We start from the raw sequence: 128,322 nt of genomic DNA, 5'->3' as shown, positions 1-128,322 counted from the left end.
GCACGGAGGCAGGCACCAGTGTGTACTACGAACTGTGAGTAAAGCTTTGGAACTACAAGCCCTGGTGTCTTCCAGTCATTGTGCACCAACACCGTCAGCACCGCTACATCTGGGTGTCCTCCTCTACACTACCTGCGCCTATACACTGCCCTGGGGTTACAGCTTCACCTGTGGGGAGCTACACCATCTTTGCTGCAACACACCACCAGCCCCAGAGGATCTGCACGCAGCGTTGGCTTAACATCTTGCTTGCCAAACACCACAGGTGGCGTCACAAACTATTTCATCACATAAACTATATCACAAACAACCATTGATTTGGGCGCCCAGGGCCACAGATCGGGTCACTGGTGCTGTGACACATCCCATTGACACCAGCCCAGTACCGAGTACCCCACAGCCCTGGGACCGAGGGCGACCCACTACAATCTTATAAGGACCAATAAACCTGGGACCCAGTTTCCAACAGGGAACCTTCAACTTAATGTTTCTTGAGAACAACCATACCAAGCCACCAACACACAGGTCCGGACCCACCAAACGTCTCCGATCAGCCACATTCTTATATTTGGACCCCATCTTCCTCAAATTATCAAGAACCCCTTGCCACACAGACGTAATATTGATGATGAAAATTGTTCTTCAGGTATTCCAGAAGAAAAATTCCTATTAAATGAGCTGAACTGAGAATGAAACCCCCCAAAATGGAGACCTGCCAGTAGACTCTTGATAACTATTATTTGTTTTGTTTTAAACTTCTTTTTATTGATTTTAAACAAGAAATTACATTACATGCGACAAGCAAGGTTCATATCCATCGGATTCATAGCTAATATGTACGATCTCGTTAAACAATTATCAGCAATTTTCTAATTACTACTTATTACAATTTGCTATTGATAGAACAAGTAGTTGCAATGCTTCAGAAACTTCTGTGAATAAGTCCATTACAAGATCATTGACATAAATTTTGAATAAATATGTCTATAGCCGTCGCAGTAAAATATGAACTTTTAACTAAACAGACAGGATAGAAGTAAGGGAAAGTGCAGATTCTAGAGAGGAAAAGAGTTTGGGGGTAGGGTAGGGTGGGGGGAACAGTGGGGAATAATGTCCAGTCAGCCGCGAATTTACATTATTCGCTCGAAAGATCAACCAATACTATTTTCTGTTAATCTGACCTTAAGATAAATTGAAGATATTTTACTGAGTGTCTAGAAGTTTTAAGTTCTCATCTGTTTCTCTAAAGCGTATCCATGGTGCCCAGATCAAGTTGAACTTACTTGTCCCAAAGGTCGTGCTAGCTATTATTTCTTCAATATGGTATATTTGATTGACTTTATGTAGCCATTCTGCCAGAGAAGGACGGTTCTGTGATAGCCAATATAGAGGAATTAGCATTTTAGCTGCTGCTAATAAGTACAAAAGAAGTTTTTTGTGTTTAAATTGTGTCAATTCACCAGACCAATTCAAAAAGATCAATTTCAAGGATGGGGGGTTTGGGGGTTGACAAAGTTTTGTCGAAATTTTAAGCAATTGTCTCCAAAATGGCTGAATTTTATCACATTGCCACCAAATGTGCATATACGATCCAATCTCTCCAAGACATCTCCAACAATTAAAGGATGCCTCAGGTTGCCATTTCTTTTTTACGTCAGGGGTGGCATACCACCTAGTAAGGACTTTATAAGAATTTTCTTGGACCTTTACACAGCCAGAAGGACCATGCAAATTTTTATATATCTTGTCAACCTCCCATTCTTGCAACTCAACCTCTAGGTCTCTTTCCCACTTTAATATGAACGCTCTTTTAGCTGAGGTAGAGTGGGTCAAGAGCATTTGATAAAGCTTACCCAGCACACCCTTTGGTTTGTTTGGGTCATCAACTTTTGGAAAGCAAACTCTCTAAATGGGAATCCAGATTGTAAATATGACCTGAACGAATTTTTGAGTCTATTATAATGAAGAAAGTTAATAAGGTAGTGCGGGAATTTTGCTTCTAAATCTTGTAAAGGGAGGATCGCTCCATCTTCCATAAAATCATCCAGACTTTCGCTTATCTTATGTAATGAGTCTGTGTCTTTAATATAAGAGCGGTCTAAATAAAGGCCTCTTGATAACTATTATTTACTGCAAATTCAGCTAGAGATAAGTAGGTAACACAATCCTCTTGATTCTCAGACACAAAATACCTAAGATAAGTCTCAAGATTCTGGTTAACCAGTTCAGTTTGCCCATTAGACTGTGGGTGAAATGCTGAAGAGAATGACAGGAGAATCCCCAATCGATTGCAAAATACCCTCCAAAATTTGGAAATAAACTGCAACTCACAGTCAGAAACAATATTGGTAGGAATCCCATGTAATTTTACAGATGAAAATATGTGCCAAGGTCTTGGCATTGGGTACAGTGGGTGGGGCAATAAAATGTGACATTTTACTGAATCTGTCCACCATCACCAAAATTACTGTATTACTGCCGGCACAAGTAGATCAGTGATAAAAATCAACCACTAAATGAGTCCAATGTCTACGGGGAATCAACAATGGTTGGAGAGACGGACAAGTATGAGAGGTTTTAGAACACCCACAGACACTACAGGCGGCTACATACTCCCGAACATCCTCATGTACCCCTGACCACCAAAAACTCTGAGTAAGAATATCTGTGGTGGCTTTATTACCGGGATGTCTGTCCAAAACCAAATAATGATGTTCACTAAGAACTCCAGATGGAGGTTCACAGGCACAAACAGTTTACCTAATGGACAGGCAGCAGGGGCGCCCCCCTCTTTTTCAAGATCGGCTCATATAGACGCAATAGCCACCCCTTTTTGTAGTATAGGAAGCAGTTCACAATTATCTCCACCCCCAGGAAAACAACGAGATAAGGCATCCGCCTTAATGTTCGTGTTCCTCCTCCTATATGGAACATAAAAGTTAAACCTGGTGAAGAACGATGCCTATCTTGTCTGTCGAGGCGTTACACGTTTCGCAGACACTAGATATACGAGATTTTTATGATCCGTGATTGCCATAACCGGATGAACTGCTCCCTCAAGAAAATGATGCCACTTTCAAAGGCCCACTTGATTGGTAAAAGGGAACTCTTGACAATGTCATAATTTCTCGCCACAGATGACATTTTTTTTTTAGAAATCTATGCACATGAACGCCATTTACCTGAGAAAATTCAGCCCCCAACCCCACTTCAGACGCGTCAACTTCTACAATAGAAGGCTTCGTGACGTCAGGTTGTATAAGAATTGGCGCAGATGCAAAACACTCCTTCAAGGTATCGAATGCCTCCCTGGCTGGACTAAACCACTTGGAAAAGTCTGTCTCTTTCCTAGTCATATCTCCCAAAGATTTGGCCACAACTGAAAAGTTTTTGATTAACTTACAGTAGTAATTGTCGAAACACAAAAACCTTTGTAACACCTTCAAAACCTCAGGATAATCCCAATTCAGTATCGCCCAGACTTTTGCCGCATCCATGCGAAAACCGGTGGACGACAACACACATCCTAGAAAAGGGATCTCCTCAAACGAGAACATACATTTCTCTGGTTTGACAAATAATTTATTGCATGTGAGTATATGTAAGACCTGCCTGACATGTACAGTACCTGATGTAACTCAAGGTCAAGTTAATAAAATATGTCATCAAGATAAATTACAACAAATATACCTATCAGTGAATAAAGATGTCATTTACAAAGTGCTGAAAGAAGACAGGAACATTCATCAACCTAAATAGCATCACAAGGTTTTCATAGTGTCCCTCAGGTGCATTGAAAACTGTTTTACACTCATCACCCTCTTTAATACGAATTATATTATACGCCCCCCTGACATCCAGTTTAGAACACCATTTTGCTCCTACAATCTGATTAAAGAGGTCCGGGATGAGATGGAGCGGATATGGATCCCGGACCGTGATCTGATTGAGTTTGCGGAAATCTAGGCAGGGGCATAACCCCCGTCTTTCTTCTTTACAAAGAAAAACCCCGCAGCAGTGGGGGACTAGGATGGTCTGATATGACCCTTTTCCAAACTTTCCGCTATATAGTCCTTCATGCTTCTCTGGACTAGAGATATTATATAGTCTGTTTTTTGGTAGCTTGCCCCAGGGACAAGATTAATGGTGCAGTCATAAGGATGATGGGGACGAAGTTCTTGGCACCCCTGCTCCGAGAACACATCCCCAAATTCAGACAGGTAATTAGGTATAGACTGGGTATCCACCCTTGCAATCTGGCTGCCCAAGCAGTGTCCTTAACGAAATTCTCTCCATTTATCACCTCCCGAGTCTGCCAATCTACCACAGGGTTGTACAAAGTGAGCCAAGGAAGTCCATGAACCACAGGAGAGGACAGAACCTCTAGCACATAACAGTCAATACCTTCTGAGTGCATGGCCCCTACACGTAGATGTAACCATCGGACGGCTTGCGTAAAATACCCGTCTCAGCGGTGCAGAGTGAATGGCGATTATGCGTATAGGTCTGGACAGTGTATGTGGATTGAGGCCCTGGACGAACCTAAAGTCGATCAAGTTAAACCCTACTTCACTGTCCATAAAGGCAGAAACAATCACCTTATTTTTTCCTAGATCGGTTTCAGCAGGCAGAAAAAAAAAAGTGTCCTACCCATGGAGGAGATATGTACACCTGGGTTGCTAACCTTCCCGCAACCAGGGTTCCTTAGTTTTCCAGCAGCTGTTTACAGTGACATAGGGAAGGACACGTGCCCATGAAATGGCCCTTTCTACCACAGTAAAAACATTCTCCCCCTTTGTGCCGAACAACAGACTGCTTTCCAGAACGAGTTGCCTCACCCAACTGCATGGGTTCCTCGGATGACTCAGACCAGGTTTCCCTTGGTCCAGGACCTCTCACACATTCGAGTGTCTCTTTGTATCTCTGGCGAAGACGGTGATCTACCTGGATATCCAGAGATATGGCCACCTCAGGGGAAACTGGAGTCACATCCAGGGATAAGGCATCCTTCACCCTTAGGCTATGTGCACACGTTACGGAATTCCCACAGAAATTTCCACGGGATTCCGAATTCCGGAATTCCATTCCACGGGAAAACCGCATTTTAAATTCCCGCGAATTTCCCGTGGAAAAACTAGTGATTTGCAAGCGTAATTAGCTTGCAAAATGCTAGCGTTTTCCAAGCGATCTTTAGCATCGCTTGGAAAACTGATTGACAGGTTGGTCACACTCGTCAAACATAGTGTTTGACGAGTGTGACCAACTTTTTACTATTGAGGCTGCCTATGCAGCATCAGTAGTAAAAAGACCTAATGTTTAAAATAATTTTAAAAAAAAATCGTGTTTTCTCACCTTCCGACATCCCGCGCGCAACGGATGGTCCCGTTCCCAGTGATGCTTTGAGACAATGACCTTTGATGACGTCCCCGCGACGTTATCAAAGGTAATTCTCGCAATGCATTACTGGGAAGGGGACCTGCCGGGAGGATCGCTGAAGCCTGGAGACGCTGCGAGGCACATCGGAAGGTGAGAATATGACGAATTTTTATTTTTATTCTATTTTTTACAGGGATATGGTACCCAGAGCCTGGAGGAGAGTCTCCTCTCCTCTGGACCCTGGGTTCCATCTGCAAATGTTCTGCTTACTTTTCGCATGGTGAGCACAGCCACATGCAGAAAGTAAGCAGAACAATGCATTCCTATGTGTGCGGAATCGCCGCGATTCCGCAAAATTAATGAGCATGCTGCATATTTTTCCGGAAAAATCCGCAGCATTAGCCCAGCACTGCAGAATCCCATAGGATTGCATGGGATGCTGTTTTTTTTGCGGCAAATCGCGTGTTAAAAAACGCCGCAGAAACGCGAAAAAAACGCTACGTGTGAACGCAGTCTTACTGATAGCCCTTCACAGAACTGGCTATGGAGCGCTGGGTCATTCCACTTAGTATCAGTGGACCACCTCTGAAACTCGGAGCAATACTCCTCCGCAGGCCAGTCTCCCTGCTGAAGCTGACGTAGTGTGGACTCAGCCAGGGAGACACGGTCGGGGTCATCGCATACATGACCCAGCACCAGAAAAAATTCTTCCACCGTCTGGAGTGACTGAGAGTCAGACGGGAGAGAGAATGCCCATGATTGGGGGTCACCAGTAGCGCAGCTACCGGGGGGGGCAGGGGGGACGGTGGCCCTGGGCCCCGCGCTCTGAGGGGGCCAACCGGAGCTACACTACACCACTATTCTGCGGCAGAGCAGGGAGAATCGATCTCTCTACTCTGCTGCCCGGCCGCTATGGGCCCCTGAGAAGGCGGTGGGGGGCCCCGATGCCAGCAGTGGGCCCCCACCTCTCAGCCAGCAATGTTGTCCTGGGCTATTCTGTGCGCACAGGACCTGTGATGAGGTCACAGGAGGGGAGGAGTCAGTGGTCACATGATCAGGGGCTTCAGCGGCTGCAGGACTCTGCTGTGCTGGTTGTCATGGTTCTGGCTGGATGAGGTGAAGTTTCTATGTGGGGTCAGGAGGGGTTTACAGGGTGGATGTAGCAGAGCTGTGTGTGTATGAGGTGTACAGAGCGGAGCCGTGTGTGTAGAAGGCGTATGGAGCAGAGATATGCATGTATGAGGTGTACGGAGGAGCGGAGCCGTGTGTGTATGGGGTGAGCAGAGCCGCGTTTGTACAAGGTGTACGGAGCAGAGCCGTGTGTGTATAGGGGGTGCGGAGTGGAGCCGTGTGTGTATAGGGGGTATCAGGTGCAGTAATAGGGACATATATGGCAGCAGCGGCTCAGTATTGGGGTATCAAGTGCAGTAATAGGGACACATGCAGCAGCAGCAGCTCAGCATTGGGGTATCAAGTGCAGTAATAGGGACATATGCGGCAGCAGCGGCTCAGCATTGGGGTATCAGGTGCAGTAATAGGTGTCATGATCCAGGACGGGATTTCCCTTTGACCCGTCCTGGTTAGACTATGGGTTAATTGTGCTGCCTCTCTCTGGCAGAAGGAGGCTATTTAGTGCTCACTGGACCTGGGTCCGGTGTCAGTTATACTCCTGCCCTCGGCTGAGTTAAGTGACCTCTTGTATATGTGTTCATTGTGCCTGATAACTTGTTGCCTGCTTGGTTGTGATCTGGTTCTGTCCCTGTTACGAGTTCTGCCTGACCCTCTTGTACTGCGCTACCTCTCGTGTATGACTCTCTGCTTGTGACCCGACTTCTCTCTGCTCGTCCCCTTGGTACCACATCGCCCTCTTGTGTATGACCTTTGGCTTTGTCTGACTACCCGTCTGTTTGTCCCTCCTGTGCCTCGTTTGCCCGTACTTTTGTGACCTCCGTTTTGCCTGACTCTGAGTTGTTGTATGGTGTCTTGTCATATCTGAAAGCAGGACGCTAAGCCCCGCCCCCTTGCAGTCACCTGACCATAGGTCCTGTGCCAGCTTGCTAATTTCAGTGTCCTCAGGTCCTGTGCCTCTTTACTTTCCAGCGCTGACTGGACCCTGACACTGATAGTTTGAAGCACGCATTGTCACCTCTGCTGCCCTGCTCCCCAGGTAACTTTTAGCACTGCTTCTGTACTCAGGACATGCGCACTGGCTCTATGAGCAAGTGTAGTGCGGTGTCTCTGACATTATAACTGACCCATACCATTTTTTTTTCTCCCTGCTCCCATTCACCTGTGTGGTTGATGGATCCTATGCACACTCTTTCTGAGCAGGTGAAGCACCTGACTCAGATGTCTCAGAAACTCCTTGGAGAACAAAGAGTCCTGGCTCAGTCTCAGCAGCTGATCGCTGACACTGTGCAGGGAGTTCTTTCATTGGGGGCTCAGGATGTTACATTAATTTCCCCGGAATCTCCGGTTAAATTACCCGATACCTTTTATGGAGATAAAAATGAATTCAGAGTTTTCAAGGAGGGCTGTAAACTTTTTTTTTCCTTACGACCACACTCTTCTGGGGATGAAAGTCAGAGAGTGGGGGTCATTATATCCCTGTTAAGGGGAGCCCCCCAAACTTGGTCTTTCTCCCTTCCTACCACGGCCCCTGAGCGTATGACTGTAGATGCATTTTTTGAGGCCCTGGGGCATATTTATGATGAGCCTGATCGGATGCGTATGGCTGAGGACATGTTGATGAATGTTTGCCAGGGGAAGCACTCAGCCGAGTGGTTTTGCTCCGAGTTCAGACGCTGGACTGCTGAGGTCTGCTGGAATGATGCCGCCCTCCGGGGATTTGTTCCGTAGAGGCCTGTCTGAGCATCTGAAAGACGCCTTGGCTCTCCACCCCCCACCTGATTCCCTGGAGGAGGCTATGACACAGGCCGTCCGGATGGATCGCAGGTTACAGGCAAGGGGTGTGACACAAACTGAGACATCATTATTCTCCAAAGGAAGGGGAGCCAGTTCTACATTGAAAATCACGGAGATGGGAACCATCGACCTTAAGGAGGAAGAAAGGAGACAACTGCGCGTGAGAAAATGCTGTTTTCACAGTGGCGAGTCTGGACATTGGAAAAAGGATTGCACCTCCCGGCCACTAACTAACAAGTGACTGAGCCCGGGTGATTATCGTGGAGGTCACCCAGGCTCTCAGGGACCCTTTTCTGCCTTCTCTAAAATGTTGTTTCAAGTGGAACTTTGTTGTGGGAGTGTCTCCACATCCTCTCCTGACTTCGTGGATTGCGGTTCATCATTGAACTTTATTGACTCTGACTTGGTGGCCAGGTGTAAGTTAGGGACAGTTAGGTTGGAGACTCCGATTCACATTGTTGCTATTGACAAAACACCACTGGTTAAGAATGATAAGAATGACATTATGTTTCGTACTGAAGAGTTTCTCCTTAAAGTGAGTTCCTTGCACCAGGAATGTATTTCATGTTTTGTAATGAACAACCTGTCTGCGGGACTGGTGTTGGGGTTCCCCTGGTTACATCTGCATAATCTTGTGATTAATTGGGAATCTCGGGACATTGTTAAATGGGGTCCCTATTGCTCTGAGAAATGTCTTGCTTCTGTGTCTGTGTCGTCCGTAGGTCTAGAAGGTATTCCAGAGTGCCTGATAGATTATATGGATGTTTTCTCCGAAAAAGAGGCTGAGGTTTTACCACCACACCGCCCATTTGATTGTGCCATTGACCTGGTTCCAGGTGCTAAATTGCCCAAAGCCCGCTTGTATAACCTCTCGGGTCCGGAACGGGCTGCGATGAAGGAATATATTTCCGAGAGTCTCCGTAAGGGGCATATTCGTCCTTCTGTTTCTCTTGTGGCGGCGGGGTTCTTTTCTATAAAGAAAAAAAGATGGTGGTTTGCGCCCATGCCTCGATTTCTGTGAGTTAAATAAAATAACTGTGAGGAATACGTATCCCCTTCCACTTATTCCTGATTTATACAATCAGTTGTCCGGAGCTAAGTGGTTTTCGAAATTAGATCTACGGGGAGCGTATAACCTTATCCGAGTCCGGGACAGAGATGAGTGGAAAACCGCTTTTCTCACTACTGAAGGGTTGCGTGAAAATTTGGTCATGCCTTTCAGCCTGACCAATGCTCCAGCGGTCTTCCAAAATTTCATAAATCATGTGTTCTCTGATTTGATTGGACGTTTTATGGTGGTGTATTTGGATGACATTTTAATCTACTCTCCTGATAAACAGGCTCACATTGGTCATGTTCGGGCAGTTCTCCAAAGGCTCAGGGAGAACTGTCTTTTTGCTAAACTTGAAAAATGTTTATTTTTTGTTCAGGAACTGTCCTTTCTGGGGTTCATCGTGTCTGCTGAAGGGTATCGCATGGATCCTAATAAGGTGCAGGCCATTGTCGAGTGGGTTCAACCTTGTGATTTGAAGGCTCTGCAGCGTTTCCTAGGGTTCGCCAATTATTATCGTAAATTTATAAGGGGGTTCTCACAGGTGGTTAAACCCCTCACAGACATGACTCAAAAGGGGGCCGATATCAAGAATTGGTCAACCGCAGCGGTAGCGGCATTTCAGTTTTTGAAAAAATGTTTCATGTCTGCCCCAGTTCTTATTCAGCCGGACCCGTCTGAACCATTTATTGTTGAGGTAGACGCCTCAGAGGTGGGGGTGGGGGCGGTATTGTCCCAGGGACCCGCCACTTTGACCAATTTAAGACCTTGCGCCTTTTTCTCAAAGAAGTTCTCCCCTGTGGAGAGAAACTATGATGTGGGGAATCGGGAACTTCTGGCCGTAAAATTGGCCTTTGAAGAATGGAGGCATTTTTTAGAGGGGGCTGTCCATCCTATAACGGTAATCACGGACCACAAAAACCTAGCTTACATTGAGTCAGCTAAAAGGTTGACTCCCAGACAGGCTAGATGGTCACTTTTTTTTTCCCGATTCAACTTCTCGATCACTTTTCGGCCAGGATCCAAGAATATCAGAGCGGATGCTTTGTCACGCAGTCTAGATCTGGTGTCCCCCCCGGAACCTCCATTCTTCAGCCTGGGATGGTGGTGGCAGATGTTTCTAATGTGTTGGAGCGGGAGATTTGAGAAGCCCAGTCTCTTGCACCTCCAGCTAAGCCGGGGGATAAACTTTTTGTGCCAGCTCAGTTTCGTCTCAAGGTCCTCCAGGAGTTCCATGACTCACTTCTGGGTGGACATCCAGGGATCTCAGCCACCTGGAAGGCCATTGCTAGAATATTCTGGTGGTCTTCTTTAGCCTCTGATGTTGGGGAGTATGTGTCTGCGTGTGAGGTTTGTGCCCGTGCGAAAACTCCCCATAACCGGCCGGCCGGGGAATTGGTACCACTGCCAATTCCTGAGAGACCATGGACTCATCTGTCCATGGATTTCATCACCAACCTTCCCCCCTCCAAGGGTAATACCGTGGTCTGGGTTGTAGTGGACAGGTTTAGTAAGCAGGCACATTTTGTACCTTTGGCAGCTCTACCTAATGCGGAAACATTGTCCAGATTGTTTGTGGAGCATGTGGTGCGGTTGCATGGGGTACCCTTGAATGTGGTGTCTGATAGGGGAGTGCAATTTGTGTCCAGATTTTGGAGAGCTTTTTGTAGGAGGTAGGGTATTGGTCTGTCCTTTTCATCCGCCTATCTTCCAGAGACTAATGGGCAGACTGAGCGGACCAATCAGTCTCTGGAGCAAATTCTGCGTTGTTTGACCTCAGCCCGATAGGATGATTGGTGTTCTGTGTTACCATTGGCTGAGTTTGCATTTAACAACCGTATTAACCAGTCTACGGGTACATCTCCATTTTTTTGCAATTATGGGTTTCATCCTCATTTTGGAGAATTTTCCCGTTTGAATTCTGGGTGTCCTGGGGCGGATGAGACGATCCAGCGGTTGGGGGAGGTATGGCCGCAGGTCCAGAATAACATTACGAAGGCCCAGGACAAATTTAAATTTTTTGCGGACAAAAAACGATCCGTGGGTCGTGTTTCAGGTCGGGGATAAGGTATGGTTATCCACCAAAAATATAAGGCTCAAGGTCCCCTCTTACGAAGCTTGGACCCAAGTTTATAGGTCCCTATGAAATTACTGAAGCAGTTAACCCGGTGGCTTTTCGGTTGAGTCTCCCGCCATCTCTACGGATCCCTAATGTTTTCCATAAGGCCCTTTTGAAACCTGTGAGGTCCGGTGGGGAGGGATCATCATCTTCCCCACCACCGGTTTTGGTAGACGGGCAGGCTGAGTACGAGGTGGAACGAATTGTCGACTCCAGGTTGGTCCGTCGTGCCCTTCAGTATCTGATACACTGGAAGGGCTACGGTCCTGAGGAATGCTCGTGGGTTCCTGCTCAATCAGTTCATGCGGATCGGTTGATCCAAGCCTTTCACGCCAAGTACCCTGAGAGACCTGGGGGTCCGGTGGCCCCCCCATTGAGAGGAGGGTACTGTCATGATCCAGGATGGGATTTCGCTTTGACCCGTCCTGGTTAGACTATGGGTTCATTGTGCTGCCTCTCTCTGGCAGAAGGAGGCTATTTAGTGCTCACTGGACCTGGGTCCAGTGTCAGTTATACTCCTGCCCTCGGCTGAGTTAAGTGACCTCTTGTATACGTGTGCCTTGTGCCTGATAACTTGTTGCCTGCTTGGTTGTGATCTGGTTCTGTCCCTGTTACGAGTTCTGCCTGACCCTCTTGTACTGCGCTACCTCTCGTGTATGACTCTCTGCTTGTGACCCGACTTCTCTCTGCTCGTCCCCTTGGTACCACGTCGCCCTCTTGTGTATGACCTTTGGCTTTGTCTGACTACCCGTCTGTTTGTCCCTCCTGTGCCTCGTTTGCCCGTACTGTTGTGACCTCCGTTTTGCCTGACTCTGAGTTGTTGTATGGTGTCCTGTCATATCTGAAAGCAGGACGCTAAGCCCCGCCCCCTTGTAGTCACATGACCATAGGTCATGTGCCAGCTTGCTTATTTTCAGTGTCCGCAGGTCCCGTGCCTCTTTACTTTCCAGCGCTGACTGGACCCTGACACTATTAGCTTGAAGCACGCCTGGTCACCTCTGCTGCCCTGCTCCCCAGGTAACTTTTAGCACTGCTTCTGCTTCTGAAGACTTAGGCAAGAAAGTGAAAGAAATGGGAGCGCAGGTGGTCTTCTCTTCCATCCTCCCAGTGGATGGCCATGGAACAAGGAGGTGGAATAAGATTCTGCAGGTGAACAACTGGCTACGTCGATGGTGCCGTCAGCAACGATTTGGATTTCTGGATCACGGAGTGAACTACTTATACGATGGACTACTTGCTAGAGATGGGGTGCACCTTACGAAGACTGGAAAGCATGTATTTGGAAGTCGCCTTGCTACACTTGTAAGGAGAGCTTTAAACTAGAACAACATGGGAAGGGAAGCAAAAGACCAGAAAAAGCCATACACCTGACAAATGCTATTGAGAACTCTGCTATTAGAAGTGGAAAGGAAGAACAAAGACGAAAGAATCTAATTAATAAAAATATTGGAGAAAGAGAAACCAATCACAAACTAAAATGTTTCTATACTAATGCACAAAGCATGGGCAACAAACAAGGAGAATTGGAACTACTAACACAGGAAAAGAAATATGATGTCATTGGAATCACTGAAACTTGGTGGGACAATACACATGATTGGAATACAAGACTAGAAGGATACAACTTATTTGCAAGAAACAGACTTGATAAACGAGGAGGGGGTGTTGCATTGTATGTTAGAAACGCGTATATCTGCACAGAGATTGAAGCTTCAGAGACTGGGAGTTCTGTGGAAACTGTTTGGGTAAGATTACAAGGACAGAACAATGGAAAGGACACCATTGTAGGCATTTACTACAGGCCGCCTGTGCAAGCTGAAGATATGGATGAACTCTTTATGCATCAAATGGCCAAGTTCTCCAAAAAATATGACATAGTTGTCATGGGAGATTTCAACTATCCAGACATTTGTTGGGAATCTCTCTCAGGCAAAACTAACAGGTCAAGGAAATTCTTATCCTCTCTAGCTGACAACTTTATCTTCCAAAAGGTAGGGGAAAAAACAAGGGGAACTGCTACCTTGGATCTAATCCTTATAAACAGGGAGGAAATGGTTGAGGAGGTAAAAGTGGCTGGAACCCTAGGAGGTAGCGACCATGCTATTTTAGAATTTTGGATAACTAGAGGCGGAAGACCTGTGAAGACTCAGACCTCAAGGTTAGATTTCAGAAAGGCAGATTTTAAGGGATTCAGAAAGATAATTGGAGGGATCCAATGGCTGGATATCCTTAAAGACAAAAATGTCCAGGAAGGATGGGAAATCTTGAAAAATGAAATTCTCAAAGCACAGTTGTTAACAATTCCGAAAAGAGGGAAGAATAGGAAGCATTTAAGGAAACCAGGATGGGTGAACACAGAACTTAAGCACATGCTAAAAAGGAAGAAAAAAATGTTTATAAAATGGAAAGAGGGAGGCATATCTAAAGAAGAATATAATGCTGTCTGCAGAACCTGCAGGGCACAAATCAGATTAGCTAAAGCTGAAAATGAATTGAGGCTTGCAAGAGATGTCAAAAGCAATAATAAAGGATTTTGGGGATATGTCAAAAGTAAAAGAAAAGTCAAAGATGCTATAGGATTTTTACAGGATGAAAATGATGAAATGGTAAGACAGGATGTTGAGAAGGCTGAACTTTTAAATTCCTATTTTGCATCTGTTTTCTCTCAGAAAGGAAATGTAACACCAACTGTTATTCACTGTCCTATTAAGGGAATAGAAGAATCCAGGATATCTATAAACAGAAAGATAGTGAGGAAACACTTAGCTAACCTAAATGAATTCAAGTCTCCAGGTCCAGATGAATTACACCCCAGAGTACTGAAGGAGATAGCAGAAGAAATTTTTGAACCCCTCTCCATAATCTTTGAAAATTCTTGGAGAACAGGAGAAGTGCCAGAAGACTGGAGAAGAGCAAATGTTGTTCCTATCTTCAAAAAGGGGAAGAAGGTGGACCCAGGCAACTATAGGCCGGTGAGTCTGACTTCTATACCAGGAAAGATCTTTGAACAAATTATTAAACAACATGTATGTCAATACCTGGATAAGAATGAAGTGATCAAACAGAGTCAGCATGGGTTTGTAACTAATAAGTCATGTCAGACTAACTTAATTTCCTTCTATGACGGTATCACTGATTGGGTGGATCAAGGAAATGCTGTAGATATAGTATATCTTGACTTCAGCAAAGCATTTGACAAAGTCTCTCATAAAATCCTTATTGGAAAAATGACTAAGTATGGAATGGACAAGGCAACTGTTAGGTGGATTCATAACTGGCTTAGTGATCGGACCCAAAGAGTGGTCGTAAATGGCTGCACATCCAGTTGGAAGAATGTCTCAAGTGGGGTACCACAGGGCTCTGTCCTGGGCCCTGTATTGTTCAACATCTTTATCAACGATTTAGATGAAGGAATTGAGGGTAAACTGATTAAATTTGCTGATGACACAAAGCTAGGAGGGATAGCTAATACTAGAGAAGAGAGAGAGAGGATTCAAAAAGATATAAATAAACTGGAGAAGTGGGCAGCAACTAACAGAATGGTTTTTAACAGGGAGAAATGCAAAGTACTACATCTGGGCAATAAAAATGAAAAAAGCATATATAGAATGGGAGGAATAGGGCTAAGTGACAGCACATGTGAAAAAGACTTGGGTATACTAATAGATCACAGACTGAATATGAGTCAACAGTGTGATGCAGCAGCAAAAAAGGCAAATGCAATTCTAGGATGTATTAACAGAAGCATACAGTCTAGATCACGTGAAGTCATTATTTCCCTCTACTCCTCTTTGGTCAGACCTCATCTGGAATATTGTGTCCAGTTTTGGGCACCACATTTTAAAAAAGACATCAACAAACTGGAGCAAGTTCAGAAAAGAGCAACCAGAATGGTGACCGGTCTGCAAACCCTGTCTTATGAGGAAAGGTTGCAGGATTTGGGAATGTTTAGTTTGCAAAAGAGAAGACTGAGAGGAGACTTAATAGCTGTCTACAAATATCTAAAGGGCTGTCACATTGTAGAAGGATCAACTTTATTCTCATTTGCACAAGGAAAGACTAGAAGCAATGGGATGAAACTGAATGGGAGGAGACACAGATTAGATATTAGAAAAAACTTTTTGACAGTTAGAGTGATCAATGAGTGGAACAGACTGCCACGAGAAGTGGTGAGTTCTCCTTCAATGGAAGCCTTCAAACAGAGGCTGGACAGACATCTGACTGGGATGATTTAGCGAATCCTGCTTTGAGCAGGGGGTTGGACCAGATGGCCCAGGAGGTCCCTTCCAACTCTACGATTCTATGATTCTATGATTCTATGATTCTATGATTCTATGTACTCTGGACACGCGCACTGGCTCTATGAGCAATTGTAGTGCGGTGTCTCTGACAATAGGGACACATGCGGCGGCAGCAGCGGCTCAGCATTGGAGTATCAAGTGCAGTAATAGGGACACATGTGGCAGCAGTGGCTCAGCATTGGGGTATCAGGTGCAGTAATAGGGACACATGCGACAGCAGCGGCTCAGTATTGGGGTATCAAGTGTAGTAATAGGGACACATAAGGCAGCAGCGGCTCAGCATTGGGGTATCAAGTGCAGTAATAGGGACACATAAGGCAGCAGCGGCTCAGCATTGGGGTATCAAGTGCAGTAATAGGGACACATGCGGCAGCAGCGGCTCAGCATTGGGGTATCAGGTGCAGTAATAAGGACATGGAGCAGCAGAGGCTCAGCATTGGGGTATCAACTGCAGTAATAGGGACACACGCGGCAGCAGCGGCTCAGTATTTGGGTATGAAGTGCAGTAATAGGGACACATATGGCAGCAGTGGCTCAGTATTAGGGAGCGGCTCAGCATTAGGGTATCAGGTGCAGTAATAGGGACACATATGGCAGCAGTGGCTCAGCATTGGGGTATCAAGTGCAGTAATAGGGACACATGCGGCAGCAGTGGCTCAGCATTGGGGGTATCAGGTGCAGTAATAGGGACACATACGGCAGCAGCGGCTCAGCATTGGGGTATCAGGTGCAGTAATAGGGACACATACGGCAGCAGCGTCTCAGCATTGGGGTATCAGGTGCAGTAATAGGGACACATACGGCAGCAGCTCAGCATTGGGGTATCAGGTGCAGTAATAGGGACACGTACATCAGCAGCGGCTCAGCATTGGGGTTATAAGGTGCAGTAATAGGGACATATAAGGCAGCAGCGGCTCAGCATTGGGGTATCAGGTGCAGTAATAGGGACACATACGGCAGCAGTGGCTCAGCATTGGGGTATCAGGTGCAGTAATAGGGACACATACAGCAGCAGCGGCTCAGCATTGGGGTATCAGCAGGATGAGGAGTTTGTGCAGGTTGGGGATACATGGTGAAGGGGCTGGAATATGAGAAGTGAAACGTGTCTTTGTTGTATTCTCTGTAGCCGTGTCCTGACTGGAGGAGTTGTCATGTCGGTCTGGGCCAGATGGAAAAGACGTGAAACGTGAACGATTCCATCAGAAAGATCGTCAGCGGTAAGACAACAACTATAAATGTGCAGTAATCACTTATATGTTCTGTAGGACTGGTATTTACCACTGACCATATGGTGGTAATATCAATATTGGTCTTTATATAGGGATTATTTTCAGTAACAGCGCAGTCATCTCCTACATCCACTATTAGGGTGCGTCACCGAGTTGTAATCAAAGTTACCTAGTTAGGAGCCCACTCAGAAGTTTCGCCCCCCTGAACCGAAACCCTAGCTACGCCTCTGGGGGTCACCCTAAAGGAGCAAGATTATCCCTACCCTTTGCTCCTTGGTTCTTGAGGAACAAGGACAAAACCTGAAGTATAGTTTACAGGTCTCACTGAAAACAACAAACTTGTTACACCCCCAGAGAACCTGTCAGGCAAAATGATATTGGGCTCCATTAAGGGTTGCCTGGGAGTCATGGTCCCCAATCCTGATGTGTTAAAGTGCTGCAAAACGACAGTGCATAGATTTGCCACCTCCAGGCTGAGCTGTTGCAGTTGCCCTGTCAGAGCAGTGATAGGATCTATAATGGATCAAAAAATGGTTTCGGTCAGAGGTAATGTCACAACTCTGTTGTCGGGTGTCCTGGGACCAGGAGCTCTTTCTCTGTTCCTAACTCTAGGGGCGCCCTAGCTCGCCCTGCTCCGCGGATTACTTCTGATGGTGAAGATGCCGGGGCCAAGTACAGTCATATGTTAAAGTTTGGGCACCCCTATTAATGTTAACCTTTTTTCTTTATAACAATTTTGGTTTTTGCACCAGCTATTTCAGTTTCATATATCTAATAACTGATGGACTCAGTTATATTTCTGGATTCAAATTAAGTTTATTGTACTAACAGAAAATGTGCAATCTGCATTTAAACAAAATTTGACCAGTGCAAAAGTATGGGCACCCTTATCATTTTCTTGATTTGAACACTCCTAACTACTTTTTACTGACTTCCGGAAGCACTAAATTGGTTTTGTAACCTCATTGAGCTTTGAACTTCATAGCCAGGTGTATCAAATCATGAGAAAAGGTATTTAAGGTGGCCACTTGCAAGTAGTTCTCCTATTTGATTCTCCTATGAAGAGTGGCATCATGGGCTCCTCAAAACAGCTCTCAAATGATCTGAAAACAAAGATTATTCAACATAGCTTTTCAGGGGAAGGATACAAAAAGTTCTCTCAGAGATTTAACCTATCAGTTTCCACTGTGAGGAACATAGTAAGGAAATGGAAGAACACAGGTATAGTTCTTGTTAAGTCCAGAAGTGGCAGGCCAAGAAAAATATCAGAAAGGCAGAGAAGAAGAATGGTGAGAACAGTCAAGGACAATCCACAGACCACCTCCAAAGACCTGCAGCATCATCTTGCTGCAGATGGTGTCACTGTGCATCGGTCAATACAGCGCACTTTGCACAAGGAGAAGCTGTATGGGAGAGTGATGCAAAAGAAGCCGTTTCTGCAAGCACGACACAAACAGTCGCCTGAGATATACAAAAGCACATTTGGACAAGCCAGTTACATTTTGGAAGAAGGTCCTGTGGACTGATGAAACAAAGATTGAGTTGTTTGGTCATACAAAAAGGCGTTATGCATGGAGGCTAAAAAACACAGCATTCCAAGAAAAACACTTGCTACCCACAGAAAAATTTGGTGGAGGTTCCATCATGCTTTGGGGCTGTGTGGCCAATGCCGGCATCGGGAATCTTGTTAAAGTTGAGGGTCGCATGGATTCAACTCAGTGTCAGCAGATTCTTGACAATAATGTGCAAGAATCAGTGACAAAGTTGAAGTTACGCAGGGGATGGATATTTCAGCAAGACAACGATCCAAAACACCACTCCAAATCTTCTCAGGCATTCATGCAGAGGAACAATTACAATGTTCTGGAATGGCCATCCCAGTCCCCAGACCTGAATATCATTGAACATCTGTGGGATGATTTGAAGCGGGCTGTCCATGCTCGGCGACCATCAAACTTAACTGAACTGGAATTGTTTTGTAAACAGGAATTGTCACAAATACCTTCATCCAGGATCCAGGAACTCATTAATAGCTACAGGAAGCGACTAGAGGCTGTTATTTTTGCAAAAGGAGGATCTACGAAATATTAATGTCACTTTTATGTTGAGGTGCCCATACTTTTGCACCGGTCAAATTTTGTTTAAATGCAGATTGCACATTTTCTGTTAGTACAATAAACCTCATTTGAATCCAGAAATATAACGGAGTCCATCAGTTATTAGATATATGAAACTGAAATAGCTGCTGCAAAAACCAAAATTGTTATAAAGAAAAAAGGTTAACATTAATAGGGGTGCCCAAACTTTAACATATGACTGTACCTTGGCTTAACACCTAAATTCGCCCTCAGTCTGTACCCTTCCCCCACCCAGGGAAGATGGGGGTAGTAGCGCACTGTAATACACCATCCAGACTAACAAGGTAATATGAACAGGGGTAACTGTTGTGAACTCCTTTGCTCGGATTTCTGAGCCGAAGCTCCCTCTGCTTCCTCTGGTGGTTACTGAGAGTAGTGGAGCTGGCCAGGTGGATGGAGGTTCTCCATCTGACGATAATTGGGAATCTGGGATTGCTGGCTGGGAGCATATAATGGAGCTGGCTGCTCTTGAAGGTTGCTGGTGATTTTTCCTCAGTGTGCCTTTGGAGCTCTTTTGTCCCTTGCCTGATCTGCATGTTCAGCTAAGTGATTCTTTTGCTAATCATTTGCATCTAATCTGGTTGTGTCTTTTTTTGCATTCTGTTTTGCTGCTAGGGTTCAGCATGCTCCCTGCTGGGGCTGTGCTGGGCCCTGCTTCATATGTTGCAGCTTGTTCAGTCCCCTGTTATATTAGTATCTTTTTGCTTTGCTGCCAGTTTATACCAGAGTGCTGATTAGCAGGGGAAAGATCGTGTGATCTCAGGTTTTTTTGTATATCAGAAGTGTTGGACTTTTTCAGGGTTTTGTGCGTGATTGCAGACAGTATCTTTTCTGTCCTGTCCTGTCTAGACAGTTTGGGCCCCACTGTTTGCTCAGTGTGTTCTCTGCCTGTGTTTGTGTCTCATCTTGTCTCACCGACAATATATGTTTGGAGGCTGTCTATTCCTTTGGGGATCTGCTCCGGGGCAGTTTAGATTTCATCTTTCTGTCTTTAGGCTTAGTTAGTCCTCCGGCTGTGACGAAGCGTCTAGAGCATTGTAGGAATGCTCCATGGCTACTGCTAGTTGTGTGGATAGGATAAGGGGTCTGCAATCCGCTTAGTTACCAAACTCTCTGGTCTTCTGGTGGCTTAGCCTGTTCCTGCCATCCTCCTCGGTGACCCATTCATAACAGGTAACAAAAAATACCAAAGATACAAATATACTCACACATATAATAGAGGAATGCACCAGGGAGTGGAGGATGGGGTTAAACCAAAGTAGGAGAAGAAAAGGAATTATCACACACTCAAAACCTAGTGTCACGACTCAGCTGTCGGGTGACCCGGGACCAGGGTCTCCTTCCCTGTCCCTAACACTAGGGGGCACCCTAGCTCACCCTATTCCCCGGGATACTTCTGAAGGTGAAGATGCGGGGCCGCCACCCTTGTCTTATCTCCTGAGTTAACCCCTGTCTGTTCTCTTTCCCCACCCAGGGAGGAGAGGCGCTACTGTGCACCGCAGTACATCCACCCGACAAACAAGGCTACACAAACAAGAGTATACTAAAAACACCAGGCATTCAAAATATTCTTGCACATATAAGATAGGAATGCACTGGGGAGTGCAGGATGGGGATAAAACCAAAAGTAGCGGAGGGAAGGGAATTACCACACTTACAAACAACAGTCACAGATAACTCCTCCAAAACTCCTCATATGAACACCTCTAATCCTAATCCATGCAGCAAATGCTAGCTCTGACATGGATTTGTATCAGGACCCAGATTATAAAGAGGATGAGAGTGGCTAACTGAGCTCAGCTGAGATTTCAGGTTTCCAACATGGCCGATTAACCCCTGTTCTGCCAAAATAAACACCATTAAAACAAAGGAGAAGTGCTCCTTCTCAGTGCAGGGGTAGAAGCAATCAAACACTGCGGTCCTCTGGCTCCTCTCTGTTGCAGTAACCCCTTGACAGTACTCCACCCCCTTTTACAAGGGACCTCCGGAACCTCAGGACCGGGTTTATCGGGGTGTGCCACGTGCAAAAACCTGATCAGTCTGGCTGCATGAACATCAGAAACTTGGAAACAAACTGTACTTAGTGATCGGACCCAAGATAGGTCGTAAATGGCTGCACATCCAGTTGGAAGAATGTCTCAAGTGGGGTACCACAGGGCTCTGTCCTGGGCCCTGTATTGTTCAACATCTTTATCAACGATTTAGATGAAGGAATTGAGGGTAAACTGATTAAATTTGCTGATGACACAAAGCTAGGAGGGATAGGTAATACTAGAGAAGAGAGAGAGAGGATTCAAAAAGATATAAATAAACTGGAGCAGTGGGCAGCAACTAACAGATTGGTTTTTAACCAGGAAAAATGCAAAGTACTACATCTGGGCAATAAAAATGAAAAAAGCATATACAGAATGGGAGGAATAGGGCTAAGCAACAGCACATGTGAAAAAGACTTAGGTATACTAATAGATCACAGACTGAATATGAGTCAACAGTGTGATGCAGCAGCAAAAAAGGCAAATGCAATTCTAGGAAGTGTTAACAGAAGCATACAGTCTTGATCACGTGAAGTCATTATTGCCCACTACTCCTCTTTGGTCATACCTCATCTGGAATACTGTGTCCAGTTTTGGGCGCCACATTTTAAAAAGACATCAACAAACTGGAGCAAGTTCAGAAAAGAGCGACCAGAATGGTGACCGGTCTGCAAACCCTGTCTTATGAGGAAAGGTTGCAGGATTTGGGAATGTTTAGCTTGCAAAAGAGAAGACTGAGAGGAGACTTAATAGCTGTCTACAAATATCTCAAGGGCTGTCACATTGTAGAAGGATCATCTTTATTCTCATTTGCACAAGGAAAGACTAGAAGCAATGGGATGAAACTGAATGGGAGGAGACACAGATTAGATATTAGAAAAAAACTTTTTGACAGTTAGAGTGATCAATGAGTGGAACAGACTGCCACGAGAGGTGGTGAGTTCTCCTTCAATAGAAGTCTTCAAACAGAGGCTGGACAGACATCTGTCTGGGATGATTTAGCGAATCCAGCTTTGAGCAGGGGGTTGGACCAGATGGCCCAGGAGGTCCCTTCCAACTCTACCATTCTATGATTCTACTCCCTGGTCAGAAACAATATTGGTTGGGATCCCATGTTATCTTACATTTTCCCTGAAGAAAATCTGCGCCAAGGACTTGGTGTTTGGTAAAGTGATAAAATGAGACATCTTACTGAATCTATCTACCACCACCAGAATTACAGTATTCCCCACCGACACTGTTAGATCTGTGATAAAATCGACCGACAAGTAAGTCCAAAGTCTGCTGAGAATCTCCAATAGTTGGAGATCCCCCAATAGATGAGTATGTGAAGTCATAGAACACGCACAAACACTGCAGGCGGCTACATACTCCCAGACATCCTGATGAACACCTGGCCACCAAAAACGCAAAGTAAAAAGATCAGTGGAGGCTTTATTACCAGGATGTCCGGCTAAGACTGAATCGTGATGTTCATTAAGAACTCTAAGATGAAGATTAACAGAAACAAATAGTTTACCAAGTGGACAGGCAGCAGGGGCATTCCCCCTGAGCGTCAACAACATCTCTTTCCAGATCGGAGCATACAAATGCTATAACCACCCCTTTTTGAAGAATAGGTACCGGTTCACAATTATTTCCTCCCCAGATAAAGTATCAGTCTTAATGTTTATGTTCCCCAGCCTATATGTGACAAAAAAGTTAAACATGGTAAAGAACAATGCCCATCTCACCTGTTGAGGCGTTAGACGTTTCACAGATTCCAAATATACCAGGTTGTTATGATCTGTGATTACCATAACCAGATGAACCGCTCCCTCTAAAAATGACACTTCTCTTCAAAAACTCACTTGATTGCTAAGAGTTCCTCTTTACAGATGTCATAATTTTTCTCAGCAGCTAGTTTTTTTTTTCAAAATAAGAACATGGTTATGATTTACCAGAAGACGCAGTCTGCGACAACACAGCCCCCACTTCCACCTCAGATGCATCAACCTCAACGATAAAGAGCTGAGAGATGTTGGGATGTATAAGGATCGTCGCAGAAGAAAAACACCTCTTCAAAGTATCAAATGCCTCCCTGGCATGACTGGACCACTTGGAGAAGTCCATCACCTTCCTAGTCATATCCGTTAGGCCTGTTTCACACTTCAGCTTTTTTGTGTCAGTTAAAATCCGCCAAAATGGTCCGTTGCTAACTGATGTGACGGATGCCACTGGACCGTTTTTTTGACGGATCCGATGAATTAAGATTTTTAAAGGAACCGCAGCCCGGGGAAGAGAGAGAGAGAGAATTTTTTCCGTCCGCCAGAAAGGATTTCAGGGTTAAATTTCTGGCTGACTTCCTTCCTCCGGGCATGCGCACTGTAAAATGCGGATCCTGCAGCAAAAAAAAGTTGCATGGTCCGTCCAGGCATGTCGGCGGACGCAAAAAATTTGGCGGATCCGCAAAAAAACGGATCCAATGGATGGCCATCCGTCAAGATCCGCCGGTAATGCAACTCAATGGGGAAAAAACGGATCTGCCAAAAAAAATGGCGAATCCGTTTTTTCTTAAAAATGGCGGATTTTGACTGATGGTCAAAAACGGAAGTGTGAAACAGGCCTTAGAAGTTTGCCTACTACCAAAAATTTTTTGATGAACTTACGGTAGTAGTTGACGAAACCTAAAAACATTTGTAACACTTTCAAATATTCAGGACGATCACAATCCAGTACCGCCCTGACTTTTGCCGGATCCAGTGATCCAGTGTGAAAACCAGTGGATGACAACACATATCCTAGGAAAGGGATCTCCTCAACCGATAACATACACTACTTGGGTTTGACATATAGTTTATTGTGTCTGAGAATATGTAAGATCTGCCTGACATGTACCTGATGTGACTCAAGTTTAGGTCAATAAATTAATATGTCATCCAGATAGATTACCACAAATCTGCCTACCAGGTGACTAAAGACGTCATTTACAAAGTGCTGAAAGATGGCGGGCGCGTTTGTCAACCTAGAAGGCATCACCAGGTTCTCATAGTGTCCCTCAGGCTTATTGAATGCTATTTTCCACTCATCCCTCTCTTTAATGTGAATGAGATTATACACCCCCCTGAGGTCCAGTTTACTGTGAGGTCAAGAAGGACACGTACCCACGAAATGACCCTTTTTACCATAGTAATAACACATGCCCCCTTTTCACCGAACAACAGACAGTTTACCAGACTGAGATGCTGCACCCAACCTGCATGGGTTCCTCAGTTCACTCAATCCCGATCTCCCTTGGCCCCAGACCTCCTGCACACAGGGGTGTCTCCCTATATCTCTGGCGAAGACTGCATTCATCCCGGATCACCAGAGACATTGCTGCCTCAAGGAAGACTGGAGTCTCACAAAGGGCCAAAGCATCCTTCACTTTTACTGTAATTTCCTCATAGAACTGGCTACGTAGTGCAGGGTCATTTCACTTAGTGTCCATGGCCCACCTCCGAAACTCAGAGCAATACTCCTCCGTCTCCTTGCTGAAGTTGGCTCAGTATGGATTCAGCCAAGGAGATGCGGTTGGGGTCATCGTAACTAAGACCCAGCTCCAGAAAAAATTCCTCCACTGTCTGAAGCGACTGGGAGTCAGACGGGAAAGAAAGCGCCCATGCTTGAGGGTCCCCCTGGAGGAGCGAGATTATCCTGACACGTCGTTCCTCTGTACCTTAGGAAACAGGACATAACCTAAAGTACAGTTTACAGGCCTCTCTGAAAACAACAAACTTTTCATGCCCCCAAGACAACCTGTCAGTCAAAGCGATCTTGGGCTCCACTACGGTTTGCCTGGGAGACGTGATTCCCATGTCAGATGTATTAGGGTGCTGCAAAACAACCATGCATAAATCTGCCACCTCCAGACTGAGCTGCTGCAGTTGCCCTGTCAGAGCAGTGATAGGATCCATAATGGATCAGAAAAAATGGTTACGGTCAGAGCTAATGTCACGACTCAGCTGTCGGGTGACCTGGGACCAGAGGCTAGTTCCCTGTCCCTAAAACTAGGGAGTGCCCTAGCTCGCCCTATTCCCCGGGATACTTCTGAAGGTGAAGATGCCGGGGCCGCCATCCTTGCCTTATCTCCTGAGTTAGTCCTCTGTCTGTTCTCTTCCCCCACCCAGGGAGGAGGGGTGCTACTGTGCACTGAAGTACACCAACCCGACAAATGATTGCACACAAGGGTAAACTGAAAACACCAGGCATACAAATATTCACTCACAAATAACAGAGGAATGCACCAGGGAGTGGAGGATGGGGAAAAAAACAAAGTAGAGGAGGGAAGGGAATTACCACACTTATAATACACGCAAGTCACAGGTAACTCCTCCAAAACTCCTCATATGAACACCTCTCCTCCTAAGCCATGCAGTAAATGCTAGCTCTAACATGGATTTGAATCAGGACCCAGATTATAAAGGGGATGGGAGTGGCTAACTGAGCTCAGCTGAGAACTCAGAGTTTCTAACTTGGCCGATTAACCCCTGTTCTGCCAAAAGAAATAAACACCATTAAATTGAAGGAGAAGCACTTCTTCTCAGCACAGGAGTAGGAGCAATCAGACACTGCAGTCTTCTGGCTCCTCTCTGTTGCGGTAACCCCGTAACATCTAGCAACAGTCACAGATAAATCCACCAAATGTCTTCTCCAATAATATCCAACAACCTCCAGCGATGCAGTATAAGCTTGCTCTGACAATGAGTGCTAGCCAGGACCCAGTTTATATAAGAGATGGGATTGGCTAACAGTGCACAGCTGAGAGCCTTAATGCTCCAGGAGCTCTCCACTGAGCAGATTAACCCCTACACTGCTAAAATAAATTTACACTGTTTAATAAGACGGTGAAGTGCTTCTAATATCAGTGCAGGAGTAGGAGAAATCAGACACTGCGGTCTTCTGACTTTGCCCTTGGAGGAGAGGAATCTGTGGCCAGAGAAGTTGCCCGATCTGGTAGACCTCTACAACCATATTCCAGTGAACTCTACCAACTGTACCCCGGCCTATTTAATGAGAGCAAGACCTAGTAAGCTGCCCATTGACTTAGACATGGGAGTCCTGACACCTGAAGTAGCGTCCCCAGATGCTGATTGGGGCACGGAGAGGCAGCAACAGTACAGAAGAGTTCAAGAATGTGTGGAGAAGAGTTTGGTCCAGGCAAGACAAAAGCAGGAGAAGCTTTACAATCAAAATGCACCTGCCGTTCCTTTGTCGCCGGGAGAGCAAGTCTTGAAAAGAAAGAGAAGATTGCACAAATTGGATGATCAGTGGGAAGCTGAACCTTATACCATTCTGCCCTCGAACTTTGATAATACTAAGGTATGCCTTGTGAGTAAAGATGGAGGAGAGACCTCAGCAGCGGTATTGAGAGATCATTTGAAGTTGTGTCCTGACCAGTTGAAGGAAAGGAAAGAAGAACCAGATAACATCCAGCCCATAGTGGAAGAAGAGAAGGTCAGCACAGTGCTTGGAGAATTCCCTGCGAATTGGACTAAAGTGAACGATGCTATAGTGGTGCCAGTGTTGCTGTTTCCCCAATTGGTAGCACAGGAAGATGTGACTCAAGAAAATCAGGAAAATCAGGTAGCAGATGCCACACCAGCAGTGGAGCCAGAGAACCCTCGCCCTGCCAGTGGTGAACCTGTTGTGCCCCTGGAGAGTCTAAGAGTTCACTGTCAGTCTAGAATCCCTGTGTTACAGAGACCCCCAGTAGTGTATCCAGTACATTACCCACTACACCAGTGTTACGCAGGTCTACCCGCATAGATATCGCATATAGCAAAATAAATGTAAATGTTGAAATTGTGTATGTAAATATGTAACTGTTCTTAAGTTTTGTACCTACAGGTAACCTGTAAGAGTTTCCTTTGGAGTTTGTTTTATGGACACTGAACCACAGGACTTGTGTGTGGTCAAAAACTTTTACCATTTGCCCAGGAATGGACCATGGACATTGATGCTGGACTTATCATCATAGGACCATTTTTGAAGCACTTGGTTTTTGTACATTTTTCATTTTTTTTAAATCTTGTACAATTATTAACTGTTTATATGTTATTCATGTTTGCTTTTGGTCAGCCCAGGAGTGCTGACTTGCACTAGGGGGGAATGTGGCGCCCCCAGGAGTATGGCCGCCACAGTGGCTTTGCCTTCCTCCAGGGGAGGGTAATGCCAGGCTTGGAGGCAATGATGGGTCTCTCTCGCAGTCAATCCATACATACAACACAGTTCCACTCCAGGCCAGCAGGGGGAACTCTGAACCAGGATTAAGGGGAGGAGTGCCCTCTAAGGGCCAGGAGGAAGGGGAAGTCAGTTAGTCTGCGGAGGGTGAAGTGTGCAGACATGTAGAGAGAAGCTGGAGGTTGAGCTGCGGAAGGCGAGCTCCCTCAGCTTGAGAGCGCCCGAACTGGAGCCTGGTCTCCACGGCTATACGGATACTAAGGGTCCTACAGCAGATACAGTGGGGCAAAAAAGTATTTAGTCAGTCAGCAATAGTGCAAGTTCCACCACTTAAAAAGATGAGAGGCGTCTGTAATTTACATCATAGGTAGACCTCAACTATGGGAGACAAACTGAGAAAAAAAAATCCAGAAAATCACATTGTCTGCTTTTTTTCATTTTATTTGCATATTATGGTGGAAAATAAGTATTTGGTCAGAAACAAAATTTCATCTCAATACTTTGTGATATATCCTTTGTTGGCAATGACAGAGGTCAAACGTTTTCTGTAAGTCTTCACAAGGTTGCCACACACTGTTGTTGGTATGTTGGCCCATTCCTCCATGCAGATCTCCTCTAGAGCAGTGATGTTTTTGGCTTTTCGCTTGGCAACACGGACTTTCAACTCCCTCCAAAGGTTTTCTATAGGGTTGAGATCTGGAGACTGGCTAGGCCACTCCAGGACCTTGAAATGCTTCTTACGAAGCCACTCCTTCATTGCCCTGGCGGTGTGCTTTGGATCATTGTCATGTTGAAAGACCCAGCCATGTTTCATATTCAATGCCCTTGCTGATGGAAGGAGGTTTGCACTCAAAATCTCACGATACATGGCCCCATTCATTCTTTCATGTACCCGGATCAGTCGTCCTGGCCCCTTTGCAGAGAAACAGCCCCAAAGCATGATGTTTCCACCACCATGCTTTACAGTAGGTATGGTATTTGATGGATGCAACTCAGTATTCTTTTTCCTCCAAACACGACAAGTTGTGTTTCTACCAAACAGTTCCAGTTTGGTTTCATCAGACCATAGGACATTCTCCCAAAACTCCTCTGGATCATCCAAATGCTCTCTAGCAAACTTCAGACGGGCCCGGACATGTACAGGCTTAAGCAGTGGGACACGTCTGGCACTGCAGGATCTGAGTCCATGGTGGCGTAGTGTGTTACTTATGGTAGGCCTTGTTACATTGGTCCCAGCTCTCTGCAGTTCATTCACTAGGTCCCCCCGCGTGGTTCTGGGATTTTTGCTCACCGTTCTTGTGATCATTCTGACCCCACGGGGTGGGATTTTGCGTGGAGCACCAGATCGAGGGAGATTATCAGTGGTCTTGTATGTCTTCCATTTTCTAATTATTGCTCCCACAGTTGATTTCTTCACTCCAAGCTGGTTGGCTATTGCAGATTCAGTCTTCCCAGCCTGGTGCAGGGCTACAATTTTGTTTCTAGTGTCCTTTGACAGCTCTTTGGTCTTCACCATAGTGGAGTTTGGAGTCAGACTGTTTGAGGGTGTGCACAGGTGTCTTTTTATACTGATAACAAGTTTAAACAGGTGCCATTACTACAGGTAATGAGTGGAGGAAAGAGGAGACTCTTAAAGAAGAAGTTACAGGTCTGTGAGAGCCAGAAATCTTGATTGCTTGTTTCTGACCAAATACTTATTTTCCACCATAATATGCAAATAAAATGAAAAAAAAACAGACAATGTGATTTTCTGGATTTTTTTTTCTCAGTTTGTCTCCCATAGTTGAGGTCTACCTATGATGTAAATTACAGACGCCTCTCATCTTTTTAAGTGGTGGAACTTGCACTATTGCTGACTGACTAAATACTTTTTTGCCCCACTGTACCAGAGGAGTAGAAGGCTGTAAATCCCCTACTCCCATCTAAGACTTGAGGCACAACAGCAGTTTGGATAGAGAGCCAGGACTCAGAGAAGGGAGTCCCCGAGAGAGGCTACAGCTGTCTGCCGTGCAAGTACGGTTCTTGGGAACATCTGACAGGAGGAACTTCAGAGAAACTTAGTACTGGGGTGCTTCATTCAAACAAGCGTTAGGAAGGAGACTGCACAGCCCGTCTGCTGAGAGAGAATCCCTGAGTTGCTTCCAGGCTAGCCTGCTCCAATACCATCTGTAATCAGGACCCTGGACTGCAGTTATCAAGTAAAGGTACAGAAATTGAACCCCACTGTGTCTTGTCTGCTTCCTACCTTTCCGGCACTGCTACATCCCCGTGCCAACCACATCTACACTGCCCTGGGACTATAGCTTCACCTGTGGGGAGCTACTACATCTTTGCTGCACCATACCATCAGTCCCAGCGGAGCTGTCTGCAGCGTCGGCTTAACATCTCATTTGCCGAACACCACAGGTGGCGTCACAAACTATTCCATTACACCATTACATTTCCCCATTACTTGGGTGCCCAGGGCCACGGACCGGGTCACTGCTGCTGTGACACGTCCCACTGACACCGGCCCGGTACTGAGTACCCCACAGCCCTGGGAGGGTGACCCACATACATGCAGTCACATACTGACTACATGCATTCAGATGTTCTCAATTTACTTCCATTGAGAGAAGATGAATGAGTTTAGTCAGCAAGTGACCACTTACACCACCAATACTGGGGAATCATGAAAGCGTTTGCACCTCATGCTGTCACAATTCAGAAGTCTCCAGTCACATAGGGTGACTGGAGACTATGTTTCCAAACCTGGACAACTCCCTCAACTCAGTAAGTTAATTATCTGGGTTAGATTGAGGCCACACAGTGGGACTGAAACTCTACCCACGGACAATGGTTAACCCCTTAACGACCACCGATACGCCTTTTAATGGCGGCTGCTAAGGGTACTTATTCCTCAGCGCTGCATTTTAACGCCGCTGAGAAATAAGGGTATAGCGCCCCCAACATTGGAAAATCTCTGGGGTCTCGGTTACCGAGTGTAGCTGAGACCCTGGATAACATGATTCAGGTCTTTTTTTACCATCCCCAGTCTTGTGATAGACCTTATTCTCCAAATAACGGCGATTGCAAAAAAAAAAAAAGTCTGATTTCCCATTAATTTACCTCTCCTCTGATATGATCTAGCATACCAGAGGAGAGAGAAATGGGGTCCCCCGAGCCCCCCCCCGGCACCTCCGTCATCCTCAGACCCTCCGGCTACGTCCCCCTGGCCTCCACATCATCTTCCCAGAAAAAAATGGCGGGCGCATGTGCAGTGCGCCCGCTGAGATCTGCTGGCCGGTACCCGGCAACAGTAGGAGATTTTTCCTATTGGTTCATTTTAATCACTGTGAGAGACCCTATCACAGTGAACAAAATAGAAAAAATAGTAAATCAAACCCCGCTTTATCACCCCCTTAGGTAAAAATACTAAAATAAAAAAAATGTATTTTTTTCCATTAGGGTTAGAGTCTGGGCTAGGGTTAGGGTTAGACCTAGGTTTATGGTTGGGCTATTGCTAGGGTTGGGGCTAGGGTTAGAGTTGTGTTTGGGTTGCGGTTGTGGTCACAGTTGTGGTGTTTGGGTTAGGATAGTGTTGGGGTTAGGGTTGGGATTATTTTTAGGGTTGGGATTACGGGGTGTGTTGGGGTTAGGGTTGTGCTTATAGTCAGCGCTGCCACTAGGAATTTCAGGGCCCCATACTGGCATAATTTTTGGGGCCCCCTTGAGACTCCGCCCAGGCTCCACCCCTCGAAATGTCCACAGCCCCACCGCTCTCTCTTGGAAAAACTCCACTTCTCACCAATCACACATTAACAGTTCCCATCACCAGATCACACATATAGCCAGCAGCTTTTGTTTTGGCCAAAAGATTTTTTAAGCCGCCACCACGACAAGGTAAGACTCTTTTGGCCAAGCTCTACTCTATCCTATTAATCATTTGTTAAAATATCCAATACAATTTAGGTTTACTTTAATTTATTTTTAAATTTTTAAAATGACCAATAATATCACATACAAGGGACAAATACCACCGCACCATGACCAGACACCATATTACCACCACAGAGCCATATTGCCACATACAAGGAACAAATACTGCCACACCATGTCCAGACCACATATTACTACCACAGTGACTGAACAATATCACATACAAGGGACAAATACCACCGTACCATGTTCAGACCACATATTACCACCACATAGTGACCAAATAATAGCACATACAAGGAACAAATACCGCCACACCATGGCCGGTGTGACGTTCTGGAGTGGATAATGCCTGAGAGTGGACCCTCTGGGTCGCGGAACCGGAGCCCCTGGGTCGAGCGCGCCAGGTGATGACCGACCCCTATACAGGGACCGTTAGGGGCAGGACCGCAGAGGACAGAACCGCGACAGCCGGTACCGAGAGGGACGGCTCAAAGGACTAAGTAGGCCCCAGGAAACTATAGAGTACCTGAGCGGGTAGCGGGTGAGGAGGAAGCAAGGCAGCAGCAACTACTAGGGACAGCAGGAGTGGCCTCCGGAGAAGAGGGAGTGCAAACGTGGAGGCCCCAGCGGGAGATATAAGGACAGACTGGTAAGGGGCAGGGGAGCCAGGAGGCAGGAAACGGAACAGGTAGACAGAATACCAGAGGACAGGCTATGGAAGCGAGGAGAGGAATATGAGGCAGGACGAGACGGAGGCAGACTGAGGAGAACAGGAAGGAAGACAAACCAGAGAAACTATAGAGTAGCTATAGCGGCCTGAATAACGAGTGAGTACACACAGTCATCCGGCGTCCTCTCTACAGAGAGGACGCTTGAAATACCTTAGGGCCAGGAAGTGATCAGCCAGCACCGCCCCTAGTGACGCCCACCGCCAGCAGAAGAGGCAGAACGGGCGCGCGCCCGCGGCCTAAGGATGACGCTCAGGGAAGCATCAGAGCGGGAGACCAGGTGAGAGGACGCGCAGATAGAGGCGTGCGGGCGGAAGGAGGCAGCGGCGGGTGCTGCCGCAGGCGAGGTAACGGCGGGCACCGCCGCCGATGTTACAGCCGGACAACATATTACCTCCACATAGTGACTGAATACTACAATACTGATTTTTAATAAAAAAAACACAATACTGATATCACCATAAGGGTAGAGACACACTTCCGTATTTTTCGTCCGAGAATCGCATTGTAATACTCGCACTGGCTGTCTGCTCTCCTGACCTGAGCTTGACATCTGCATAGTAATCCATCGTGCTGTCATGCTCAGGTCAGAAGAGGTGCCAGCCAGTCCGTTCAGTGCGATGCTGCGATTATCGCAGGAGAAATACGCCAGTGTGTCTCTGTCCTAGGTGCCATTATACACAGGAGATCTGTACTTAGTAAGCAGTGTCTGTGTACAGGTAATACAGTGATCAACAGTGACATTATACACATGAGTGCTGTTTATATTGTACAGGATATACTGTGATCCATGACATAAATAGGAGCTCTGTATAGCTCTGTCAGTGTAAAGGTAATACAGTGATCACTGGTGACATTGTACACAGTATACAGTGTATAGTGTCAGTGTACAGGTAACACACTCACTCACCGGTGACGTCTCAAGGTGAAGTCCTTCTTCTTTGCTTTTCACCTTCATCCAGCCAGGGCTCATCTCTGCAGGAAATAACATACCGTAGTTATCTAGAGCAGGGCTTGCAGAACACATTACTTTTTTTCCCAACTTCTAAACTACACCAGATGAAGAAAAAAAGGCGACATAGTGTCGCTCTGCACAGTAACAGGACCGCCCCCCCCCCCCCATTTAAAACAGTAGCCGCAAAAAATAAAATAAATACATCACTGCAGTAATAATATCCCTTAATTAGCCCTTTTGGTAATAACATCCCCCATTCTGGCCCCCGTTTGTCTCATTCCTGGCTCCAGTCATATGTTCTCCCATCCTGCCCTTACGAGTATCCATTCTGCCCTCAAGTGATGTCCCATCCTGCCCCATCTATCCTGTGATCCTGCCCCATCTGTCTCCATTGCATCAATCCTGCCCATGATCCTGCACCATGTGTCTCCATCTTGCCCCATGTCTCCATCCTGCCCCATGAGCCTGCCCCATCTGTCTCCATCCTGCCTCATCTGTCTCCATCCTGCCCACTATGTCTCCCATCCTGCCCCCGTGTCTTCCATCCTGCCTCATCTGTCTCCATCCTGCCCCCGTGTCTACCATTCTGCCTCAGTGACGCTTTCAATAAAAAAAAAAAAAACATCTTTCTCCTTACCTGGCTGTGCTCCTTCCATTCAGTTCAATCGCGTATTCGCCGGTGAATGACAATGACGTCAGATGCCGGCGACGTGCACTCTGACGTCAGTTGCCTGCTTCCGATTGGCTGGCGGCTTTTAACCCCTTTACTCCCAAGGGTGGTTTGCATGTTAATGCCCGGGCCAATTTTTACAATTCTGACCACTGTCCCTTTATGAGGTAATAACTCTGGAACGCTTCCTTGAATCCTGGCGATTCTGACATTGTTTTCTCGTGACATATTGTACTTCATGATAGTGATAAAATTTCATTCATATAACTTGCGTTTATTTGTGAAAAAAATGGAAATTTGGAGAAAAATTCGCAATTTTCCAACTTTGAATTTTTTGGCTCTTAAATCACAGAGATATGGCACTCAAAAAACTTAATAAGTAACATTTCCCATATGTTTAGTTTACATCAGCACAAATTGGGAATCAAAATATTTTTTTTTAGGCAGTTATAAGAGTTAAAAGTTGACCAGCGATTTCTAATTTTTACAACACCATTTTATTTTTAGGGACCACATCACATTTGAAGTCACTTTGAGGGGTCTATATCATAGAAAATACCCAAAAGTGACACCATTCTAAAACTGCACCCCTCAAGGTGCTCAAAACCACATTCAAGAAGTTTATTAACCCTTCAGGTGCTTCACAGGAATTTTTTAAATGTTTAAAAAAAATGAACATTTAACTTTTTTTCACAAAAAAAATTACTTCAGGTTCATTTTTTTTATTTTACCAAGGGTAACAGGAGAAATTGGACTGGGAAAGTTATTGTGCAATTTGTCCTGAGTACGCTGATACCTGATATGTGGGGGGGAACCACTGTTTGAGCGCATGGCAGAGCTCGGAAGGGAAGGAGCGCCGTTTGACTTTTTCACTGCAAAATTCGCTGGAATTCAGATCGAATGCCATGTCAAGTATGGAGAGCTCCTGATGTGGCTAAACAGTGGAAACCCCCCACAAGTGACCCCATTTTGGAAACTAGACCCCCCAAGGAACTTATCTAGTTATGTGGTGAGCACTTTGAACCTCCAAGGGCTTCACAGAAGTTTATAACGCACAGCCGTACAATTAAAAAAATCATATTTTTCCCACAAAAATTATCTTTTCACTCCCAATTTTTATTTTCCCAAGGGTAACAGGACCCCAAAAGTTATTGTGCAATTTGTCCTGAGTACGCTGATACCCCATATGTGGGGGTAAACCACTATTTGGGCGCATGGCATAGCTCAGAAGGAAAGCAGCGCCATTTGACTTTTTTGGCTGGAATTGAGATCGGACACCATGTCGCGTTTGGAAAGCCCCTGATGTGCCAAAACAGTGGAAACCCCCCAATTCTAACTCCAACCCTAACCCCAACACACCCCTAACCCTAATGGGAAAATGGACATACATTTTTTTTTTTATTATTTTTCCCTAACTAAGGGGGTGATAAAGGGGGGTTTGATTTACTATTTATGGCGGGTTTTTATATTTGGCAGCTGTCGCACGCTAAAAGACGCTTTTTATTGTAAAAATAGTTTATGCATCACCAAATTTTGAGACCTATACTTTTTCTATATTTTGACCCACCGAGTCATGTGAGGTCTTATTTTTTGCGGGACGAGTTGACGTTTTTATTGGTACCATTTACGGGTACGTGACATTTTTGATCGCTTTTTATTCCGAATTTTGGGACGCAGAATGAACAAAAAACAGCATTTCATGAATTTCTTTTGGGGGGTGCGTTTACACCGTTCCGCTTGTGGTAAAATTGATAAAGCGGATTTATTCTTCGGGTCAGTATGGTTACAGCGATACCTCATTTATGTCTTGTTTTATGTTTTGGCGCTTTTATGCAATGAAAATAATTTTATACAAAAAATAATTATTTTTGCATCGCTTTATACTGCGAGCTATAACTTTTTTATTTTTCGCTGATGATGATGATGTGGCGGCTCGTTTTTTGCGGGACAAGATGACGTTTTCAGCGGTACCATGGTTATTTATATCCGTCTTTTTGATCAAGCGTTATTATTTTTGTTCGGCGGTATGATAAAGCATTAGTTTTTGCTTCGTTTTTTATTTTTATTTTTTAAGGGGTTCAATAAAGGGGTTAACTAGTGGGACAGTTTTATAGGGCGGGTTGTTACGGACGCGGCAATACCAAATATGTGTACTTTTATTGTTTTTTTTTATTTTCAAAAAAATGAATTAGGGATTTTCTTTTTAAATTTATTTAGCGATTTTTTATAAATTATTTTTACACCTTTTTTTTTTTTTTAACTTTATTACATTGTCCCAGGGGGGACATCACTGTCATGTGACAGATCGCTGATCTGTCACATCGTGGATCGCTGTGACAGATCAGTGATCTGGCACAAGCACTACACAGGCTTCCTCATGCCTGCGCTCTGCAGGCAGTGAGGAAGCCTGCTCCCTGCAGGCCCCCCGAAGGTCCCCACCACCATATTGGATCCGGGGACCTGCAGGGAAGGAGACCCCCGGAGCAGCGCAGCACATCATGCTGCTCCGGGGGGCTCAGGGAAGCACTGAGGGAGCCCCCTCCCTGCCGATGCTTCCCTAAACCCCCGGTATACTGCGATCGTGTTTGATCGCAGTGTGCTTGGGATTAATGTGTCGGGGGCGGTCTGTGACCGCCCCTGACACATAGTGCCGGGTGTCAGCTGTGATAATCAGCTGACACCCGTCCGCGATCAGCGGCGCTGCCCCCGTGAGCGCCGCTGATCGCGCTAGACGTACTCTTCCGTCCTTGGGACTTAGGTCCCAGGTCACGTGGACGGAATAGTATGTCTAATGTAGGAAAGGGGCTATTGCCGTGTAGGACCGCACGGCAATAGAGTGTAACTGAGCCTTTGTCTCGGACACATTTTCAGTTACTGCTCTGGCAGAATCCTGCTGCTGGGGCCCGATCAGCAGAAGTGATGGGGCCCGATGCGGGCCCCCTAGTGTTCATTGGGCCCCATAGGCCAATCAGGGCAGTAAAGCCCTGAAGATGGCCCTGCTTCGAGTTATAATTGTGGTTAGGGTTGGGGTTAGGCTGTGTGCACACGCTGCGGATTTTGCTGCGGTTCCGCAGCGGTTTTGGCCGCTGCGGACCCGCAGCAGTTTCTGCTGCGGTGTACAGTACAATGATTCCCTATGGGAATCAAAAACCGCAGTGCAGACGGTGCGGAATTTTCCGCGCGGATTATCTGCGGTTTTCAATCCGCAGAAAGAATTGACATGTCAATTCTTTCTGCGGATTCTCCTGCGGTTTGCCATCTCCTCCATTGAGGAGATGAAAAACCGCAGGGCAAAACCGCAGAGCAATCCGCAGGTAAAACCGCAGGTCTTTTGACCTGCGGTTTCACCTGCGGATTGTACAAAATCCGCGCGGATGAATCCGCACCTTTTCCGCAGCGTGTGCACACAGCCTTAGGGCTGTGTTAGAGTTGGAGTTAGAATTGAGGGGTTTCCACTGTTTAGGTACATCAGGGGGTCTCCAAACGCGACATGGCGCCCGCCCATTGATTCCAGCCACTTTGCGTTCAAAAGTCAAATGGTGTTCCTTCCCTTCTGAGCCCAAACAATGGCTTTTCCCCACATACAGGGTATTGGCGTACTCAGGAGAAATTGCACAACAAATTTTGTGGTCCATTTTCTCCTGATACCCTTGTGAAAATAAAAAAGTTTGGGTCTAAAGTAAATTTTTTGTGAAAAAAATAAAATGTTAATTTTTTCCTTCCATATTGTTTTAATTCTCGTGAAGCACATGAAGTGCTAATAAACTTCTTGAATGTGGTTTTGAACACCTTGAAGGGTGCAGATTTTACAATGGAGTCACTTTTGGATATTTTCTGTCATATTGACCCACCAAACTCACTTCAAACGTGACGTGGTCCCTAAAAAAAAAAAAAAAAAAGGTTTAGTAAATTTTGTTGGAAAAATGAGAAGTCGCTGGTCAACTTTTAACCCTTATAACGTCCTAACTAAAAAAAAAATGTTTCCAATATTGTGCTGATGTAAAGTTGACATGTGGAAAATGTTATTTATTAACTATTTTGTGTGACACAATTATCTGATTTAAGGGCACAAAAATTAAAAGTTTGAAAATTGCACAATTTTCCAAATTTCCATTTTTTCAATAAATCAATGCAAGTCATGTCAAAGAAATTCTACCACTAACATGAATAAAATATGTCACAAATAACAGTCTCAGAATCAGTGGACTTGAATGGGTGGTGAAAAAATGGTAAAAAAAAAAAAAGCACTCCAAAAAAGCAGGTACCAGGTTTTTCTACGTTTTTGTGCCAAAACCTGATTCTCTCGAATTGGAATTTTTTCAACAATAAACTTTATCAGCATGCACAAGAGACAAATCTAGCATGCCAAAACAGTTGCAAGAAAAATCAAGAAAACATACCTTTTTTCTGCAGCTTCTTTCCAGCCAAGAGATCAGGTTTTGCTGCAGAAAAAAAGCTGAAAAAAAACGCCCAGTGTGAACTTATTCTTAGGGTGTGTGCACACACTGCGGATTCTGCTGCGGTGTACAGTACCATAATATCCTATGGATATTAAAAACCGCAGTGCAGACGGTGCAGATTTTTCCGCACGGTTTTCCTGCGGTTTCTAAACCGCAGAAAGAATTGACATGTCAATTCTTTCTGCGGATTCCGCTGCGGTTTGCCATCTCCTCCATTGTGGAGATGAAAAACCACAGGCAAATCCGCAGGTAAAACCGCAGATTTACCTGCGGATTTTGCAAAATCTGCGCTGCCAAATCCGCACCCCAATCTGCAGCGTGTGCACATACCCTTAGGCAGGTTTGTCCCAAGATCAAACCTCCTTGACCAGATTACTCCTTTGTAAGTTATTGCTCTCAGAAGTTCTACCCTACTAAAAGAGATGCTGATAAAGAATGTAGACAATTAAAGGGAATCTGTCATCTATTTTTTCGCATATAAGAGGCGGCCACCGCCATCAGAGGCATATCTACAGCATCCTGGAATGCTGTAGATAAGCCCCTGATGTAACCTGAAAGAAAAGCGAGTTATATTATACTCACCCAGGGGTGCTCCGGTCCGGGTCCAGCGCCTCCCATCTTCTAGCGATAACGTCCTCTTCTTTGCTTCCCGTCGTGGCTCTTGCGCAGGCGTACTGCTCTGCTGTGTTGAGGGCAGAGAATAGTACTGCAGTGCGCAGAACCTCTTTGACCTTTCCTGGGGCCTGCGCACTGAAGTACTCTGCTCTGCCCTCAACAGGGCAGAGCATTATGCCTGCGCCGGAGCCACGACAGGAAGCATCCCATCGCTAGAAGACGGGAGGCGCCGGACCTGGACCGCGACACCCGTCGGAGCCGGACCGCCCCTGGGTGAGTATAATATAACTCGTTTTTCTTATCTTTCAGGTTACATCAGGGGCTTAATTAAAACTTTACAGAATGCTGTAGATAAACCCCTGATGCCGGTGGACGCATCTTATATGCGAAAAAATAGATGATGGATTCCCTTTCAAGGAATTTTGAAGTGTGGTAACTCTTCTTAGAAGGGCCCAAACATCAGATTGTGTAGCTCACTGTCGGCAAGATAGATAAACATGTCAAATCCATTAATAGAATGGGTGTCTGGCACTAACCTATTGATGATTCATCCATAGAATAGGTCATCAATATGAGATCGGCAGCCTTGCTTATCATCTGATATCTGCTTTGGGAGCACCAGGCTGGATGTAAGGAATGTATGGAGCGAAACACAGCAGCTATGTGCACTGTATAGTGGTCACTGACAAATACAGCAGTTATCTCCCATATAAATGACATTACTCGGCAGCAGCGACAGCCACTAAACACTGCATGATGACTCCGTACGTTGCTTACATCCGGCCACTGCTGGAGCAGATATCAATTTACCGATGACGGTTCTGGGGGATAGACTCCAGTGTTTAAAGGATCCACATAGACTTTAATGGGCAAGTCTGATCCACAAAATGGATGAGAATAGGATATGCTCTAAGTCTGATGAATAGATATAAACTATAGGAGAAAAGAGCGCAATAGGGTCTTATCTGGGTAGACTTTGAAAGAGAATAAGATAAATATACTCACCCTTTGTAGGAGAGATTTAGACACGTAATTTCAATGGTCAGCCTGCTGCACGTCCAAGGGTCCACTCCGTGGCCGCCAAAACAACAGTTTTAAAAGGAATACATTTCTGGACTTCTCGTGCGCTGCTTGACAAAATATCACATCCAAATTGTGGATGGTATTGATGCGAGAGACTCATCCGAGTTTCTCGCATGTGAGTATGAGCCCTAATTGTCCCACTCCTGGTTTTGGCTTACACATACTGAGGTAAAAAAAACCCTCCCTAACCAAAACAAAAAAAAGGCGTGAAAAACTATTTTTTTTCTTTACATTTTCCCAATATTGATGAGAAAAAATCTGGATATAAAATTGCATAATTAGGCCGGGGTCAGACATGCAAGAAACTTGGCCGAGTCTCTCACGTTATTACCCGGCACTCGGATTTCAGCGTTCATCTGCATAGAAATACATGCGGCCGCACGCGCCTGTCCGAGTGCCGGGTATTAACGGGAGAGACTCGGCCGAGTTTCTCGCATGTGTGACCCCGGCCTTACACCCCATGTAGCATGACGTAAAGAGCTAATATTATTTGAATAACCAAATGAGAAAATGTTTGACGGCGCGTCACTTTGGCACAGTCTTGGCAAATGTGCCGGTGGCTGGGCACATACAGTCATTGGTGGAGGTGTCACATCATTATTGGGGGGTCTAGAAAACCAAGCAGTGGCCCCTTATAACACGCACTGACCAGTGCACAGTATACAAGACCTGGACACCACATAGTAATTGTGGTAGCTCTGCCACTTTGTATGCAGCCATATTATACAGTGCCAGCTTGTGACTACCCAGTGCCTCGCCCACACAATAGCCACACTCCCCTCGCCTCTCTCTCCACCTTGAAGAGCGGCTGACACTCCACTAATCGGCCTGAACAGAGGAGTCCGCGCTGCTCTCTGGGAAATGTAGTTCTAATAAGCCAGCTTCGCGCAGTACCTACGCTAGTGACATCACGGGCTGAGGACTCCGCTTCCCAGAGTGCCGCGGTGTGTGGCATGGCGGACAGCAATGACTGCGGAGTTTGATGAAGAAGTGGTGTTTGAGGTGGGTGACAATAGCCTCCTTTGTGCTGTGGCAGTGTGCGGGTGTGTGCCCGGGAGGCTGCGCCCCGGGACCGCTTGGGCTCAGTATAATGGAGCTGTTCTGGCAGGATGGGTGGATTTGAATGACAGGTGATTGATCTTTGTCCTGCAGCTTGTGCACATGTGTACATACGAGTTATCCCCAGCTGTCCTCTCTTCCATCATTTAAGGTAAATCCAGAGATCATGTAGCCATTGCTGCACCAGGTAGTGCTGGCTGCATTTCTGCTGCGCTCCTGAGATGTGCCACACTTGCATTTTACCTCTCTGGGATAGAGGTGTGTAAAATGGACAATTCCTTTAAGATATTCAGTTAATATGCGAAAAATGTGTAAATTCAATGAAAACTCCCCATTTTCACAATGGCATGCTTGCAGTGAGTGGTATTTTGTCTATAAAATGTTTCAGAAGCAGGGCTAACAACTATCCACCCAGAATTCACATCATCACCACTGATGCCACCATTACCTGTGTTCTGGGGGCAGGGGTAATGGGGGAGACTTCTGGGGCTTGACCTGTTCAGCCATCCTCATTTGACCATTTAAATTGATCTCCGAGCTAGACTTTAATTTACAGCCACATGCTTGTTGCTGTACGTCCACACCTGACATTTCACAACAGGTGTATTTCAGCTAGTGTTAGAATCCAAAGCAGAACTCCTAATTCTGCTGCTTGCCATTGATATCTCTTAGGGATGTTTCTGATGAGAAGCTTGCTAACAGCCTGCAATGCAGTGGATCACTTAGTATTTCCAACCGGAGATTATTGTACAGACTAAAGCCCCCGTTACACACTGCGATATCGCTAGCAATATCGCTGTAAAGTAACCGATTTTGTGACGTTGCAGCGATATTGCCAGCGACATCGCTACATGTGATACTTACCTCCGACCGGCTCCCCCGCTGGTCGCGCGAGAAGCTCCTGGATCATTTCTCGTCGGGCGCTTCCTGCTGGACTTCCTGTGGACGCGGTGGGAGGACGTCAGGATCGCCGCATCTGACAGGTAAGTAGCGACCCCCGACCCCTGCTATGTCGCTGGTGAGATCTGCCTGTGTGGCAGCTCACTAGCGACCACTTAGCGATGCACCAGCGATCCATATCGTTGTCGGGATCGCTGGTGCATCGCTAAGTGTAACGGTACCCTAAGCTTCCTAGGTCGTATAATCTATGCAGACAGATTACAGCTCTGAAGCCAGCAGAACTGAATAAAGATCCCAACTTTAGATAATGAGAACAGAGACACAGACCCTCATCAGTCACCATTTATTGTACATATAAAAAGGTAAGTATGAGTTCTTATTACCAGCATGCATCGCACAGAGCACCAAAAGTCTTATGGTCACCCTACAAATGACGTTCATGCATCCCCAGACTGCAGTACGTTGGGCTGAGGCAGGGAGATTTCCATGCCATTTCCATGCTGCCCGCTGGTCTTGTTGAGGTAAGCTAATGCAAATGTGTTGTGATCTCCCAGTGCTTGTGAGTGCGTCCGAGCTAACCACGTCCTTGTAGACCTGGAGGTATGGTGACCCCACACCATACAGGACTCTGCACTCCCCATTGGGTCACAGATGAAACCGCCAACTGTGTGATACAATAAAATATCCATTCCTATTCAAAGTCATCCAGATATTATTCACGTTAAGGTCCAAACACCTGCAGTTCAACCCCAACACGTGACAGTCTAAATGTATATATTAAAGGCGTTGTCTCAAGTTCTTATATAGTTAAAATTGCAGACTGTGGATTTTACCTCCTTTTTAAAAATCTTCCTTGCAGTCTCCCGAGTTGTCAGTCATCTTGGTAAGGAGCATGTGTTGCTCGCAGGCTCTGTTCTCTACACCCTACTCATGGCACTTTGTTGGCCAGATCCCTGCATCTTCTCGGCCTCCGTGCCCCTGTGCTCCTCCTGTACTGTCGCTGAGAGCAGATTGGGAGAGACCTTGCTTTATGCTGCCGGACCGAACTGTCAGTCTTCAGGAACGTACCTGCTCTTTGCAAAGCAGGAAGCCATGGGCCAGGAGCGGTGTGCTTTCACCACTCTGAGGGAATGTACGGACCCATAGACTTACTATAGAGCCCGTACCTCAGACCCATAGAATTACTATAGAGCCCGTACCTCAGACCCATAGAATTACTATAGAGCCCGTACCTCAGACCCATAGAATTACTATAGAGCCCGTACCTCAGACCCATAGAATTACTATAGAGCCCGTACCTCAGACCCATAGAATTACTATAGAGCCCGTACCTCAGACCCATAGAATTACTATAGAGCCCGTACCTCAGACCCATAGAATTACTATAGAGCCCGTACCTCAGACCCATAGAATTACTATTGAGCCCGTACCTCAGACCCATAGACTTACTATAGAGCCCGTACCTCAGACCCATAGACTTACTATAGAGCCCGTACCTCAGACCCATAGAATTACTATAGAGCCCGTACCTCAGACCCATAGAATTACTATAGAGCCCGTACCTCAGACCCATAGAATTACTATAGAGCCCGTACCTCAGACCCATAGAATTACTATAGAGCCCGTACCTCAGACCCATAGAATTACTATAGAGCCCGTACCTCAGACCCATAGAATTACTATAGAGCCCGTACCTCAGACCCATAGAATTACTATAGAGCCCGTACCTCAGACCCATAGAATTACTATAGAGCCCGTACCTCAGACCCATAGAATTACTATTGAGCCCGTACCTCAGACCCATAGACTTACTATAGAGCCCGTACCTCAGACCCATAGACTTACTATAGAGCCCGTACCTCAGACCCATAGAATTACTATAGAGCCCGTACCTCAGACCCATAGAATTACTATAGAGCCCGTACCTCAGACCCATAGAATTACTATAGAGCCCGTACCTCAGACCCATAGAATTACTATAGAGCCCGTACCTCAGACCCATAGAATTACTATAGAGCCCGTACCTCAGACCCATAGAATTACTATAGAGCCCGTACCTCAGACCCATAGAATTACTATTGAGCCCGTACCTCAGACCCATAGACTTACTATTGAGCCCGTACCTCAGACCCATAGAATTACAATAGAGCCCGTGCATCAGACCCATAGAATTACTATAGAGCCCGTGCATCAGACCCATAGAATTACTATTGAGCCCGTACCTCAGACCCATAGACTTACTATTGAGCCCGTACCTCAGACCCATAGAATTACAATAGAGCCCGTGCATCAGACCCATAGAATTACTATAGAGCCCGTGCATCAGACCCATAGAATTACTATTGAGCCCGTACCTCAGACCCATACAATTACTATTGAGCCCGTACCTCAGACCCATAGAATTACTATTGAGCCCGTACCTCAGACCCATAGAATTACTATAGAGCCCGTGCATCAGACCCATAGACATAATATAGAGCAGGGTTCCCCAACTCCAGTCCTCAAGGCCCACCAACAGGTCATGTTTTCAGGATTTCCTTAGTATTGCCCAGGTGATAATTACTTCACCTATGCAATGCAAAGGAAATCCTGAAAACATGACCTGTTGGTGGGCCTTGAGGACTGGAGTTGGGGAACCCTGCTATACAGCATGTACACCAGACCCATAGACTTAACTATAGAGCATTAAAGCAAGGAGTGTGCCAAATACCTTAGTAGGAAGACATGGCGGACTTGTTTAAAAATGTACCGCCATATTAGTAAGCATTCCACTCCTTAAACATGATATCAGATAGGAGAACAAAATGGAGTATCAGATTCAAATAGTAAAAAATTAATCATCAGTTTATTAGGTAACAATCATATATAAATAAAGTGCAAAAAAGCATTGTAGCAAAACGCACAGGACATGAAACTAGATGGGGGTCAGTGACCCATACACAGAAATGCCCATACCTATAACATGTATAAAAAATGCAAGCCACGCAGTGTGGCAGCCCTTCAGAAGTAAAGGAATAAGTCAGGCGCGCAACCGTCGTACAAGTGTTCCCAAATGGGGAGGCTTGCACTGCCAGCATGAAGCGCTTACCAATGGATAATGCACAGGCACCCACAAGACTCCCCTTGAGAATGCGACCAGGTTTGGACGCGAAACGCGCGTCGGGAACCTTTATCCTCTCTCTCTGTGTATGTAGAGGCAGAGACCCTGATTACACTATGGTATCACTTGCTGGGCTGCTTGCTGTAGTTTTGATAAAATCTCTAGTTTATAGGCTGCAGATCTAACCATTCTCTGTCCTGAGCTCTGTATATTCCCGCTCACACCACTGATTGGCAGCTTTCTGTGTACACAGTGCATAGGCAGACCGCTGCCAATCAGTGATGCCATTATACAGAGCCCATAAATATGGAGGACTACATGGCTTTCTAGTCCTCTAGTGATAATCTCCTGCTGATGAAAAGTTATTTTATCAAAACTACAGCAAGCAACCTAGTAAGTGACATAGTCCTGGAATCAGGATGTTTGCACCTTTATTATGCTGCCCTCAGAAGGGGTTTTACAATTCTGTAGAGATTCTCTTTAAACATTAATGGTCCATGGTTCCTGCAGGAGATAGGTTGCTGCTAGAGGCTCATTTCCCCTTCCCAGTAAATGCATGATCAGCTGAGCCTGTACGTCTATGGTGGATTTGGGAAGACGCAGAAGAAAGAAACAGCTCATTCAGCTGATGCCTATCTCAAATATATGATTAAGAAAAAACATCAAAAGACACAAATATATACATACATACAGGTGCTTCTCACAAAATTAGAATATCATTAAAAAGTTAATTTATTTCAGTTCTTCAATACAAAAAGTGAAACTCATAACACACAGAGTGATCTATTTCAAGTGTTTATTTCTGTTAATGTTGATGATTATGGCTTACAGCCAATGAAAACCCAAAAGTCATTATCTCAGTAAATTAGAATAATTAACAAAAAACACCTGCAAAGGCTTCCTAAGCTTTTAGAAAGGTCCCTCAGTCTGTTTCACTAGGCTCCACAATCATGGGGAAGACTGCTGACTTGACTGATGTCCAGAAGGCAGTCACTGACACACTCCACAAGGAGGGTAAGCCACAAAATGTCACTGCTAAAGAAGCTGGCTGTTCACAGAGTGCTGTATCCATGCATATTAATGGAAAGTTGAGTGTAAGGAAAAAGTGTGGTAGAAAAAGGTGCACAAGCAACCGGGATAACCACAGCCTTGAAAGGATTGTTAAGAAAAGGTAATTCAAAAATTTTTGGGAGATTCACAAGGAATGGACTGCTGCTGGAGTCATTGCTTCTAGAGCCACCACACACAGATGTATCCAGGACATGGGCTACAAGTGTCACATTCCTTGTATCAAGCCACTCATGACCTATAGACAATGCCAGAAGCGTCTTACCTGGGCCAAGGAGAAAAAGAACTGGACTGTTACTCAGTGGTCCAAGGTCTTGTTTTCAGATGAAAGTAAGTTTTGCATTTCATTTGGAAATCAAGGTCCCAGAGTCTGGAGGAAGAGTGGCGAGGCACACAATCCAAGCTGCCTGAGGTCTAGTATGAAGCTTCCACAATCAGTGTTGGTTTCGGGAGCCATGTCATCTGCTGGTGTAGGTCCACTGTGTTTTATCAAGACCAAAGTCAGTGCAGCCATCTACCAGGACATTTTAGCGCACTTCATGCTTCCCTCTGCCGATAAGCTTTTTGGAGATCGAAATTTCATTCTCCAACAGGACTTGGCACCTGTCCAGAAACCTACCGAAAACAGCCATATCACTGTGCTTGATTGGCCAACAAACTCACCTGACCTTAACCCCATAGAGAATCTATGGGGTATTGTCAAGAGGAAGATGAGAGATACCAGACCCAACAATGCAGACGACCTGATGGCTGCTATCAAAGCAACCTGGGCTTCCATAACACCTCAGCAGTGCACAGACTAATCGCCTCCATGCCACGCCACATTGATGCAATAATTGATGCCAAAGGATCCCCGACCCAGTATTGAGTGCATTTACTGAACATACATTTCAGTAGGCCAACATTTCTGATTTTAAAATTATTTTTCAAACTGGTGTTATAAAGTATTCTAATTTACTGAGATAATGACTTTTAGGTTTTCATTGGCTGTAAGCCATAATCATCAACATTATCAGAAATAAACACATGAAATAGATCACTCTGTAATGACGCTATATAATATGAGTTTCACTTTTTGTATTGCAGAACCGAAATTAACTTTTTGATGATATTCTAATTTAGTGAGAAACACCTGTATACATATATCTGAGGATTATTATAATGAATGAATAATTACATATATCTTGAAAGCGTACGTACTCGTGTGTGTGTGTGTGTGTGTGTGTGTGTGTGTGTGTGTGATGAACCTGATGTGAGAAAGAGACCCTCGGTAATGATTCAATAGAAAACACAGGAAAAAAACAGCAGATGTTAAAAGAATTATATATTTTATTGAATAAGAAATATTGTGAGCAATGGATATGCAAAGGAATTGCAGGGGGTGCATATCAAATGAAAAAGATAAAGTTCTATTGCAAGAGAAAAAAGTAGCACGAAAAAATTCTGTCTATAGAAAAATTGTAGAGTCTTATTGAAAAATAGAAAGTGTGTATGGGTTGTAGTGCAGTGGTAGCACACCGTACGCAGTGATGAGGCAGTGACCCACACAGTTCAAGCATAATTCTATTTAATGTGTTATCTTCACAGCATTAAAGGGAAGGGCCCACTTCACGCAAGTGCATATAACTTCATTGCTTATTATCAGTGTTCAATTTACACCAGTTCATAGCACTCCATAGTGCACGGCTTTGTATCACAGTCCCTAACATGATGGACTTCACCTTGTCCTGTTTCCATGGGCAACTGCAAGCCGTGCCAATGTCTCTCACTTACAACCTCCTTTAGTCTGCAGTCACTACACACGCTAGTCCGCCTCTGACTAGTTCCCGTGGGTGTCCTGCACCGCTGTATCACAGTCTCTACTCACAGCCGTACACAGACCTTCACATCCTCCTGTCTGCAGCTGTGACACACGCCAGTCCTCCTTTGGGCACAGGACAGTCTATCCTCCGGATCTCCTCCGGACACAAGACCTGTCCACATCCGAGAATAGTTGCCGTGGACAGCAGCACTGCTGTGTATGCTGTGGAGTGCCAGTTCTCACTCTGGCCATGACACACCTGAGACTGACGAAGACACTCTCCAGACTGACGAAGACTCTCTCCAGACTGACAAAGACTCCACCAACCCTTTCCTGCAGGGTTTTTAACATAGCAACCTGTGTCTTTCAGCCTCCTGGAAAACCTGGGTCCGGAATGGTACAGACTGCAACACTATCATACTGCAATCTGTTTCAAACACAGCATCCAAAGCAGGTTTTCCCTACATATACCTTGGACACTAACATGTCCAAGACTAACCTTATTTTCATTATTTTAGTCTGCATTGCAGCCACAGCTACGCCCGTGACTGCCATGCACACCAATGGCCCTCATACACCTCCGTGCATATCCTGGGTAGAACACACAGCGACCCCTGTGACATTGGTCACTGCTTCATCATTGCAATCACAGCGACGCCTGTGACCGCAATGCATTCCCATAGCCTCAATACGCTTCCGTACATATACTGGGGAGAACACAAAGCACCTCGTAGCTGTAACGGGTCACTGCCTCACATGGTATATATTAGATACTGTATATCTCACATCAAGTCAAGAATTTACGTGCACCTCTGGTCATAAGTTCGATCATTATAGGTATCAAAGAGCAAGTACCGTATATATAGACAATGCAATATAATAGCTCCAATATAGGAAGCAAAGAGTGCACAACAAGGGGTGGCTCAGTGGTTAACATTGCAGCACTGGGTTTCTGGGTTCAAACCCTACCAAGGACAAAATCTGTAAGGAGTTTACAAGTTCTCCCCGTGTTTATGTGCATTTCTGCCGGGTACTTCAGTTTCCTCCCACACTCCAAAAGACATACAGATGGGGAAATTAGATTGTGACCCCAATGGGGACAGCAATGATAATGTCTGTAAAGTGCTGTTGAATTAATGGCGCTATAGAAATGAGTAAAGTAACTAAAAATAAATATAATTATCCCCTAAGATTTGAGTATTTTGTCCACATGTAGTTGGACAATATATGCACCATACATGCAAAAGTGCAAGTGCCAGTGTTATATGGTACCGCCCATAAGATAAAGATTTCATGTGCACATATAGTTATAATATACACTCACTGGCCACTTTATTAGGTACACCATGCTAGTAAGGGGTTGGACCCCCTTTTGCCTTCAGAACTGCCTCAATTCTTCGTGGCAGAGATTCAACAAGGTGCTGGAAGCATTCCTCAGAGATTTTGGACCATATTGACATGATGGCATCACACAGTTGGCGCAGATTTGTCGGCTGCACATCCCTGATGCGAATCTCCCGTTCCACCACATCCCAAAGATGCTCTATTGGATTGAGATCTGGTGACTGAGGAGGCCATTTGAGTACAGTGAACTCATTGTCATGTTCAAGAAACCAATCTGAGATGATTCGAGCTTTATGACATGGCGCATTATCCTGCTGAAAGTAGCCATCAGATGTTGGGTACATTGTGGTCATAAAGGGATGGACATGGTCAGCAACAATACTCAGGTAGGCTGTGGCGTTGCAACGATGCTCAATTGGTACCAAGGGGCCCAAAGAGTGCCAAGAAAAAATTCCCCACACAATGACACCACCACCACCAGCCTGAACCGTTGATACAAGGCAGGATGGATCCATGCTTTCATGTTGTTTACGCCAAATTCTGACCCTACCATCCGAATGTCGCAGCAGAAATCGAGACTCATCAGACCAGGCAACGTTTTTCCAAACTTCTACTGTCCAATTTCGATGAGCTTGTGCAAATTGTAGCCTCAGTTTCCTGTTCTTAGCTGAGAGGAGTGGTACCCAGTGTGGTCTTCTGCTGCTGTAGCCCATCTGCCTCAAAGTTCGACGCACTGTGCGTTCAGAGATGCTCTTCTGCCTACCTTGGTTGTAACGGGTGGCAATTTGAGTCACTGTTGCCTTTCTATCAGCTCGAACCAGTCTGCCCATTCTCCTCTGGCATCAACAAGGCATTTCCGGCCACAGAACTGCCGCTCACTGGTTTTTTTTTCTTTTTCGGACCATTCTCTGTAAACCCTAGAGATGGTTGTGCGTGAAAATCCCAGTAGATCAGCAGTTTCTGAAATTCTCAGACCAGCCCTTCTGGCACCAACAATCATGCCACGTTCAAAGGCACTCAAATCACCTTTCTTCCCCATACTGATGCTCGGTTTGAACTGCAGGAGATTGTCTTGACCATGTCTACATGCCTAAATGCACTGAGTTGCCGCCATGTGATTGGCTGATTAGAAATTAAGTCTTAACACACAGTTGGACAGGTGTACCTAATAAAGTGGCCAGTGAGTGTATGTACTAACTGTACTGAAGTGCAAGTGCTATTGACTATATAATACGGTTGCACATCAGATTTTATAGGATAATTATATGGGACCTTATCTATTTGGCACCTGCATTTTGATATATACTTGCATTTTAATACCTATAATGATAGAAGTTATGACCATAGGTGCACGTCTTCGCTTGATATGCTAATAAATATATATATCATTCTATTTTTCAATACGTCTCTACAATTTTTTTGTGTGTAGATCTCTGAAGACTGCTGCCAAAGACAGATTAACTTTTTCTTAAATAACAGACATTTTAGAACTTGCTCAATAAAAATTCTTTATGCAGATAAAAAAAAAAGTACAAAGATAAAGTATTGTAAAAAATAAACTACAGTTTTTTTTCTTTAAAGGAACCTATCATCAAGATTTTGCTACCTTAACTTAGAGCAGCTTGCTACAAGGGCAGAGACCCTGATTTCATGACTGTATCACTTACTGTGCTGCTTGCTGTTATTTTGATGAAATCACTATATTATCTGCTGCAGATCTAGCAGTTCTCTGAATGCTGAGCTCTGTATAACCCTGCCCACACCACTGATTGGCAGTACAATTGTATACAGAATGTGGCCAACCAGTTGTTGGGAGAGGGTTAAACAGAGCAGGAGGACTACAGGGATCTAGACAACTAGTCTTTTAATGATAATCTCCTGCTGATAAAAAATTAATTTTATTGAACCTACACTAAGGAGACTAGTGAGGGATACATCACCGGAATCAGGGTCTCTCTGCCCCTACCTCATATTGGTATCAGATTAAATGGCAAAAACCTGCTGACAGATTGCCTTTTTTTTTTCTTAAATCCATTTTATAAAACATATGCAATAATTTTAAACCCTAGTTCGTTACCCTGGTTACCACCTGTCTCACTGGGTGAAGGATAAGTACACCACAATGGGACGAGGGAGCCCAAACACTAGGGAAGTGTGGAGACCCCTAGGCAGATCTAAAATCACCCTGTCTGCCCTCACCGTCCCTATATAGGTTTTGCACCTATTGCTGAGCAGTAACCTAATCCCTGCCTGACGCCAGCGATAGGCCCTGGTTACGGAGGGGATGGGGTGCAACTAGTCAGTTCCCACTACAACTAAAGGCAGAGAGGGTAGACAAATGAGGGGAACACTTGAGAAGGCAATCGAGATGTCATGCTAGCAATCCTCCAAGAATCCTCTGAGAAGGAACTAACCGACTGTTAGTACTTCCAACTAGATAGACAAGTAAGCGCTAACACCAATGTGGTAGGGGCTGGGATTGGGGGGTGGTCCACTGCTTACCACGACCGGACGATGCAAAGACGAGACGGAGGCAGATTCCAATTGTAACAGGTCCGAGTTTATTGGCTGTCCTCCTTCACTTGTCAGTCCCCTGGTCGAGCTCTTCACCGTTCTCCGACTTCTGCCCTGAATCCTCCTCTGTTGAGCTCCTCCCGGGACTAGCCTTTCTAGAACCCCGACCAGTCCTATTTATCCCCTCTCTCACTGGGAATTCCCCTCCTGGGTTCCTATCTCCCCGCCCCCCATGACTAAGCTGTAAGCTGATGTTAAGTCCTGAACTACACTCCCCCTGCCATCTTGTGGTCAAATTTTGGTACTGCACTCCCTTTTCTGTCTTTCCCAGCTCTTACCTTTCTGTCATTACCAATCCCCGTCTGTGGTGCACACATCGTTCCCTCCTACTTCCAGTCTAGTCTGTCCGTCAAGTCACCTTCCCCACACTCCCCCTTCCTTTGTCCATTGTCGTCCCCACAATCGTACTCCCTACCTATGTCGTTCTAAAGCTTGTCCACAGTCTGTTGTTGGACCGGTCGTTGGGCCAAACCCGCTGCCCATGGGGGCCGAACCAAACCGGGAGCACCATGCTCCGAGCAGCCTACTGCTACTCGCCGGCGTGCACGCCACGTGACAATTTCTTTCAGGTTGGCGAGGTCCACCCGGACTACTCTACGGCGTGTACCTCCCACTACTCTCCCCTTCTACTACCTTCAGGTTTCCTGGATGCCATGACCGAGGCCTTTTGCCTACCGGGTCATCATTGGCGCCCGCCCGTCCTTTGGGGTGTCCGTGGTGTCAGGGATCTGACTAACGGACCACTGTCTGGTGCGATATCTCTCATCTCTTCGTCCTTCACTTAAAAGAGTCATGGTCAGCGTCTTCGTCACATCTACCTCGTACCCGGGACCTGTTACACACACTTTTTTTTGGGTTATACACACTACTCATTAAATCAACTTTTAACATACTGTCTATATAATTACCACTACTTTAATAACAATAGGAGTTACTCAACCGGAGTAACCCCCCCTTTTTTTGTTTGTTTTTTCGTTTTTCTCTTTTTTTCTTTTCTTTCAACATAACATTTTCCCACAGCATCTTTAAAACAGAGTATAACTACTCCCCCTTCCTTTAGCATTAGTACTTACTCCCCCACATCTCCGCTATGTCAGGAAAAAGGTCAAACAATAAAAAAAACATTCTTCTTAACCTGGACGAAAACTGTCCTCGTGGCCTGCACAACGGTGCAGCGAAATCCCGACAGTCCGGGCCATCTCCTGATAGCCGGTAGCAAGGGGCCCAACAGCCGTGGAGCTCCCGGGATGCAGGGAGTGTCTCTAGGGGTCATTTTTACGGGGGCTAGTGACCTTCTGGTTCAGCGATTACAGCTACCGCGTAGTAGCCGCGGGGACAGTACTCCTTGTAGTACGACACCAAGTCCCCCTCCTGCAAAGCCCGGCCGTGACAGATGGACGTCACGTTGATGTATACCTTCTGGCCGGTTGCGAGGTCCCGAATGAACCCGTATCCCTTCTCCAGGTTGGTGTACACAAGCTGCCCCATAGATCGTGAAGCCGCCATGCCAGCCTCCCCTCTCTCTTGGAGCAGGTTCCAGACCTCCCGCTCCTTGGCCTTTTTCTTCTGTATGACCTCCGCGACCCAGACGGAGGGTCCGGTGTAGGCCTCGGAGTCCGGTGGGCGGGACACGGCCGGGGTTGAGAGAGGGGCAGAGGCGGCCGCAGATTCCGGCAGCCCAGCAGCCGCTGGGGCCAGGCGGCGGGCAGGGGCAGCCGCGGGTCCTGGCGGGTAGGCCGCAGAGCCCGACAAGCAGGCCGCAACCGACTTCGGGGATGACATAGATGCGGCCGCGGAGCAGGCCGCAACCGGAGTCACAGATGGAACCGGAGCGGCGGCAGGCTGCGGTGGATAGGCTGCCGCAAGATAGAACGCAGCAGGGACGGCCACCGGTGGGTTCCGCACTGGCGACATCGGACGAGGTGCCGCTGGGCGGGGTGGTTCGGGGACGTGAACAGAGGCGCCGCTCAGCCCAGCGGAGGCCGCAGAGCCCTCCACAGCCGGGCCCGCAGGAACGCAGGAGGCCGCACGGAGGGGGCCGGTCGCGGAGCCGCCGGCTGAGCCGGGGGACCTCTCACCTTCCCCGATGCCGCGGCCTCCAACAGGCCACCCCACGACTCCTCCCGCAACCTCCGATCTTCACCCCGCCGTCCGGCAGGGCTAGCCTCCAGGCTTGTGGGTTCCGCGGTGAGGCCCCCAGACGATGTCTTCGGCGGCTGCTCCCGCAGGGCCCGCCGTCGTTCCTCCTCTCCTCTCGATGTCCGGGGGGGCTGTCAATGGCTCCAGAAAGCAGTTCTCCCAGCGAGACTCGACCTCTTGACGCCACCACCATTCCAGGCGTTCGAGGCCACGGCAGCTGCAGCGTCGCATCCCGTCCGGTGTACAGCAGTCAAATGGCGCCAAACAGCTGCAGCTGGCCTTCCCACCTGGGCCACTCCTGCTCCTGGGTGGGGCGATGGTCGGCTTTTCCACCCATCTTCCCGGGTCCAGTATGAGGGGGCGGTGGTCTCCAGTTCTACACCGCTTCCCCCAGGAGTGAATTTGAGGCAGCCCCAGTCCATCCAGAGCAGCGGCGAACACCTGGGCCTCTTCCCTGCTTACCACAACCGGACGATGCAAAGACAAGACAGAGGCAGATTCCAATTGTAACAGGTCCGAGTTTATTGGCCGTCCTCCTGACGACCATAGCCATTCACCGCAGCACGTTTACAGCTCTCCGTTTCCAGTCCTGGGTACCTTCATCTTTCCTTCAGTCATGATGACGTCCCTCGCGGATCTTTCGCTGGGGCTGTCCTAGACCAATCTACCGCCAGCGCTTCACCTGCCTGAGGTCGTCATCCAATCGGTACTCCCGGGGCCTCGTCTGTCCTGCGGTCCGCTGTGGCAGGGCCACCCCCCCGTCTTCTCTTGTCAGACCCCTGGTCGAGCTCTTCACCGTTCTCCGACTTCTGCCCTGAGTCCTCCTCTGTTAAGCTCCTCCCGGGACTGGCCTCTCTGGATCCGCAACCAGTCCGAAATATCCCCTCACTGGGAATTCCCCTCCTGGGTTCCTATCTCCCCACCCCCCATGACTAAGCAGTTTCTATAGCCGTAAGCTGATGTTAAGTCCTGAACTACGCTCCCCCCTGCCATCTTGTGGTCAAATTTCGGTACTGCACTCCCTTTTCTGTCTTTCCCTGCTGTTACCTTTCTGTCATTACCAATCCCTGTCTGTAGTGCACACATCGTCCCCTCCTACTTTCAGTCAAGTCTGTCTGTCAAGTCACCTTCCTCACACCAGCACCATGCTGCAGCAATTGAATGGATTTAAACCTACAGCACAGGTGTGTATTTAGCAGCAGAAGGTGTTGGGTCCTTGATAGAGAAGGATATCGCTCCATAACAGAGACGCTAAAATCAAGGTGCTTGAGCTAATCGCAAAGAACTTCTACAGCCGGATTCAGGATGACTGTCACACCCGAGAGACCAACTGAATATATAGAGTTTTGAAGAACATTAATTTTGTAATGCTGAGATAAAAACTTGGAAAAATGTTTTGAAAGTCTAAAAGCCATAAAATGGTCCAGTTCTAAGGGTAAAAATGCGATTGCAGTTTTTGTGCAATTTTTTACATAGATTTTTTTTTTTTTCTTCTGGCTGGATCAGCTTTTGGCTTTGGCAACTTCCGGCTTTGGCTAAGTGGGTATTTTTGACCGTTTCCAGTGCGATAAGGGTATGTGTACACGGTGCTGATTCTGGTGCAGTTCTGCAGCAGATTTGGCCCTGCAGAACTGCAACAGAACTGCAAGTGATGTACAGTACCATTTTAAGGCTATGTAAAACATAAAACACTGCACATGCTGCAGATTTTTCCGCGCAGATTTGCGGCAGATTTAAAACTGCAGCATGTCACTTCTTTTGTGCAGTTCTGCAGCAGTTTTTCATCTGCTCCATTATAGAAATTTGCAGGTGAAAACTGCAGGGGAAATCCGCACAAAAACTGCACTAAAACTGCAGGTAAAACGCAGGTCAATTTTACCTGCAGATTTAGCAAAATCTGCGCGGAAAATTCCACAGCAGAATCCGCACCGTGTGCACTTAGCCTTAGGGTTCAGAAAGCTGAGATAAGTGGGGAGTGGATACCAGTCTGAGGACCTTTACAGCTGTGGACCCACGTATGCAGAAAATTCCTGACAAAAAAAACGGACTCCTTCCCAGAAAAAGCGCGTTTTTTCAGCGCGTTTTCTATGCGTTTTTTTCCGGAGCGTCCCCAGTTTCATAGAATATAGTTAGAAATGCAGATTTTTCCGCGAAATTAATGAGCATGCTGCGTTTTTTACCGCGATGCGTTTTTTCGCGGAAAAAAACGCATCAATATGCACAAAAAGTGCGGAATTCATTCAAATGAATGGGATGCTTCTTGTAAGTGTTTTTTAAGCGTTTTTGCCGGTAAAAACTCTTAAACGTGAAAAAAACGCTTACGTGTGCACACAGCCTTAAGGGAATCTGCCAGTGGCAGTAATACAGTAACTTTATATGGTCTCTTGTGTGATGTAGCGCAGTCATTCAGTTAGGGGATCCTCGCTAGGCAGCGAATAAAACACATCCGGCACCGGGTTTTCCATACAACATAACATAGTCCATGCGGTTTATTCCTCCATCATAAACCCACAGCAGCACTATAAACTTCACATTACAGCATAGCGTCCATTATAGAGCTTCACTCTGGTTATCCTGTACTCACACAGGTTATGCAAATGTCCATTACACGGGCTCTTCAGCCTCAGCGTTATCTCACCCACGTCAGGGTCAGCTCACGGTTTCTTCACCATGCGGCAGACGTCTTTTCCCTCCAGGGAATTCCCAGACACGTGCAGCCATTCAACACCGCGTTCCCTGCTGTCAGGAAGACGCCCCCCGTCTCTCTCAGACAGGGCCTTCCACACTGGACCAACCAGGTCCCAGCATTCAACACATGTGACCTACCCTGGCCACATTATATGGTCCATAGCCACGCCCACCGGGTCACATGACTATGACCTCATCACAGGCCCTTCAACCACTCACACTCTTTACAACAGTGTTCTTTAAACACACCCCCTCGGTGTGTTTGTAGGTAACTAGGTACGCCCGTCTCCCTAGTTACCTGGAGACTTCTCCCTGACACATTGAAACAACACCTCAGCAATGTCATTGCTGATACACACACACACACACACACACACACACACACACAAGTCTCCATCTCAAGGCCACCCACCTTGAGATACATAACCGTCCTTCAGGATTCTGCCACTCATCCTTTCTCTTGGTACATCCACACAGCGCCCTCTAGCGGACACAGTGGTTACTACACCACACTTGGTTTAAGTTTTTTTTTTTGCTTCATAATATCACACAATGTGGCCCATCTTAAAGGGGCTGTCCACTACTAGGGCAACCCCTTCTTGATCTAAATGTTTTTCCCAGATAAAATAAAAAAGTCTGTACTCCCCTCCCGTGTTGGTGCCGTTCCCGTGATGTTGGCTCTCGTGCTCCCTCTCCCCTGGGCTCTTGTGCGGTGTTATGACACGTGATACGGTGCCCAGTCATCCCTGGCATCACTGTCCCCACCTTTGTACGAGTTGAACATGAAGAGGAAGTCCGGGCTGCAACTGATCTTTGACTTTCTCTTCATGTTCGATTTGTCCAAAGGCAGTCACAGTGATGCCAGGGCTGATTGGGTGCTGGGGTCACATGTCATAACATCGCACAAGAGCTTGAATGTCGACACCACTGGAACAATGCCGGCACGGGAGAGGAGTATAGGGTTTATTATTTTATGGGGGCCAAAGATTTAGATCAAGAAGAAAGGCAACAGGAGTAGTTTCCAGCATCAGGAGAAAAAAGAAAAAAGGGCTTTAAGTGGTTGTGATGAAGGAGCAGCCGCCATCTTGGATATGGGGCATAATGCTCGCCTCAGGTCTGAGCTTGGCCTGTCCCAGTGATGCCAGTTTGTCTGACAGCTAACTGCTCCTACCCCCCATGGCCTGTAAGCAAATTGAAGAATGCAGGATTTAGTGCTCCAATGTTGACTAGCAAGGTCTTTTAGTATGATAATGAGAAGGCCAAAACAGAACTTCAAAGCTTGAGTAGGAGCCACGCCAGCATGGGGCATGAAGGTGCCTGGGAGCTTCAATTAGAATATATCTGTCAGCTGGACACAGAAATACACATCCATTGTCTCTCCCAGCCACTCCGACTCCATCCTAGGATCATGGATTATGAGCACACCTTTCGAGTTACATACTCATAAAAAATATCAGCGTGACCCTGAGGAAATCGCGCATCTGGCAGTGCGACTCCTGAGTCGGTGAGGGCTCTGGGACCTGAGATATAGAGATTGGCCCTCCACAGCGACCCAATGGGGCCATGTTTGCTCTCCACATGACAGGCAAAACAAACCGCATTCACTGGTACCTCTCATGTCCTGATCCGATCATCCTGGAGAAAGATACTGTCAGGAACACCGCACTGAACTTGTTCACTGAGCCAGTGCGCGTGTCCTGAGTAAAGGGAACTGTGTTCAAAGATACCTGTGGAGCAGGCAGCAGCCGAATAGGTGCGTACTTCAGAACAGCAGGACCTGAAGCACGTGACTGCTGGGGGCGTGGCGTAAACTCCAGAGAGCTAGGAGCTGCAAGAGAACTCCTAGCAGGGTAACTGCGAGACCAAGTTACCAAGGGGCATAGACAGGGAGGATAGTCAGGACGTAGCCAATGAGTCATACACAGATGGCTGCAAGGTACAAGAGGGGCGAGCAGAGAGTAGTCAGATAACAGGCAACGAGTCATACACAGAGAGGGTAGCGCAGTACAGAATCAACAGGCAAACTCACAACGGGGAACAGAACCGGGTCAGAAGCATATAAACAAGCTATAACAACGAACAGGCACAGGCATACAGAGGTCACCACACTCGGCCAAAGGCAAAAGTATAACTGACAGGGATTGGAGCTTCCCAGGGGTTTAAGAAGCTCTCCCAGAACCAAAAAGAGGCCACAATCATTAACCCGAGGTGTGCAGGTCAAAACCTGCACTGAGCTCCAGACATTAACCCCTGACGTGCAGCTCAAAAACCTGCACTGGGATCATGATAGTTACCCCCTTTCTTAGATATTGGGAATAAGTTCTGCAGGGAGCTAAAGGGTGGAGAGTATTAGCCCACCCTCTTACACAGGGGGAGGAACCCAGCATGCTTAAGAACTGGGAGCACATGGCAGAGACTCTCTCTCACAGAAGAACCAGATGATGATGTTCTAAGAAGGAACTGGGGACAGATCTGCCAAGGGAGCAGCGGCACGCGCTTTGGGGTCTGTCCGGCAACTAAGATTCTTGTACCTGTGGACTGCAGAGCTCCCGGCATCCACATGCAACCTACAACCTGATAAATTGACCTCCAGCTTAATATCTCTCAGTCTTGTACCATTATTGTTATATTTTACTCTGACTGCAAATCCACTGTAATTCCGTTGTATAGCTTACTGTATATTTCTGTAATTATCTAGTGCGCCCTTAAGGCAATTAAACCATAAAATTAATCTTGGGCTGATGCTTTTACTCTGATTACGGATCTTAGAATACCCAGTGGGTAACAGGACATCCTCCCTATCGGCCATTTGCTCTAGGTGCAGTTCCCTTACTGACCTGAGAGACAAAGGGGGCGCCGGAGAGCTGTGCCTGTGTTGTTACGTCACATTGGTGACGTGGGAGGAATCGGTCTTCCTTCACAGTGGTTTAAAATGTAGCTTTTAATAGTCCAAGATGAACAGCAGTACAGACCGACGTGTTTCAGCGAGAAGCCTTAATCATGGTACATATTGAAATGAATGCTGAGTTCTAGTTAAACCTCATTCCACTATCAGATTCATATTAAGGACTAAATTGTGTGGAGAATGTGATGGAAGACTGGGTGTCATTGTTGTAATTTTTATTTCTCGGACACTCTAGTAACAAATAATTTTTATCGATATCATTGACTTTTGTAGCCTCTATATTTGAGTTTATTCTGATTTTTTTTCTGCTTCAACCAAATAAGTTTGTGGAAGAGAGCAATTTTGTTTTATTCTAATAAGTTCCCCAACTAGTAAGTTTTTAGTAACATGTTCTGGATGGCAAGAACTGGCTGCAAGAATGGAGTTGCTATCGGTAGGTTTTTTGTACGGTGAAATCTTTTTCTCTTTTTATTTTTAATATGTCCATAAAGAGTGATATCCAAATAATTCACATGTGTAACAGATTTACAGTGGGGAAAAAAAGTATTTAGTCAGCCACCAATTGTGCCAGTTCTCCCACTTAAAAAGATGAGAGAGGCCTGTAATTGACATCATAGATAGATGACAACTATGAGAGTCAAAATGAGAAAACAAATCCAGAAAATCACCTTGTCTGATTTGGCAAGATTTATTTTTCAAATTATGGTGGAAAATAAGTATTTGGTCATTAACAGAAGTTCATCTCAATATTTTGTTATTTATCCGTTGTTAGCAATTTCAACTCTATCCAAAGGTTTTTCATGGGGTTGAGATCTGGTGATTGGCTAAGCCACTCCAGGACCTTCATATGCTTCTTAAGAAGCCACTCCTGCATTGTCCTGGCAGTGTGCTTGGGATCCTTATCATGCTAAAAGACCCATCCTCATTTCATCTTCAATGCTCTTGCTGATGGAAGGAGGTTTGCACCCAAAATCTCACGATACACTGGCCCATTCATTCTTTCATGTACCCGGATCAGTCGTCCTGGTCCCTTTGCAGAGAAACAGCCCCAAAGCATGATTTTGCCACCCCCATGCTTCACAGTAGGTATGGTGCTCTTTGAATGCAACTCTGAATTCTGTCTCCTCCAAACATGATGAGTTTGTTTCTACCAAAGCTCTACTTTGGTTTCATCAGACCATATGACATTCTCCGAATACTCTTCGGGATAATCCAAATGCTCTCTAGCAAACTTCAGACAGGCCCGGACATGTACTGCCTTAAGCAGGGGGCCAGTCTGGCACTGCAGGATCTGAGTCCCTGGCAGCGTAGTGTTACTGATGGTAACCTTTGTTACGGTGGTCCCAGCTCTATGCAGATCATTCACTAAGTCCCCCCTGTATGGTTCTGGGATTTTTGCTCACCGTTCTTGTGACCATTTTGACCCCATGGGGTGAGATCTTGTGTGGAGCCCCAGATCAAGGGAGATAATCAGTGGTCTTGTACGTTGTATCTTGTATATATGAGACACTGTTCACTAATTTTATGGTTTTATAAGGAGCAGTAATAAAAAGCAAAGGATAGAAATGCATGAAAGTTCCTAGAGGATATGCAGGTCTAAATACTGCTGGATGAACTTCTTAAAATACTGCACAGCAATAACGAGTGTAAACATGCTCTGGGAACTTTCCCTCCATTACTAGGATAGGTCAGTGCCAAGGAATGTGATGTCTGTCTGGTGGCGGCTGGTGATTAATGTCTGACAGTATGCAACGTATATTCTGCTCTGGCAAAAGGTGCGATAACTTCTTACCTGTGTGTCATGTTGTTTCCTTGCAACATTTCTACGTTAACCGGAAGAGGCCATAAACTATAGGGTTCAGACGGCTGATTCAATGGCAGGGATTGTGCTGCTGAGTAAATAGGAGACAAAGCAAACATTGTTTCTGCTTGTTCAAAAACTGAGTTGAAACTCGTTGAAGGAAAGTCCCGGAAATAGATGTGAGTTATAACAATGAAATCTATTACCTAAAAGTACTTTTGTGTCTCTTAACCTCTTCACCCCGAGTATGTTCTCACCTTCATGACCAGGTCAAATTTTACATTTCTGACCACTGTCACTTTGAGGTAATAGCTCTGGATCGCTTCGGATCCCACTCATTCTGAGAACGTTTTTTCCGTGACACATTGTGCTTCATGATAGTGGTAAAATTTGTTCGATATGATTAGCATTTATTAGTGACAATATCGGAAATTTGGCAAAAATGTAGAAACACTTTTTGCAGACAGGCCACTGTCCCTGGGTGACCTTGCTGCTTTCTGCCCGGGGTCACCATGGAGACCATCGGCATAACGTGATCACATTGCATTGTGCTGATGGGAGCTTCTTCCCTCTGCGATGCCCCGCTATGTCGCTGTCACTATTGACAGCAGCATCACAGGAGTTAAACACCTGCAATCGGTGCTAGCACTGATCGTAGGCGTTACTGCAGGGTGTGGGCTCTGATATAGACATGACACCCGATTTTATGGTTTGCAGGAACACAGCTCCCGTCGGCACTATGTACATACTTCGCATGTCAGGAAGGGGTTAAAGTGGTATTCTCACGTTTGAAAGTTATCCCCTATCTGTTGTATGGACAATAACTTTACGATCGCTGGGGGTCCCACCACTGAAACTACCGCCGAAACTTAGAATTGTCTCTCTGAAAACCCTACCGATTTCAATGAGGAAATCATGAAAATCCCTTTTCAATTGCCAACCAATGACGTTTCAGGGGTGATCGGTGGTAGACCAGTTCAGAGACGCTGCAGGTCATGGTACCAGATTTAGGCAATGGGTGGTAACACCAGATATTGATCTGATTTACAGTACATTTCTCTTTTGTTCATTCACTCTGCATTTTGTTAATTGATAAAAATAAACTATTAACATTTCTAATTTTGAAAGCATTCTTACTTTGGACTGTGCAGCATGTTTCCCCTCATCTGCTTAAAATGTTGCACAGCACTATACTGTACATATAATAAAGGAAGCATGTGTAAGCTTCACAGGACCAGAGCTGGTTTTGTACTAAATGTACTGCTGGCGATACAGTGGCGAAAATAAGTATTTGATACATGGCCGATTTTGCAAGTTTTCCCACCTACAAAGAATGGAGAGGTCTGTAATTTTTATCGTAGGTACACTCAGCGTCAGACTGGCCCACCGGAGAACCGGAGGATTCCCCGGTGGGCCCTGGCATCTGGTGGGCCCTTGCACCTGCTGGCATACAGGGCCGGCAGTTGCCTAGGGCCCCCACTGCTCCAGGGGCCCCCAGCTAGTGCCACACAGCTGCTATGGGGGCCCGTGCCAGCGGAGCAGCAGCGGGTGTCAGGAGGCAGGAGCCCCTGTCCCCGCTACTAAAGAGAAATGAATATTCACTGCGAAGCAGTGAATATCATTTCACTCGGTCTCCACTCCCCGGGGCCCCGCCCCCCAACCTAGGCAGCCGGCGCCACCCTCAATTGCAGTGGAAGAGAGAGTGTCTTTCTCCCATCAGTCCGCTCTGCTCCTGACTCACAGCTGGTGCGCGATGACGTCACCATCGTGCACCCGCTTTGTGTCTGGCAGATGGGACAGCTCCTGAGTCTGAAGCCGACATCAGCGTGGGAGCGAGGAGGAGAGGTGAGTATTGTGATTTTTTTTTTTTTTTTTTATATCTCTATATCTATCTATCTATCTATCTATCTCTATATCTATTGTGAGGTAGCGCTGTCATTCAAGTAGGGGATACTCGCTCAGCAGCCACAAAATCAGATCCGGCACAGATTTTCCATAAACTCATAACAGTCCATGCGGTTTATTATGCATCATAAACCATGACCAGCAACATCAAAACTTCATATAAACAGCACAGCGTCCATGGCAGAGTTTCACTCTGTAAACCCTGTGTTCACACAGGTTGTACAATGTCCAGCATACAGGCTCTCTTAGCCTCACTTATCTCACCCACGTCTGGGTTTCCTCATGGCTGCTTCAGCTTACTGCAGATGTTCATTCCCTCCCCTGGGAACTCTCAGACACGTGCAGCCATTCACCACAGCCACTTCACAGGCTGTTAGCCAGGAAGCTCCATCTCAGCGGGACCTTCCACACTGGACCAATCGGGTCCCAGCATTCACCTCATGTGACGTACCCTGGCCACATTATATGGTCCATAGCCACGCCCACCGGGTCACATGACTATGACCTCATCACAGGTGCTTCACACACACATATACACTTTACAATAGCGTTATTAAACACACACCCTGGGTGGGTTTGTAGGTAACTAGTCCCTGACACATTGAACCAGCACCTCAGCAGTATCACTGCTGATTAACACACACATAAATCTCCATCTCAAGGCCACCCACCTTGAGATACATAACGTTCATTCAGTATCTTGCCATTCATCCACTCTCCTGGGACATCCATACAGCGCCCCCTAGTGGACACAGTGGTCATTACACCACAATATCTATCTATCTATCTATCTATCTATCTATCTATCTATCTATCTATCTATCTATCTGTCTCTACAGTCATGGCCAAAAGTTTTTAGAGAATGACACAAATATTATATTTTCACATGATCTGCTGGCCTCTGGTTTTTCTGTGTGTTTGTCAGATGTTTTTATCACATACAGAAATATAATTGCAATCATATTATGAGTAGCAAAAGGTTATATTGACAGTTGGAATGAGCTAATGCAGCAAGTCAATATTTGCAGTGTTGACCCTTCTTCTTCAGGACCTCAGCAATTCTCCCTGGCATGCTCTCAATCAACTTCTGGATCAAATCCTGACTGATAGCAGTCCATTCTTGCAAAATCAATGCTTTTATTTTGTCTGAATTTGAAGGTTTTTGTTTGTCCACCTGTCTCTTGATGATTGACCACAAGTTCTCAATGGGATTAAGATCTGGGGAGTTTCCAGGCCATGGTCCCAAAATCTCTATGTTTTGTTCCCTGAGCCATTTAGTTATCACCTTTGCTTTATGGCAAGGTGCTCCATCATGTTGAAAAAGGCATTGTTGATCGCCAAACTGCTCTTGGACGGTTGGGAGAAGTTGCTCTTGGAGGACATTCTGGTACCATTCTTTATTCATGGCTGTGTTTTTAGGCAAGACTGGGAGAGAGCCCATTCCCTTGGCTGAGAAGCAACCCCACACATGAATGGTTTCAGGATGCTTGACAGTTGGCATGAGACAAGACTGGTGGTAGCGCTCACCTGGTCTTCTCCGAATAAGCCGTTTTTCAGATGTCCCAAACAATCGAAAAGGGGATTAATCAGAGAAAATGACTTTACCCCAGTCCTCAGCAGTCTACTCCCTGTACCTCTTGCAGAATATCAGTCTGTCCATGATGTTTTTTCTGGAGAGAAGTGGCTTCTTTGCTGCCCTCCTTGAGACCAGGCCTTGCTCCAAGAGTCTCCGCCTCACAGTGCGTGCAGATGCACTCACACCTGCCTGCTGCCATTCCTGAGCAAGCTCTGCACTGCTGGTAGCCCGATCCCGCAGCTGAAACACTTTTAAGAGACGATCCTGGTGCTTGCTGGTCTTTCTTGAGCGCCCTGGAGCCTTTTTGACAACATGGCAACCTCTCTCCTTGAAGTTCTTGATGATGCGATAGATTGTTGACTGAGGTGCAATCTTTCTAGCTGCGATACTCTTCCCTGTTAGGCCATTTTTGTGCAGTGCAATGATGACTGCACATGTTTCTTTAGAGATAACCATGGTTAACAGAAGAGAAACAATGATGCCAAGCACCAGCCTCCTTTTAAAGTGTCCAGTGGTGTCATTCTTACTTAATCATGACAGATTGACCTCCAGCCCTGTCCTCATCAACATCCACACCTGTGTTAATGGAGCAATCACTGAAACGATGTTAGCTGGTCCTTTTAAAGCAGGGCTGCAATGATGTTGAAATGTGTTTTGGGGGATAAAGTTAATTTTCTAGGCAAATATTGACTTTGCAAGTAATTACTGTTAAGCTGATCACTCTTTATAACATTCTGGAGTATATGCAAATTGCCATTAGAAAAAATGAAGCAGTAGACTTTGTAAAAATTAATATTTGTGTCATTCTCTAAACTTTTGGCCATGACTGTATATCTATCTCTATCTATATATCTCTATATCTATCTATCTATCTATCTATCTATCTATCTATATCTATCTGTCTTTATCTTACATTTAGAGATAGATATAGAAATGGATATAGACATAGATCGAGAGATACAGTGGGGAAAAAAAGTATTTAGTCAGTCAGCAATAGTGCAAGTTCCACCACTTAAAAAGATGAGAGGCGTCTGTAATTTACATCATAGGTAGACCTCAACTATGGGAGACAAACTGAGAAAAAAAAATCCAGAAAATCACAGTGTCTGTTTTGTTTTAATTTTATTTGCATATTATGGTGGAAAATAAGTATTTGGTCAGAAACAAAATTTCATCTCAATACTTTGTGATATATCCTTTGTTGGCAATGACAGAGGTCAAACGTTTTCTGTAAGTCTTCACAAGGTTGCCACACACTGTTGTTGGTATGTTGGCCCATTCCTCCATGCAGATCTCCTCTAGAGCAGTGATGTTTTTGGCTTTTCGCTTGGCAACACGGACTTTCAACTCCCTCCAAAGGTTTTCTATAGGGTTGAGATCTGGAGACTGGCTAGGCCACTCCAGGACCTTGAAATGCTTCTTACGAAGCCACTCCTTCGTTGCCCCGGCGGTGTGCTTTGGATCATTGTCATGTTGAAAGACCCAGCCACGTTTCATCTTCAATGCCCTTGCTGATGGAAGGAGGTTTGCACTCAAAATCTCACGATACATGGCCCCATTCATTCTTTCATGTACCCGGATCAGTCGTCCTGGCCCCTTTGCAGAGAAACAGCCCCAAAGCATGATGTTTCCACCACCATGCTTTACAGTAGGCATGGTGTTTGATGGATGCAACTCAGTATTCTTTTTCCTCCAAACACGACAAGTTGTGTTTCTACCAAACAGTTCCAGTTTGGTTTCATCAGACCATAGGACATTCTCCCAAAACTCCTCTGGATCATCCAAATGCTCTCTAGCAAACTTCAGACGGGCCCGGACATGTACAGGCTTAAGCAGTGGGACACGTCTGGCACTGCAGGATCTGAGTGCAGTTCATTCACTAGGTCCCCCCGCGTGGTTCTGGGATTTTTGCTCACCGTTCTTGTGATCATTCTGACCCCACGGGGTGGGATTTTGCATGGAGCACCAGATCGAGGGAGATTATCAGTGGTCTTGTATGTCTTCCATTTTCTAATTATTGCTCCCACAGTTGATTTCTTCACTCCAAGCTGGTTGGCTATTGCAGATTCAGTCTTCCCAGCCTGGTGCAGGGCTACAATTTTGTTTCTGGTGTCCTTTGACAGCTCTTTGGTCTTCACCATAGTGGAGTTTGGAGTCAGACTGTTTGAGGGTGTGCACAGGTGTCTTTTTATACTGATAACAAGTTTAAACAGGTGCCATTACTACAGGTAATGAGTGGAGGAAAGAGGAGACTCTTAAAGAAGAAGTTACAGGTCTGTGAGAGCTAGAAATCTTGATTGCTTGTTTCTGACCAAATACTTATTTTCCACCATAATATGCAAATAAAATGAAAAAAAAACAGACAATGTGATTTTCTGGATATTTTTTTTTCTCAGTTTGTCTCCCATAGTTGAGGTCTACCTATGATGTAAATTACAGACGCCTCTCATCTTTTTAAGTGGTGGAACTTGCACTATTGCTGACTGACTAAATACTTTTTTTCCCCACTGTATAGAGATAGATTTAGATATATATAGTATAGAGATGGATAGATAGATATAGAGATAGACTGTCTATATCTATCCATCTCTATATCTCTCCATCTATCTATATCTATTATCTTTATATCTATCTATCCATCTAACATCTATCCATAGATCTATCTATTTATCCCCTATCTATCTGTCTATCTACCTATCTACCTATCTATCTATCTATCTATCTATCTATCTATCTATCTCTATATCTATCTATATCTAGGTATATCTATCTATCTATCTATCTATCTATATCTATCTTTCTATCTATCTATAGCTATCTATTTCTATATAGCTATCTTTATATCTATTTATCCATTATCTATCTTCTATCTATCTATCTATCTAGTGTAATACCCTATGAGGGGGCAGCATTATATTCTTTGAGGAGGTACATTATACCCTATGAGGGGGCAGCATTATAACCTATGAGGGGGGAAGCATTATACCCTATGAGGGGGGCAGTATTATACTCTATGAGGGGGGCAGTATTATACTCTATGAGGGGGGCAGCATTATACCCTATGAGGGGGGCAGCATTATACCCTATGAGGGGGGCAGCATTATACCCTATGAGGGCACTACATTATATTCTATGAGATGGCTGCATTATATTCTATGAAGAGGCTGCATTATACTTTATGAGGGGGCTGCTTTATATTCTAAGAGGGAGGCTACCCCAACTCCTGCTACATAATTAAGATGTGTACTACCTTATATTATACCCTGATATTAGTGCGTTTTACCACAATTAGTGGTCTTGTATTTCTTTCTATGTAGCTACATAGTGAGCCCCAAGAATGATTTTCTCTGGTGGGCCCAAGGTGCTCCAGTCCGACGCTGGGTACACTTCAACTGTGAGAGACAGAATCTAAAAATAAAAAAAACCCAGAAAATTACATTACATGATTTTTACATTAAATTGCATTTTATTGCAATTATTGAAATAAGTATCTGACAGACCTGTTAAAGAAAAACTAAGAAGCCCTCCTACTCTGCACTCATTACCTGTATTGATTGCTCCTGTTTGAACTCGTTACCTGTATAAAAGACATCTTTCCACACACAATCAATCACACTCCAACCTCTACACCATGGCCAAGACCAAAGAGCTGTCTAAGGACACTAGGGACAAAATTGTAGATCTGCACAAGACTGAGAGAGGCTACAGGACAATAGGCAAGCAGCTTGGTGAGAAGGCAACAACTGTTGGCACAATTATTAGAAAATGGAAGAGACACAAGATGACTTGATATTTTGATAACCAGCCTTGATAAAGGTGACAGCTGAGGGTTGCAGCCCACAGCTGTCAGTTTTGCCTGCACTGGTTATCAAAAATAGTGTAACAATTATATGGGTACTACGGAATCTGATTGTGGGATAATACGAAACTGAGACCAAAGTTGATGCAAATGAGTATATTAACAAGAGAAACAAAACTTAACAGAGCACTTCCTGCAATAGTAACAAAAACACAGCACAATATGGACATGTCCTGTGTAACTGAAGAGCGGGACACGACCGCTAATGTGAACCATTCCAACAGTAGTATGACACAGATGTGCACAAGGCGGTAAACATGGGAGTCCAGCAGTAAGTATGAGTGTAAGCACACCGCATTTAATAAGGAAGTCCAGCTATATTATAAATGAGCACGCACACAGCACTAAAGTGTAGAAGTCCAGCAATCATATGTGTGGAAATGCACACGGCACTTAAACGTAGAAGACCAGCATTATACAGGAGGTCACTTTATGTAACTTTTTGGGCTGAGAGTCCTGCACAAGTCCAGCATCGCAGCCCAACAAACACAGGCCTAGAGGAGAGGGTGATGTCAGGATTCTTTACAGGCCACAGCAGATCCAGAGGTGAATAGTTCCACACTAGAAGTCCAGACAGTAGTTAAGCACAGAAAACAACAGGGAGACACACAGAGGACTGTAGGCAGCATAACATGGAGATGCAGAGCACCGAGTAGCGAGCAGTAGCAGCAGGGAGTCCACCAGTAGACAGGCAGGAGCTCAGGAGCCAACAGCAACAAAATACTCAGGCAAAGAGGAACACACAGCCCAGACTTAAATAATCAGGACAGGAAGTTTGATGACAAGGCGAGATACAAGAGTCCATCTTGGATAAGGGTGAACAGGCGCAAAGGAAAGTCTGGAATCCTTATAAATAGAAAGGCCCCACAACATTTTTTTAAAATTTATTTATAGTGCCGGCTGATGAATTTTACCGTCGAACAAAGCCACCGGTGTTTCTTGCACCGTCATTCAGATGAAAGTGTGGGAAACGCCCGATATTCGGGGTGCCGAACCCGAACTGTAACACGGACTTCCTGGAGAAGTCAGTGTTCTAGGTCCGTTCCCGAACAGTAAGTGGTTGTTACGGACCTCAAACTTTATTGTTCGGGTTTGCCCATCACTAAACACATGTGCATATCTTTGGAGATTGACACTTGCCATGTGTTCAGAGCCTTAAAGGGAGTTTACAGGGTTTGTCCGCTTTTAGAAAACTACTTTCCACCAACTCCAATTTGTTTAAAAAAAAACTTTACTTATCATCATGAGTTCCAACTCGGAGTCTCTGCCACTGCTGCAGGTTTCTGTATTGTGTAGGGCTGACTTCAGGTCAAGCAGTCTACTTGGCCAGAGCCGTTGATCTTGCTTATTGACTGTACTGCTGTCTGCATGACGTCATAGAAAGTCCATTCAAAGTTACAAAAGAGTAGAAAGCTGTACAGTTACAACTCTGCAAAAGCTTATTGGGGTTTTTCCTCAATTTTGGATGTGGTTTTGACTAGAATAACCCTTTGCTGCAAGACCATGACAAATAAAAATGCTACTAATTTTATGCTGCATGGTAATGTTCTCTGTCATACCATCACTGTTACAAATGGACTTTCTACGTGATAATGACCTTCTGTACCGTTTTACACCTTCAGAATTCACCACTCTACCAGTACCTGCAGGATTTGGGGCACTCAGACTTTGAAATATGTCCTCTGGCCTCCCAAGAGGAAGAGAACCTGACAGGGAATGGACATCAAGGACAGGCTCACAAAGCCTCGAAGGTGGGTATGGTTAAATGATGATCTTAGGAATGAACATGTATCTAACAACTAGCAACAATCTTTATACCGACCTATAAACAAAGTGTATGGATACACCCTATAGACTAAGCAATACATAATACCACGGGGGAAACCCAGAAGGAAAAAGAAGTGCAATGACACTCCACTAAATGTAAAAACAATTATTTATTTAAACACCTTTTATAAACACCATGAAAAACAATTAAAAGGCAAGTTTGTCTCGTTGGACACAAATTAATCAGGCACAGTACAAATGTATATAGGACATATTGATCTTGCCCAAAGGGGTACTATAACTATAGGGACAGTAGTCCACAGTCATAAGAGTGTGTAACTAATATGGCCCCCAATAAGGAGCATGGGAAATTAGTAGCTTTCGCAGTGAATAAATCAATGACATCTGGTCAGTGATATATAATATTCAAGTAGTAAGAATTGCAGTAATCAAATCAACCATAACTAGCGTTCAGTATATCTTGCCAAATGCCTATGCATATTAACCAAGTAACAATAAATAGAAAAGTTAAGTACCAAAATTGCAGTCAGAAGAATGTCAGTACTCCTGTGACAATACCCATTGGTGGTTAGCCTGATTAAGGCTAGGTTCACATAACGTTTTAGCAGCCTGTTCAACGCATAGCGTTGTCGGACTGCTAATGGTATAGCAAACGCGATCGCGTTATGCTATACCCGCTAGCGCAGATGAATCATCTGCGCTAGCGAAGATGGAGCCTCAGACGCTGCAGCCTGTTTCCGAGGCTCCATCAGCGAATGACGGCACATCACGAACGCGTGCCGCTTTACGGCATGCGTCGCGATGCGCCCGACAGTGGGGCTAAATGGCGACGTTAATGGACTGCTTTAAACACAGTGTGACCCGGCCTAATAGTGTTTAGGGGAGGGAGGAAAAGCCACAGGGGACCCGTGTCTTGGATTAATTACTCAATATGCATGTCACTGGATTTTCAATGTAGGCTTTCTCTATAATGCTGCAGTGTTTAAAAATTACACCGCTGCAGTAATGGAGCTGGATTCTGATTCATGCTGCCCAAAGCAGGGTGCTGTCAGTTTCACCCATGTTTTTGTTAAAGGGATTCTGTCAGTAGATTAACCCTCCTAAGGTGTCTCTATGGGCATGTAGGTCATAGGAAGCTGAATAAAATGATGTCTTGATTTCTCCAGTCAGATGTCTTACTCCAGAGAAACCCACATTTTTATGTGTTAATTACTTCTTCCACGCTATGGTGGGGTGGATGTTGCCTGTAAGATAACTCTGCCTCCAGAGCTTATTTTACTTGAAGGGGGAGTTACCAGTAGAAGACATGTAACTAACACAGAACAAGAAAAATGAACTGTGTCTTCTTGCAAACACTTTTTTCAACTCTGAGTTCTGCTATAGTGCAACAATATTGCAACCTTGTCTGTCTTTGAGTTGGAAACTAAAGCTTTGAGGAACCTGCAGATATGTCAGTGATAATTACACACACAGCTCTCAAAGGAGAGCAGAGAGCTGCTATTACACATCACACTGGTAACTTCCCCTTCACGTAAAATAAACTCTGGAGGCAGCATTATCTTCTAGGCAGCGTTCTCTCAATAGCCTGTAAGAGCTCATTTACATAAAGTGATAAGAGGGTGTCTCCACAACAAGCCATTTGATATGAGACATATGGGGCTGACGGTTCAGCAGTCTATAACCTATATGCCCATATTAATAGTTTAGATCAAATGTGCTGACAGATTCCCTATAAATTAGTTAGAAGTAGTGAGGGGCGGACCCGTGGATGTTCGGATTTGTCCGAACATTTTAAAAAAGTTTCGTTCGGGTACCAGAATGGCATCGGAACTTGAACCTACACCGGGGCCTGAACATCCGGCATTTTCCACGCCGTCATCTGTGTGACCGCACAAAAAACACCGGTTCTGATTGGCGGTAAGTTCATTACCACGGGTTAGAGTAGTTCCTACACTTTCATACAGATGACAGTGTGTGAGGCAGTACCTGTGAACGGCAGTAAAAAGGTTACCGTCGATTTCAGGCGTCTGCTGATTGAGTACTACTCCCGTCATGGTACGCCTGCTCTCAATGATGGAAGCGAGAGCAGACTTACAATCATGAGAATATTCATCAGCCTGTGCAATAAATAAAATATAAAAAGTGTGGACCCCTCTACTTTTGCTAACCAGCGCAGGTAAAGCTGACAGCTGGTGGCTGAAGGCCCCAGCTGTTAGCTTTATATTGGCTGGTTATCAAAAATAGAGGGATGCCCCATGCCATTTTTTTAAATTATATAAATAAATTTAAAAAAATGGTGTGGGGTCCCCCCATTTTTGACAACCAGCCAAGCTAAAGCGGACAGCTGGGGGGCTGGTATTTTCAGACTTGGTAGGAGCCATGGATATAGGCCCTTCTCAGAAAAGACACATCTATTAGATGCGCAAATTTTGGCGCTTTGCCCGACTTTTCCCATTTGTCCTGGTGCAGTGGCACGTGGGGTAATATTTGTGGGGTTGATATCAGCATTGTAATAACATCAAGCCCAGGGGTTAGTAATGGAGAGTCGTCTATCAGACACACACATTACTAACCCCATAAGTTTAAGTTAAAAAAACAAACACCGAGAAAAAAGTAATTTGAAATAAAAATTCACCCTCTTTTACCCATTTATTACTGTAAAATTAAAAATCATAAAACATTATATTCCTCACCTGATCAACGACAATCCATTTGTCCCACAAAGAGGCTAACCCTGCTTCATCTGATTTGCTTTGCTGAACAGTGGCATGATGTGACCGCTTAGTTGTGAATCCAGGAGACACTGAGCTGAGCCTGAGAACCAATGCCTCTGACTGGCTGCAACCTCAATGACGTCACTGAAGCTGCGTTCTCAGGCTCAGCGTCTCCTGGATTCATGGCTGAGCGGTCGCATCATGCCACAGCTCAGCCATGCAATCCAGATGAAGCAGAGTTGGCCTCTTTGTGGGACAAATGGATTATTGTCGGGACAGGTGAGGAAAATGGTGCCATATTATTTTTAATTTTACATTAATAAATGGGTTAAAGAGGGTGGAGAGTGTTTTCACTGGTGCGGTGGCAAGTGGGGTAATTATTATGGGCTTGATGTCAGCTGACATTACAATGCTGGCATAATCCCCACAAATATTATCCCACTTGACACAGCTCCAGGGCAAGTGGGAAGAACCGGGCAAAGCGCCAGAATTGGCGCATTTAATAGATGTACCTTTTCTGGGTTGGCTTCCGACTGCTATCGATGGCCCCTTCCCAGTCTGAAAATACAAGCCCCCAGTTGCCTGCTTTAGCTTAGCTGGTTGTCAAAAATGGAAGGACTACACCCTGTTTTATGATTTATTTAAGTAAATTAAAAAAACTGTTTGGGACTCTTCTGTATTTGATAATCAGCCAATATAAAGCTGACAGCTGAGGGCTGCAGCCCGCACCTGTCCGCTTTACCTGCGCTGGTTATCAAAAATGGAGGGGGTCCCACGCCACTTTTTTTTTTTTTTTTTTTTTTTTTTTATTATTGCAGAGGCATCTGCTGATGAATACTTTCATCATCTTGCTTCTGCTCTCAGTAACAGTAGTAGTATTGTCATCATCTGAAGCCTGTGACCAACTATAACCTTTTTACAGCCGGTCACAGCTGCTGGCTCACACTGTCATCTGTATGACAGCGTGGGAACCGCAGTGCTCTGACCGGCGGTGATGAACTTACCGATGATCAGAGCTGGTGATGACAGCATGGGAAACGCCAGATGTTCGGGCTGCTGAACTCGAACAGTAACACTGACTTTAGGGAGAAGTCCGTGTTCGGGGTCCGTGCACGGACACAAGGTGTTCAGTACGGACCCTGAACTTTATTATTCGTGTTTGCCCATCCCTAGTTAGAAGCAGTGTTTATAACAAGCTGTTGTGAGCATTTAGTTTTTATCTGTATCTTGCATTTTGATTTCTCAACATTTCTTCAAGATATATTAGGAGGGCTTTGCCTGGAGCGTTTCCTTTAGCTAGAGATGTATATAAAGTCATGTGATGGGTCAGTTGGCTGCTAAATTAGTATTCTAGCAAGCCAAGAATTATTCCACAGTCATTATTTTTATCCCATGGTATCTTCTTTATTACTTTTATGACCCTGCAATGCTGAATTTACTATGTATGGAAGCATTAGTGTAGTGGACTACGCTGTGTTCACAATTATTAGGCAAGTGAGTATTTTGACCATATCATCATTTTTATGCAAGTTTTCCAAATCCAAGCTGTATAAGCCTGAATGCTTAATGGTTGAAGCAGATTAGATAATTTGTACTTTTGCATTGAGGAAGTTGTGGCCTAAGGATATCGACACCATTTATCAAGGTGTGCAGAATTGCTTGGCAGCTAATTTTAATCAGGTAAAATGGGCTAAAAAGGATATTAAACTGACTCTGAAAAGTTAATAATTGCTACAAGTCTTCCAGTGGGATGCAGCACTCTTGAAATAAGTGTAGAGAAAAAGTTGAGAAAAATCAAATGTGAAGAGACCAGAAACCCGTTATCCTCTAGTGCGGTCATATTCTAGAACTGTAACCTTCTGGAGTGCCCAGAAGTACAAGGTGTACAGTGTTCAGAGACATGGCTGAGGTAAGGGAGGCTGAAACCCAACCACCACTGAAAAAGACTCAGAAGGGGAAGTGTCAAGACTGGGACAAGAAATATTTGTAGACTGAGTTTTCAAAGGTTTTATGGATTGATTAAATTAGAGTGACTTTTGACGGACCAGATGGATGGGCTTGTGGCTGGATCAGTAATCCTCACAGACCTTCAGTTTGGACGCCAGCAAGTTGGAGGTGGGGTACTGCTGTGGGCCAGTATTATTAAAGGAGTTTTCTGAGACTATTTTATTTTTTTTGTACTATGGGTCTAAGAACTAACGGGTAGGTGCTAACTATCTTCCTTCTCTACCTGGTGCTGGTTCAAAGTGGTCACTTACTGCTTGTGCCGGTGATTCTGCTATTTCACATCAATAGAGCAGTTCATCCTCTTCTGGGCTGCTTTGTCGACTCAGCGGGGCTGACAGCGTCATGCTGATTGACGGCAGGCTTCCCTCAGGCAGTGGTTAGCTGGCTGTCAATCAGCATGGCAACGGCAGTCATGCCCCATCAACAGAGCAGAAGAGAAGCAGAAGCCTCAGAGTCGCTGGCAGGAGTGGTCTGTGACTGCTCTCAGCCGGCAGAGATCGGCGGCAGGTAGTTAACAACTAAAAGCCTGTTAGTTAGTCACAGTAAAAAAAAAATTAAATTAGTCCTAGATATCCTCTATAAAGAAGAGTGTTGGACCTCTTCGGGTTGATGGACTCAAAATCAATCACTCTCGGTTCTAAGAAAACTCTTTCTTTAAGCAGTGGTACAGGAAAGAAATCTGCATCGTTCAAGAAAACTATGATTTTTATGCAGGACAACATTCCATCCCATGCATCGATGTCTGCACTGTTTGGCTAGCCAGTAAAGGCTTTAAAAATGAAAGAATAATGACATGGTCCTTTCCTCACCTGACCTAAACCCTATTGAGAACTTCTGGATCCTTCTTAAATGGGAGCGTTATGGTGAAGAAAAACAGTCGCCTCTCTGACCATCAGCATACGAGAAAACACCACGTCCAATCCAGGGTGATGAATTCCCAAAGATGACGTTTATTCCGCCATCACATAACAACGTTTCGAACTGTTATAGGTTTTCCTTAAGTATACATACAGACATACAGGGCTGGCTTATATAGGGTGGCTAGTACACATGCACCAGTCACCACAAAGGCCAAACCCGCTCATGTTCTATACATTAATTACAAAAAACATCAATAAGGGGAATACCAACCATACCATTAATCTACATACAAAACATGTTCTACAGTAAAAAGATGTAAATTAATTCATCCATAAATGCACAAAAGCATTGGGATGATCCACCAATCAAATAATGGTATCCCCATTGTCATATTTAGGTTGAACCCTGGTAACTAAAGCAGATCATAAATATGCAAAAAATGCCATATGGGGAGCCAATAGTAGATTGCTGCCAATTTCCTAATGAGGTATACAAGAGGTGTATCCACTTGCATCCAATGACCCAAGCATTGAGTTGTCAAGGAAACAGCAACCTTCTTAGCCCTCAAAAGCCCTTGTTACCCTGCCTGCATGCCATCCCAGCACATGCCCAACCATCATTCGTCACACGCGAGAGATCACATGATCACTGTCATGTGATCACTATCCGATGACGCGCAGATGCTGTGCGAATGTGCGAGCGGCGCGCACAGCCGGGAAGCATCATAAGGTCTCATGAAAACCGCAGTCATGTGGCCACTGTAAAGAAAGCACCCACATGATATAAGTGTTTGAACCCATCCAGGTCGCGATAGGAGCGATCATTTTTAAAGGAATGCAGCACATGTATAGCAACCCTCTCCGCCTAGTGTCTGCGAGGCTGTGGTTGGTGCTGCCCTAAAAGTTGATCGGCAACACATCAAGAAACTGACAGACTCAATGAATGAAAGCTTTATGTCTTCTTGTTGAAAAGAAGGGTGATTATGTAGGGCACTATTTTTGGAAATTTCAAATGTATTGTATTACATTTTGCATTTTTGGCTATTGTTCTCATGGTTTTGTTTGTTTTGGTAATACACTAATTGCATGGGTTTAGTATCGGACAATCCCTTTAATACCAATTTACATTGTAGAACACTGACGGCCTTTTTGGCAGCCATTCTGTTTCCTCTCTAAACAATATAGGCTGCTGTAAAAGGCTGAAAATGGAAACCAAGAAATATGCTTATCCTGCCGCTGCTCAGCTGTTAACTCACTTGGACCTATTTAATGAACTGTTGATAGTACAAGGTTTCTTATGCAATGTAGTGATTCTTCTTCGTCACTTCTTATGTACCGTAATTGTTTTAACCATAATATTGTTCTATTTTCTAGCACCATTTTCCTTATATAGTATACAAACAAAACAAATCCCAAACCACAAGTCTTTGACAAATGCCAGTAATTTTATGCTTCTGTTACGTGGTTTTACTTTATGATGTGATATCACTTTGTTGAGGCTGTGCTTGGTACATAGCACTGTACAAGAGACTCGGGCGGTTTTCATGTTAAGCTATAAAAGTTGGGCATGTTTTCTATATTTTTACTGTGTCAGGATTGAAAACTAATAGTAAAGTCTTCAAAATTGTGTGACATTGAATGGAATTATGCGGAGACCAAAAAAATCTTTTATAGGGATTTTCCAGGACTAAAATAGAAATGACCTATCTTTAGTAGAGGGCCATATAAGGCACCATACTGTACACATTGTGGCGCCTCTTTTTATTTGAATAAAAGCTTTCGTATGGCAATATTACTTCTAAAAAAAAAAAAAACAGCAAAAAAACAATGAAATATTTATATCCCCGGTAACGAACATATAATTTCTACAACATTGTATGGAGCATAATGGTGGAGTTATTAGGTAGCACCAAATTTTTTGACTTTCACCAAAATAAGTTTAATTTTGCTATGTAAATGCCTTCTGATATTCTGCTCTTATTAGCTGACTGGACATCATATAAAGGTCACAGCTATTTAAAAGGAATGTATAGACAAGTAGATGTCAAAAGGGAACTGTACTTTTAACAAACTTTGCATTTCAAGCGAACAACAAACTTCATAATAACTCTTATCAGAAAATTCAGTTTCCTTCTCCATTTATAAGCCACTTTTCCCTCCATCCTGCCTTCTTAAGTTGTCAAGTACAATTACAAGGCCTCTTTTACTCTATTGAGGGACAAGGAGTAAAGAGCAGAGTAAGAAAACAGGCAGAGAGAGACAGAAAGATCCTACTGAGCTTTCTAGCAAGTCTTTTACCTCAAGCCAGAGCTGGATTCACATCTACACAGCTCAAGCATGCTTTAGAAGTTCTTCCATCTTTGTTGTTCCTGTCTGTATGCTAACTAAGGAATGAAGAGCTGGAATCCATCTCTAGTCTCCTCTCACCAGCTCAGTCAACTGCTATTTCAGAAAAATAGTGAACAACTGGTGAAAATGCATGATGCAAAAGATAATGTTATTCCTCATAGACTCAGGACAGCTTACAGTATTCTAAAAATTTGAACGTATGGTTACCTTTTTAACGCCTTCGTGACAGAGCCCTTTTTCGTTTATGCGTTTGTTTTTCGCTACCCTTTTCCCAGAGCCATAACTTTTTATTTTTCCATCAATATGGCCATGTGAAGGCTAGTTTTATGAGGGACGAGTTGTACTTTTGAACAACACCATTGGTTTTACCACACCATGTACTCGAAACGGGGAAAAAAATTCCAAGTGCTGTGAAATTTCAAAAATGTGCAATTGCACAACTGTTTTTTGGATTTTTTTTTACCATGTTCATCAAATGCTAAAACTGACCTGCCATTATGATTGTCCAGGTCATTACAAGTTCCCAGACCCCAAACGTCTAGAAAATTGCGTCATTTTCCGAGAACCGTAGCGTCTCCATTTTTGAAGATTTGGGGCAGGGTGAGGGCTTATTTTTTGCATGCTGAGCTGAAATTTTAAATGATACCATTTTGGTGCAGATACAATCTTTTGATTGCCCGTTATTGCATTTTAGTGCAATCTTGCGGCGACCAAAAAAAACGTAATTCTGGGGATTTTACTTTTTTTCTTTTGCAATGTCGTTTACCGACCGGATTAATGCTTTTTATTGCTTGATAGATTGGGCGATTCTGAACAGTGCCGATACCAAATATGTGTATGTTTGATTTTTTTTTTTTAATTTTATTTTGAATGGGGCGAAAGGGGGTGATTTAAAAAAACTAAAAATAAAAAAATATATACAGTGTATACTATATATATGCACAGAATGCACAATGAAACAAATTAGAAACTGGGTCTGAGCAGAAAAAGTAAATTAATGTGCATGCAAAATGTAATTGCATATGAACACATGACCTTTACACAGAGAAAACCAAAAGCAAAACACAAAACAAATATCCTGGAATAAAAAAGTAAAAAAATATATTGCAAAAATTGCATGAAGGTAGTAATAATAGTAATAATAAGGGTATTTAGTTAACATAATTTTGATCAAAATAATGTAGAAGCCATCCCGCCACATCACGGCAACCCTTGTGGGACAGTCCTAACTCTTGTATTTAAAACCTTTCCACTTGTCAAGTGACGTAAATGTGAACAAGGACAGAGGGACTGAACCACCAGTAATAGTATAGGCCAGACAGGATGGATTTTCCAACTCAGAAACAGGGCGGTCACACCCTTATATGCACAGAATGCACAATGAAACAAATGAGAAACTGGGTCTGAGCAGAAAAAGTAAATTAATGTGCATGCAAAATGTAATTGCATATGAACACATGACCTTTACACAGAGAAAACCAAAAGCAAAACACAAAACAAATATCCTGGAATAAAAAAGTAAAAAAATATATTGCAAAAATTGCATGAAGGTAGTAATAATAGTAATAATAAGGGTATTTAGTTAACATAATTTTGTGTTTTGGTTTTTAGGCCGATCACAATTGTAGCAACAGCATGTGTCCTGTCAACGATGGTATGAAGCCAAGTTTAAAAATTTCACATGACAAACAAGAATTTTGCTCATTCGCTAGGTGATTGGCGGAAGTTGAAATGAGCGTTCCTAAGAAAATGTTAAAAGAATCCATAAATCATAAATTGTCTCTGGAGGAGGACCTGCACTCTGTTTTCTTGACGACTAAAAGTCCATAAAAAGAGCGTATGAAAGCAATGATCTATGAAGCCTATCAAGGGCTGTATGCCATTTTTGGCATAGATAAGTCTCAAACCGTATTATTTCTAGTATAATTTGGGACTTTTCTTGGCACTTTTCAAAAGGACTCCTTAATTGCAATGTGCATGGCACCGAAAAATAGAATACTTTTTTATTGACTGTGCACATCCTATTGTATTTCAGTTTCCCTTTAAATCGAAACAGAAACACAAAAGACATGTGGTGCGTGAGCAAAATAATACTGAAAGGGCGTGCGTGTCTGCAACATGGCCGGCTCCAGGGAAGCTTTTACTAATGGAAAAAAAAATGGCTTCCACATTAAAAATGTAACACAAACATCATTTTACTTCTATAGATTACCTCTGATTAATGACCATTAACCGTTTACTTTTATACTTCGAGAAGAGTTCAGACTTGTCTCAGTTTTTTTTTTGTTTTTTTTTTAGCTCGCATATCATTTTGTTAGTTTCACTGTAAAATGTCTATTTTTCCCTTCAGGTATTTTAGTATCAGGCAAATTCCTTTTCCAGGGATGATATTCTGTCTTGGTTTTAATTTCAGCAATAACAAGTTTACCATGTAGAAGTGGATTAAATATATTTTATTATATAAAAAATAATGTATATGTGTGTATAATTTATCTGCCTGTGGCTTCCATATTTAAAACACATACATTTCAATCCTCCATAGTGTATATAGACAGTACAGCGGCATGTATGTGAGTTTTGAGAATAGCTACAAAGTGGGTAGCCAGAACTTTTATCCCAATCCAAAGGATAATGAAAGCAGGGGTCTCGTTTTGCCATTTGGATGAATTGGTGGTCGTACATGTGCACTGCCACAATATTCATAGTCTATAGGACTAGCAAGGATTGCTTTGAATAGTGCAGTAATGCAGATGTTACTAATAGGTGGTACATTGGGCATCTTGTACACACCCTGTAATGATATATACAAGCTGAGTACATTAAGGCGATGTGCGCACACTACGATTTGCCTTTGTAAAATTTTGCTTGGATTCTGCCTCTCTTGGTAGAAAACGCAGATGAAAATCCGCACGGTTTTGATGCGGATTTTCTTTCGGATTTGCAAGCTAAATAAAGATATATTATTTAAGAAAAAAGAAATAATTGTGATGTAATTTACTTGTCCAACCTCTTCTTTTACATTCTCCATTGAAGACCATAATATCATTACGTGCCATGTTCAAATATAATGTTTACACAACCAAAACAAGCGCAAGTGAATATATATATATATATATATATATATATATATATATATATATATGTATGTAAAAGACACACGCACAAAATTTGTGTGAAATGCAATATCTGTTTATTTTTTTTAAAAAAATTTGAAAAAAAAATTGCGTGGGCTCTTGCATAATTTTCATAACCAGCAGAGGGAAAGCCAACTGCTGAGGGCTGATGTTTAGTGTTGAGCATTCCGATACCGCAAATATCGGGTATTGGCCGATATTCGCGGTATCGGAATTCCGATACGGAGTTCCGATTCTTTTAGCATATCGAATACCGGAATCGGAAGTTCCCATAATGCTATGAGCCAGTTTGATTTGATTCAGCCAATGAGTAATCCTCAGAAGTGTGGGCACATCCTGTTAGGCATGTAGGCTTGTTAACTAATGGCATGGCCATGATTGGCTGCTGAAATAATTTCATGATGCACTATAAAAGCCGCCGCCGCCATTTAGGGTTCACTCTGCTGTGAATTCAGTTAGGGGCAGGCTGCTGTTCAAGACTCTGAGGGACAGTTAGAGATAGCGATTTGCTATATAATATTGTGCTTTGCCCAGGCTACTTTATCAATCACTGTAGCTTTCTTTTGCCTTGCAGCGCTGTTCACAGCTGTCTGCAAGGTCTGTGTGAGTGCAGCTCACGCTGTAGTGTGTCCTGCAGCCACCTCTGGTTTTAGGCCGCTCAGCGTGCGTCACTGCCTCATACATATTTATTTTTGTTTTATTGCTGCTCATTTTTCATTAATTCTTCTATTAGTGTGCATCCATCCGTATCCATCTACATTGGTTGCAAACACTATAGGAGTAGACAGCGGAGCCTTTCTGCAGCCTTTCCGTGCTAGTGCCCAGTTCCGTGCTAGTGCCCGTGCTAGTGCCGCACTGTTCACGGCTGTCTGTGAGGTCTGTGTGAGTTCAGCTCACGTTGTAGTGTGTTCTGCAGCCACTTCTGGTTGTAGTCCGCTCAGTGTGCGTCACTGCCTCATACATAGTCCTTTTTTTGTTTTATTGCAGCTCATTTTTCCTGATTTTTTTTTTTCCTATTAGTGTGCTTCCATCCGTATCCATCTACATTGGTTGGTTGCAAACACTATATAGGAGTAGATAGAGGAGCCTTTTTGCTGGCTTGTGCCCTGCAGCCGCAGCCAGTTTAGTATTAGCCTATTTTTTGGAGCCTCATCTATTGCATTGTAGGTTACCTTCCTGCATTGTAATAGCTCCAAAAAGTTTGTGATACTATCTCTTTCACATCTTTGGTCACATCCTTTTTGTTTTTTTGAAAAAAAAAACACGTAAATAAAGTTCACCAAACACTCCACTTGACAGTTGTGTAGGCCACATTAGCTCATATTAAAGTGTAGTCCACACACTTTATAAAATTAGAGTTTCTCATACCTGTTAGCAGCTGTTCAGGAATAAGCACAATAAGCCCCCCCTTTGTACTTTTCTGCCTATCTTTATCAGTCTACCAAGATGAAGAAGGCAGGGAGTAAGGCTCGTGGGTGTGGAGTTTCAGCAGGGAGAGGACGTGGGGATTATGTACCTGCTGCGGGCACCAGTGACTCAGCATCCCCCAGTTTTACCAGGCAACAGTCCTTTATGCGCAGCTTTGTAGGACCTCGCCGTACCCCACTGCTGCGGTACAAACAAATTGAAGCCGTTGTCGGATGGATGGCAGCTAACGCATCGACTTCAATTACTTCCACATCCTCTCAGGGCCAGATCACTGAAGAGCAACCATCTGTCTCTTCACCACCTGCCCAATTGCCCAGGCAGTCAGAGAGCCCTGGACAGGAGCCATCTCTACTTCTGTTCTCTGAATCTCTTGGCTTGGGAACAGGGGGCAGCCAAGCAGCATTCTAGAATGTGAAGAAGAGGGAGTATGCAGTGATGCGCAACTGCTTTGTCCCTCTGAATCTGAAGAGGCAGGTGGGCCAGTGCCTATGGTCAGCACACCTCAGTACGCATCAGATGATGAGACTCAGGTGCCACTTTCTGGTGCGTACTGTGCTGTCGAGACTACCCAGGAGAAGCAGGTGTTTGAAGAGGGGAGTCTAGATGATGAGGTCCTTGACCCATCATGGCGTGAGGAACAGGAAGGTGGTGGGAGCAGCTCTGAGGAAGAGATTCCCCGAACGGCCAAAACAGGAGGGAGAGGGAGGGGGCAGACTTGGTTGCCTGTGGCCTCCACTTCGGCACCCGTTAGGAGCATTCCTCTTCCAAAACCCAAAACGGGCGCTCCCAGGACTTGCCCATTGGGTCAATGTTGTGGAGCCGGGTACAGATCTTGAGAGTGGCGCTGTACGTGTTCTGCCATCTTCAAGGATTACAGGAATCCAGTCTGTACACATTGACTCCTCCTCATACTCCAGTTCCTCTGAATCAGCGCTGCAGGAGCCTGTTACGACCGATATAGGCACAGCCGTGGCCAAACGTCAACAGGCCGTACTGAAATTTCTTTGGGGAATCGAAGCCACACAGCGCAGGAGCTCTGGAATGCCATCAAGCAGGAGAGCGACGTGTGGTTTGTGCCAGCGAACCTCCAGCCAGGCTTGGTAGTGTGTGACAATGGCCAAAATCTGGTGGCAGCTCTGGGCCTAGGCAACCTCACTCACATCCCATGTCTGGCACATGTGCTCAACTTGATCGTGCAGAGCTTTCTGAGGGACTATCCGGATCTTGATGCACTGCTGCACAAGGTCCGCATAGAGTGCGCTCACTTGCGGCATTCCAGCATGGCAAGATCGCGCATTGCAGTTCTGCAGCGCCGATTCCGCCTTCCGGAACATCGCATCATATGTGACCTACCCACCAGGTGGAATTCAACGTTACATATATTGGAGCGGTTGTGTGAGCAGCAGGCAGCAGTAATGGAGTACCAGCTGCATCAGGCGCAAACAAGTCGCACTGTGCGCCGGTCACACTTCAGCACCACTGAGTGGGCCTCTATAGAAGGACATCTGCCACGTTTTGCGTGCCTTCGATGATTCCACGTGGATGGCGAGTGCAGATGATGCACTAGTCAGCATGACTGTCCCCCTTATCTGCCTGCTTCAAAAAACACTGCAAGCACTAAGGGAGGAGGTTTTGGAAGAGGTGGAGGATGAGGAGTCACAAATGCCATCTGCTTCTGAAAAGTCTGCGCAACGTGGTTCCTCACAAAGGCCTAGGCAGGGGACACTTTGTGTGGAGGATGAGGAGGAGTCAATGGAGGAGGAAGACATCTGTCCAGTGGAGGGAGGTACACAATGCTCTAGTAGTCAGTATGTAGAGCGAGGGTGGGGGTGATGCAAAGCAGGCAGAGATGACGCCTCAAGCAGGGGACAGCGTTTCTTGGGCAGTTGGGAGTCTGCAGCACATGGTTGATTTCATGCTGCAGTGCCTGAGAAACGACCGCCGCATCGCCCACATTCTCAACACGGCTGATTATTGGGTGTACACCCTCCTAGATCCTCGCTACCGGGACAACTTACAAAGCCTCATAACACCGTTGAACCGGGAGCATAAAATGCGGGAGTACCAAGACACACTGGTGCATTCCATTATGTTCTCCATTCCACCCGAGAGCAGTGCTGCTAGTGCTTTACAAAGCAGCTCTGTGCGTCGAGGCAGTGGAGGAAGCTCTGCACAAAGAGGGAGCAGAGGCAGTGCATCAGCACAAGGCAAGACCAGTATGGCCCAAATGTGGCAAAGTTTTGTGTGCCCGCCACAAATGTCTACACCATCACAAACGGCTCCATTCAGAAGGAGGCAATGTTTCCGTCAGATGGTGACAGACTACATGTCTTGCCCTGTCAGTGTACTCCCAGACGGCTCTTCCCCCTTCAAGTTTTGGGTCTCTAAGCTGGATACATGGCCAGAGCTTAGCCAGTATACATTGGTGGTGATGGCTTGCCCTGCTGCTAGTGTATTATCGGAACGCGTCTTTAGTGCCGCAGGTGGTGTACTAACAGACTGTTACACGCGACTATCCTCCGATAACGTTGACCGGCTTACTTTTCTGAAAATGAACAAGGCCTGGATCTCGCCGGAATTTGCCAGTCCTCTTCCAGAATAAATAATTGGTTGGCAACAGTAACCAGGTCTCCTGTTGTGTTCATGTTTCTACCACCTGAACTGTAATCCCTGGGCTCCAACACCGCCAGTTGTTGCTCAGAAGTGCCGTCTGCACAGAAAAAAACACTAGCTCCTGTGTTAGTTGGGTTCAGTAACGCCAGCTGCTCCCCTGCTGTGTGTCCGGCAATATCTCCTGCTCCCTCCACATTCAAACTACATCAGATTTTACACTTGCTCCAAGTAGGCCTCAGTCTACTCCATGATTGACCCTGGGCTCCAACACTGCCAGTTACTGCTCAGAAGTGCCATCTGCACAGAGAAAAACACATGCTCCAGTGTTAGTGGGGTTCAGAAACTCCAGCTGCTCCCCTGCTGTGTGTCCGGCAATATCTCCTGCTCCCTCCACATTCAAACTACATCAGAGTTTACACTTGCTCCAAGTAGGCCTCAGCCTACTCCATGAATGACCCTGGGCTCCAACACCGCCAGTTGTTGCTCAGAAGTGCCGTCTGCACAGAGAAAAACACTAGCTCCTGTGTTAGTGGGGTTCAGTAACGCCAGCTGCTCCCCTGCTGTGTGTCCGGCAATGTCTCCTGCTCCGTCCACATTCCCACTACTAGTAGTAGGAATGTGGACAGAGCAGGAGACATTGCCGGACACACAGCAGGGGATCAGCTGACGTTACTGAACCCCAGTAACACAGGAACAAGTGTTGATTGTGCAGACGGCACTTCTGAGCAGCAACTGGCGGTGTTGGAGGCCAGGGTAAATACTAGAGACAGAGTGGAGCCAGAGGTCTAATTGGAGCACGTTTAAAATCAGTAGTAGTCTACAACAGATATTAAACTTGATGAAATTAGGCCTCAGCCTACACCCTGATTGACCCTGGGCTCCAACATCACCAGTTGCTGCTCAGAAGTGCCGTCTGCACAGAGAAAAACACATGCTCCAGTGTTAGTGGGGTTCAGTAACGCCAGCTGCTCCCCTGCTGTGTGTCCGGCAAAGTCTTCTGCTCCCTCCACATTCAAAACTACATCAGATCTTAAACTTGCTCCAAGTAGGCCTCAGCCTACTCCATGATTGACCCTGGGCTCCAACACTGCCAGTTGCTGCTCAGAAGTGCCGTCTGCACAGAGAAAAACACATGCTCCAGTGTTAGTGGGGTTCAGTAACGCCAGCTGCTCCCCTGCTGTGTGTCCGGCAAAGTCTCCTGCTGCCTCCACATTCTAACTACATCAGATATAAAACTTGCTCCAATTAGGCCTCTGGCTCCACTCTGTCTCTAGTATTTACCCTGGCCTCCAACACCGCCAGTTGCTGCTCAGAAGTGCCGTCTGCACAGTCAACATATGCTCCAGTGTTATTGGGGTTCAGAAATGTCATCTGATCCCCAGCTGTGTGTCCGGCAATTTCTCCTGCTCTGTCCACACTCACACAACTACAGATTTTAAACTTGCTCCAATTAGGCCTCTGTCTCCACTCTGTAGTATTTTCCCTGGGTTCCAGCACCGCCAGCTATTTCCTTTCATTGTCTTTGGCACAGGTAATCACTCCTGCCCAGCCTGGTTCCAGCACGCCTGCTGTTTCCGGGTAGTGTCAATGTCACTTTGCCACCAATACGTTGTCCAGTCGTGTTGCGGTCGGGTTAGCTGAGTCTGTGGTGCCTGCAGTTTATGGGCTTCCTATGTGGGCTGCGTGATCTGGCAACAAAGGCTGGTTCCATAGTGCCAATAGGACAAGCACCCCCTGTAGGACTGTGGGTTTCGGTAACTGCGGCCGGCTCGCGGCCTTGCAACTTTGTTTTTCATGGGTACCGTCAGCTGGTTTTCGGCAGTGCCTTTGGCTTAGGTGCCTCCTTCTCGGTATCCGAGTTCCAGCAACGTCTGCTGGTCCTTGGTAGTGCTTTCTAGCACAGGTACCTCCTGCTTAGTAGCCAGGTTCCAGCACCATCAGCTGGTCCTCGGTAGTGCCATTGGCTCTTGTTCCTTCTGCTGCCCCTCCGGGTTCCAGCACCGTCAGCTGGTCCTCGGTAGTGCCATTGGCTCTTGTTCCTTCTGCTACCCATCCGGGTTCCAGTACCGTCAGCTGGTTCTCGGCAGTTCCTCAGCCTTCTTGTACCTTCTGCTACATTTCCAAGTTCAAACTTTTGGAAATGGTTTTTGGTTATCACTCTGGATCTCCCTGACGACGACCCTGAAGACCACCCCGAAGAAGACGACCACGAAAACGATGACCCTGATGACGACGACCCGGAAGACCACCCCGAAGAAGACCAAAAAGATGACCCTGAAGAAGATGACCAAGAGGACAAAGAACATGAAGTCAACCACCAAGAAGCAGAAGACCAAGAAGCAGAAGACCAAAAAGCAGAAGAACATTAAGCATAAGACTAAAAATCAGAGCAAAAGAGATTATCTAAATTACAAGCAGAAGAAGACTAAGCAGTGCATGGGGGTGAGTCCGTTCCTCCTCATGGTGCCCCTGGAAAATGCCTGCTGCTGCAGGCCAAACTGAATGCGGACAAATCCTGTTGTAAATCTTTTGTGACAGGCAGAACAGAAGGTGTAATCTTCAAACTTTTATAGATAACAACCACAGTAATGACTGTCACAAATAAGAATATGATGAAGAAGAAGAAGAATATGAAGAAGTAAAATATGAAAAAGAATAATAGTTGAATAAGAAGAATATGAAGAATGTAAAAAACAAGAATAATGGGAAGAAGGTGAAGAAGATGAATAAGGTGAAAAAGAAGTTGATGAAAAAGATGCTGCTGCTGAGGATCATGAAGGAGAAAGTGTGGGAGAAGTAAAAAAGAAGGTGAAGAGCATGGAAGTAGTGAAACATACATATCTGACAAAATATAAAAAAGGTTAACATAGTAAATATCTTTGTAACTCCGGACGTCTTTAAAAAAAAAAAATAATAATTCCTGCTATTCCATTTGATTGGGCTAAACCTCTATGCCTTTAATGTCTCCTCCACCTCCCCCAGTACATTCTACATTATTATTAGTTGTTTTTCTTCATGTAGAATTAACCTACAAGGAAAGAAAGGGTTTTTTTTAATTCCGATATTTCTGTCCCATTGACTTGCATTGGTTTCCGGTATTGGAATCGGCGATATCCGATACTTTTTGGGTATCGGTCCGATCCAATCCGATCCGATATTTCACAATATCGGATGGTATCTCTCAACACTACTGATGTTAATATTCTAGGAAGGAGTCAATAGCCATAAAGGTTCCCAGGCTATGAATATCAGCAGATGTTTGCTTAGCATTTACTGGCTAGTTTACAGGGGAACGCCAGAAAATAATTATCATGGGGTCCCCCTACAAAATCAAACCAGCAAAAGCTAGGCAGACAGCTGCAGGCTGATATTAATCGCTTGGGAATGGGCCATGTATATTGGCACCCCGCCAGGCTAAAAACATCAGCTCTTAGCTGACAGAGAAATGGTGAATCTTATAGATATAGCGGTCACATGAAGACCCCCCCACAGGCCGCCCCAGAGCGCGGGCATATCATTAACTCAAAACTGAAAGTAAAGATTACACAACAACCACAAGACGGATTTCATCACCCAGGCATCATTTTTTTCAGTATAACGGCTCCGACCTGACACTGTCTGTAGGTTACTGTGCACAATCCTGCTGACAGGTTCCCTTTAAGGTATTAAGGCTGAAATGTATCAATATACCTGGCTAAGAAAGTCCACAGTTACAAAAAACCTAGAAGAAATACTAGAGAATGAAAGAGATAAATGGAGAATTTTATAGTGAGGCACCAAGTGAACAAATAAAAAATAAACAACTACGAACCTGAAGCGATATGAGCAGTAGAGTGCTAAAGTCTCCTGAAACAGGAAAAATGACCCAAACACATAGTAATATCACTGATATGCATAGGAACATCTGGCAACGAGTAGAGGGAAGGTGCAACTGCATATTGGGGCACTTTCCATGATGTGCACCCATGGTATATTGATACATTCTTATGCTTTGGTGTTTGTCGTCCCGTTTTAGTGTGCACTAGCAGGCTGGAATGTGTTTGCGGTGCCTGTGTTCTGCGTCTTTTCAGTAGTGGGATATACGGTTCCATGCCATCTGTTCTGTCGATGGGTGAGAAATGTTCGTGGACCATCCCTGTTTTATAGTCAGTGAAGCATTTTCACACTATTATAGACGCTAGGAGTCTCCACTTATAAATATTTTCTCCTACGCCTATAATGACTTTGTAATAAGCACCAAAGTAGACCACCACATGGATTTCTCCTTTGAAAGCAGCCCACACGCTGTACAGTACGCTAACAGCAAGTGGGGGCCCTGAATAGTGGGGTCTGTCTCACAGAGAAGCAAAGGTGTACATTGTAGGATGTTCCTACCCAGATCAATTGGAATCCATTGCGCCTGATATTTAATAATGGAGCTGCGGCTGTTCACATCTGCCGCTGCCTCCCAGGCTCTATCCACACCAGTAATCTAAATGGAGCAAAGAGGAAGTCTAAAAAAAAAAAGTGAAAACCAGTGCAGCGTGTATGTACAGCTCCAGTCCTTTGGCTCTTTCCATTTGTAAGACGTTTCATTTTGGAACATCTGTATAACATGCTTCAGTGCCATTTGCATGCTGCATTTATTCTATTCCTCTACCTGCAGATTATTGTTAGTGTGAGAGCCACAAGCCTTAGTCCAATATCAAACTTTCCATGTTTAGCGGTGACACCCTGTGTTTTTCCTGGCACTAGGTTGGTGCAGCATGTTTGTCTTCCTTTCTGTCCAGCACCTTGTGTTATTCTCCTGTACAATCAGTTACTCCCTCCTTAGGCTTTAGCTGACAGGTTGCATAGATGATCCGTTCCCATGATCCCATCAGATGACTGCTTTATATTTATTGAGCTTCACACACTTTATTCTGACTGTAATAACATTGTAATTTAAAGCTCAGTAGAAGTTATATCATGTTTCTTTCTCTATTTTCTATCTGTAGCAGTCTGTATTCTGCAGGTGACATTTGTGCTCAGTAAATAGAGAAAGGCATGATACAATTCCTACTGAGCACAAATGTGACCTGCAGAATATAGACTGCTACAGATAGAAAATAGAGAAAAGCATGATACAATTCCTACTGAGCACAAATGTGACCTGCAGAATATAGACTGCTACAGAGAGAAAATAGAGAAAAGCATGATACAATTCCTTCTATCTGTAGCAGTCTATGTTCTGCAGGTCGCATGTGTGCTCAGTAGGAATTGTATCATGCTTTTCTCTATTTTCTATCTGCAGCAGTCTGTATTCTGCAGGTGACATTTGTGCTCAGTAAATAGAGAAAAGCATGATACAATTCCTACTGAGCACAAATGTGACCTGCAGAATATAGACTGCTACAGATAGAAGGAATTGTATCATGCTTTTCTCTATTTTCTATCTGTAGCAGTCTATATTCTGCAGGTCACATTTGTGCTCAGTAGGAATTGTATCATGCTTTTCTCTATTTACTGAGCACAAATGTCACCTGCAGAATACAGACTGCTGCAGATAGAAAATAGAGAAAAGCATGATACAATTCCTACTGAGCACAAATGCGACCTGCAGAACATAGACTGCTACAGATAGAAGGAATTGTATCATGCTTTTCTCTATTTTCTCTCTGTAGCAGTCTATATTCTGCAGGTCACATTTGTGATCAGTAGGAGTTATATCATGTTTCTTTCTCCAGGTTCTATCTGTAGCAGTCTGTATTCTGCAGGTCACATTTGATAACAGAGAACAGTTTTCTGCGTGACTAATCAGTTCTGCTATAACAGTGTGCTGCTGAAAACTACTTTCTGAATTAAGTAAGATAAAATAGGAAAAGCCAAGTAGCTATAGTGACACACATTTTTAAGACGACCTAAGATGCCTATGCATCTGGGTGGCCGAACCTTTCAATGGCTCTCACCTGACAACATATACATGCATGCTTGGGTTAACAGAGCGTGCATGTGTCTTCAGGGTGGAGATGGGTGTAAGCCAAGTACAGAGATATCTGCGGGTTCAGCTAGCTTTCTGTACTGGGAGACGATATACTGCGAAATGTAGAGTTTGCCTTAAACTGTTTTGGGCTTTGGTCACTCATGGGGGGCCTGTTCGTTGAGCATGGCGTTCTGTACTCCAGTCTTGATTCAACGTGTGCTGGAGTAAGATGCATCAGAAATGTACTCTACCTCTGAGGCAGAAATCCTGATGAGTTTGTGCAACTATGACCACGCCCCTCCCATTAAGCCCCTCCCAATTGTCAAGAAGATGACAAACTCATATAAAACCGCCTAAAGGAACATTTTTATGCAACCATGAGGAAAAAAAAGTGTGCAAAAATATAGTGACAATTCAAGGAGTTTTACAAAAGATTTTTGGCACAAACTGATGAAGTGGACCTTTTTTGTTTTGATTTTCTCCTTGACTCATTCATTGATCTTGGTGGTAGGATTTTCATTATTGGGATGGTCATCAAGTCAGCCAAAATGACATCTGGCCTGTTGTTTGACCACAGTATGGTATCGCAGGTAACAATGAAATGAGAGATTTGTTTTCCATTCTTATTCTTCTGTGTAACCTTACGTTTTGGTCTCCATTGAAAAGATGGCTGTAAGTAACAGTGACTGTACACTATTCTATTCAGCCAGGCCTATACAAGAGGGCACGTGAAATCTGGCAGCGGTGGAACCCTTTTATTCAAGAAAAGAAAAAAGATGCGCAGGTCCACTTACTGGTGAGTAGATGATGCCTGTGCCCTTTCTGCATGATCGTCTTTGTGCTGATGAAGGGGTCGCATTGTTTCTTCATCGCTCATTCCTTGTAATGACTTTTCTGCCAGAAACAGAGAACCAACAAACTGTTCTTGGCATAGACATTTTGGGGGGGGTTACTAATTGTCTTCCACATGATGCTTTAGGTAGCGGAGAATATTTGCTTTATATTATGTATACCGTCCCCACGCATGTTGTGCCTTTCCTAGTTGTGAGCATTCACAATCTACGTTATTGATGTACCATATATATCGGCGCCATCTATGTGTACCCTGACATTATTTTCACCCGCGATCAGACCCTGAAAAGTTTCTAGGCTTTACATCACTTTGGTGTTGAGAAGGATCTAGAAATGCTAGGAGCATGCTGTTGGCTTACATTTACACTAGACACACAGGGCAGGCTGATTTCCGTCCGAGCTGCAGGCCTTAATAGAGTGAGTGTCGAGTCGTTTCTTTATGAATGCCGTCATTGAGAAATGACAGACCGTAACACCCTGGCAGTAAATCGTCTGCGCCACCTTGGCGGACATCGTGCTTGCAGAAGCTGGTGTTGATGGCTTTGGTTTGCGGGATGGAGTTGACTGTGTCCACTGTTGTCGAATCTGTACATTTCTGAGCTATGCTTTTCCCTCAAGTCCCTTGGCCTGATATCATGCTCATTTAATATGTGTAAGCAAACATTAATCGCATGCTTGGCACCTGCACATGTCTCCGGTAGCCCACCAATGCTTTTTACTGGCCACTAACTTAATGTTGTGTTTCTTTGTGATTGTAGCCATACTTGCAATATTATATCCAGGCACAACTGCACAACAGCAGGCACCCAAGACAAAGGGGGGAAGCACAGGCGCAAAATACTAACCCACCAAACATCCGTGGGATGGCTGCCTAGTACTCAAAATGCACACAGGCTTTCATAAGGTGCCATTCACACCATTACATGAGCGGCACCTTTGTCAGCACAGCCTATTACTAGCCCCCATAATATTAGATCAGGCGGCTGCCCTCCCTATGTTATGGGTGTCTGCTGCATCCTGTTGGGCTTTTGTCTCTGCACATATTTCAAGCATGGCTGTTATATTTTCTTTTTTGTTGATGTCTTATTGATTTGTAGTCCTTTTTTTCAGTTAATTATCTTTATTATAGCTCATACAGTGGGGGAAATAAGTATTTGATCCCTTGCTGATTTTGTAACTTTGCTCACTGACAAGGACATGAACAGTCTATAATTTTAAGGGTAGGTTGATTTTAACATTGAGAGACAGAATATCAGAAATAAAATCCAGAAAATCACACTGTATAAATTATATAAATTTATTTGCATTTTGCAGTAAGAAATACCGTAAGTAGTTGTGAAAATAAAAAAAAAAAATCACATCTCTCCCACAAAAACGATCTGTTAGCCCCAATTTTTTTTATTTTCACAAGGTTAGCTGGGAAAAATGTACTCGAAAATTTGGTGTGCAATTTCTATGTACCCTATGTATGTATGTGTGTATATGTATGTATATGTATGTATGTGTATATATATATATATATATATATATATATATATATATATATATATTTGTGCAATTGTACTTAGCCACACGGCGAAACTCGGGAGAATAGTTTGTGGACTCCATATACAGAGCCCCTAAGTGCTAAGAAGAACACAACACCTCCCCCCACCAAGTGACCCTGTTTTGGAAATTATACCCCATTTGTGAATTTATCTGTAACAACGTAAAAAGAATGAACCAGCTCACTTCCAGCGGCATGCGGCTTGCTGAAGCGCGGAACTCGTGCGGTCACACGGGAAGTACTGATAAGAAAAGAGATGTGATCCAGCTTCTTTGAATCCAAAAATTTATTACAAATTGCTTCTTAAAAAAAAAAAAAAAAACATAATTTAACATAACAATTTTGAGGAAGGCAAAAACACTGAGGCCGATGCTAGTTGCCCCATATTACGGGAAAAATTCCTTCCAGACGTCACATATGGAAATCAGATTAGTTCACTGGATCAGTGTTGTATCACAGAATGCAGGACCCGTAACCTGTACTATATTATATTTCTCAAGAACGGCATCCAGAACCCTCCTTGTATTTTTGCTGTGAATCACTCATTACAACATCATGTGTTGGTTCCATAGTCTCACTGCTCTTACAGTAAAGAATCACCGCCATCTGTGATTATGGCTTAATCGTACACAAACCATGTGTTTAGCAGTGCGGCAGTATCAAAGACCTATAATGTTACAGTTGGACTTTCTTGGTTTTCAAAGTAGCACTATAATATTGGTGTATATATAATGCTAATTTACCAGCGATATTTTAGATGTGCCTCCACTCTTTTCTCCAGTAATGATCAGTGCACCAGTCCTGTGACGTTATCTATAACCTGCAGCCATATAAAGAGACAAAGACACAATGCAGCAAGCCACCACTCGGTTAAAGGAGCAGAAATTCTTTATTACATATTTATTTCAACAATGTAAAAATTCTAAAATCACTTCTCTCAATACATAAAAATAAAGTAAAAAAGTGTTTGCCAACATGTACTTGTGAAAATGTAAAGAAATGACTCTGAGCCTTTCTCATGTGCCTCTTCAAGCTTTGTGTTTATTCCTTTAATGGATGCTGGCAAACTTTTTTTTTTCTTTGGTTTGACTGATAGTCTGGAAGGGGAACCCAGACTGACCGTGATTTGCTTACCTAACACTACTCATTGTAATTGTTGAAGACACTGGAGAAAAAAAGCATTGTATCCTGGGTGCTGCCAAGAAGAGTAGCTCCTACTCTTCTTGGCAGCATCTGGGATACGCCACTTTTTTTCTCCAGTTTTTTCAATTTCTTCCCAACCACAGTGTGGGTCAGCGTCCAGAACAGCAGTTTTCCATTGTACCTCTTCATTTTCTACAGAGTTATATCAGTTCACATCTCTACTTGTCATTGCGGTATTACACATGGAGCACATCACTTTTTTTCTTTCTCATTGTAAGAGTTGGCAGGGAGAAACTTATCACCAGCAGAAGACAAGCTCATGCTTTATCACGTAGAATATCATAAGGCTCAGCAGTGTACATCAGTAGGTTGGCAGTTGTCTTAGTTATAACTGGCTGCCATTAAAGCAGAGCAATTGCACTGTAATGGTCCAGCCTCTCTGCAATGCCAAATGAATCATGGGGAGAGAGGCATATGCATTAGGGAAGTGTGCAACAAAGAAATGACAGATCAATTAAACATGTATAAACAAGGCATACACAGGAGTCTCTACTTTTTTTTCAACAGCCTATGCCGCTCTTTATGGCAAAAATAGTGATGAATTGCTGCTTCTAGATTGGCAGTTGGGATTAAATTGCATAGTAGATGGTTTACAGTAGGGCAGTTACGGTAACTGTACCAAAATTAATCTTAATGATATTGTCTAAACTATCCTGTTCTGAAATACAACACACTATGGGCTTGATTCATTAACACTGGCATTTTGTATGTCAATCTTAAGAATCGGCGTGAAGGAAGAAGATGCTCCAAATTCATCTATAGGCCCACTTAATGAATTGGGCGCATCTTATCAGTGGACTGCTCCTCGTTAGAAGTGTTACTATAGTACTGGACTGGAGGACCATTTCTGGCGTATGTTATGCCACAATTGTGATGAATTTTTCAGGCGGACTTCACCATGCCCCAACCTGCCTTAGGACTGCCCACTTTGACCTAGCTGGCTGAAACTGCAAAAGTTGCACATTTTTTGCACCGCCTCATGTTGTGCAAAAATGTTGCCACATTTGCAGTTGTTTTCCGCTAGCATTCTGGCGTGGATAATGTAGATGGTTGGCACTCGGCCTGAGAAGAGTTTGAGTTCGCGGTGCCGGTGAAAAGGAACGAAGTGTCCTCAAATTGCATAGACAATATAGAGTCACTGCACACGCTGGTTATGCTTAACCCCTTCCTGACATCCGACGTACTATCCCGTCCATGGGACCCGGGCCCCTATGCCCATGGACGGGATAGTACGTCTACCGCGATCAGCGGCGCCCACGTGGTGAGCGCCGCTGATCGCGGCTGGGTGTCAGCTGATTATCACAGCTGACACCCGGCACAATGTGTCAGGGGCGGTCACGGACCGCCCCCCGACACATTAACCCCTTGCACACCGCGATCAAACATGATCGCGGTGTACCGGCAGTTAAAGGGAAGCATCGGCAGGGAGGGGGCTCCCTCCGTGCTTCCCTGAGCCCCCCACGGCAGCGCAATGTGCAGCGCTGCTGCCGGGGGCTCCTTTCCTGCAGGCCCCCGAATCCAAGATGGCGACGGGGGCCTTCGGGGGCCTGCAGGAAGCTGGCTTCCTCACTGCCTGCAAAGCGCAGGCATGAGGAAGCCTTGTGCACTGCCTGTGACAGATCGCTGATCTGTGATGTGACAGATCAGCGATCTGTCACAGAACAGTGATGTCCCACCTGGGACTATTTAATAAAGTAAAAAAAAAATTAAAAAAAAGTGTTAAAATAATTTAAAAAAATCGCCAAATAAATTACAAAAAAAAAAAAAATATTCCCCCAAATAAATCCATTTTTTGAAAATAAAAAAAAAACAATAAAAGTACACATATTAGGTATCGCCGCGTCCGTAACGACCCGCCCTATAAAACTATCCCATTAGTTAACCCCTTTAGCGAACCCCTTAAAAAATAAAAATAAAAAAGAAGCAAAAAATAATGATTTATTATCATACTGCCAAACAAAAAGTGTAATAACGCGCGATCAAAAAGACGCATATAAATATCCATGGTACCGCTGAAAACGTCATCTTGTCCCGCAAAAAACGAGCCGCCACACAGCATCATCAGCGAAAAAATAAAAAACTTATAGCTCGCAGAATAAAGCGATGCAAAAATAATTATTTTTTATAAAAAATAGTTTTCATTGCATAAAACCGACAAAACATAAAAAAACGACCTAAATGAGGTATCGCTGTAACCGTACTGACCCGAAGAATAAAACCGCTTTATCAATTTTACCGCACGCGGAACAGTGTAAACGCACCCCCCTCAAAAGAAATTCATGAAACGCTGGTTTTTGTTCATTCTGCGTCCCAAAAATCGGAATAAAAAGCAATCAAAAAATGTCACGTGCCCAAAAATGGTACCAATAAAAACGTCAACTCGTCCCGCAAAAAATAAGACCTCACATGACTCGGTGGGTCAAAATACGGAAAAATTATAGCTCTCAATATGTGGTGATGCAAGAACTATTTTTACAATAAAAAGCGTCTTTTAGCGTGCGACAGCCGCCAAACATAAAAACCGCCATAAATAGTAAATCAAACCCCCCCGTTATCACCCCCTTAGTTAGGGAAAAATAATAAAATAAAAAAATGTATTTATTTCCATTTTTCCATTACGGTTAGGGTTAGGGCTGAGATTAGGGTTAGGGGTGTGTTGGGGTTCGGGTTGGAGTTAGAATTGGGAGTTTCCACTGTTTGGGCACATCAGGGGCTCTCCAAATGCAACATGGCGTCAGATTTCAATTCCAGCCAATTCTGAGTTGAAAAAGTCAAATGGTGCTCCTTCCCTTCCAAGCTCTGACATGCGCCCAATCAGCCTACTCAGGACAAATTGCAAAACAATTTTTGGGGTCCAATTTCTCCTGTTACCCTTAGGAAAATAAAAAATTGGGGGCAAAAATATAATTTTTGTGGAAAAAAATGATTTTTTTATTTTCACGTCCGAGCGTTATAAACTTCTGTGAAGCACTTGGGGGTTCAAAGTGCTCACCACACATCTAGATAAGTTCTGTGGGGGGTCTAGTGTCCAAAATGGGGTCACTTGTGGGAAGTTTCAATAGTTTAGGTACATCAGGGGCCCTCCAAACGCACATGACACCCGCAGACCATTCCATCAAAGTCTGCATTCCAAAACGTCACTGCTTCCCTTCCGAGCCCCGACGTGTGTCCATACAGTAGTTTTCTCCCACATATGGGGTGTCAGCGTACTCATGACAAATTGGACAACAACTTTTGGGGTCCAATTTCTCCTGTTACCCTTGGGAAAATGAAAAAATTGGGGACTAATTGATCATGTTTTTGGAAAAAATACGATTTTTTTATTTGCATGCCCGGGCATTATAAACTTCTGTGAAGCCCTCGGGGGTTCAAAGTGCTCACCACACATCTAGATAAGTTCCTTAGGGGGTCTCGTTTCCAAAATGGGGTCATTTGTGGGGGGTTTCCACTGTTTAGGTACATTAGGGGCTCTCCAAAGGCAACATGACACCCGCAGAACATTCCCTCAAAGTCTGCATTCCAAAACGTCACTACTTCCCTTCCGAGCCCCGACGTGTGCCCATACAGTAGTTTTCTCCCACATATGGGGTATCAGCATACTCAGGACAAATTGGACAACAACTTTTGGGGTCCAATTTCTCCTGGTACCCTTGGGAAAATAAAAAAATGGTGACTAAAAGATCATGTTTGTGGAAAAAATACAAATTTTTTATTTTCACGCCCGGGCGTTATAAACTTCTGTGAAGCACTGGGGGGTTCTGAGTGCTCACCACACATCTAGATAAGTTCCTTGGGGGGTCTAGTTTACAAAATGGTGTCATTTGTGGGGGGTTTCCACTGTTTTGGTACATCAGGGGTTTTCCAATCGCGACATGGTGTCCGATCTCAATTCCAGCCAGAAACGTCAAATGGCGCTGCTTCCCTTCCGAGCTCTGCCATGCGCCCAAATAGTGGTTTACCCCCACATGTGGGGTATCAGCGTACTCAGGACAAATTGCACAATAACTTTTAGGGTCCTGTTAACCTTGGAAAAATAAGAATTGAGGGTGAAACGATCATTTTTGTGGAAAAAATATGATTTTTTAATTGTACGGCTTTATGTTATAAACTTCTGTGAAGCCCTTGGGGGTTCAAAGTTCTCACCACACATCTAGATAAGTTCCTTAGGGGGTCTAGTTTCCAAAATGGTGTCATTTGTGGGGGGTTTCCACTGTTTTGGTACATCAGGGGTTTTCCAATCGCGACATGGTGTCCGATCTCAATTCCAGCCAAAAACGTCAAATGGCGCTGCTTCCCTTCCGAGCTCTGCCATGCGCCCAAATAGTGGTTTACCCCCACATGTGGGGTATCAGCGTACTCAGGACAAATTGCACAATAACTTTTAGGGTCCTGTTACCCTTGGAAAAATAAGAATTGAGGGTGAAACGATCATTTTTGTGGAAACAATATGATTTTTTAATTGTACCGCTGTACGTTATAAACTTCTGTAAAGCCCTTGGGGGTTCAAAGTTCTCACCGCATATCTAGATAAGTTCCTTGGGGGGTCTAGTTTCCAAAATGGGGTCACTTGTAGGGGGTTTCCACTGTTTAGGTACATCAGGGACTCTCCAAACGTGACATGGCGTCCGATCTGAATTCCAGACAATTTTGCATTGAAAAAGTCAAACGGCGCTCCTTCCATTCTGAGCTCTTCCATGCGCCGAAACAGTCGTTCCCCCCCACATATCAGGTATCAGCGTACTCAGGACAAATTGCACAATAACTTTTGCAGTCCAATTTCTCCTGTTACCCTTGGTAAAATAAAAAAAATTGAACCTGAAGTATTTTTTTGTGAAAAAAAGTTAGATGTTCATTTTTTTTTTAAATATTCAAAAAAATTCCTGTGAAGCACCTAAAGGGTTAATAAACTTCTTGAATGTGGTTTTGAGTACCTTAAGGGGTGCAGTTTTTAGAATGGTGTCACTTTTGGGTATTTTCTATCATATAGACCCCTCAAAGTGGCTTCAAATGTGATGTGGTCCGTAAAAATAAAATGGTGTTGTAAAAATGAGAAATCGCTGGTCAACTTTTAACCCTTATAACTTCCTAACAAAAAAAAATTTTGGTTCCAAAATTGTGCTGATGTAAAGTAAACATGTGGGAAATGTTAGTTATCAAGTTTTTTGTGTGCCGTATCTCTGTGATTTAAGGGCATAAAAATTCAAAGTTGGAAAATTGCGAAATTTTCTAATTTTTCGCAAAATTTCCATTTTTCTCACAAATAAACGCAAGTTATTTGAATGAAATTTGACCACTAACATGAAGTACGATATGTCACGAGAAAACATTGTCAGAATCACCGGGATCCATGGAAGCGTTCCAGAGTTATGACCTCATAAAGGTACAGTGGTCAGAATTGTAAAAATTGGCCCGGTCATGAACGTGCAAACCACCCTTGGGGGTGAAGGGGTTAATGTGAAATAAATTTATTGCTTGACGGTGAGGAAGCGACATCTATCGACGTTTCGGCCACATCGGCCTTTACACAAAAGTCGCCCTTTAAATTGAATGTAGAGTCTGTTTTCACCAAATTGATAATGTCACTGCTAGGCATAAATGAACTGATAGCATATTCAAAGTTGCCGATAATCCTGTTCCTTGAGGAGGTGGACTGGTAAATATGCCAGAGAGTTATTGGTGGCGCAGTGGATGAAGTATGCACTCACTGCTTTGGCACCACTGTGCATACTTCACCCACTGCGCCACCAATAACTCTCTGGCATATTTACCAGTCCACCTCCTCAAGGAACAGGATTATAGGCAACTTTGAATATGCTATCAGTTCATTTATGCCTAGCAGTGACATTATCAATTTGGTGAAAACAGACCCTACATTCAATTTAAAGGGCGACTTTTGTGATAAAGGCCGATGTGGCCGAAACGTCGATAGATGTCGCTTCCTCACCGTCAAGCAATAATTTATTTCACATTAAGCATAACCAGCGTGTGCAGTGACTATATTGTCTAAGCATTCTGGCGTGAACACCTTTATGACTTGGGCACTATGCCCAGAGTGTACCGATAGTTTAATTTCCTTGTGAAGGCAGCCTATGTTAGCAGTTTATAGCATTTACTCAAATTTATACCTAAACTAGCTGAAGAGCCCGGCGATGCCTGGGCATAGTAACCAACTGTGGTTAGTTATAACAAATTCTAATGATTATATTGCACATAAAAACCGTGCATCTAATCCTATCCTGTGTGATACTGACTGCTGAGCCGTGTATCTAATACTATTCTGTGTGATACTGTCTTCTGAGCTGCGTATCTAATCCTATCCTGTGTGATACTGTCTGCTGAGCTGCATATCTAATCCTATCCTGTGTGATATTGTCTGCTGAGCCGTGTATCTATTCCTATCCTGTGTGATACTGTCTGCTGAGCTGTGTATCTAATCCTATCCTGTGTGATACTGACTGCTGAGCCGTGTGTCTAATACTATTCTGTGTGATACTGACTGCTGAGCTGTGTATCTAATCCTATCCTGTGTGATACTGACTGCTGAGCTGTGTATCTAATCCTATCCTGTGTGATACTGACTGCTGAGCCATGTATCTAATACTATTCTGTGTGATACTGTGTGCTGAGCTGCATATCTAATCCTATCCTGTGTGATACTGACTGCTGAGCTGTGTATCTAATCCTATCCTGTGTGATACTGTCTGCTGAGCCGTGTATCTATTCCTATCCTGTGTGATACTGACTGCTGAGCCGTGTATCTAATCCTATCCTGTGTGATACTGGGCTCCCCCTGCAGTCTGTGTCAGAGTGTGGTCTGTGTTGGCACGGTAATAAATTGTGTTATTTCCAGCTTTACAGAAGGACAATAACACCATAGAAATGATAAGAATAATAGGCCTCAGTTACCACAACTGTCTACAAAGAAAACTGTTGCTGATAGCAACCAATCACAGCTCATTTTTCATCTTTTAAACAGCTCTGGGACAGCGTGGCGAGTTTTGAGTGGCGACTTTTGTGTTTCGACTTTTATGTGGTGAGGTTGGTGTATGTGTGGTGAAATGTGTGCTGAGGGTGGTATATGTGTTGAAGAACGTGGTAGTGTGTGGCGCATTTTGTGTGTGTGTTCATATCCCCGTGTGGTGAGTATCCCATGTCAGGGCCCCACCTTAGCAACTGTACGGTATATACTCCTTGGCGCCATCGCTCTCATTTTTTAAGTCCCCCTTGTTCACATCTGGCAGCTGTCAATTTGCCTCCAACACTTTTCCTTTCACTTTTGCCCCATTGTGTAGATAGGGGCAAAATTGTTTGGTGAATTGGAACACGCGGGATTAAAATTTCGCCTCACAACATAGCCTTTGACGCTCTCGGGGTCTAGATGTGTGACTATGCAAAATTTTGTGGCTGTAGCTACGACGGTGCAGATGCCAATACATACACTTTTGCCCCATTATGTAGATAGAGGTAAAATTGTTTGGTGAATTGGAACGCGCGGGGTTAAAATTTCGCCTCACAATATAGCCTATGACGCTCTCGGGGTCCAGATGTGTGACTGTGCCAAATTTTGTGGCTGTAGCTGCGACGGTGCGGATTCCAATCCCGGACATAGATACATACATACATACATACATACATACATACATACATACATACATACACACCCACATAGAGCTTTATATATTAGATGTTTATTTCCTTGAGCATATGAGGGTAATGATATAGGTGCCGTGTTTGTTCTTTAGTCTTTGCATTCATTCTGGTATTAGATACCATTGTGTTTTTTAGCTTTACTAGTTGATGCCTCCAATGTTGCGCAGAATTGGAGTTGGCAGAGCGTGATCTGGATAGAAACACTCTGATGAACGCCACAGAAATTGAGTTAGTTAAAAAAAGCCTAATGGTTTTAGTGTCACTGCCTTGAGGGCACAGCCCGGCATTGTCTTAGGATGGCCAGTGAAGATGGCATTGAATGATTGTCCGAATGGCTGGAATTTTAAGTTTATGAATCAATGATCAACATACCTCCGGTTGCAAATGTATAATTCCATATGCTACATTCCTATAAAAGAAGAAGGCACAAAGCCGAAACGCGCGTAGGGGTTGTGCCACCGCAGGTCTGAGGTAAATGTGTTACTAATTCCTTGTCCTTAGGCTCCCTCCTCTCTCCCATTATTGATTTCTTGTCCTATTAGATTTACTTTCATGATTTATTTGGACTATTATGTGAATGTCTATGGTTTACTGAGGGGTCTTTTGTTTATATTTGTGCCTTGGACTTGTGGTTCCACTCTTGTTTTTTTCATTGCCTGTTTAACCTTTCCTTTTTGCTCTGCATTTCTGTATTTTTTAATATTTTGTTCAATAAACATCATTTTATTCACCTTTTTGGTTCTTTATTTCCATTTTTATATATGTTCTCATGCTCTTTTGCACTGGACCTTTTTTATGATCTCATTCTTTTGGTCATTTAAATTTATGTTAATTTTGTTACAGTGTTTTTGTTATCTTTTTATGCTCTAAGATGCATATAAAAGGGTTAACCATCATCTTTCTCCCTTTTAGGACATTGGGTTCCGACTTGATAGCCTGCGGGCGATCCTGCTGCAGGAAGTCCTGATACAGGAGGATGTGGAGCTGATAGAGTTGCTTGACCCTGGAATCCTGTCTGCTGGCCAGACGCAAAATCAGCAGAAGCGGCATCTTCCATCCCTGGGCTCCCTAGCAACCCCTAATATTTGGTACAGTCCAGCAAGTCCTTTTAGTGAATTCAAACCCAGTGTCTTTCCATTGCCATGTTCCTGCAGTTACATAATGAGAAGGAGGGCTATTTGATTCGTTATTGTGGCTCGGCCAATATATTGTCTGGATCATTTCCCAGGGTCTTTTTTTTTATCTTTATCCTTCAGTTATTTAATGGGAATCTTTGACTGTTCAGAGGATGAAAATCTGTCCTAGCCATGTGATGACAACACCATGCAGGACTCGTTACAGTTCAGTTGTCAGATCTGTCTCCTCCCATGTGACACATATTCTAGTTGCGTGACTCTGACCGATATGTATCCACTGGAAATTCAACAATAAACGTTCCTTTACAATGACTGCAAGCCGAGATCTGGGGAAAACTGAAACTGTAACAACCCTTTACTTCCGGACGGTGAAATGCATGTTACAGTCCTGTACATTACAGAATGAACTGTGGTCCTAGTCCAGCTTGTAAGGGCTATTCTCATCATTTTATATGGGTAACATCGCAAAGTCCTTGTAAAAGCAATCAACTTTGCAATTTACTTGTTGCTAAAAGTCCTCTCCGTTCTCAAGAATGGAGGGATTTTTATTTTTACTGTTTACTGTTGGTTGAACGCTGCAGTCTACCAGCAGTGAATAAACATGTACAAGTGCTTACAAGCACTTTAACATAGAGCTTGTAGGCGCTGCTCTGAAGTTCCCGAACTGCTGGAGCATACTGTTGGCTCCCAATACTGGCCAGCTTCAGTGCATCTGTGCTGCAGAGGTGACGTAGCATTAGCTTGCAGTGTCAGCGAGCGCACAGTTCTGGCCAGCTGCACAGCGATGCCATTGATCCAAACTGTCAATCAACCTGGAGCCAAATCCACCCAGCAATATGGTAGGAAGGGAGCGTTACGCGCATGAACAGCAATCATGAGAACAACTTTTTAAAGTGCCTCTTTATCTTGTCCAGTTCTCTGCATAGAGATTCTCAGCCGAGCAGCCAATCCTTTCTGTATCTAGTGGCAGCTCTGCAGTGCATGGAGGGTCACTATGCAGATAACTGACAGAAAATATGTGACCAGTAGCATGGATCTGGTATATAATTAAGGGCAATGTGACTAAATTGCAATACCATACCTCACCTGTGAACAGTTTAAGGTGCGGTTTATGGAAGAAAGAAGCCATCTTTTTCTCATCCTGTGCAGTCCCTGACGTTAGAGCTATATACACACTACAATGTCATGCCGTGCGAGTGCGCTGTACATGGACACGTGGTGTGGACACCTGAATGTGACGGGTTGTTTTCCTTACATTTTTTTAGGGAGCTGTCTGTAGTGTGTGCGTTTCTTAGTGCCATGGCTGCACTGAGATCTTGGCACTTTCCGTCCTTGTTCATCTGGGGGTCCAGCCTTCTTTTCTTTGCCATCTTTGCCATCCAGCGTGTTCTGAGAACATGGGGCGCTGCCCGGCTGCAGGTCAAACTGAGAAAATACTGTGACCAATTGGAAATGACTGTAGCAGATAGCCGAGCCTTCACCAACCTGGTGAGAAAATCTCTGCGTCTGATCCAAGAGACGGAAGTTATCTCTCGAGGATTTACCCTGTAAGTGTTTTCTGTTCATTGCTTAGTTGTTCAATGTGCCATCTGTAGTATTGTGCAAATGTTTTGCAGTAGGACGTACAATGTAAAAGAATCAGTATTGACTTTATATGAAGTTGTCACCTGACCGTCACATAGGAAACCTTTCAGTAATGAATTTGGGGTGGAAATCTAAATTGCTAAACATTAGGTACACAGTTTCTATGTCTAAATAAGAATATTGTGCTGAGAGTTGACTCCTTTTTCCCATCTCCAAAGTTTGTCAGAGTAAATGTCATTAGCATTTATTAATGGGATCCTTGGTAGATAACTCAGGGGTTAAGGTGGCATATAATATATTTTAGAAATTACTGTTATTTATCTTGCATAGAGCCATTAATTCCACCCCGCTTTATCGACCTCATCATCACTGTCCCCATCGGGGCTCACTATCTAGATTCCCTATCAGTATGTCTTTGTAGTTTGGGAAGGAACCCGAGCACCCACACGCAAATAGGTCATTTTCTGACCACACATTCCTTGTAAAACTGGCTATATATTTTGAAAATGTAAAATTCTGCAGATATCTTTGTAATGTAAACTACCTACATTATTTTTTGTGTGTTCACAGATTTTGGGTGGCTTATTAAGGTCACACACTTTTTGCCCTTTCAGACTGTGTTCACACAATGTGTTCCTGATGCGTTTCTTTTTGCACACGTTTCCGAAATAGTAAAAATGCAGCATTTTTTATGTAATTTAGGAACTTTGCCTAATAATATACACATAAAAAAGGTTCTAGTCAGCACTCCGGGTGGATGGCGCTCTTCAGTGGTAGGTATGATGGCTATCCAGGCAATACTTAGCTGAGGTGAAGAAAATGTGATTGCTCTCAGTGTGCTATCAGCGTCCACCACACTTCACCCAACTGGCCGTGATCAAGGTCCGCGAAGACGGAAATGTTGGTTCTCTTGTGAAGTGTGGGCCCCTTGAAAACTGACATGCTGAAGATCAAGAACAGTTTCTTAACTGCAACTAAGGAGTGCCGAGGTCTTCTGCCTCGTGTGACTACGGTTTCAAGGAGTTATTCTATTAGGGCACCCCCTTTTCATATGCACTTCGCATAGGAGAGTGCCCTTTAACTTTTAAAGAGAACATCGCATGGATGGAGGACTGTCATTGTCCTAGTACAAGAATATACTATAAATGACTTTGAAGCCACTTGCAATCTAGCCTGGCAATGTATGGGGGCATTCGGTGAGGCCATCCTACTTACTGATTGTATGCAGTCTGGCATCAAAAGATTATTAAAGGGAATCTGTAAGCAGGCTTGTCCTATGTCATGTAAGAGCAGCCTGCTGTAGGGTTTGCGACCCTGATTCCAGCTATGCATCCCTTACTGGGTTGTATGTTGCTGTTTTAATGAATCCCTGTTATATCAGTAGGAGATTATCACTACAGGACCAGGTGTCTCGTGCCTCCTAGTCAAGGTGTTTTGTGTAGCCCCACCTCCAACCCCGATTAGCAGCTTCCTGGCAATGGAACGGTGTGGGTTTAGTATTCTGAGCACACTTAGCTCTGCAACAGAGATCTTCCTGATTGTATCAAAATAATAGGATGCAGACCAGCAAAGTGACACATTGCTGGAATCATGGACTTAGCCCCTACAACAACTCGCCTCACACAGCAGCAATATTCCGGCAATGTCGGCTCTGCTGGGGTCTGCATGACATTGTTATACCATATGAGCCCTGCAGCCAGTCAGTGGCCACTATTGAGCTGCTGTGCTCTTTTTTATAAATGTCACCCAAAAGTCAGGGCTCCCGTGTCATAAAAATGTCGCTCAATGATCCGCGCCGACACCACTGGATTGGCATCGGTGCAGTAGGGGAGGCGATGGTAATTTTATTACAGGTGGTGGACAACCCCTTTAATAAATTTGCCTTTTTTTCTCTGCTTTATTAACATCCATTGTAATTTCTGATCTGAATGTCTCCGTTATCTGAATGCTGCAATTCCAAATGATTTTACCAGTAGTTTCCTCGTTGCTATGTTCATCATTTGCCATTAGTTTTATTGCTTGTCTAATGCGATTTTGAACATGAGTGTCCTCTACACACAGAGCCGTCAGTGGCTGATACCAGTGGTTGAGGACTCTCCATTCTAAATACTTTTCTATCTACTGTCTAACACGGTGCAACAATATATATCTTTCCTCTACACATTGTGTACCCTTGTTAGACAATTACTTCATACAAGTGGATGGAAAAGGAGTTAACTGTACATTACTTCTATCACATGTACTGCACGCTTATCTATTGTGAAGAATAGTTAAAGAGTTATTTCCATCTCCATGATTCTATCCCAATATGTAGTAGGTGTAGTAGTAATAATATTAGCAAATACCTCAAATTAGAAATATAGTATAGTTTTTCTGATTCACTATGTCTCTTATCTCATGTGCAGGCATTGCCGGACTTTAGGTATCTATGGTTACGACCACTAGCAGATAGCTAACTGTCACTCTTTCAGTGGTCGTAACCATGGATACCTAAGGTCCTGCAATGCGTGCACCTAAGGAAAGAGACATAGCTAATCAGAAGAACTATACTTAATTTCTAATAGGAGGTATTTGCTAATATTATTATTACACCTACTACATATTGGGATAGGATCTTGGAGATGGGAGTACCCCATTAATGTTCTTTTATAATTCTCCTAAAAAAATAATCACATTTTAGTTGCAGTAATGATGCTGAGACGCCTGATGGTAGTGTTACTAAAACGCTTATATATTGTATTCTTAAATCTTATTATTCTTTTAATTCTGAACTAAGTTGCGGTCATGAGTCGCATTGCATTCCTTATGTGTAAAGTTCTCCAGTTGTCTGTGTTGAACGTGTCTTGTATGTGGCGTTTGTGGTTTGGGACATCTGTACAGATGTATCACATTTTACTTTTCAAGTTTGCTTGACAGGGTCAGTGCCGCTTGCCCATACGATAAGGCCGGACAACAAGCCAGCCAGCAACTCCTCGGGTTGCGCAAAGCTGTCTACAAGACCGTCAGAACTAACTTTCGAGTCTCGCGGCTAGCGACGTTGTACATGCTGAAAAGATATCCTTTTCTTAGGTGCTAGAGCGTCTCAGAAAGAGGAATGTGTGGAAATATGTTACTACACTTCGCGAAAACCACGTGTGATAATTATGGGGTACCTCTGTTGGCCTGAATCTGGATTTGCTTTTCTTATTTTATTCCTGCACCACCTCATTCCATTTTCCCTGTATATAAATGTAGTCTTTTTATCCAAGTGGGTGTGGTCATCAGCTCTTCTGTATGGGAGGCTTCATGAGGGCCACACCCACTTGGTAACAAAACTAGATTTATAAACAGAAAAGAGGGGGCTGTATCTTAAAAGCAGAGAGGCGCACGAAGAAAAGAAATCCAAATCCTGGTTCAGGAGGACAGTGGAATTTACAAGTACAAAATATAGATATACTGTAAATTTTTGGCAGGTGTCATTTTTCCTAAAACTAAATAACTGCAGTTGAGTTTTGTCTGGAAAGAGTCGTCCATGTGTACAGTAACATATTAATCGCCTGCACGTGTTACATGGAGTCAGTTCTTGCTCCATCAGTGTTCTTATTTCTGGACTCTAGGGTGATATATATTCACGGAGTGTATTCTTCATGGGAGAAGCTGCGCAGCTGCCAGGTGCTTTGCCGTGTAGCTGTATTCCAACTCTTTCCCATCCCGTAGAGTACAATATCCTATAATTGCAAATATATGTGGGACCAGATGCTGTGTATGAATGGCTGGGATGAGATCATGTCCCGGAAACTAACCCATGGCATGGGGCTTCACAAGCACACTGCTGTATCACTGCAAGGACCGGGTCACACCACCGTCCTTCTCTCATCTGAGAATATCGGACCAATTAAGGTAATTACACTCTGGACAGAGTTTGATCAGAGTGTGATCTGATTTTCTGAAAAGTGAAGAAAAAAAAGTTTCTTCACCTTTTTCTATATTGTCTGTCTGTTAAAATCGGACTGCACTCAGATGTAATCTGAGTGTGGTCCAATTTTTTCCACGAATCCATAGAGTTGACTGGGCGAGTGCTCGTGCATGCTGTGATATTTTTTTTTGTGTATGCATAGGCCTATAGAATAACATGGGGAAGAGTGCTATCCAGCAAGCCGATGAATAGCACTCATCCAATTTCCGTGGTCCTTTGCACAAGTCCTTAGATGTTTGAGGAATTAATACTAGAGGGCACTGTATTTAGATGGTATTTGGGGACCTGAAAAATATATAGTTAATTGTAACCCTCTTTACTGCTAACATCGCACAGAGTGCACATAGCTCACTATTCTGCAGCCAGTCCTCACAATTTCGGGGAAGGTTCTTCTTTACATGAACTCCTAAGATAATGAAGCCAAGGTTACGAATAACAGAATATTATAGGTAGACGGCTGACCCAGCTTAGGGGAAGGAATTTTTTTCCCTATGGAGAAAATTGGCTTCTACTCTGTGGGTTTTTTGCCTTCCCCAGGATCATCAATGCAGAACAGCTGCACTAAAACTAGGCTGAACTAGATGGACATAATGTCTTCCTTCAGTCTTCAAAACTATGTTACTATACAGATCGACCTTACATGTAACGCATCAAAAGCTCACAAACTACATGACCAGCCTTGCTCCAATGGTGTGGCAGTTTTAGGATGCTGTAATCCGAGATTAAACTTCTAGAGGTATAATGCCTGACTTTCTGGTGGCAACTGGTCACCTCCAGACATTGACCCTGTGGCACCCATCACTGATGGAGAGCTTTATGGTCTCAGACTTCTCCTCTGACTATGGGGAGGTTCAGTCTTGGTGATAGGCATATTTTATCCCTGTATTAACCTTGTTAATAACTTGTTTTAGTTTTTCTTAACTCTGTTCAAACTTATCCCTTAAACTCTGAGATAGACAATGTGACTAACTACATCTGCGTTGTTCCCTTGAAAGACCTGGGTCTGGGATTAAGTGAAGAGCAGGTTTCTGAGGAGGAAGCCCATAATCTAACAGATGGTTTTAGCCTCCCTGCCTTGAAGGTGAGCATTATTATGTACTTACTGTGCTTTTCTACAGTGCCTAAGTGTTGGGGTTTTTTTTTGTAAGTTTCCTTGAAGTAAGACTCTTATGCATTACCAGAGTTGCTAGTATAAAATGTTTGATCATTGAAAATTGTGTTTCATCTTCCACAATTTTTGAATTTCATGTAACTGAAGTTTGGTATACCTGGAATCGGCTTTCTTTCTGATATCCTTTGTGTTTTATTTAAGACCTCTATATTTACCTGCAGGTATAGAGGTAGTCCGTTTTTAAATATTGTTTAAATCCTGCCTAACTGGTTTACTGGAGCAGCGGCAACAGGAGAAAAAAAAGAAGTTATATTCTCCCTGCAGCTGCTCGCTTCTAGTCATTGGGGAGGTGCAGAGAAAGGTTACAGACATCACTCACTACACACGGAGTGCAGCTGTAGTCACAATAATTCTTTGTTTTTTTGTCTTGATTCAATATTTTTAATGGACCTGAAACCTTTTATAAGGCTGGGTTCACACTTGCGAGTGCAACGCGAGAAACTTGCGCGAGTCTCTCGCCCCAATACCCGGCACTGCCGCCGGCAGTTTGGACCGGAGCGTTCAGCTGCATAGAAAGACATGCAGCCGTACAGTCCGGTCCCGAGTGCCAGTGACAGTGCCGGGTATTGAGGCGAGAGACTCGTGCAAGTTTCTCGTGTTGCACTCGCAAGTGTGACCCCGGCCTAAAGCCCCCGCCACACATAGCGATTCCGCTAGCGAGATCGCTGCTGAGTCACAATTTTTGTGACGCAACAGCGATCTCACCAGCGAGATCGCTGTGTGTGACACTGACCAGCGACCGGCCCCCCTGCCGGGTATCGCTGATCGTCCTGGAATGGCCAGGACATTTTTTTGATCGCTGGTCTCCCGCTGGCCAGCACGCATCGCTGCGTGTGACAGGCGGGAGACCAGCTATCAGCGCGCCGGTAACTAGGGTAAACGCAGGGTTTTAAGTACCGCGTGTCACTTAGAAATCTGATGTGTACCTTAGTTACCAGCACGCTGATGCAGGGAGCTGGTAACCAAGGTACACATCTGGTTTCTAAGTGACGCGCGCTACTTAGAAACCCGATGTGTACCTTAGTTACCAGCTCCCTGCATCAGTGCGCTGGTAACTAACGTACACAGTGACGCCGCGCGCTCGGCGTCGCTGGTGCTGATCACTCGTGAAGCTGTCTGTTTGACAGCTCACAAGCGATCCTGACAAGTTGATATCGTTGTCAGGATCGCTGGTGAGTCGTTATGTGTGACGGGGCCCTAAGTCACCCGCCTTGCACTTTGATTGACCACGTCCACTGCACAAACACTCGCCACACGCATATTCTGCAGAGCAGGCTGTCAGTCAAAGAGCAGAAATGGTTACAACACAGTCACTGTATAGTGGGAGTTGCGTTTAACAGCTCCCTGCACCACTCAATGACTAGAAGTGAGTGGCGAATCTAACTCCTTTTCTCCCTCTGGCCGCTGCTTCAGTAAGCAGACTATACTTGAGTTAAACTGAACTCGTCAAGTTTCCCATTCCCTCCAAACCAGCAGCATTCACATATATTTTACTAAAGTCCCTGCCTCTCCAGCCCTGTATAATGTTATCCACCTAAATCCATGTTTTTTAAAAAAAAAAAAAATATTTATAGCCCCCCCCCCCACTTTTGTTATCCTAATTAGGCCTTTTGACTAGTCGATGGGAGGTTAGTTTTCAGAGACTAATCGGCCCTGTTTGCATGTTATTACGTTCCTCTGGGCGTAAAAACCTGACTTGCAAGAGCCAGCGTGATCGCCAGTTCCCTGCAAATCTCGCCCATACTCGCAGCTCTATTTGGCATTTAGTCATTGCGCCCCTGAAGCTGTGTGTACACTTACCAGGTTCAGAGGCACACTGCACAAGACCGGAAGCGCAGAAGGCGGCTCACCTAGATTTTCTGCGCTTCCAGTCATACGCAGTGCCCCTCTGAAGCCGTTACGTTTACACCTGGCTTCAGATGCCCAATGCGTATGCTCGAGATTTGCAGGGATCTGGTGATAATGCCGGCTCTTGCAAATCATGTGGGCCTTCATTGGCCTCTCGCCATATTTAAAGAGCTGTGTACCCTGCCCTGACTTGCCCCCCCGAAGAAGCAGGGCAAAACGCACGTCGGGGCAGAGGGACATAACTCCCATCCACTTCCCTTTATCAGCGGTACACGTGCTAGGTATATTTTGCTCCATTATTCCTGTGTTAACCTTGCAATATTCTCACCCTCTTCTACCTTTAAAAACTATGGCATAGCAAGTCTTTACCATCCACTTATATGATGCCCTATGAATTGTTCTACAAATATATAAAACAAGCAACTGTTGAAATGAGCAGTATGAAGGTTCCATGTTACACTAGTCACCTTACTCATACACAAGACACTTGATGCAAACAAACATGCCATTTTGGAACTGCTATTCTTGCACATAGTGCACTATACAGATAATGTGAGTTAGATGTGCTCAGATGCAGTAAATGGTCTATAATAATTTGCAACACCACCTTGTCATTATTTTGTAAAGGACATCTAGGTGTTTTATCATTATTTTTTTACAAAATATATTGGTGTGTTCAATATAAAGTTGCATTGTTCATAGGTATTCAGTATCTGTATCCGCTGCATTACGGTTTAATGACCATATTTACCGTAATATATGGCGTTATTGTCTCCTCATTTCTCAGTACCCTTTTTGAAATATTAATGGATTTAAAATTATCTCTTTTTTATGTTATTTCTAGCACTTTGTGTTATTGGGCCATACCATAGCCCATTCTCAAGTGATCTAAAATGTGGTGTGTACAGAGCCTAAAATGCTTTGCTGGTCCTATCTGTATTGGCAGGTTCTGTTCCAGCTCTGGATAGGGCAGAGTTCAGAGTTCTTTCGACGCCTGGCATTATTGCTTTCTCCCGAGAATGCATGTAACGGTCCACTTGCCGGCACAGAGATGCTTCCACACTACGTCTGGTGTGATGTGTCCCAGGATCTACCTCATACTCAAGCTGCCTGCTTAGCAGAACTGAAGCGCAGCTATGAATTCTACCGTTACTTTGAAACACAGCACCAGTCTGGCTCTGACCGCCCAACGAGGAAGAAGAGAGAGACCGGAGAGCTGAGCAGCCTTCATGGGGCTGTCCGTAGCCTGCAACTCCACCTGAAGGCACTGCTGAATGAGTAAGTCTTTAACTGCGAGCACTTAAAAGGGGATTCCAGTTACAGCAAGCTCTGAATGCTAGATTGGTGGCGGTCCAACTGCTGGGAACCCAAAACAAGACACTTGTGTCCAGCAGTCCTTTATACTGCACATCGCAACCACCACTCTATTCACAGGGTTCATTTGGCAATCATTGGGGATATCACCTTGGCTCATCTAGTAGTTATCACCGATCCTATGGAGAAGTGAATGTTTTTCTTATGGCTTTGTTCTCATGGTCAGTATTTGGTCAGTATTTTATATCAGCATGTGTAAGTCAAAACCAAGAATTGGACAATCAGAGGAAAAGTAGAATAGAAACACGTCACCACTTCTGTACTTATCACCCACTCCTGGTTTTTGGCTTACAAATACTGATGTGAAACACTGACAAATACTGAACGTGTGAACGTGGTTTAGCGGGAATACTCCTTTAATAAAATACCACTATGCTTGATATTGTGTTGAATTTGCCTCCTGGCCGTATACTACAAGTAGAGTCAATTCTGCTGGGTATCTCCAGGGCAGGCTGGACGGCGGGGTACTGCAGGAGTATACAGGCTATATCCCATATTATAACGGATATGTTTTCTATGCGTGAAAAAAATGGATACAACATGTCCGTGCAACACGGATGTGTGAATTCGACCCAGACCACTTTTTGCATGCAAAGCAAACATCATTTTTTTAATTTAAGGTAGAAGTGATGTATTCCGCCATCAGGAACACAGACTTGCAGCCCTGTCAAGACACAGAATACCTTCTTTGAAGTAACCAATTTTGGCTCGGCAAGATTTATATTACGTATAAATGCTTCAATACAGAGATAACGTTCTTCTGTATTAGTGTGTAAAGATTACCATCTACTGTATAATCGTCTAATTCTGTCTGTTTGTAACGGAAATCCCGCGTCGCTGATCAGCGACAGGCGCAGTCTGTCTGCGAATGGGCGCGGAATTCGAACGACGCACGCCACCGCTACCGTCGGGAGATCTGCAGCGCTAGCCACTGATCTCCCGACCGTTGCCGAGGGTCTTAAAGGGAATCTCTCACCCCATTTTTGCCCCATAAGCTGGGGCCACTGCCATCAGGGGCTTATCTACAGCATTTTGGGCTGCTACATACGTTGTATATTAGGACCTATTTGGGCAAGAAGTCCTCCCCGTTTTTTTCTATAATTTTCTAATTGCACTGTGGCGCTTTTTTTTTGTGGAGTGGTTCAGACTATTTTTGAGCTGACTATATATATATATATATATATATATATATATATATATATATATTGGATTTTTTCCACTCCTCTCTCTTTTTTTCTGTCTGCTCTATATGAGTAGTCTTACACACTAGAACACTTTAGGAATATATTTTTAGGGGTGTGACAAACCCAGTCCTTTAATTAGTACTACATATACCACTTGTCGGGAACACCGCACTGCTCTTGCTCATTGAGCCAGTGCACGTGTCCTGAGTACAAAAATGGTGCTCAAAGATACCTGTGGAGCGGGGCAGCAGCGATGAAGATGCGTACTTCAGACTAACAAGACCTGAAGCACATGACTGCTGGGGGTGTGGCCTAAGCTTCACAGAGCTAGGAGCTGAGGAAAACTCCTAGGAAGGTAACTACGGGACAAGTTACCAAGGGGCATAGACAAGGACGTAAACTAGATCAAGCCGGGGTCAAAGCACGAGATAGCAGGATAGTGCCAAAAAGTTATACAGCGTGGATAGTCAGGACGTAGCAATAGATCAGAAAAGCAGAACGGACAATAGCCAGGAGGTCAGAACCGGAGAAGACAATAATGCCAAAACGTGGACAGAGAACAACGTGAGGGGACAGACCGGGTCATACACGGGAATCAAACAAGCAATGCAGTATACACGCACACCAGGGGTCAGACACACAGCCAGAACAACAGTATTGCTGACAGGGAATCCTATTCTGGAGTGAGTATAAATACCCCTCCCAGATCCAAAGGGAGGCCAGCAAAATTAACCCTGAGAAACCAGGACATTAACCATGTCCTAACCATGACACCACTTATTGTACCACTTTTTATTTCCTTTGCAATACCTGAACAATTTTTGTCCATGAATAATTTTAAGTGTATTTATATATATTTTTTATGCAATGATAATAAAATTGTCAATTTTTAGAGCATTCTAAACAGCTTTGTGTACTCTTTTTCTCTGTGGTTTGGTATACTAATTTTGAGTATTGCTGTTGGTTTATATGGCGGTATTATAAACATTTGTTTTTTCTGGTGGTCCGAATGCCTAAGATCACAGTCAGCTTTCTCCAGCCTATTTATTTCTATGCAGCAGTTGGCTGCTCACCTCCTTATTTATCAAGCTTCTGTTATCATTCCTGTATAATCACTGTCCCCTAGTACCCACCATCAGCAGTTTCCAGAGCATTTCTCCTAATCATGGCTCACTTTTCTCAACCATGGAAATACTGTATGTAGTGTAGAATTCAGAACAATGACTGACCATTAAAGTGATATTCTCAATTGTCTCATGAGCAGCTTACAACTTTGCAGTCTTCTTCCATCATAGTTGTTGGCATGCATGCAATCTGCCTTGAGTGACAGTTCTGGTCAGTTTTCTTCTGCTACAGTCATTGTTTTGATACCACATTATACTTGCATATAGAGTTAACAGGGCATTTGGACATGCACCTAGCTCTGGAAAGTGAGAGTGGTGATTAGAAAAAACTGCTCTGGAAACTGAAAAAGTTGGGGGCTGGAGATTTGTGATTATGCATGACTTATAACAGCAGCTCAGTCAGGAGCTCACGGGAAGGGGTAGAAAATTGAGGTGGTAACTGCTGTATAGAAATCAGTGAGCTTTATGGGATCTTAAGAGATAACTACTCAATTTGGAATGTAATGACTGAGCATATTTTGTCAGGTTTTTGTGTTTGATCTCTTTGGAAACAAGTTGTACACTATGTAAGATAAAATCTGTCACACAAGCAGAATGACAACAGATAGAAAAAGCAAGTCAATTGCAAACATGCTTATTTTCATGCTGCCTAAAGAGTACCGTTTAATGTGTCACCATAGCAGGAGATGCTTCTGACCAGAACTGTCACTCAGTGTGGTCTATCCCCCAGCAAGAAGTGAAGAGACTACAGAGCTATATGCTGCTCAAGACACAACTTGAGAATAACGCTAATTATTTTATAATGAAAAGTTCTAAAGAATTTTAGTTTGTATAATTATTATAAATACTGTTGCTCTGATTCATCAAGATTGACATTTTGTACACCAGTTGATGAAGTGTGCGCTGAAGTATGATGTTCCAAATTCATTAAGAGTCGTGCGCCTTTTAATGAATTTAGCACATCTTTTAGCTGCCACAATAAAGCGACTGGAGAACATTTCCGTCTCAGTTTACACCACTTTTATGATGCAAATTATGATGAATTTTTCAGTCCTTCTCATCCATGCCTCCTGCACTTGATGCTCCGTCCACTTTTCAAAAAGTAGGCAGAGCTGGCTGGGGCTGGTGTAAACACAGCAAATGTTGTACATTTTTTGAGCAACTAAAAGTTTTTCAAAAATGTTGGGACATTTCAAGCCGTTCTACTCTACAATTTGGTCAAAAACTTCTTGATGAATCCAGCCCTCTATTCCTCTCTCTTTTCATATTTCGTACTTGCTGTAAATGTATGAAAACATGTTTATTTCCATCTTGCATGAACTTGTACACCTCACAAAAGTCACAGCAGGCAGCAATGTGATTTCCAACCTCCTGCAATCTCCTTGCCTAGGGTAATTATACTTGAAGATGAGCTTGAAAAACTTACCGCCCTTAAGGAATCGCATGGCATGACACCTGAAGCTTCCCTTATACTGGAAGAAAAGCTTAAGATGATTCAACCACATGTGCAAGCCAGTAACACATGCTGGGAAGAGGCCTTGTGTCAGGTGGAAAGGATGGTGCGAAAGCCTCCAGCAAAGAAAGGTATGACTGACTTCTTGGTGGTGTTTGTATTCATTAGGATATATATGGAGCATGGAGATCCGCCTGCTGCTAGGCTGTGACTTCAAGCCGAATTCTATGTTGCCAACAAGATATTCAAGACCTTACAAAATTCTGTTGGTAACAGTATTTTAACTAAGCTGGCTTTTATATTCACTGATATATTGTGTATATATATACAGTTCCCATGTTAATACATTTACCACTCCTAGATACATCTACTACAGCTTGGGAGAACTCACATTGCCCCATGATGCCCAATGTTCCTCCAGCACTACGCATTGAAGATAAAGATCCTGTCCCGGAGGAGCAGGTAATCCATGAGCACTTTCATGTTCCCAAGAGCCCCAGGACTGGTCCTTTCCTCCACATGGCAATGTCCCTGGTTCTCATCCGCAGTACATTTACAAAGCATAGACATCCCTAAAATGACGATCGTTTTTGTTTTCAGGAATTTGAGGCCTATGTTGAAGACATAGCTCCCGATGACGAATTTAGCAGAGATGACGTGTATTTATTTTCTCCAGAGGAGAGAGAGAGACAGAAGCGAGAACGGGAGGAATCTAAGAGAGTATTGCAGGAGCTAAAGGCTGTCCTAGGCTTAAAGGCATCTGAAGTTGAAAGACAAAAATGGAAGCAGTTGCTGTTTAGTGAACATGGTGTGTTATTCCAAACCTCTCTATTATACTACTGCTTACCCTATTGCTTCTCATATGTTCTTATTATGTAAAAGACTAAATAATGGCTACAACCTAATAATGGCTTGTTTTATATAAGGAACACTAAACCTGGGAATTAGTATGTACATTTTAAAAAATATATAGTTGCCCTCAGTTAGTCTACAGCATTTTTTAGATGATCCTGAAATATAAGCCTTGCCGTGAACAAAGGGGTTAGTCATCTGATGATCTGCTTCATATTTGGTAGCTGGTTAAAGCCTTACCCCATTAGTCAAAAGGTGGACTTAGAGGTCCCTTGTCCTACCAGCATGGAGGCCTCTAATGTTGTCTTAAAGCAACACACAGGTCAGTGAGGAGGAGAGACATGGCCGATCTCCTGAGAAACATACTTAAAATAGTAATAAGAGAAAATAGGATCAAAGCATTAGATTAAGGCCCAATACAGATGTCTGGGTAGAAGGGTCCAAATAGAGACCCCAATGCACTGACTGGCCGCGGGTCTTCTGACCTGAACTTGGTAGCCTCATAGACTCGTAGGCATGTATGAGGCATCAGGAGACCTGTGGCCAGTCGGTGCATAGCAGGCAATGCTTGGGCCATGATACACAGATGTCTGAATTCTTCCTTATGCAGATACAGTATTTCTGAGATGTTTTTTAATTTTTAGATGCATTTTCTAGGTTTAGCGTTCCTCTGACTGTCACCTAACTAAAAATGATCTGCAGACCTTCTCTAATTTTCAATAACTGTAGGAAATTGCCTTTGCAACAGTTAAGTTATACCAGTAGTTTTGTATCATTGAGGTGGTTCTTGCAAGGCTTAAAAATTCCCTTTGTTGCCCCCTTTCCCCTATTACGGGTTGTCCACTTGGTATTCTCATAACAAATGTGTTGGGGAATTGATCTTCTAACACTGATATGAGAGTATTACAGGTTCTTCTCCGGTACTTGTTACTGCAGCCATTTTTTTACAGACAGCATTGCTTTCCTCTTCAAAGAAAAAAACGACCACTAATGAAACAGCATGTGACCAGAATTGTCCATAAGGATGTTCCAAAAGAGTTTGACAGTTCTGCTCACATGCTCCTGCATCACCAGCCAATTTTGAGAGCAGGAGAGCTGTGCCATGTGTGTAAAGAAGGCTGCGCTAGCAAGTACGGGCGGAGAACCTGTAATTCCCATATATTAGCTAGTTGCAGAAAATCATGTCCCATCACATATTCAAGATATAGTGGCCAACACCTTTATATACAACATTTTAGCTGTAAAAGCAGCAGTGTGTGTAGTCCAGCAACTGGCTGTGATGTATCAGATGGTATTCTCACCATTTTGGTGCAGAGTAGAGTTTAATGAGAAGAGTCTGAGCACTTCATGTCTTTAGGCCACCAACGGGACACTTGCAACCTAATTTACCTATGGATTCAAAGTTTGACTTGTGGTCTATAAGACCTCTCTCAAGGCCAGAAAGGTATGTTTACACTTCAATTTCAGTCCCCCTACACTGTATTTTTTTTTTTTTTTCCATAAATGTGTTTATTAAACTTTTCAAAATAAGGTACAACAATCCAGAAAGATGATATACATATGAATACACCAGAATATACAGACAGGTAAGATACAACATTGTGAGGGACAAAACAAGCTTGTAATCCTAGACATCTGAAATCAGACACGTCATGTCCATTCACATTTTAGTAACCTTTGGACTAATCGTTCTGAGATTGTGTAGGAAAAAGGCAGATATAGAGAAATAAAGTCAAGAAGAGGGAAAGAGAAGAGAGAAAGTGGGTAAGAATTGGGGGAAGGGGAGGGGAACTAAACCAACCTCGGTCCCAGCTACCCTACGAAAATTATGGAAACTCAGTTAACCAGCCCGGAAACTCCGAATTCTCCTTGAATGTCTCCCAGAGGAACCACATTTGTCCCCGCACTGTATTGGTTTAATGTTATATAATATGTGTGTGTGTATATGTACAGTATGTATATATGTGTATCTGTGTGTGTATTGTATGTATTTATGTATGTATGTGTGTATTTGTGTATACTGTGGTGCAGTGAAAGGGGTAGTGCTGGACGGAAGATATATTTCTCCCAGCAGAGGAAGAGATTTGGACTGAATTTTCCCTAAGGTTGAGGATCTGCAGTGATGTCACGATCATTTGATCAGCCCATGTGATAGGTGCCTCACCTGTGGGTGTGGTTATGGGCGATATGACACTGTGGTGTGGTCACATGGTCTGTGCTGGAAGGTCCTGGCAGTGGACAGATTTCCTGGATAGCACGTGGTGAAACCATGTACCTGCAGAGCCTGGGACGGCTACTTGTGTTGGCGAAGCTAGGACTGACAAGGAGTCAGCGTGTGGAGCGGAGCTCCTGGAAGATAACACTGGACAACGGGGTTGTAATATACAGCAGAGAGGTTTATCTGCTACATGAACACACTGGTGGTCATGATATGTTTGTGGATGCAATGAAATGGACTTTACGTTATGTGGAGTTAATAAACCAAATAGACTGTTTTTTGTGAGAAACCGTTCCTGTGTGTTTTAATCCCGTTGCCAAGCGAGTGTCCCCCAACACACTCAGGGAGCGCTATCTCACAATATGTATGTGTATCTGTGTGTGTATATATGTATGTGTGTATGTACTGTATGTATGTGTGTGTGTATATACTGTATATTTGCACTTCATCAGTTTTCTTCAATAAATGTTGTTTGCCTATAGGATTACATGAAAGTATTATTGCTCTTTCCTACATAGCACATGTTTGCAGTTAGTAACTCCGCTCTTACTGTTCATGGAGCATTAGCTTTCAGTCAGTTTTGTAGTATATTGGGATAAATCTTTCTCAATCAGCTCTGAACTGGCAAATATGTAAATTTATGGAAAGATGGAGCTTTCGAAGTTTCTGCTTTTTTCATCTTGGGTGGCATGAAATGTAGTTGGCCAAATCATCAGAGTATGAAGAACCAAATATTTTGTCTTCAATGTTTGTTCTCATTTACCAGCATAAAAAATCACTGACTAACAAAGCTACTACTATGTGTCTTGGATTCGGTGTACTTAGTTATGCTGTGGCTCGGGGAGCTCAGTATTTTATTTTATACTAGCTGAAGAGCCCAGCGCTGCCCGGGCATAGTAACTAACTGTGGTTAGTTATAACAAATTATAATGATTATCCTCCATTCCATAGTCCAGTGCCCATATACCTATCATATATATCATCCATCCTATAGTCCCGTGCCCATATACCCATCATACATATCCTCCATCCCATAGTTCCGTGCCCATATACCCATCATACATATCCTCCATCCCATAGTCGAGTGCCCATATACCCATCACACATCCTCCATCCCATAGTCCCGTGCCCATATACCCATCACACATCCTCCATCCCTTAGTCCTGTGCCCATATAGCCATCATACTTATCCTCCAATCCCTTAGTCCCATGCCCATATAGCCATCATACATATCCTCCATCCCATAGTCCCGTGCCCATATACCAATCACACATCCTCCATCCCATAGTCCCGTGCCCATATACCCATCATACATATCCTCCATCCCATAGTCCAGTGCCCATATACCTATCATATATATCATCCATCCTATAGTCCCGTGCCCATATACCCATCATACATATCCTCCATCCCATAGTCCAGTGCCCATATACCCATCATACATATCCTCCATCCCATAGTCCCGTGCCCATATACCCATCATGCATATCCTCCATCCCATAGTCCCGTGCCCATATACCAATCACATATCCTCCATCCCATAGTCCCGTGCCCATATACCCATCATACATATCCTCCATCCCATAGTCCAGTGCCCATATACCTATCATATATATCATCCATCCTATAGTCCCGTGCCCATATACCCATCATACATATCCTCCATCCCATAGTCCAGTGCCCATATACCCATCATACATATCCTCCATCCCATAGTCCCGTGCCCATATACCCATCATACATATCCTCCATCCCATAGTCGAGTGCCCATATACCCATCACACATCCTCCATCCCATAGTCCCGTGCCCATATACCCATCACACATCCTCCATCCCTTAGTCCTGTGCCCATATAGCCATCACACATATCCTCCATCCCATAGTCCCGTGCCCATATAGCCATCATACTTATCCTCCAATCCCTTAGTCCCATGCCCATATAGCCATCTTACTTATCCTCCATCCCTTAGTCCCGTGCCCATATAGCCATCATACATATTCGCCATACCATAGTCCCGTGCCCATATAGCCATCATACTTATCCTCCAATCCCTTAGTCCCATGCCCATATAGCCATCTTACTTATCCTCCATCCCTTAGTCCCGTGCCCATATAGCCATCATACTTATCCTCCAATCCCTTAGTCCCGTGCCCATATAGCCATCATACATATCCTCCATCCCATAGTCCAGTGCCCATATACCTATCATATATATCATCCATCCTATAGTCCCGTGCCCATATACCCATCATACATATCCTCCATCCCATAGTCCAGTGCCCATATACCCATCATACATATCCTCCATCCCATAGTCCTGTGCCCATATACCCATCATACATATCCTCCATCCCATAGTCGAGTGCCCATATACCCATCACACATCCTCCATCCCATAGTCCCGTGCCCATATACCCATCACACATCCTCCATCCCTTAGTCCCGTGCCCATATAGCCATCACACATATCCTCCATCCCATAGTCCCGTGCCCATATAGCCATCATACTTATCCTCCAATCCCTTAGTCCCATGCCCATATAGCCATCTTACTTATCCTCCATCCCTTAGTCCCGTGCCATATAGCCATCATACATATCCGCCATACCATAGTCCCGTGCCCATATAGCCATCATACTTATCCTCCAATCCCTTAGTCCCATGCCCATATAGCCATCTTACTTATCCTCCATCCCTTAGTCCCGTGGCCATATAGCCATCATACTTATCCTCCAATCCCTTAGTCCCGTGCCCATATACCCATCACACATCCTCCATCCCTTAGTCCCGTGCCCATATAGCCATCACACATATCCTCCATCCCATAGTCCCGTGCCCATATAGCCATCATACTTATCCTCCAATCCCTTAGTCCCATGCCCATATAGCCATCTTACTTATCCTCCATCCCTTAGTCCCGTGCCCATATAGCCATCATACATATCCGCCATACCATAGTCCCGTGCCCATATAGCCATCATACTTATCCTCCAATCCCTTAGTCCCATGCCCATATAGCCATCATACATATCCGCCATACCATAGTCCCGTGCCCATATAGCCATCATACTTATCCTCCAATCCCTTAGTCCCATGCCCATATAGCCATCATACATATCCGCCATACCATAGTCCCGTGCCCATATAGCCATCATACTTATCCTCCAATCCCTTAGTCCCATGCCCATATAGCCATCTTACTTATCCTCCATCCCTTAGTCCCGTGCCCATATAGCCATCATACATATTCGCCATACCATAGTCCCGTGCCCATATAGCCATCATACTTATCCTCCAATCCCTTAGTCCCATGCCCATATAGCCATCTTACTTATCCTCCATCCCTTAGTCCCGTGCCCATATAGCCATCATACTTATCCTCCAATCCCTTAGTCCCATGCCCATATAGCCATCATACATATCCTCCATCCCATAGTCCAGTGCCCATATACCTATCATATATATCATCCATCCTATAGTCCCGTGCCCATATACCCATCATACATATCCTCCATCCCATAGTCCCGTGCCCATATACCCATCATACATATCCTCCATCCCATAGTCGAGTGCCCATATACCCATCACACATCCTCCATCCCATAGTCCCGTGCCCATATACCCATCACACATCCTCCATCCCTTAGTCCCGTGCCCATATAGCCATCACACATCCTCCATCCCATAGTCCCGTGCCCATATAGCCATCATACTTATCCTCCAATCCCTTAGTCCCATGCCCATATAGCCATCTTACTTATCCTCCATCCCTTAGTCCCGTGCCATATAGCCATCATACATATCCGCCATACCATAGTCCCGTGCCCATATAGCCATCATACTTATCCTCCAATCCCTTAGTCCCATGCCCATATAGCCATCTTACTTATCCTCCATCCCTTAGTCCCGTGCCCATATAGCCATCACACATCCTCCATCCCATAGTCCCGTGCCCATATAGCCATCATACTTATCCTCCAATCCCTTAGTCCCATGCCCATATAGCCATCTTACTTATCCTCCATCCCTTAGTCCCGTGCCATATAGCCATCATACATATCCGCCATACCATAGTCCCGTGCCCATATAGCCATCATACTTATCCTCCAATCCCTTAGTCCCATGCCCATATAGCCATCTTACTTATCCTCCATCCCTTAGTCCCGTGCCCATATAGCCATCATACATATCCGCCATACCATAGTCCCGTGCCCATATAGCCATCATACTTATCCTCCAATCCCTTAGTCCCATGCCCATATAGCCATCTTACTTATCCTCCATCCCTTAGTCCCGTGCCCATATAGCCATCATACATATCCGCCATACCATAGTCCCGTGCCCATATAGCCATCATACTTATCCTCCAATCCCTTAGTCCCATGCCCATATAGCCATCTTACTTATCCTCCATCCCTTAGTCCCGTGCCCATATAGCCATCATACATATCCGCCATACCATAGTCCCGTGCCCATATACCCATCATACTTATCCTCCAATCCCTTAGTCCCATGCCCATATAGCCATCATACATTTCCTCCATCCCATAGTTCCGAGCTGGGTGGCGCTGAGCAGGAAGTTCCTGGAGATGTGCTGTTTTGTTACCTGGCAGTGCGGCTCTGTGTGCGGCCGCTGATGAGGCTATTTTCTATGTCAGTAACAATAGAGCCTGGCAGTAATAGAGGAGGTGGTGATTCATTTCTGTCCTGTGCTCTCTGCTCCTTTCTGGGGGGCAGACAATGGCTGGGAGCTTATGTTTATGGGGATGCTAGATTTCTCCCACCCGGTCAGTGTCTGCTGAGGTGTTGTGGAGTGGGAAAACTGTTGCTCATAGCAAAAAATCACAGTTCAGCTTTCTTTTAAACAGCTCTGGTGAAATGAAAGATGCTTAGTGATTGGTTGCTATGAGCAACACAGGGAGTTTAACCTGTTGTGGCCAAGAAGATGTGCCCATGAAATATATATATAATACATACCCTGTACGTGTGTGCACATATATATATATATATATATATATATATATACAGTACAGACCAAAAGTTTGGACACACCTTATTCAAAGAGTTTTCTTTATTTTCATAACTATGAAAATGGCAGATTCGCTCTGAAGGCATCAAAACTATGAATTCACACAGGTGGAATTATATAATTAACAAAAAAGTGTGAAACAACTGAAAATATGTCTTATATTCTAGGTTCTTCAAAGTAGCCACCTTTTGCTTTGATTTCTGCTTTGCACACTCTTGGCATTCTCTTGATGAGCTTCAAGAGGTAGTCACCGGAAATGGTTTTCACTTCACAGGTGTGCCCTGTCAGGTTTAATGCGCTGTTGGCTCTCCCGAGCGTACATGTGTTTCTAAAGGGAAGAGCAGCGTAGGGCCTGGAGGCGATTTATCTCCATGAAAAAGAAAAAGATGTGGCATGGTAATTTAACTTGCCCAATCCTTTACTCCCCAGACACCAGTCGAGGAAGATGGCCATCCATTCTTCCAACTTTAGAGTGTATGGGGTCCTATCATCCATATACGGTAAGTGTTTTCCAAACTCCAGTCCTCACAGCTCCCAACAGATCATGTTTTCAGGATTTCCTTAGTATTGCACACTTGATGGAATTATCACTTCATCAGAAACTGCCATAGGTTCCCTCATCTGTGCAGTACTAGGGAAATCCTGAAAACATGATCTGTTGGGAGCTGTGAGGACTGGAGTTTGGGAAAAGCTGGTCTATACGTTGTCCCTTAGTTTCATCACACCATAGCGCATGCGTTCTGTGAGCTTGCTTTTTTTTTATAGTAGGTTTTTAGCATTAATTTTCTAGCTGTTTACTGTAGCCTATTAAATGAGAAGTATAAATTCAAGTAAGTAATTAATTTTTGTTCTTTTTTTTCCCCCTAAAAGCCATAATTAAACCTTTATCACATTTGGAGATAATGGATATTCCCATCTCCTCTCCTGCCCTCGATCCAGACAGCCAAATCAAAAGCAAAGCACAAAGCTTTGACGTCACCAGGGAGGTAAACGGAACAGAATCCTTTCATACAGAAGCCTCTGTGCATGAGACCGCAGAGATACCTGTTACTGATCAGGACCAAGAGGGGACAGAAACATTTCAGCTACTGGAAGAGCCTGGACAAGCTAGTGTGAATGAGAAAGTTGAACCTCCATGTCCTGCACCCAGGACTGTCTTACCTGCCTCCATCCAAGAGAGGCTAGCTCGAATTCATCAGGCATCAGATTTACACTTTGCCTCGGGATTAGCCGCACAAGCCGCTGCCCGATCACTTACATTTACTTTCCTGCAAGAACAGACTTTTGGTGATGAATGGGGCAATGATGAAGACGAGACCGAGAGTGGCGATGCTTGTGTTGGAGATGAAGGCAATGAAGACAGATGTTCTGAAAATGAAGAGTGACCTAGTTGCGCCAAGAAAGGACAAGCCATTGAACTCTTGAAGAACTTAAGACTGGTTAGCCTGATCACTATGTAAGGGCAGGCTAGTGGTAAACATTTACTCTTTAAATAACACATGGTGATTTAATATCCTCTGTGCCTGGAAAGTTTGCAGCATTCAACTCTGCAGTGTTTCAATGAACCCTCCTCCATGTTATACAATTTGTGTCTTACAAGTCCCTGACTACTACTGTTTAGTGCTTTCTTTTCACAGGAGAAACCTAACGTTCCACCCAGATTCAAGGAAGGCAATCTACAGTATGTGGTCATCGTAAATTCAATGCAGCTGCCTAAATATCTTTTGGGTTATTTTAATATTTAATGTTATTTATTTAAAAAGAAGCAATTTGTTTTCCGATGTTCATACTGTGTCCTCCTCTTTGGTTTTCTTGCTTTCTACACAGAATGAATCATTGTTTTACAGTGTGGTACCAATGCCACGTTGGCTGTGTCTGTCCAGTGTGCACTGGCTGATGATTTTGTTCCTTTGTGACTATACTAGATTTCTTAAACTATTTCACTTCTCTAAGCTTAGAATGTAATTTTTATAATAAAAAAAATCACAAGAAACCTGAGCCTGTATGATAATTTGTATTATAATACATGAACATATGTTTTCAGGAAACCATTTATCTTTTTTGAGTTGTATTTTAAAGGTCTCTAATTATCATCATCTCATTGCTTTCATTCCACTCCATTATGGGCTGTTCCATACACATGTACCGCTTAACCACAAGATTGGTGACTTATGTTTGATCGCTGGGGGTCTGACCTTTTGAGTCCCTCACTGATCACATGAACAGAGGACACAAAGATCCCAGTCTGAAATGAAGCTTTAGTGAGCATGTGCTACTACTGTTCCATCGACGATCTTTTGGGACTATAGATTAATGGAGCATTGGTCTCACACATGCTCATGCTTCGTCCACATAGGAATTTTGGACATTGTTCTCAGGATCAGAGTAGGGTGTTGAGAAGACGCATCCTAAGAAATCCTCTTGTCTATAAATTCTGTGGATAGATGATAAATATAATATACTCTGATAAAACGCTCCGGGATCGCCTTTGCTGGGGTCAAAGGCCACGTGGGTTTAGCATGAAACTCAGATGCACAGCCGGGATCCGGACATAACTGACATTGGGTCAGGTTTATTTCAGGTGAAAGCAAAACATACAGAAAAATAAAGCATAAAACAAAAACCTTGCCTGTCCGGCACTAACTAAACAGGGTCCGATCTAACTACCAACTGGAGGGCTTCTCCTGTCCAGCCAAACCACGGTTACCATGAGAACTGCTTTCACTCACAAGTGTCGCTCACACAGACATGCTCTCTGTGTTCCCCAGGCTGAGCGACTAAC

General features: G+C 44.4%; 1 protein-coding gene across 4 annotated transcripts; it reads left to right on the top strand.

Annotated features, from left to right (window-relative positions):
- The first annotated feature begins 40,628 nt into the window (after positions 1-40,628).
- Positions 40,629-127,533, top strand: VEZT (vezatin, adherens junctions transmembrane protein). 4 transcript variants are annotated; one of them, XM_073573212.1, is made up of 12 exons: positions 40,629-40,807; positions 70,147-70,275; positions 92,065-92,154; positions 103,522-103,697; positions 105,011-105,292; positions 108,246-108,383; positions 110,218-110,365; positions 113,250-113,581; positions 117,376-117,569; positions 117,800-117,900; positions 118,039-118,246; positions 126,411-127,533. In XM_073573212.1, the coding sequence occupies exons 1-12, from the start codon at positions 40,772-40,774 to the stop codon at positions 126,923-126,925; spliced, it is 2,349 nt and encodes a 782-aa protein (XP_073429313.1). In that variant the 5' UTR covers positions 40,629-40,771; the 3' UTR covers positions 126,926-127,533. The 4 variants fall into 4 exon arrangements, with proteins under 4 accessions (XP_073429313.1, XP_073429312.1, XP_073429314.1 ...); XM_073573211.1 differs by having other exon boundaries at positions 108,234-108,383; XM_073573213.1 differs by having other exon boundaries at positions 40,649-40,807; positions 92,069-92,154; positions 108,234-108,383.
- The last annotated feature ends 789 nt before the right edge of the window (positions 127,534-128,322 follow it).

The sequence above is a fragment of the Dendrobates tinctorius genome, unplaced genomic scaffold (assembly GCF_039654945.1).
Source record: "Dendrobates tinctorius isolate UK_male_01 unplaced genomic scaffold, ASM3965494v1 ptg000035l, whole genome shotgun sequence".
In the NCBI taxonomy this organism is placed as follows: Eukaryota; Metazoa; Chordata; class Amphibia; order Anura; family Dendrobatidae; genus Dendrobates; species Dendrobates tinctorius.
Note: the sequence above shows the minus strand (reverse complement) of the source record. Positions and strands in the feature narration are given on the sequence as shown.

Excerpts from the sequence above, each read along its gene's own strand:
- VEZT (XM_073573211.1), top strand. The coding sequence starts at position 40,772 with ATGACTGCGGAGTTTGATGAAGAAGTGGTGTTTGAG. Across the intron at positions 40,808-70,146 it reads ATGAAGAAGTGGTGTTTGAG|AATTCACCACTCTACCAGTA; the intron begins GTGGGTGACAAT and ends TTACACCTTCAG. Across the intron at positions 110,366-113,249 it reads TTAGCCTCCCTGCCTTGAAG|GTTCTGTTCCAGCTCTGGAT; the intron begins GTGAGCATTATT and ends CTGTATTGGCAG.